The sequence below is a fragment of the Calliphora vicina genome, chromosome 5 (genome assembly GCF_958450345.1).
Source record: "Calliphora vicina chromosome 5, idCalVici1.1, whole genome shotgun sequence".
NCBI classification, from domain to species: Eukaryota; Metazoa; Arthropoda; class Insecta; order Diptera; family Calliphoridae; genus Calliphora; species Calliphora vicina.
In genome coordinates this window covers 2,194,820-2,338,998 of record NC_088784.1, presented here as the reverse complement: position 1 = coordinate 2,338,998, position 144,179 = coordinate 2,194,820, and the positions used below count along the sequence as shown (strand labels likewise).

The 144,179-nt window shown below is 28.8% G+C and overlaps 1 protein-coding gene across 1 annotated transcript; it reads left to right on the top strand.

Annotated features, from left to right (window-relative positions):
* The first annotated feature begins 36,563 nt into the window (after nucleotides 1-36,563).
* ths (thisbe) lies at nucleotides 36,564-140,868 on the top strand. The gene is made up of 5 exons (XM_065513886.1): nucleotides 36,564-36,744; nucleotides 54,234-54,279; nucleotides 100,186-100,309; nucleotides 133,699-133,817; nucleotides 137,317-140,868. Coding segments are annotated over exons 1-5 (3,018 nt in total). The 5' UTR covers nucleotides 36,564-36,742; the 3' UTR covers nucleotides 140,044-140,868.
* Nucleotides 140,869-144,179: the final 3,311 nt, after the last annotated feature.

Below are 144,179 nucleotides of genomic sequence, written 5' to 3'. Positions count from 1 at the left end.
ATCTTTTTTATTTTTTATATTCTACAGATTTGAATGATGGAACAAATGAACTTGTAGCTGATTGTATGCACAGTCACATTTCGTGTAAAGAAATTAAAGTTGTTACAAATCAGAAAGACAAACAAACGAACATGTAACTGGCGGGATACACATACTACAAACACTATGCAGCATAATTATAGGTGCAAATAAATTAGTTTCTAAAGCAAAAACAGAAACAAAATTTTCTCACTGATTTCTACATTCAGTATATGTTTATTCTGGATTGTTATAGAAAGCGGAGTTGATACAGTCATGTCCGTCTGTCCGTCCGTATGTTGAAATCAACTTTCCTTAGCCCCCAAATAACTTACATACGTGATTCATACATCAATATATCCGTAATATAGCCGGTTCAGTTGTTATTTAAAATCGACCCACAAATGGCTGAGATATAAGCAATTAACCACGACTAACTCGATTTTTTATAGAGAGCGGAATTGATACAGTCATGTCCGTCTGTCCGTCCGTATGTTGAAATCAACTTTCCTTAGCCTCCAAATAACTTACATACGTGATTCATACATCAATATATCCGTTATATAGCCGGTTCGGTTGCTATTTAATATCGAGAAAATCGGCCCACAAATGGCTGAGATATAAGCAAATAACCCCGACTACCTCGATTTGGTTACCTATTTTTTGTTTTATCTATATCTGAATTGCTAAATCATTAATATAGACAATATGGATATCTAATGATAGATATCTTAAAGACCTTTCCAAGGACGTATATAACGGACATAGAATGGGTCAAAATCGGGAAAAAAATTTTCATCAAACTAAAATTTTTTTCAACCATATTTTTTCACTAAAACAATTTTTTTTAGATACAAATTCACCAAAAAATATTTTCAATCTTTATATTAACCTTTATGTCAACAGCAACATACCTGGGTATGTTTTGCATTTTTAAAATGCTGTAGCTCTGAATTGGATAATCGGATCGGCTTGAAATTTCTTGATATCCTAGCCAATTTAATTTCCGCAATTGTCCTAAGTTTGGTTGGGATAGGATCATCCGTTTGGAAGATAATGCCCATTTACAAAGTTGCACCCTTACGTCAACAGCATACATACCTGGGTATCCATAATAAAACGCATGCAAATATAATGATAAAATTGAAAAATATAGTATTTTTTCAACGTTTTTTTACCCACCCTACTCCACATTTTTGATAACAGCGGGTCCAAATATATCCCGATTTTCTCCATTTTTCTTTTATTGAACTAACAACAAATGTATATGTCAAACAAAAGTTGTTTAAAAATCGTGACTGACTTCAAAGTTATATGCATTTGAATTTAAAAAAAATTTAAAAAGCATTTTTTTGTCATACCTATACAAACACTTTTCATGGCTATCATCAGGGAAACCAAAATATGCAAATGCATGTTTTTTCTGGTGAGTCTAATGAGCACATGGATAAGATATTTACACGTTTCAGAACTATTTAAGAATTTGGGCATCGATTTGTTAGTGCATATTTTACCCTTAAATGCATATTTTTGCATATATTTGTTTTAAGAGCATATTTATGTCATATTTTTGAGATTTTAGAGCATATATTACTGTTTAATAGCATATTTTGACTTTATCAAAAACAAATTTTGTCTTACACAGAAAAAAGAAATTCATAATTGGAATGAATTTTGTAATAAATATTTTCCCAAACTTTTTCATTCAGAATAAGAATATGTTCATAAATATTATAAAATTGTTCATGACGGAAATGTTTGCTTTTTATGCATAAATTTAATAATATTTTATAATAAATTGCATTATAATTGCATTATCTAATGAATTAATTCATAAATATTTGCATAATAGCCAATATTTTAAGATGAATCAACAATATCTGAAACTTAAAAAATATCATTAAATATAATAAAATATCCATAAACATTAAGCATATCATCCCCTTAAACAAATTCAATTTCGAGCATATTTTCTCATATTGCAGCTGAAAATCATAAAAATAAATAAAAAAAATTTCCAAGAAAATTTCAAACATTTTTCAACAACAATTTAAATGAAAATTGTTATTATATTTTTCAAGCCTTCTAGATTTAATTTGAAAAAATAAAATATGAAAAAAATTCATAATATTTAGGAAATTATTTATAAATGTTATGAATTCAAATCAATGAAATCAAATGATAATATTTATGTTGAAATTTTTTTCTGTGTACTTATTTTTCGCTGTTGTGTTACAGGTTTTTACTTCCTTTGTTTAAAATTTAAAATTGAAAAATAGATGACTTTTCACCAAAAAAAAAAAATTTTTTTTCCATAAAATGAACAAACTGAAAAAAATTGTTGTTCAGTTAAAAATTTTTAAATTTTTTATTTTGAAGTATAATTTGGTGAAGGATATATAAGCTCTCTTACTTGTTTTAATATAAAATTAGCTCTATTTTAATAATAGCGCCATCTAAATATCAAATTTGAGTTCTAATTCAAACATAACCTTTCTAAATGTTAAAGAAATATTGTCTTTTAAATTTGCTCCTATAACATCAGTTGATGTAGAAAGAACATTTTCTATCTATAAAAATGTTTTCAGATCCAATAGATAACGATTTTTATTTGAAAATTTAAGTCAATATTTTGTAATTTATTGCAATAATAACCTTAATGGAAGAAGTGACTTTATATTTATATAAAATATCATCAAAAAATACCTCTCGAGGTCTTTTCATAGCTTAAGTTCCTATAGTTTTTATGTTGTATTTATTATACCCTTCACTTTCGTGAGAAGGTTATATATAAGTTTGTCATTCCGTTTTTAATTTCTACATTTTTCATTTCCGACCCTATAAAGTATATATATTCTGGATCCTTATAGATGGCGGAGTCGATTAAGCCATGTCCGTCTGTCTGTCTGTCTGTTGAAATCAATTTTCTGAAGATCCCAGATATCTTCGGGATCCAAATCTTCAATAATTCTGTCAGACATGCTTTCGAGAAGTTTGCTATTTAAAATCAGCAAAATCGGTCCACAAATGGCTGAGATATGAGGAAAAAACCAACAAAAAAACAACCTCGATTTTTTACCTATATCTGGATTACTAAGTCATTAATATAGACAATATGGATATCTAATGATAGATATTTCGAAGACATTTGCAACGACGTATATAAGACCATAGTAAGTTGGACCTACAATGGGTCAAAATGGGGAAAAAAATTTAAATTAAAAAAAAAAAAATTTAAATAACAATTAGAATTGTTTTTCCAAAAAATGAAAAAAACAACTGGAAAAAAAATTAAATTTTGTTTACCTAAAAATATTGAAAATTTTTATTTTTAAGTATAATTTGGTGAAGGGTATATAAGATTCGGCACAGCCGAATATAGCACTCTTACTTGTTTTTTGTTATACTTGTTTTAGTTCATGTTATTTTTGTTTATTTTATGTTACTTTACCTTTTTAGAAATGAATTGTATTGATTTTTTTAAATAAAAGTATATTTTTTGGGTTAAAAATTATATAAAAGTTTGTTTTTTTAAGAGCATATTTTTTTAAATTTTAAGAGCATATTTTAAATTTAATATTTTTACTGCATTTTTAAAGTGCCTTAACGCTTTTTTTAGAGAATATTTCCGGTTTCCCTGGTTATCATAAAATTGTTGAACCTTTTGTCTACTTCTAACAAAATAAAAAAATAATAATACAGAAATTCCAACAAACGAGTTAGATATTAGCATTTTTATGCTAACGGCAGCCATTTAGCATACAAAACGTATGAACATACCCAGGTATGTTGCTGTTGATGTGAGTAAAGTAGTTCTGCTGTTGACATAAAGGTTAAAGTATAACGATCTGTGATCTAATATAACCTTTACCAAAGTATATTTATTCTTAATTGTTTAACTACAATTTTACCTATTTAGCAGTGCATCTTTAACTATCATCTAAAGTATAACCTTTTATACAATGTTACACCGGCATGAAAAGTTAATATGTAAAAAAAAAATAAAATAAAAAAATACTTGTAAATACTCGTATGTGTCTGTAGATATTTCATGTGAAATAAGTTATGTAGAATCATATAAATCGCAAACTCCCATTTAAGCGTAAATGAAAACTATGGATACATAAATATAACTCAATTTCAAAACCACCACGCCTACAAAATTGTATTTTCTTTCCCCTGTCTGTCTGTCTGTCTGTCTGTCTACATAAAAGCACAATTTAACCGACCCAAGCCACAAAATTTTGCTACATATTTAGCAATATAAATTTGTTGTAGTTTACAATTTGAGAAAAGGGCTGATTCATTTCAATATTGCTACATAAAATCAATTAAAACCTGTTTATTTAAAGAAAACTGGCTTCATACTATTTTCCTTGTTATGCTTTTGTGGAGATAGGAGAGAAATAGGACAGATTTTTTTTTTTTTTTGAATTTTTTGCATTTATCATTCTAATTATGAATAATTAGAATGGGGCAGATTTTAAATCGATTAAAAGTTATTTATTTTAATCAAGCTAACAGATTGATAAATGTATTTGCTCGCCTTTCAACTGTCTAATGATTTGAATACTTAAAAAAACACCCTTTAACAGCCTAACAGTTATTTGTTAAAAGTTTCGAAACTGCACACTTTTAAAAGTGTTTCAAAACAAATATACATAGATATTTTGGCATTTTTGTAGATAGTTTTTTTTTAAGTACCTACAACACTTAATGGAAATTTCAATGAATTTCATTTTGTAATCAATTATTTATTAAGAAATGAAAACTAAAAAAAAACAACAACAAACAAGATTTTAAGTGTGAACACACTCAATTGAGACACTTTGTCTACGAATACTTTCACTTGACAAAAATTTTAATTAGTTGAATCAAGGGCTTTTGAAATGATGATTGTATAGTTACAATGAATAAAGAAATTGTTACACCAAAACAAAGGTATTTTTAAAAAGATTTTGACGCTAATGATGTTGAATAATTTTAATTCTAGATTGCTCTATTAAATGTTACCAAAGTTCTCTTTAACCCTCAATACCTTATGTAGCGTTCACTTGTTTTGTAAAAACCCCCAATTTTTGTGTAAACTTTTATGACGACAAAGAAAAACTTAAAAACTGAAAAGAAAAAAAAAATTCAAACTTTTTCTCATGCTGTATTCTAAATATGGGCGCCTGCAAAAGATACTTGGGCGTCACACACATCACACAGCAACATAAACATTTTTTTGTTCGTAATAAAATATATTTTTATACTATTTTACAATACTTTTTTACCTACATTCAAACATTAACAAAATAAATTTAAGTTTTAAAAATACACAAAATCGTAATTTTGCTAATTTATGACAAACAGTAAAATTGAAATATACATATATTTTCTGTTTTACGAAACAAAAACAAAATGTACGTATCCAAAAGGATTTGAACACACACATATATATTTATATATGTGTGTATATGAAAAAGGTTGAGAACAAAAAAAAAAAACTTTTTAAATTTAAGATGCTTAATCGAAAAACTATTTGGGGCCACTGTACATTAGGTTGGACCCTATATTGACCTGACATCAACTACATTTCACTACTTTGATGATTTTAGAACTTACATCAAATTCAAGAGCTGAAGTACGACGTACAGTGGGTTAAATCGCATCCAAAGTGACGCTCTCTTTTAAATAAAAATTTTTAAAAAAAAAAATTTCACAAAAGAAAAAATTTTCAATTCTATTGAACAAATTTTTAAAACTGATGTCTTCAGATCGGATAGTAATTTACACACAATTTTTCAACAAGATCGGACAAGAACTCTCTGATTTAGAGGGATTCCAAATTTGACACTTTGACCAAACAGATGTTTTTTCTCATCCCTAGTTACCTCACTTTGAGGCTCCGGCGCGTATTACTGATTTAACTCCAAATTCAAAACATAAACTCAGCTACACCTGCTCTATAGCCATGGGTAATTTTATTAAAATCGGACAATACTGTTACGTTTTAACCTTTTAAAAACGTTCGTTTATTTCCTTTAAATAAACCGGATACTTTTGATTGCAAATAAAAACCGTTTAGTAGTTTAAAAATTTTAACAACTCTTTATTTATTTAAAATGTACAACAACCACAGAATTAAATAGTCACTCAATGTTTTTTATACACGTTTATAAATTTGCAGAAATACAGACACACTTTATAATGTACACGAATTCACTTGAAAAATACAACACACTTTAAGGCACTCAGTTGATGTTTATTCGAAAAGCGTCTCTGATAAACTCACTAACGACTGCAACCTCTGCCACTATTTATAACACTGCCATCTGCACTCTAGATTGCTCTTTAACTGTCTAGAGCTTTCTAATACATACGCCATCTGTGGTGTACTTTCTACAATGTTCTTTAACTGAATATTCGAATATACGGTCGCAGCAAACGCTATAGTAAGTCGGACCTACAATGTGTCAAAAAAAGGGGAAAAATATTTTTTAACCCAAATTTTTTTCAACAAAATATTTTTTTAAAAAAAATTAAAAAATTCACAAATAAATTAAAACCAAAAAAAAAAATAAAAAATTAAAAATTTTAAAAAAAAATAACATTTTTATTTTAAAGTATAATTTGGTAATTTTATAATATACTATTTTTAAATTATCTTAAAAAAGGCAAAATGTAAATAAAAAATCAATTTCGATTTCCTATTTGAAGGGATTATTTTTGTCTGTTGATTTTTTAAAAAAGTAGTTTTCTGCTACTTTTATAAAATTTTGAAAATTCACTAAATTTGTTTATAAAATAATGCTAGCAGTTCTTTTAAATGTATTTTGATGCAAAAACATAATTATAACAAATTATACTTCAAAATTTTAAATATTAAACAAAATTAATTTTTTTCCAGTTGTTTTTTTAATTTTTTGGAAAAAAATTTTTTTCTATTGTTATTTGAAATTTTTTTTTAAAAATGTTAAAAAATTTGTTTTGGTTTTTAAATTTTTTTTTTTTGAAAAAAAAAAAATTCGGGTTAAAATTTTTTTTCAGATTTTGACCCATTGCAGGTCTAACATGCTATGGTCTTATATACGTCGTTGCAAATGTCTTTGAAATATCTATCATTAGATATCCATATTGTCTATATTAATGTCTCAGTAATCCAGATATAGGTCAAAAATAGGTCAAAAATCGAGGTTGTCCTAGTTTTTTCCTCATATCTCAGCCATTTGTGGACCGATTCTGCTGATTTTAAATAGCAAACTTCTCGAAAGCATGTCTGACAGAATTGTTGAAGATTTGAATCCCGAAGATATCTGGGGTCTTCAGAAAATTGATTTCAACAGACAGACAGACGGACATGGCTTAATCGACTCCGCTATCTATAAGGATCCAGAATATATATACTTTATAGGGTCGGAAATGAAAAATGTAGAAATTACAAACGGAATGACAAACTTATTATACCCTTCTCACAAAGGTGAAGGGTATAAAAATGGTAGTATTTTACTACTTTTTAAAAAAAAAACAATTTAAGAACTGTTGCAAATAATAATGCAATTTATAAAACAGAATTTTTATATAATCAGTTGTCTATTTTAAGGAATTAATTGTCAATATATTGATTTTTGAAAATAGTACTTTTTTATTTCTATTTGAAAATTTTACAAAATTAACTTAATTTTGTTATAATAATATTGTTATGATCCTCTTTGTCAGTTTAAGTGATTTTTGATGAAATTTCTTAAATTTGAAAATAGTAGTATTTTACTACTTTTTTTAAAAATTGTGCTAAAATAGGGCAATATGTTAAATAAAAAATCAATTTAATTACATACTTAACAAATAAATTTTCAATATTATAAGTTTCCTATTTGAAGGGATTATTTTTGTCTGCATATTGATTTTTTAAAAAAGTAGTTTTCTGCTACTTTTATAAAATTTTGAAAATTCACTAAATTTGTTTATAAAATAATGCTAGCAGTTCTTTTAAATGTATTTTAATGCAAAAACATAATTATAAAATGGTAGTATTTTACTACTTTTTTAAAGAAAAACTTTAAGAACTGTTGCAAATAATAATGTAATTTATAAAACAGAATCTTTATATAATCAGTTGCCTATTTTAAGGAATTAATTGTCAATATTTTCATTTTTGAAAATAGTACTTTTTTATTTCTATAGAAAATTTTACAAAATTTACTAAATTTTGTTATAATAATAAGTATTTTTATTACAACACTGATTTTTGATGAAATTACTTCAATTTGAAAATAGTAGTATTTTACTACTTTTTTAAAAAATTGTGCATTTTGGTTACACAATAGTAAGAGTAAATATTTAAAAACAATGTTACAATAATCAGTGAATTTTAAGGAATTAATTGTCAATATATTGATTTTTGAAAATAGTACTTTTTTATTTCTATTTGAAAATTTTACAAAATTGACTTAATTTTGTTATAATAATACTGTTATGATCCTCTTTGTCACTTTAAGTGATTTTTGATGAAATTACTTCAATTTGAAAATAGTAGTATTTTACTACTTTTTTTAAAAATTGTGCTAAAATAGGGCAATATGTTAAATAAAAAATCAATTTAATTACATACTTAACAAACAAATTTTCAATATTATCAGTTCCCTATTTGAAGGGATTATTTGTCAGTATATTGATGTTTTTAAAAAGTAATTTTCTACTACTTTTATAAAATTTTGGAAAATTCTCTAAATTTGTATATAAAATAATGCCCTCCGTTTTTTTAAATGTATTTTTATGAAAATATATAATTTTGAAAATAGTAGTATTTTGCTACTTTTTTAAAAAAAATATAAGAACTGTAGCAAATAATAAATTAATTAATAAAACAGAATCTTTATATAATCAGTGGCCCATTTTAAATAATTAATTCTCAATATATTGATTTTTGTAAATAGTAGTATTTGAAAATTTTACAAAATTGGCTAAATTTTGTTGTAATAATATTGTTATGATCCCCTTTGTCAAGTTAAGTTGTTTTTGATGAAATTTCTTCAATTTGAAAATAGTAGTATTTTACTACTTTTTTAAACAAATTTCTAAATTCTATTAAAAATTGATAATAACAATTTAAGATATCAAATAATAATAATTTAGTTTTGAAAACTGAAAAAACTTTTTTTAAATAAAATTTGGGGTTGGGAACCGGGTCAGCTAGTGTTAATACCTATACAATGAAGGGCTTGTAAAACTGATGCTTGATATTTTTATTGCAAACATTCACAAAACAATCGCAGTTAACAGTTGTGAGCAAAATACTCTTGACTATTTTAAGATAAAACTTACATCACTGATTTATTGTCTCTATGGCCAACAGCGTGTAATCAGTGACTTTAAAGGCTGTCAGCTCAATTACGTTCACGTCTATTACATGTTCATTTAATTTGAAGCAAATGTGTAAAAAAACAAAAAAAAAACGATCCCTTGAAATTTATTTGACAGTTAGTTTTGGCCCAGAGGCGACATCAACATTTAAGGGACACCCAGTTAGAGGGCAAGTCTTTGTTAGCCAGAACTTTAAGGATTCCAATATTGTCCATCAGAATCATTTGATTTTATAAACGAGTACCAGTATTTTCAGAAATATGTAGTTGCTCGTTAAAGCTGTTTTAGTATTTTGGTTTGTGTTTCCTTTTTTAGTTTTTTTTCTTTATTTTTATAATCAAGTCAAGGAGAGGGATGCATATGAGACTTGCTGAACTTGCCGGTGTAGCCAGCCAGCCACCACAACTGCTCAGCGGGTGGTATTTATAATAATAAAAATTACAGCAACAACAAGAGCAAGCAAGCTCAGCAACGATTTAGCAACATTCAAGCATGTAACCAACTCATGTCATTGTTGTTGCTGTTGCTGTTTGTTATTGTTACGATTCCACAGACGGGGGATGGATGTGTCTCTAGATGATGTCTATTACTTTTTTTATGATCAGGTTTACACAAACACACACACTCCAGCAACAAACACCCAGGCCATACAATAATAGTTTGTTTACGTTACAAAGATGCTGACGCTTAATCACACGTTCACTCGTATGGACGGAAGGACAGACGGACGGACGAACGGGAGGACGGTAGGACTGATGGACTTTTGAAACATTTCAAAAAGTAAGGGGAGGAAGGCAGAAACTTAATAATGTAAAGCCAGCATCAGCTGCCACTTAAACTGAGTGCTATCAGAGCTTTCGATCAAATTGACTATCAGGTTGCCTTTCCTGCATATGAATGCTAAGATGAGGATGAGGATACGTTTTAGCCTTTTCAAATGCTCGCCTCATATGTACAGGTTTTGGAATTTTAGTTTTGGAACCTTCACTTTAATTTTACAATTTACAATACACATGAGTTGGAAAATGAAAGAATGGAATAACAAAAAAACCTCATTTTAATAACCGGGTGTAAAACACCACTATTAATACATGACAATTATGAATTGGTGGTGTGGTGTGGCGTGGTGTCGTAGTTGCTGTTGCTGTCTTTGTGCAAGAACTCTGTGCTGGCATTTAAACGATCAGCGAGCGCCCTTTTCATAGGCGCCCAGCATGGTCACTTGCTGGTTGAGTTGCCTCATTAATTTGTTGTTTATCGCACCTTGTTAAAAACCCATGAATGTGAATATAAAAAATGTCAATAGGCTGGCAATTAATAGACTCAATTTAATGCCAATGTTCTCTTCTTTAAACTTTAAACAAAATAAACAAAAATCCGCCAAAATCACCAACAACAACACCATCATCATCTTTAAACAGATGACAGCAGCAAGAGCAACAAAAATAAAAATAAAAACTTAATCCTTTTTTACAAATATTGTTTAAAGATTTTTGAAGGTTATAAAATCTAAAGAAGATAAAATGTTTATGATAATTTCTTACATATAATTAGGGGTATTCATGTAAGAATTCAGAAAACTGTTAAATATTGTTTGTAAGAGAGTCTTGTAATGTTAAAAACTATACAAAATGGCACTAAACTTTTTAATTTAATAGAAGAAGCTATAACTTTTGCAAATGTCTGCCACGTTCGATTTTCATTGATATTCAATCGCGTTCAAACTACCTTCACGCTCTCTTAAATTGTCGTTACCCAGTGGTTGATTTTAGATTGAAATTTATCATGAGCCATGAGGCTCATTGGCATCTTAACGGATACGTTAACAAACTAAATTGCTGATATTCCAGTTGCAGTAAGCTATGGCATATCCTGTCTTCGGGGTGACAGAATCGTGATCAACAACCTCGACAGTTTACCTATTTTTTATCTATATCTTGAATTCTAAGTCATTAATATAGACAATATGGATATCTAATGAAAGATATTTCAATGACCTTTGCAACGCATTAGTAAGTAGGACCTACAAATGCTCAAAATCAGGAAAAATATTTTTTAACCCGAATTGTATTTCCACGAAAAAAAAATTTATTATAAATTTTGGTTCACTAATAAATTAAAAGAAATTAAATGAAAATGAAAATTTTTTTTTTAATTTTTTTAAAAAAATTTAAGTGAAAAAAATTTTTTTTTTTTAAAATTTGATTTCCTAAAAATATTAAAAAATTTTATTTAAGACTTGGCACAGCCGAATATAGCTCTCTACTTGTTTTATATTATATGTGATTCCAAACTGCATGCGTGAGAATTAATATTTTGAAAACTCAAAATTCCTTTCGGTAGTGGCCGGAAATACTACAGATTTGACCGCGACTGATTCCTTTAAAATGCCACACACTCTCGAAGCATTTTAACGGACAAGACATCTGTACAATTTTTCGAAATATTTTCTACTAAATTTTAAATCTACATACATATGGGCAATTCCACGAGAATCGCTTACACGACTGAAAACACAAAAATCCTTGAAACTTTTTTGAATTAAATGAATTTGACTCTGATTGTTTTTTTGCTATTGTCAAATTGTTTATTGAAACCGAGGTACATGTAGAAATATTTTCGCATATTTCTACATGTACCTCAAAATGAGTTCCGTTTTATGTCCTGGACAACAATATTTCGAAAGAACTTTTTATTATTTTAAAATATAGTAACCTCTGAATGGAACATAAAGACCAAATTATTTTTCAGATACTCATATTTTTGCAAAATCTACTCCACTCTATAGGCGTACAAATGTCACGTACGATGATATGGAATTGCCCATATGTAATTGTATTTAAAATTTGATGCAATTGTATTTGGCTTTTTTAGTTTGATATTGGATCAGGAATGAAATATGGAATTTTTTTAGGTATCAAAATAATATGGAAATACATAAGTAGTACTTTTTCACCCTCAGAGTACTAAAATTAAAATTTTTTAATATTTTCACTGGAAAAATTTGCTATGCACAACATTCTCACTGACAAAACTTTTAAAACCACAAATATATCTGTAAAAAAAGTTGGTTTACATAAAATGTTTATACAAAAAACTGTTATACACAAAATAGTTTATAAATAACTGTTATATACGCAAAATATTCTATAACAAAAAACAGTTATACACAAAATTTTCTATAGAAAAACTGCTATACTAAAATTTCTCTATAAAAATAACTGTTATAAACAATGTTTTCTATATAATAAAGCATTATATATTAAAATTTCTGTTGAAAAAACTGTTATACTAAAATTTTCTATAGAAAAAACTGTTACATACAAAAATTATTTATAGAAGAACTGTTATACTCAAAATGTTCTACCGAAAAAACTGTTATACAACAAATTTTCTATAGAAAAAATCCTTATACACAAAATTCTTTATAGATAAACTGTTATACACAAAATTTTCTATAGAAAAAAGAGACAATACAACCAAATCTTTATAGAAAAATCTTTTATACACAAAATGTTCTATAAAAAAACTGTTATACACAAAATGTTGTTTAGAAAACACTATTATACATAAACTGTTATACACCTATTTTTCTATGGAAAAACTGTTGTAATCAAAATGTTCTAAAGAAAAACTGCTATACATGAACATTTATATATAAAAAACTTTTATGTACAACATTTTTATAGTAAAACTGTTATACACAAAACTGTTATATATAAAAAGAACTGTTATACACAAAATTTTTTATATAAAAACTGTTAGAAATAAAAGTTTCTGTAGAAAAACTCGTATACTAAAAATGTTCTACAGAAAAAACTGTTATACAACAAATTTTCTATAGAAAAAATCCTTATATACAAAATTCTTTATAGATAAACTATTATACACAAAATTTTCTGTAGAAAAAAACAGTTATACAAACAAATTTCTATAGAAAAAACTTTTATACACAAAACGTTCTATAAAAAACTGTTATACACAAAATGTTTAGAAAACACTGTTATACATAAACTGTTATACACTAATTTTTCTATAGACAAAATGTTATACTCAAAATGTTCTATAGAAGAAACTGTTAGACACATAATTATCTGTAGAAAAAACTGTTATACACAAAATTTTCTAAAGAAAAAACAGCTATACACTAATATTTCTATAACAAAAAACTTTTATGTACAACATTTTTTATAGTAAAACTGTTGTACACAAATTTGTCTATAGAAGAGACTGTTATACTCAAAAATTTCTGTATAAAGAACTGTTATAAACAATATTTTTTATAGAAAAACACAAAATGTTATTTAGAAAAACTAGGATACACAAACATTTGTGTAGAAACAACTGGAATACACGAAATTTTCTATAGAATAAAACTTAAGAAAAATATGACATAAAGTCTAGCGAAAGATAGAGAAATGTTGTATATTTTTGGGCCGAATTTGATGAAACTTAAGAAAAATATAACATGAAGTCTAGTATTTACAATAATAGCATAAAAATGGAAATTAACCCTTAAGAGCACTTGGTGTCCAAATGACCCTGAACTTTTAAAATTACGAAAAACACAGTCATTTTGACCCCAAGTGCTATTAAGGGTTAATTTCCATTTTTATGCTGTTATTGTAAATACTAGACTTCATGTTATATTGTTCTTAAGTTTCATCAAAATCGGCCCAAAAATATACAACATTTCGCTATCTTTCCATTAGAAATTCCAAATATTGAAAAATTTTACCTTTGACCTTCACGATTTAAGGGTTAACGTTTTCTGATTTTAGGAAAACTTTCAGACTATATTTATAATTACCTGGACTTTAATATTCTGAACAGATTTTACTTAAACTTAATAACAGTAAGGAAATTGGGCTCATTCGCCAAAATATGACAAAAAAAAAATAGTTTTTCTCGAAAATGGCAAAATTTATATCGCAGGTACGGAAAAACTATAGGAGGTATTGACATATTTTTTTCACATTTTTATTCCATATTATGTTGTAAATAAATCCCCATGTGATGATCAAAAAATTCTGAAATTTGTTTAACAAAATTTTTAAAAAATTTGAAATAGGAGTTTTGAAACTGTTGTAAAAAAAAATATTTTTGTTTTGGTTATACCTGCGAATAGGTTAACTGTATTGTATGAAGATAAAAACTCATATACAAGTAAATATGGATATATTTTAAATAAGAATAAACTTTTGTTTTAATATTTCTCAAAATATGTTAATTTTGTTCCTACATTTCTTGTTCTAGTGTCCTGAGACACGTTAATGGCCTGGCGATTTTTTAATAACTTTAACATTTTTTAACCAATTTTTGTTTTTTATATCTCATTAGAACGATAATTACGTACACATTTCGATAGCATCATTTTTAAAAAACTGAAAAAAATTTATTTTTTCCGCTTGTAAATGCACCTCAAAACTAAATCGAAAGTTGCCCTTCTTAGAACAAGCTAAAAATTTTGGTGGTATTTTAGGTCATTACTAAAGTTTTTAGGAGGTACCGTTTCCACATTTCAAAAAATTTAATTCTAAAGGACACTCTAATGTACACACAACATTTTCTATAGAAAAAACTGTTATACACCAATTTTTCTATACAATATTTGAATTTCTGTAGAAAATACTGTTATACACAAATTGTTTATAAAAAAAACTGTTATACACCAATTTTTCTATAGAAAAAACTGGTATACAAAAAATGTTTTTTAGAATAAAACAGATACATACAAAATTTTCTATAGAAAAAAATGTACACCAATTTTTTATATAGAATACTCGAAATTTTCTAGAAAAAAACTGTAAAAAAAACTGAAAAAATTTATGTGTAAAAAGCTGTTATACACAAATATTTCAGTTATACAAAAAATGTTCTATAGAAAAGACAGGTGTACACAGAATGTTCTATAAAATATAACAGATATACACAAAATTGTATATAGAAAAATGTGAAATACACGATTTTTGACCCTTATCAACTTATCCATGTCCGAATTGCGTACAGCTGCACTATTTTTTTTAATGAAACCAAAAAAGGTTTGGTGTTGGTTGAGCTGAATAAAAAAGACCCCTCGTTTTGAACAAAATTTAAAAAATTATAAAAAACTAAAAAAAAAACTTTGATCAACATCATTTGAACTTTAATGTTTGTAGCTAACAATTTTCTTTTTTGTGCATTAAAATAACGAATGCATTCTCTATTTACTCTGACCACATCATTACAAAGAAAATCTAATGCAAACAATGACTTTAAATGAACAAACAAGCGTAAAAAATTGGCACCAACTGCTACAGCAATTTTTATTTAACTTTTTTTTTTTTTTGTTTTTGTTTTTGTTTTGCTGTTCTTTTCATTTTGCAATAAAAAAAAGACTGTAATCTCAACGTAGCACCCAACACAATCATACCTACCTATGAATATGCAACATACACATTCTAAACATATTGATTACAACCGCTTTCCTTTCATATCGCTAAAATTTCATCTAAAAACAATCTTTTAAATAGAGTTGTAGTAATGTAACAACATATTTGTTTGTCAAATGTTTGTGCAACAAACATGTGTTAAACAAACCATGTTGTCTTACAACATGTTTGGGTATGAACTGAACTATGAGTGGATATGTTGTGACACAACATATAAACTATCACTGGATGTGGTTAGGAAAAAACACTGTGCAGCAGTTGCATCATCATTTCATCACGATTGAATAGAAATAAAATGAAAGAGAAAAGCTGGCATACAAATGTTTACGTATAAAATTAAAAGAGAAAATTTCCACATTAAAATGTTAATTTTTGTTTTTTAAAATATGTCTTTGCTAAATCTTGGGTGCGTGTTCTAACTAATGTTCTAATAGCAAATAGATTAGTTTAGAACTTTGGAGGATATTTATTTATAACAGATTTTTCTTTATGAACATCTCAGACTTTATTATCTTTCCTGTCTTTAATCGAAAATGACTAAATTTCGGTTAAAGATTTAATAATCAGAATTAACTTCCTCATAAACAAATTCAGCAATCAGAATACATTTTCAAAATTACAGCAAAACTGTATTTTAGAACTTTCTAATTTAAAAAAGTTAAAATTGCTCATAGGGTTCCTAAACGGCAAAAATTTCCCATGAATTCCCGGGAACATATTGCGTGCGTGTATGACTTAAAAATTACTTAAACGATGTTTCATTTTCTTCAACGTGCGAGAGATGGTTTGTGCGGTTCAGAAGTGCTGATTTGGACACGGAAGACAAAGATCGCCAAGCCAACCAAAAAGACCAGGAATTGGAGGCATTAGTCCATGAAGATTGTTGTCAAACTCAACTAGAGCTTGAAAAATCATTGAGAGCTACTCAGGCAGCAATTCGTTTGCGAGCAGCAGGATTCATCCAAAAGAAGGGAAATTGGGTACAGTGAGACCTTGAAAGATGATTTTGCATGCCCGAAATGATGCATCAACTCTATTAAAGAAAATCATTTTAGCACCGATTTATTACTTGATTTGAAAATGGCTCCATTACAATAACCCGAAGCGTAAGATCGTACCGGCCAACCAGCCGAATTGAAATCTGACCGAACGCAACTGATTCGATTGAAGTGACCATTAGCTTAAAGACACCCAAAATATGCGGCCAGACATTAAACCAGGCGCGGATCCAGGTCGACCATTTGGTTTTTTTTTTCTACATTTTTCTTTTTATTCCTTTTTTATATGAAAACTTTTCGGTTTTGGGGGGGAAATTTCCTATTTCACCCCCTCTGGATCCGCGTCAGAATTAAACTGTAATATTCCATCATGACAACTCTCGGTCATATGTTGCAATACCTGTTAAAAAGTATTTAGAATGAAGTGGTTGGGAAGTTTCTCATCACCCGCAACACAGGGATACGCTTCACTTTGGAACAGAGTATCCGAAATTGGCTTGATTCGTTCTGGGTCTCAAAAGATAAGCAGTTCTTTGGGCTCGGAATCCATATAATGCCAGAAAGATGGGAAAAGTTCATAGCTAACAATGGCCAATACTTTGAATACAGTTATATTGTACAAATATTTCAAAATAAGAGCTAAAAAATTTTAAAAAATTCCGGATTTTTAAGTAATTCAAAAAATGTCAGTAATTTTCGGATTTTCATTATAAATTTTCTATTTAAAGTTGTCTGCTGCATGCTAAGGTTAACGGTAAGATGCGGCACAACCAAATATATCATTCAACTTGTTTAAATTTTTAAAGGTTCCATCAAACAAATATCACATTTACAAAAAAAAGCTTCAGATTTATTAAACATTTTTCAAATGTTCGACGATGATGATGATTCCTTCAAACTGCTGCAGCTAGAAATATAAATGTGATAAGAAGCTTTTGCGAAAACCAGACAGCATGAAGGGACACCTGCCTGTCTGACTGACAATGTTGCACACACATCCAGGCATGTGTGTGTTGTTGTTAGTTTGGACATTTCGTGCTACTGTTAAAATTATATTTTAGTTTCGTCTGTTAAAGTGTTTGAGTGAGAGTGCATGTGTGGATTATGTTGCAGCCTGGAGGTATAATTAATGTTCTGTTAAGTTGGACTGTAATAGAGTTTGCAGCCAATTTTTACATTGGCTTAGCTGTTAATGAGAATTAAACAAATGACAAAACAAGTAAGAAAGTATGGTCGGTCAAGCCCGACCATATAATACCCTACACCAAGTAAATGAGTAAAAATATTTTTCTTTTAAAATATCAATAATTTATATTTTTGAGTGATTTTTGGAAGTGTGCCTTATATGGGAGCTATGACCAATTATGGACCGATCACCATAAAATTAGGTCGTGTGATTTATGTCTATATTAAAGTTAACTATGTTGAATTTTGTGTATATACCAACATTTTTAAGCGATTTATGCACGTTAAAGTGATTTTCGGAAGCGGATCTTATATGGGAGCTATGACTAATTATGCACCGATCGTAATAAAATTTGGTGACATGAATTTCGTATGTATAAAAGTTATTTGGAGCGAAATTTGTGTAGATACATATATAAATAAACATTTATGACCGATAAAGTCCAATTTCGGGAGGACATTTGTATGGGGGCTATATGAAATAATGGACCGATTTCAGCCAGTTTCAATAGGGTTCGTCCTTGGGCCGAAAAAATTATATGTACCAAATTTTATCGAAATATATTCAAAATTGCGACCTGTACTTTGCGCACAAGGTTTACATGGACAGCCAGCCAGCCAACCAGACGGACGGACGGACGGACGGACGGACATCGTTTAATCGACTCAGAAAGTGATTCTAAGTCGATCGGTATACTTTAAGGTGGGTGCTAGACTAATATTTTTGGACGTTACAAACATCTGCACAAACGCATTATACCCTCCCCACTATGGTGGTGTAGGGTATAAATATCCTTATGATAGCTTTTGGAAAGTGTTATAGAATATCATTAAATTACTCTAAAAATTAAAAAAAAAATTTTAATTTTTAATTATATTTATTAGAAGTTATTAAATATTAGCTTATATTTAAACACAACAATTCTCATGCTGCTATATTGAAATTTATTGTAGTTAAAATTTTAACAGGATTTTTCTTTATGAATTATCTTTATCTTTTACTGCAAATATCTTATTAAAACTTTCCATTATTTTGACCATGACTAGACAAATTATATAGAAACGTCATTATTTATAAATATGTACTTTTATTTTTGTTTATCTCAATAGCAATGCTTATAAAAATGTCTCATTTATAAAACAAATTAACAACTCTTTTGTCGTTTAGCAACAAGATTTTAAAAAAGTTTAAAAACAAAATAATCGTTAATATTTCAAATAGAAATTTCCAGTGTTTTGTCAATTAGTGACTATGACTGAAGTATGTACATATGTATGTACTTTGTTTGAATATTCAGTTAGTCTTAAGAATCATAATCAAAATGAATTTCAAAATCAAATTATTATCTCATATTTTTATATTTATCCTGCTGCTCGCAAAAGTTTTGAAATTGCTGTTTGAGTAGCTTCCAATGGTTTTGCAAGCTGTTGTTGAGTTAGACAACAATCTTCATGGAGTAATACCTCAATTTCTTGATCTCCAAACTTTTTTGTATGGCCTGTGCGACTTTATCTTCCGTGTCAAAATTACCACTTCTGAAGCGAACAAACCATCTCTCGCACATTGAAACTGATGGAACATATTCACTAAAATCTTTGGTGAGCAGTTGATGTGCTTCAAAGGAACTTTTTTTTAAAATTACGAAGTAAAGCAAAACTTCCCGCATATGACGCTTTATTGGTACAAAATTCAACATATTCGATGCTAAAAAAAACAAGTAAGAAAGCTATATTCGGCTGTGCCGAATCTTATATACCCTTCACCAAATTATACTTTAAAATAATTTTTTTTTAAATATTTTTAGGTAAACAAAATTTTATTTTTTTTAATTGTTTTTCAAATTTTTTTTTTCGAAATTGTTTTTTAATTTTTTTTTAAAAAAAGTTTTTTCCAAATTTTTTAAAAAAAAATTTTAAAATTTTTTTTTTTTAGTTTTTAATTTTTTGGAAAAACAATTTACGACAAAAAAAATTTGTTGATGAAAAAAAAATTCGGGTTAAAAATTATTTTTCCCGATTTTGACCCATGTAGGTCTAACTTACTATAGCCTTATCTACATCGTTGCAATGGACTTTGAAATATCTATCATTAGATATCCATATAGTCTATATTAATGACTTAGTAATCCAGATATAGATCAAAAATAGGTCAAAAATCGAGGTTGTCCCGGTTTTTTGCTCATATCTCCGTTATTTATGGACCGATTTTGCTGATTTTAAATAGCAAACTTCTCGAAAGCATGTCTGACAGAATTATTGAAGATTTGGATCCCGAAGATATCTGGGGCCTTCAGAAAATTGATTTCAACAGACAGACAGACATGGCTTTATCGACTTAGCTATCTATAAAGATCCAGAACATTTATACTTTATAGGGTCGGAAATGAAGAATGTAGAAATTACAAACGGAATGACAAACTTATATATACCCTTCTCACGATGGTGAAGGATATAAAAACTTTGTTGTTTTCACTATAATTTTCAATAACTAAGTGATAATAAATGATAGATATACTACCCTTCAAAACGACATACATATAAGTTATTAAAATCGAAAACCGCGTTCAAAAGATGTATTGTAAATCCCGCATTTTTAAGTCACAAACCCAATAATTTGCAATTTCTCTGAGAAGCGGAATCGGTGGTTCCCTTTGCTCTCAGCACCATTATTACCAGAATTTTATCAGATTCTTGTGATTTATAAGGTGGAAAACTATCAATCGCCATAACCATAAAATTCTATCAAAAAGTGGTTCACTGTGCACAATTCACAGTCTATCATTATCGTACAGCCTGAGAAATGGGTATTGAGTAGAATATCCAGAGATTCTGACCAGGAACCTTCAATTCGTTTTACAAATATCGGATTGTAGAGCAATGGCTAGAACATTGTACTTGGAATTCTCAATAGAGTGAACGAGTTCCGCCATGAATTAATTTTCATGCATTACTGGCCTGTACTAAATAAATTTGCAAACTTAGCTTTTTTAAGTAAGTGGTGATCTACCGGAATATTTCCACTTGATATAAATATTCAGTTATATTCTTATTTACCACAAATTTGTATACCCTTCACCATCGTGAGAAGGGTATATATACATAAGTTTGTCATTCCGTTTGTAATTTCTACATTTCCGACCCTATAAAGTATATATATTCTGGATCCTTATAGATAGCGGAGTCGATTAAGCCATGTCCGTCTGTCCGTCTGTCTGTTTAAATCAATTTTCTGAAGACCCCATATATCTTCGGGATCCAAATCTACAAGAAATCTATCAGACATGCTTTCGAGAAGTTTGCTATTTAAAATCAGCAAAATTGGTCCACAAATGGCTGAGATATGAGGAAAAAACCAGGACAACCTCGATTTTTGACCTATTTCTGGATTACTAAGTCATTAATATAGATAATATGGATATCTAATGATAGATATTTCAAAGACCTTTGCAACGACGTATGTATATAAGACCATAGTAAGTTGGACCTACAATGGGTCAAAATCGGAAAAATAAAATTTTTAAACCGAATTTTTTTTTTAAATTTTAAAAAAAAAAAATTTTTGGTGAAAAAATTTAAAAAAAAAAATTTAAAATAACATTTTTAACAAAAAATTAAAAAAACAACTTTGGAAAAAAAAAATTGTTTACCTAAAAATATAAAATTTCTATTTTTAAGTATAATTTGGTGAAGAGTATATAAGATTCGGCATAGCCGAATATAGCTCTCTTACTTGTTAAAGATTTTTTTTAAATATCCTTGAAACAAACCAAAAACTTTTAATTCTAGTTTATTATACCCATCCCCATGAGTGGCAAGGGTTTATATAAGTTTGTCATTCTGTTACTAATTTCTACATTTTTCATTTGCGACCCCACTGGATCTGGATCGCTATAGATAGCGAAGTCGATATAGCCATGTCCGTCTGTATGTTGAAATCAACTTTCCGTAGCCCCCAAATAACTTACAAACATGATTGATACATCAATATATCGGGAATTCTTTCGGTTCGAGAAAATCGGCCCACAAATAGCTGAGATATAAGGAAAAGACCAGGACAACCTCGATTTTTAATCTGGATTACTAAGGCATTAATATAGACAATATGGATATCTAATGTTAGATATTTCAAAGTCCTTTGCAACGACGTATATAAGACCATAGTAAGTTGGACCTACAATGGGTCAAAATCGGAAAAAATATTTTTTAACCCGAATTTTTTTTTTCAAAAAAAAATTTAAAAAAAAAAATAAAAAAATTTAAAAAAAAAACAATTCAAAAATTTTTTTTTCCAAAAAATTAAAAAAAAAATTCTGTTTACCTGAAAATATTTAAAATTTTATTATGAAATATAATTTGGTGAAGGTTATATAAGATTCGGCACAGTCGAATATAGCTCTCTTACTTGTTTTAATTTATTTTGCTCATTAATCCTGCTTGAAAAACCCTATAAAAGTGTAGTTGCTGCATAATCTGTATGAGTGTTATGTTGCTTTTGGGCTTTTTGGCCATACCAACTCATCATTTGACTACTGACCAACAAACCAGGCTCCCCCATCAACAACCTGACTCTAGCGCAAATAATCTGCATGCAACTAAGCAACTTGGAGCTTTAATCTTGCAATCATCATCATCAACATCAGTCGTCTGTCTCAACGACCAACCAACCAGTCAGTGTATGGCCCAAAGACAAAATTCGGTATTAAGCCAACAATAAATAATAAAACAAAAAAGCTTAGAGACCGTTCGTTTGTTCATTCGTTTGTTTATTATTACGACTGTTCGATTTGAATTTTCTTTGGGGTTCTGTTATTATTTATTATTGTTTTCATTGCAATTTCCTGTGCTCAGGAGAGGGTTTTTTGTTTTTGTTGTTTTAAGAGAGTTTAATGAGGAGAGTTGCTGGACAAAATAGAGCAGAAAGAAATATAAAAAGTCCTCCAACCAACAACAACAACAGCAACTGTAAAAGTATAAATAAAACTTAATCCTCTGCAGTGGAAAAAACTTAAAGTTTTTGCCATTGTTGCTGTTGCGGCTGCTACAGCTGCTGCTGTTGTTGGTGTTGTGGTATTGTTGGCGACGTTGCAGACTGCTGCTGCTGTTAGTTGGTTGGTGGTGGCTGGTTGGTGTTGCTGTTTGTGGGGAATTTTTCCTACAATTTTGTTGTGATGTGTCTGCATTTACTCTGTTTCTCTGGCTGGCTGTTTGGAGTGCAGATGACTGGCTGGAGAGCTAAGAACCAGCCATAGTAGTACTACTACTACAACTACTACTACTACTGGTGGCTGATGTGCGGCAGTGCTTCGCTTTGCTGCTATTCTGTACTGTATTTCATATAGTGCTGTGCTGTGCTGTGGTGAGCTGTGCGGTGTTCAGAGTTTTCTATACACTTTTTAAACTTTTATTTTATACACTTTTTTCTTTCGTCTTGGCTGCATGGCCAAGATATTGTGTGTTGCTTTTTACAGTGCCTCAGTTACGTGTCGCATTTGGTTGGGTTCACAACTCAACTTGTATCGAAAAATAATAATAAAAAAAACGACAAATTCAAACGACGTGTGTCAAGAGTAACAAAAAAAAATAAGCAAAAACAAACAAAGATTTAGTGAAAACGTATAAAATTTTAGAACCGTAAAACGAATCATCTTCTTCATCAGCCATCAGCTATTAACGAAAAGTGACAAACAAAAAAGCTCATTATATAACGTCGGAATCTTATTACATAATACGAATACAGCTACAACAAATATCATTATCCTCATCGACATCATCATCATCATCATCATCATCCGCAATAACAACAATCATTGTCATTTCCCAAATATGTACTTGGTTACTCGTACCCCCATCCGATTAAAAGAATTGTGTTAATGTAGTGTTAAAATCAATGAATGCGAATGAATGAAATGAAATGAAAAGAAATAAATGTATAAATGCATGGATGGATGTATAGATGGATGGATGTATGGATGAACGAACAAAAATGGGTGACTGAATGAATGAATGAATGGCCAAGAACTACCTAGAAATCACGTAACGTTTAGTTAAAGTGCTTAAATACATGACATCGATGTCAAAGCTGATAAATACGAGCCATGGTTGTTCTAAAAATTCATTTCTTACTTACTTTTCCTACGAAAACCAGACCTTGTTTAAGAAAATACAAAATTTTGTATTGAATTATTAAAATAAATTTGTGTAAAGCCATGAAAAAAAAAATAAAACGAAATAATATTCCTGAAAAAAAAAAAACATAAAAATATGTGATAATTATGATGCATTTTACCAGCTATTCGTTAGAAATACTTGTTTCTTTCTTGTCTCTATATTTAAAATTCTTAAAAAGAATTTATTACATACATATGCAGCCATTTAAATATGTAGATATTTGAGTGTATGTATGTATGGATGGATGTAAATATGTTTGTATTTGAAAATAACTGTGGAAGTGTAATTTTCACTAAAACTTAGTAGTTAATCTCGTGTAATCAACTTCCTCGTGTAAAAATTTACAACCCCATCTGTTTGTCGTATTTTCCCTTTACAAGTTTACTCTAGCACGAGAGTACCACCATTGAAAGCTCTCTTACATTTCTGTCACACTCTCTCTTTTATGCTCATTGCTTTTTAGTTTTTATATCACAGCTACAAGAGTGCAAGAGCTTGAGAGCTAGAAATAGAGCAAGTGTAAGCAGAGCATTAGAGAGCAACCATAGCTCTTTTTATGTGGAATCTCTTTTACTTTTTGCTGTTTTTTGCACTCACCTGTCAACCTGGTTTGAAGTCGTATTGTCGTTTGACATATAAAACTAAGCACATGGATGGACTGGCCGACCTGAAAGTGTTGCCACATTTATGAGTTATAATTTTAGAATCTTAAATAATGGTCAATATAAAGAGCTTTAAGTGAAAATTTAAAGGGAAATCATTAAGGTTTCATATAATTTTGGGAAACTCCTAGACAAAGTTACGATTGTATTAATTCTTAATTCAATTTTCAAAATCAAATTACATTTTATCTTTTAACCATTTTATTAATGAATTCATTATGAAATTATCCATAGGCTTAGTTCCTTAAAAGTTTAAACAAATTGAATTCATTCCATTGGGAATTCTTTCTTTATAGTATTAAAACTTATTGAATTTTTAGAATTTTCTTTAAATTCGAATTCCTTACAAAATATGCAGATTAATAAAATTTCTTGAATGTTTCAATTTTACTTCAATACATTCATCTATTACAAAACGTTTTAGAAAATAGGGCATAACAAATTCAATGCGGAAAAGATTAGATTAGAGTTAACAAAAAGTTGATCCAAATTTGTTATGAATTAATTCAAAAATTAAATCATTTATTTTAAAAACCAGTCAAGCAACAAATAATTGTTTTTGAGTAAATCAAAGAAAACTTTATGGCAAGAAAACTTTTTTCCTCTGAAACTTGTTTTATATATAAACATAATTGGTCAATTCACAAGGTCTTTTATCATGTCATATTGTCATAATGCCATAATGCCTTTAAATACATAAAATATTCTAAAGTAATACTAATCTGTATGCTATGTTTATTGTGTTATCGTAACCAACCAGCAGAGATCTGCTCCGAACGCCTAAGAGTCGGATAAGCCGAGCCCCCGATTCGTTTAATATTAGGACATTATGACAATATGACATGATAAGAGATCTTTCAGAACTTGACTGGTTTCTGAAACAAACAACCTTCACTGTTGTAAATTTCAAAAGTGGCAAATGGAATTTTAAAGAGTTTAACATTATATTCATATTATATACATATGGGGGATTTCATGTCAAGTGAACCAACTTTTGAAATCGATGTCTTCCGATCGGGATGAAATTTGCACCAAGGTTAGCTCTATTGGATAGTAACTCAGACACAATTTTTCAACAACATCGGTCGAGAACTCTCTGAGTTATAGGGGGTAAAATTTTGACAATTTGGTCAAACAGGGGTTTTTTCTTATCCATGTAACTTATTACCTATTGTTCTTAGCAAAATGTGTTCCAAATAGTATAGATAGCTATTTCTTCGATCTTTCGAAAAAAAATATTTAAAAAAAAAAATAAAAAATTTTTAATATTTTTTTTCCGAAATCAAAAACTTTTTTGACTTTTTTTTAAAATACGCTATTTTTTTTTATTTTTTTTTTTTTCTTAAAATAAAGTTTAGATATTTTCCTTGAACACCTACTTGGTCGCTTAGTGGGATGCGAGTGGGATATCTATCAAAATAAATATTTTTTAACTCAAGACTTACAATTTTTGACTTACGATTTTTTTTCCAAATGGGCCCTTTTTTAAAATTTTTTTTGTAGTCAAAAGAAAGCTTAGGTCCATTCCTTTAAGATATTTTTAGTCCCTTAGTGGGATGCGAGTAGGATATCTATCAAAATAAATATTTTGTAACGCAAGACATACAATTTTTTAATTTTTTTTTGCAAAATCAAAATTTTTTTCCAATATGGGCCCTTTTTTAATTTTTTTTTTTGCTCAAAAGAAAGCCTAGGTCCATTCCTTTAAGATATTTTTAGTCCCTTAGTGGGATGCGAGTGGGATATCTATCAAAATAAATGTTTTAACACAAAAATTGTATGTCTTGAGTTACAAAACATTTATTTTGATATATATCCCACTCGCATCCCACTAAGCGATCAAAACCATCTTAAAGGAATAGGCCTAAGCTTTCTTTATAGCAAAAAAAAAAATTACAAAAAGGGCCCATTTTAAAAAAAAGTCAAAAAAGTTTTTGATTTTGCCAAAAAATCAAAAATTGTATATCTTGAGTTACAAAATATTTATTTTGATAGATATCCCACTCGTATCCCACTAAGGGACCTAAAATATCTTAAAGGAATGGACCTAAGCTTTCTTTTGACTAAAAAAAAATTTTTAAAAAAGGGCCCATTTTGAAAAAAAATTCGAATTTGCAAAAAAAAAGTCAATAATTGAATGTCTTGAGTTACAACATTTTTATTTTAATAGATATCCTACTCACATCTTCCTAAGTGACAAAATAGGTCTTAAAGGAAAAGACCTAAGCTTTCTTTTGAGCAAAAAAAATTTTTAAAAAAAAGTCCCATATTGGAAAAAAATTTCGATTTTGCAAAAAAAAATTAAAAAATTGTATGTCTTGCGTTACAAAATATTTATTTTGATAGATATCCCACTCGCATCCCACTAAGAGACTAAAAATATCTTAAAGGAATGGACCTAAGCTTTCTTTTGACTACAAAAAAAATTTTAAAAAAAGGGCCCATTTGGAAAAAAAATCGTATTTGCAAAAAAAAAAGTCAAAAATTGTAAGTCTTGAGTTAAAAAATATTTATTTTGATAGATATCCCACTCGCATCCCACTAAGCGACCAAAAGGGTCTTCAAGGATAATATCTAAGCTTTTGTTTGACCTAAAAAAAAAGATTAAAAAAGGGTCCATTTTGAAAAAAAAAAGTCAACAAAGTTTTTGATTTTGCAAAAAAAGTCAAAAATTTTATGTTTTGAGTTACAAAATATTTATTTTGATAGATATCCCACTCGCATCCCACTAAGCGACCAAGTAGGTGTTCAAGGAAAATATCTAAACTTTATTTTAAGAAAAAAAAAAATAAAAAAAAATAGCGTATTTTAAAAAAAAGTCAAAAAAGTTTTTGATTTCGGAAAAAAAATATTAAAAATTTTTTATTTTTTTTTTTAAATATTTTTTTTCGAAAGATCGAAGAAATAGCTATCTATACTATTTGGAACACATTTTGCTAAGAACAATAGGTAATAAGTTACATGGATAAGAAAAAACCCCTGTTTGACCAAATTGTCAAAATTTTACCCCCTATAACTCAGAGAGTTCTCGACCGATGTTGTTGAAAAATTGTGTCTGAGTTACTATCCAATAGAGCTAACCTTGGTGCAAATTTCATCCCGATCGGAAGACATCGATTTCAAAAGTTGGTTCACTTGACATGAAATCCCCCATATGTATATGTTCTGAAATAACAGAGCGCTGTCACTTGACTTATTTTTGCACTAAACACGGAATTCTCGGGATTGCTTCACCATAATAGGACGGCAGTATTTAATTTTATTTTGCATTAAACGATACATTTACCTTTACAAAACAGTAATCGCCCAATAAGTCAATTTTGGTTTTTTTGTTGCTTGACTGGTTTTTGAAATAAACGATTCAATAAATGAATTCTATTAAAATAAAAACTAAAGAATTAGATTTGTTGAGACTGGTTTTTTAGAATCAACTGCTGAAATTTTAAGTTTTAGTGAATTAAGCATAAATTTGAAATGATTTCGCGGCTGTTCTTGACGTAGCGCATTCTGAACGTCCACTTTTTCGAGCATATGGCCGTATGTCACGAATAACAGAACAATGTTGGCTACCTGCTGGTTTATCAATATAAACCAGTGACTTCACGCGGACCCACCGTAAATAATATAGAAGTCTCAAATCTTACGACCTTGGAGCCCAAGTGTCACGTCCATTTCTCGAAATCAAATTATCGGCAAATTTTGATTTCAATTAAGCGATGATTGCTGTCGTAGCGCCATCCTGTTCAAACCAAATCTCGCCCGGATCAAATCATATCATATTTTCAAACAAAAAATCATTGATAATGGTGCGGTAACGATCTACATTGATCTGAACGCGAGCTTCGGCTTCATTATTAAAGAAATCAGGGGCCAAATTACCGCATTACTGATCGAATCGAAATTATGATAAAATGTACTACATTTCTTGCTCGATATCGAATGCCATAATCTCAAATATGAAAATTAGGATCAATTTTACTCGATATCGAATGCGTGTAAACCGCACCACACGGTACATTTTTCTGGATGTAATGGAGTCTGTAGGGTCTGTTGTGGATCGGTCTCAATCCATATGCGGCAATTTTGTTTATTAACAAACCCGATGACTGATTTTCAAAGTAAATTTGGATAATTTGGTAGCATTGTTCAAGCGTCAATCTATTTATGATGATTTACGAGAGTATACTGATCATGAGTATCAAAAAGTGAGCGCAGTATGACAGTTAAACCATTCGAACCATTCGTTCTGGCCGGCTTAAAAAACACTCTTTATTTTAAAGGCATTATAATTGATATGCAACTAAATTGAACCGTTTTCAGGAAAAATATTTGTAGCCCTACTTTGAGAAGAAAATTTTGAAAAAAAAAAATACAAAAACCTACTACTATATAAGTAGCCTATAAATATGTAGATAAAGTAAGTGTAGAGCCAATTTGTTTGGCTTTACGACTGTACGACTTTATTCAAATATCGGAAATATCAAATTTTTCACATAACCGGGGTTGTCACAGAATCCAATAATTGTCGGAATCGGTTTTGAAAATGACAATACAGGTACATTTGACTTATGAAATCCAATGTAATTTTTTGTTTAATCGATAAAGAATTTAATTCTAGATCGAATATAAAACCGACGACTTTCGATTTCACGAGACCAATGTTCTTTTTCTGTCGTTTTTAAAACCGATTCTGACAATGATTGGATTCTATGACAACCCCGAACATTTTTTTTTTGATTTTTTCTATATATACCTCTAACTTGATGCAATTTCAATATTTTTCAATATTTATAGTAAACAAATTTGTCTTTTCTCTATGAGACATTCGTAACCATAGATAAATACACATAAATCGGAAATTTTCCTGTCAAATACCTAACTCAGTTGTCAAAAACTTAAGTGGTGACAATGTATTATTAAAAAAAAGTGAAAAGAAAAGCAACACTGGCATGTGTGATGATTTTGAGCAATTTTTTTGTTTGAATTTTTTCTAGTTTCCGCTCTATGTGTATTTTTCTATGTTACTAACCACTTTTCAATGCATAAAATTTTAGTTCTCCAGGTTTTATTTTATAAAATTTAGGTACTTAAAGGTTCAATCATAGAGAATTGAATATAGAGACGAAACATTATGCTTTTTCAAACAAAAATACAACAAATCATATATTTGATACAACAACAAAATACATTGACTAGCATATATTTTGTCGTTGTTAGAGTTAGGTTTTTGACAACAGACTTTGTTATCCTATAACTTCACTATGTTACCCTATGGTTACAATTATGGACAATTTTTACATGTTATTTTTAAGGAAAGAAATATTGAAAGTCGTTTCTTAAAAACAAATTATTTATATAACAAATAAGAGAGCTATATTCGGCTGTGCCGAATCTTATATACCCTTCACCAAATTATACTTCAAAATAAAAATTTTAAATATTTTTAGGTGAATAAAATTTAATTTTTTTAGTTTTTCATTTTTTGGAAAAAAAATTTTCGAATTGTTTTTTTTAAATTTTTTTTTGTTTTTTAATTTTTTTTGGTGGAAAAAAAATTCGGGTTAAAAAATATTTTGTCCGATTTTGACCCATTGTAGGTCCAACTTGTAGGTCTTATATTAGTCGTTGCAAAGGTCTTTGAAATATCTATCATTAGATATCCATATTGTCTATATTAATAACTAAGTAATCCAGATATAGGTCAAAAATCGAGGTTGTCCTGGTTATTTCCTCATATCTCAGCCATTTGTGGACCGATTTTGCTGATTTTAAATAGCAAACTTCTCGAAAGCATGTCTTACAGAATTATTGAAGATTTGGATCCCGAAGATATCTGGGTTCTTCAGAAAATTGATTTCAACAAACAGACAGGCAGACGGACATGGCTTAATCGACTCCGCTATCTATTAGGATCCAGAATATATATACTTTATAGGGTCTGAAATGAAAAATGTAGAAATTACAAACGGAATGATTTGGGGGCAGAAAAAGAACAAATTCTTTATTTTTCATCTTTTTCTTGATTCAAAATTTTAAAAATTTGTTTTTTTTTATAAAAAGTATAATATTACTACCTTAAGCTAACATTTATTTCCCCAGAGATTTTAATACAACTCTCCTTCGACAGTGCGAGAAAAAGCTCTATGACAACACTGTTTATTTTCGGCCCTTTTCGCTAAAGAAAATCTTCACAAGGAAACTGAATAAACCAAATACATAAAAGCACTAAGAAGAGGAGAGCAGAGCACAGTTTTGCAGAGAACCAAACCAATGTAGTTGGTTTGACACTTGTGACATTCGTGACACACAAATCAATTATTACGTGAATTTTTTCTGGCGAAAAAAAAAACACAGAAATAAAATAAATAAATAAAAAAACGGGCGATACACGCGATAAGGCACGTCTTGAATTAGTTTAAAACAAAAAAAGAAGAAAAGTATGAAAAAATCTGGATAATAAAACAAAATCCAATTTCCTGGTTGAAAACTCAACGGAAGTGGAGTTCTACTAAAACCATAAAGAAAATTAAACAAAAAAAAAAATTAAAAAAAATACGTGAATTTTAAGCAAAATTTTAAGACAAATTTAGTTGAAAACAAACAACAACAAAATGTTTAAAATAATATTTATTAGGCTCTTGAAAAGAGTTAGGCTGTTTTTAAAAAAAAAATTTTAAACAAATTTGAAATGGGATTTTAGTTAAATAAGAAATTTATGTGAATTTTTTCTCAAATTTGACAAGTTGCTCTTTTTTTGTTTGTTGTTGGTGTTTTTGTTTTCTGTTCGTCATCACCCATACCCATACTCGCTCTTTCATTCATTCACTCACTCACTCACTTACTCTATCTCTGGGCTGTTTCAAAATTCACCCCTAAATATTGAAAAGCATACAAAAAACCGCACCATTACAAACAGTGCTGGCAATCGATTTTGTTTCCGGCATTTTCACGTGGTTGTTGTGGTTTTATCCTTTTTTAAACAGTTTTTATACAGAAATACTTTCGGTTGAAGCAATGAATCTCTGTGCGAGTTGGGCTGATTGCTCAAACGTATGTAAGTGCCAGTGATGTGGGTTTATGTGAAATAATGAACCCAACAAAACTAAAAAAAAAGAAAAAAAATACATTAAAGTGATTCGTTATGGTTGAATTACGAGCAATTATTGTTATTAAATTGTTTAATGTCATTAAAGCCATTTAAGGCTTTATACACTGCGTCATTGTCATCATACCTCTCTTGAGTCATTATTTCATTATTTTAGTTCCTTCATTAAGCCAGCAGATAATTGTGGCATGTGTCTAAAGTGTTTGTAGCGTTTTAATTGCATGACACATTATTATACTACAGCTCGTACATTTAGTAAAAAAAACTACACAAAATTTTCAAGAATATCCTTAGTATTCATTCACTCTTTGTCTTCTACTGCTTGGGCTTGTTCATCTGTTCATTTTCCTTTGCCAGTTTGACCTATCGACCGAATTGCGTGTACATATGTGTTCGTTGTTCCTTATTGATTTTCAAAAACAACAAAAACACAAAAACGCTTTTTTTCTCTGTCCTGAGAAACTAATAAAAGTCAAAAAAAAACAACAACTGTAAAAGCAACAAACCAAAGAAGAAGAAAAACAACAGCATTACATGACAATAAAAAGGTCTACTACAACAACTACAACTGTAATAACTACATATATACACTATGTATATCTATGTATATAATACTGTTGTATACTTTTGACCCATATTTAGTTGATTTAAGCCCGAGAAATTCTATTGTGTGTACTTAAACGGAAAAAATACTTAAAAACGTTTTAATTTAAATCCCTTTAGAACAAACCATTTAGACACAAAGCCAAACAAAACAGCATAGGTTTTTTTAGATTTTAGATTAAAAGAAATTAAAAATAAAATAAAATATACCAGAAACTATACAAAGTCACGCTAAAAATTTTACCTTAAAAATACCTTAAACCAGCTGGCAACTTTATGTTGCATAAAAAAAATCCAATTTACGGAAGTGGTTTCCAACTCACGGAACTTATTTTCCACTTCCTTCCATCATCTCCACCAACAAAACTTATAACGCTTTGTATACCCTTGAAAACTGCATTGAGTTTGTGTTTTTTTTGCAGTTTTCTAGGTCATTTTTTAAAATAATATTTTCGCTGTGCTGCTAAACACTATGGCCTAATTTTTCAGCAGAATTTTCTCATAATTCTTTAAAATGTAAGAAATTTTCTTAATAATTAAAAAAAAGACTACGAACTAATAGAACTAATAACCATAAAAAATAAATACAAATAAATACAGACAAAATATAGTTGTACATGTTTACCATAACTATTTGAACATTTTTACAAGTTTTTTAACAATATTATGGTAACTATAATTATGTATATAATTGCGGTAACCACAATATGTTTAAGTTAACATTCACATAATTGTAACAATCATATATAAATATATTGTAGTAAATAAATATATGATTAGACAAGCATATTCATGATGAATCATTATGTATTGGAATTAGGGTTCCTAATTCCCCGGGAGGAAGTTAAAAAATCGTTTCATTCCCGGGAATTCCCGGCCATTTTTAACACTAAATTAAACCAAAAACCAGAAACGAATCTGAAAATTGTAACTTTTAGCAGAAAACTTATGAAGAAATTCCCGAAAATTCCCGACAAACATTTCCCGAAAATTATCAAAAAAATATTCCCGGGAAATTTTTCCTGCGTAGGAACCCTAATTGGAATACAATGTTTTTCCAAATTATGATAACCATAATCATAGAACAATACATAAATTATTGTTAAAAAACATGTAAAAATTTTGAAATGTAAATATAAAAATCAAGAAAAATTCAAAAAAAATTTCTTTATATAAAAAAATTAAAAAGTAGTTTTTTTTACTACTTTTTCTAAAAAAAAGTAGTATTTCTACTACTTTTTCTAAAAAAGAATTATTCTTACTACTTGCTCTAAAAAATGTAAAAAAAATTCAACTTTTTTTTAAAAAACTAGTATTTCTACTACTTTTTCTAAAAAGTATTAGACATACTACTTATTGGAAAAATTTGTAAAAGATACTACTTCTTTTAAAAAGTAGTAAAAATACTACTTTTACTGAAAAAACAGTAAAATACAACTTTTTTAAAAAAAGTAGTAGAAATACTACTTATTGGAAAAAGTAGCAAAAATACTACTTTTTGGAAAAAGTAGCAAAAATACTACTTTTTGGAAAAAGTAGTAATTTTACTACTTTTTTTAGAAAAAGTAGTAGAAATACTACTTTTTCTGAAAAAGAAGTAAAAATACTACTTTTTCTGAAAAAGAAGTAAAAATAATACTTTTTTTAGAAAAAGTAGTAGAAATACTACTTTTTTTAGAAAAAGTAGTAGAAAAATAGTAAAATACTACTTTTTTAGAAAAAGTATTAGAAATACTACTTATTGGAAAAAGTAGCAAAAATGCTACTTTTTAGAAAAAGTAGTAGAAATACTACTTTTTCTGAAAAAGTAGTAGAAATACTACTTTTTCTGAAAAAGAAGTAAAAATACTACTTTTTTTAGAAAAAGTAGTAGAAATACTACTTTTTTTTAGAAAAAGTAGTAGAAATACTACTTTTTTTAGAAAAAGTAGTAGAAATACTACTTTTTTTAGAAAAAGTAGTAGAAATACCACCTTTTTTAGAAAAAGTAGTAGAAATACTACTTTTTTGAAAAAATAGTAAAATACTACTTTTTTGGAAAAAGTATTAGAAATAGTACTTATTGGAAAAAGTAGCAAAAATACTACTTTTTGGAAAAAATACTTTTTTTAGAAAAAGTAATACTACTTTTTCTGAAAAAGTAGTAGAAATACTACTTTTTTTAGAAAAAGTAGTAGAAATACTACTTTTTTTAGAAAAAGTAGTAGAAATACTACTTTTTTTAGAAAAAGTAGTAGAAATACTACTTTTTTTTAGAAAAAGTAGTAGAAATACTACTTTTTTTAGAAAAAGTAGTAGAATTTTTTGAAATTTTTGAAAAAGTGGTAGAAATACTACTTTTTTAAGAAAAATTAGTAGAAATACCACCAATAGTAAAATACTACTTTTAGTAGTAGAAATACTACTTTTTGGCAAAAGTGGTAGAAATACTATATTTTGGAAAAAGTAGTAAAAATACTGTTTTTTTTAGAAAAAGTAGTGAATTACTATATTTTGGAAAAAGTAGTAAAAATACTGCTTTTTTTAGAAAAAGTAGTAGAATTACTACTTTTTGGAAAAAGTAGAAATACTATTTTTTTAGAAAAAGTAGTAGAAATACTACTTATTGGAAAAAGTAGCAAAAAGTACTTTTTGGAAAAAGTAATAAAAATACAACTTTTTCCGAAAAAGGAGTAAAAATACTACTTTTTTAGAAAAAGTAGTAGAAATACTAATTTTTTTAGAAAAAGTAGTAGTAATACTAATTTTTTGGCAAAAGTAGTAAAAATACTACTTTTTTAGAAAAAGTGGTGGAAATACTATTTTTTGGAAAAAGTATTACTACTATACAAATTTTTTAGAAAAAGTAGTAGAAATATTACTTTTTTAGAAAAAGTAGTAGAAATACTACTTTTTTTTGGAAAAAGTAGTAGAAATACTACTTTTTTTTGGAAAAAGTAGTAGAAATACTACTTTTTTTGGAAAATGTAGTAGAAATACTACTTTTTTAGACAAAGTGGTAAAAATACTACTTTTTAGAAAATAATTTGGAGAAAGTAGTATTTCAACTACTTTTTTAGAAAATGTAATATTTCAACTTTTTAGAAAAAGTAGTAGAAATTTCATAAAAAGTACTTTTCTTGGAAATAAAATATTGGTGTAAAATGTTAAAATATTTGTTTAAGGTAGTAGATACAATTTTAAAGAAATAAAACTTTAAATTAAAGTACATACTCGTACTAAAAACAGGTTTTCAATATTAACACATCATATTAGACTCTATTTCCTCTCTATAAAAGTACTATTTTGGGTACTAAAATTTGTAATTATTGTTATAATGTTTTTATGGAAATGAGAATAGCGTTTAATTGGGTTATTTAAAGTAAGAAAGAAATGTTCTCAAAACTTGTAATTACCCTTTAAAGAAAAATTACATTTTTAACTGCTAGTCAGCTTTAAATCAATACTTATTAATTATAATTAGTTAGTTAAACAAACCCACTAAAAATTTCATGTTAAAAATGCTTGGTATGCAAATTTTTTATTGTATTTTTTTTGTTGAAATATTTAAATAACTAAAGTTTAATTCGCATGCCGGAATAATGTGATTCAATAACTTGCAGCTTAAAGTTTGTCAGACACATGTCTGTACGTACGACCCAACGATGCTTATGTTCGGCGTACCCTTCAGCCAATGCAAACAATTTAATGGAGAATGAATATTAGTTATTTTTTACGAAATTTATAAAAATCTTTGGCATTCAGTCACTCATTTTGACAATCAATCAATCATTCGTTCATTCATTCGTTCATTTATTCGCTCACTCAGTTGGTCAGTCAGTCAGTCAGGCATTAAATTTGTTTGTTTTTTTAATTTACCAGCTTTGGAGAAATAATATCACTTCCAAAACAATTCTCCACTTGCTTAAATAATGTCTGTCGTTTTTAGTTTATTTGGTAAACAAAATATATAAAATTCAAAATACAAATGAAAATGAAATTAAAATAAAAATAAAAAATTAAATAAGTAAATAATAATAATAATAAATTTATAAATAAAAAAGAAACACAACAATAATTGATAACAAATAAATAAATTATTCAAATTATTAGCATTTGTAATAAATATAATTAAAGAAAAGAAAATAAAATAATTAAATGTTGACTGGTAAAGTTTTCAAACCGTAGCCGAATGCGAATCCAAATTACATGCAAAATAAATGGGTACAATGAGGCCAAATAAATACGATGTAAGTATTCATTCAATTCTTTTTCATTCATTCACTTATTTATTTATTTTATTTATTATTATGTCTATTTAAATATTTTCTTAAAACGCCATAAAATAATTTTGAAATTTTATTGAACCTGGTAGCTAAAAAATAATAATAATAAATTTTCAAAAACTTTTATTGGAAATTAATGGCATATTTGAAATATATTTTTTATATATCCACCATTGAAAAATGATGGGAGGGTATATTGATTTTGTCATAACGTTTGTAACACATGAAAGTACTTGTCGCAGATCTGGGTCCTCATACGATTCTATGACGATCTAGCCATGTCCATCCGTCTGTCTGTCTGTTGAAAACACTATAGGGCCTAAACGTAGGGAGCTAGCTGATGAACTCTCTGTTGATAAGGTTTGTTTGGTATTTAAAATGGGCATGGATCGATACATGATGTCATCTAGCCCCTATACAAATGTCCCTCGGAATTCTGTTTGATATATTGATAAAATTTTGCATTAGAACTCTAAGAACTCTGAAATTATAATGTAAAGTATGATGAAAATCGGCCAACATTTTTCCCTAGTCCCCAAATTCTGGTTCACACATGTCAAGTTTACTTGCTCAAGTTTGTAGATGAGAGAGGAGAGGATATTGAAAAGATGTTCCTCTTTTTCTTCCTCTCTCTCTCTTCCTTTCTCTTCTATAAAGTCAAGATTTGTTCAAGTAAACTTGACGTGTGTGAACTTAAACAACTAAAAATATTTGTATCCAGAAAGAATTGAAATTGAATTAGTTAAATATAGAAATAAATCACACGATCAGATTTAATGGCGATCGGTCTATAATTGATCATCCCTCAAGAAAATAAATTTTTGAAATTTTGAAAGACAAATTTTTTATTAAATTTACTCAGAGTAGGATATTAAATGGTCGGGCTTGAACGACATGTTTTTTTTTTTGTTTTTTGCTTTTACTTTGGTAAATAAATTATGTAAACTTGTTATTTGGTTGCAGCTACATGCATGGCTATGTGTGCGATTAGATCATGGAATTTTTAAAATGTATTTATTTGATGGTGCAAAAAAGAGTCAAATAAATAAATAAATTTTCTCAATAATGTTATTTATTAAGCGTTAAATATCACTAAATTAGCAGCTACAACATGGAGATGTCACATACACCAAACTCAGCAGACAGACAAACAAACATACAGACACTTAACAGAGGTGTGAATTTATAATTTTTCAAATCTAAACAAGTGTTTAAATCCCATTCAAAAAAAAAAAATAAAAAATAAAGAAATATTGTTAAAGTTTTTCGCATTTTAATTTCCATATCGATTTACAAGCTGATTGTGTGAGTTTATGTTAAATAAGGATTATTAAGATTTATAAATGCAACAAACAAACAAACAATCTTCACTTCATGCTTACAGGAAATTACACAATTATTTTGTTAACATATTTTTTATACAACGGACTTGACATACCCAGACTTACTCACACCCGTAATTCAACACTTTTGGTGCGGCATGTTGCATGTTCAGCAGCAGCTAAATTGAATTTCATATTAACACCCAGTCAATAATGCAACAGCAGCCACCAAATCGGCTGCTTATTACAAGATAAATATATTCAGTTACTTATTATTTATTATTTATTACATTTTTATAGATTAACATACTATTTTTTCTAGTCCACTACTCAACTCACTCATCCACTCACAGCCGCTTAAATACTACTACTGCTGGCTTAAACTTTCAACAACATTTTCCACTATTTATTATTTATTTATTCAGTTTTTTCTTCATCATGGTTTTGTTTTATGAATAATTTTGTCTTTATCGACAGCTGTGGATTAGCATTAATCTATAAAAATGTTTATGAGTTTATTAATTTCTTGTGTTGTTTGGCCACTTATCGAATATCGAATATGCTCTACGACAGGATTATAAGAAAACAGCCAACATATATTAAGGCTATTCACAGATTTCCTTTAAAATCTAAAAAAATAACAAAACAGTTTCTTGTGAATTCACCTCAAGATTATCTTTCATATCATATTTTAGAAACCTTTAACCTTCAACTGTTTAAATATTTTCAGTTATTAGTGTAAATCACGAACAAATCTCATATATCCGAATCCCCATGTCTTTAACTTGTCTCAGTTTAATTAAAACTTTTGTAAAGCATGCAATTTCAAATTAAAAAAAATATTACTCATACAACCCGTAGTCCAATTAATGGTTTACCGACTATTTTGTAGCAATAATATGAAAAATATTACTCATACCACTTGTAGTCCAATTAATGATTTACCCTGGTTTTTGTGATAATCACACTTGAATGTAATATTTTCTGAAAGAAGTCTACCAATTTTCATAGATCGTAAATTAATTCCCGATATATATGAATCAATATATGTATGTACCAATACATTAGAAATACATACTCACTTCATAGGGAGATGAAAAAAGTGAATTTCTCTAAAAATATGTTTGGGTCTAGTGATACACGTTCGTGAGCTGCACCTTTTTCAAAAATATTACATTTTTTGAAAAAGTAGTAGAAATACTACTTTTTACAGAAAAAGTAGTAGAAATACTACTTTTTTTATTTCTACTACTTTTTTAGAAAAAGTAGTAGAAATACTACTTTTTTAGAAAAAGTAGCAGAAAACTACATTTTATAGACAAAGAAGTAGAAATACTACTTTTTAGAAAAAGTAATTGAAATAGTACTTTTTTAAAAAAGTAGTAGAAATACTACTTTTTAGATAAAGTAGTTGATATACTACATTTTATAGAAAAAGTAGTAGAGATACTACTTTTTTAGAAAAAGTAGCAGAAATACTACTTTTTTAGAAAAAGTTGTAGAAAAACTACTTTTTCAGAAAAAGTAGTAGAAAAACTACATTTTATAGAAAAAGTAGTAGAAAAACTACTTTTTATAGAAAAAGTAGTTGAAATACTACTTTTTTAGAAAAAATAGTAGAAATACTACTTTTTTAGAAAAAGTGGTAGAAATACTACTTTTTTAGAAAAAGTAGTAGAAATAGTACTTTTTAGAAAAAGTAGTAGAAATAGTACTTTTTTAGAAAAAAGTAGTAGAAATAGTACTTTTTTAGAAAAAGTAGTAGAAATAGTACTTTTTTAAAAAAAGTAGTAGAAATAGTACTTTTTCAAAAGAGTAGTAGAAAAACTACATTTTATAGAAAAATTATGTAGTAGAAATACTACTTTTTAGAAAAAGTAGTTGAAATACTACATTTTATAGAAAAAGTAGTAGAAATTTCATAAAAAATACTTTTCTTGGAAATAAAATGTTGGTGTAAAATGTTAAAATATTTGTTTAAGATAGATACAATTTTAAAGAAATAAAACTTTAAATTAAAGTACTCGTACTAAAAACAGGTTTTCAATATTAACACATCATATTAGACTCTATTTCCTCTCTATAAAAGTACTATTTTGGGTACTCAAATTTGTAATTATTGTTATAATGTTTTTATGGAAATGAGAATAGAATTTAATTGGGTTATTTAAAGTAAGACAGAAATGTTCTCAAAACTTGTAATTCCCTTTAAAGAAAAAGTTTATTTTTAAATGCTACACAGAGAAAACAGATTCGTTGTTGCAACCGAATTTGTCGCCAATCGAATTTTGTCGGTTGCAAGTACTGTCTCATAATTCGATTGGAATAACTGATTATATATGGTACTCGTAACAGTTTTCAAATACAATTCGGTTAAAGGGAAAGTACATATAAATGACTATTGTGAATTAATTGCAAAATAATTAGATTTTGTTTTTAATATAGTAGTTTATTTAATTTGCACACAGTTAAACAAAGATACATCTGTATATATACATATAAATTATAATTGTTTTATGTATGATGTGAGTTAAATCCTCCATTCCAAATTGATGTAAGTACATAGATAGAAACTTGGTCTTGCCTTGACGATCACAGGCTTTTTTCAGGATTTTCATATAAACACGATGATTTTATCACAACCAGTTCAATAGCCGACAACCACCTGCAGCGGATCTGTAATAGAAACCTCTCTAATGTTATACATTCTCTAGTTTCAGTTTAGGCGCTGGTTTATATTTACACGATTGTTCGTTTACAATTACAGGATTTTTATTCATATTAAAACAACTAAAATAATATAAAAAAGGCATTACCAAAACAGACATAGATTTAGGGAAATAAATTCACTAAGATGTTACTTAACTTACCGTTACATAAACATATGTTGATTAATGTTTATAATTAAATTTTTCCTGCCCAAAATTTGTACACAAATAAATTATTTCTGTTTCTCAATTTATTTTATTTTTTCATAAATGTCAATAAAACCAATAATTTCATTATTTTATGTCGGAACCGAATTTTTCGATTACAAACCCTAATAATATTGATTGTCTTTTTCGAATGAATAAAAATCATATTAGTAAAGACACAAACCGACGTTTTACAGTTATTGCAATCGTAATTCAATTACAAAAACGATTTTACAGTGTTAAACACAAAAAATAGATTAGATATATAGTTATTTAATGATTACAATAAAATCTTGATTAACTTATCTAAATTTTATTAATTACAACCGATTTTCAACCAATCTGTTTTCTGTGTGTAGTCAGCTTAAAAAAAATGTTTAGTTTTTTGAAAATATTTATATATTCTCCCAAAATAACACATATAAAATCGGAAATCTTTTGAAAGGTCTCCAGCCGCATACAACGCTATATTTGTCATGTCAAAATTCAACATTAATATAGAGATATTCCATTATTTATACACAGAGAAAACAGATTCGTGATCACAACCGAATTTGTCGCCAATCGAATTTTGTCGGTTGCACGTACTATCATATAATTCGATTGATATAATAGAATATATGGTACCAACATCATTCAATTGCTGAATTAATGATACACACAACTGCTAAAAATAATACAAATCGATTCTCAAGACTGAATTTATCAGTACTGGTAACTAATATAAAAAATATTTGTATATGAAATAATCAAAAACTAATATAATTTTTTTCCAATTTATTTCCAAAATCAAAGGTGTTTACAATGTAATACAGATTACAATGTATGTAATATACAAAAACAATATGTGATCTTCACGCTTTTCTTGTCTACATTTATTCTGGTAAGGATTTGTAAACGGCAACTTGACTGATGTTATTGGCCTTCTATTGATATCTCCATTTCTCTACATAAAAGAGATACAAATTCCACTGCAACAGTAAATTTATTGAGTTTTCATCTGAGTTTTGTTGAAGGACACCATGGTAGGCTTTATTTAGCGGAACATTTAATCCGGGTGCGAATAGTATCCTAAGAACTTGTAACGTATGATTGTTGTTATGAATCCTGAAAATGTATTTAAATATGTTGTTAACACATATATATAGCATTTAGAGAAATGATCAATAGTAAAGACTTACCCATTCATATCCACCAGATAATGTTAATTTTTTATTTTAAAATTTAGTCGAATTTATATTTTTTCTTGGTTTTTAATTTATTTTATTGAAACATTTTATTATACATATGTACGTAAATGTCAGAAAAATTGTAGGCGGTTGAGAACACCGAATTTGAATTTTTCAAATCACAATCGAATTTTTCGATTACAACCACTAATATTTGGAATTTGAGCGTATACTGCTGAATTTAATTCGGTTATTGTGGACGAATTAATACCATAATTTTAAGTAAATGTATATTCGGTTATAATAACTAACTTTAGTATTGTCAGAACCTTAATTCGGTTGCAATTATGTTTTTATAATACCTATAATAGAAATTCAGTTGAATTTATAGTTTTTTAATAATGAATGGGAACTGATTTCCAACCGATCTCTTTTCTGTGTGTACCATTTATAGACTAACAATTTGGATATTTATTCAAACGTATTTTTTGTATACCCTTCACCATGAGTGTCAAGGGTTAGTCATTCCGTTTGTAATTTCTATATTTTTCGTTTGAGACCCCACGAAGTATATATGTATATTCTGGATCGTTATAGATAGCGAAGTCGATATAGCCATGCACGTCTGTCCGCCTGTATGTTGAAATCAACTTTCTGTAGCCCCCAAATAATTTACAAACATGATTCATATATATATCGGGAATTCTTCCGGCTCTGTTGCCACTTAGGCTTTTGGCAACTGAGTTAGGTCTTCGACAGGAGAGTTTGCGATGTATGTATGTGTATTTATCTACACCCAGAACTGCCTCGATTTTCGACCACAAATTTATTAAAAAAAGATATCTGGAAGTACTTCTGACCATAGAGAAACATATAGCGGAAACTAGAAAAAACTCAAAGAAAAAATTTCTAAAAATAATCACACATACCAGTGTTGTTTTTGTTTTCATATAGTTTTTTCTACTAATACATTCTCACCACTTAGGTTTTTGACAACTGAGTTAGGTCTTTGACAGCAGAGTTTCCGCTCTATGTCTATTCTCTATGCTTCTGATTTATTTATATGACAAATGTTCTTTTATTTTTTGTTGACAGAAAATATTTTTTTAACTGATTTTTGCTGAAAAATATATTTCTTTGATAAAAACTCTTTTTTTTGTGAAACTCTAAATCTAAATTTTGTTAGACAATTAGATTTTTGCTAAGAAATTGGTTTGTTTGATTAAAAATCAGTTTCTTTTTGGGAAAAATTCGATGCCATGCCTAATATTATTGAAAGTTTTACCAGCCGAGAAATTGTTGTTGGTAATAAATTCAATGTTCAAAATGTCCTTTCACCATTAAGGTGATCTTCGTATGCCAATGTGCTGAGATGTGCAAAATCTCTGCTAAAGTTCTTACTGATCCTTAGGGAGTAAAGGTTTCTAATCATTAATTAAAAGAGTTTATTTAATGTTCCTCTATTCCAAATTTCGAAATGAATTGTTTTGTTTGTCAAAATTCCTCTTTTTATAAGGCTTTTTATCTTGAAATTTTAACCAAAACCTTGGAAAAAGATGAAAATATAATGAATTACTATTTGTTGCCGCACATTTGCTAAATATACTCCTTTGGGTTAGACGCACATTTAAAACATTAAACACACAATTAAATAAATCAAACAATAACATGGCTCCAACATCATCAGCATCACCTTCTTATTGCTATTCTCACAGTGTCCTTTCGCATTAACGTGTCTAAGCAGAGACTCAAATCAAATATTCGTAAAAGCAACTTAGTGTTTGTTAATCCTCGCCAGATACTAATCATCCAATTATCACATGTATCCATACATTTAATCGTCCAGCTTGTAGACTGAGATTTTCATGTGATACACACAACAAAAATACAGAAAATAGGCAGAGTAAAACTTAATTAAATTATAGAAAAACTTATTAAAAACATGTTTAGGAAATGATGCGAAAGAGATTAGTTTAATTTTTTGTTGTGGCTGTTAAAGTGAAAATGAAACAAACAACCAACCAACCAACTGATGATCAGTGAGGCAGGCAGCCAACCAAACACAAGTACTCTTAGTCAGTCAGTTAGTCAGTCACTGCTCACTGTCCACTGTCAGGCAAATAAAGCTCAAAGATTTTCTCAAATGATTCATCTAACATGTGAATGTACAATATGGAAATATGTATCTAAAAGTTACAACAATAAGTTAAGAGAGTGTTTGTGTTTGTGTTGCCTGCCTACCACAATGTTTGTTGCAACTATTTAAAGAATGTTGTAGTGTTAGACAGTGTACAACTACTGCAGCGCTAACACTAAATAACTTTGCAACTGCTACGTGATGCATGAGGCATGAGGTATACCTGCATCTTGACTCGTACTCGTCCTAGTTGTGTGTGTGTGAGTGTTTGTGTGTATTTTTGTATGCAAAACAACGTTATTAATTTGCTGATAAATTTTAAGCTGCAATGACAGCGAATAACGACGACGTTGACGTGTAAAAATGAAAGAAAATCTACATTGTACACATCCAACCAACCATCCATCCATCTATCCATCGTTCGTACACTCACTCGTTCACTAGTTCCTTGGTTGTTACTTAGATGTCGTCATCGTCATCTTATGTTTATTTTTTCCTCTATCTTTCGTTGCATGTTGCAGTTGGTGTCAGTGCCATGCAAAGCAGTTAGTAGCTGTTTAGTTGAGTTGGCTGCCTGGCAAATTTTATTAGGATTAGACGCACTGTTTTACGGTTAAAGAGATCGATTGATCGTGTATGGCTTATAAGTGTCTCTTTGTCTGTCTGTCTGTCCGTCCATTCGTCCGTCCTTGTTTCTAAATGCCAGGTTTTGTTTTATTACATGCTCTGTGACGCCAACAATAATAACAACAACTACGAAAAAAACACTTTTTTTCTTAATAGTGTTGAACGTATAAAACAAGCCTGCTTTGCATTGCTTTGCTTGGCCTGTCATTTGTTATATGTTTCACGCTGTGTCCATTCGTACCACACAAAATTACAATATTTTTTTTTATTATTTGAATTTTTTTCTCAATATTTTATTTATATTTACATGTTTATATGCATTGTACACATTTTACGCGCACATGTGTATGATTTTATAAACTATTGACAATTTTTTTCCTTTTATTTTTTATTTTAACTAATCGATGTTGTCAATTTAGCGTTGCAAACAAAAAAAATCACAATCGTTTAGCGAATTTGTGTGAAATATTTAGGAATGATAAAATTTGCAACAAATGTTTTACCAGACATTTTGAAAGTTATGTTAAGATTGTTTTAATGTTGAAATAACATTCAGGGGAATACGCCCTAGTCATGCTAGGTATTGCTTTGGTGGTACACATCAAGTTTCTGGGAAGACGTTTAGAGAGAGAAAAGTGTTTCGTGTCAAAATTACCACTTCTAAACCTTAAAAACCGCATTCAAAAGATACGCCAGCTGTTGTAAATCCCAATAATACACCCAATAATACACGATCTAAAAGCTGCAAGATATTAATTGAAGCACCAACTTATTCATTACAGACAAATTCCGAGTTCGATCCCATATGAATTTCTAAATGGCAAAATAATCTGATATTCATTAATGTGAAAGAAGTACGGAAGTGATGCGCAAAATACCAGCATATCCGACATAACTCCATTGAAACCGCAGCTCATAACCATTAATGAACCGTATATTTTTATTGAATGCTTAAAATTTTACTTTTTCTACTTTTTAAAAAAACAAAAGTAGAAATACTACATTTTAATTCTAGTAGGAATATTAACTTTTAAAACAGTAGTAGAAACACTACTCTTTAAAATAGTAGTTGAAATACTTCCTTTTTAAAAAGTAATAGAAATACTACCTATTAAAAAAGGTAGTAGAAATACTATTTTTTTTTAAAAAGGTAGTAGAAACACAACCTTTTAAATAAGTAGTAGAAAAAATACTTCTTTAAAATAGTAGTAGAAATTCCACTTGTTAAAATAGTAGCAGAAAGACATCCTTTTAAAAAACTAGTAGACATACTTACTACCTTTTACAAACTAGCAGAAATACTACTTTTTAAAATAGTAGTAGAGAAATACTACTTTTTAAAAAAGTAGTAGAAATACTACTTCTTTTAAAAAAGGTAGCTAAAATACTACTTTTTTAAAATATTAGTAGAAATAGCTTTTTTTTAAAAAAAAAGGTAGTAGAAATACTACCTTTTTAAATAAAGGTAGTAAAAATACTACTTTTTTAAAAAAAGGTAGTAGAAATACTACTTTTTTAAAAAAAGGTAGTAGAAATACTACTTTTTATAAAAAAGTAGTAGAAATACTACTTTTTCTAAAAAAGTAGTAGAAATACTACTTTTTTTAAAAAAAAAAAGGTAGTAGAAATACTACTTTTTTTAAAAAAAAGGTAGTAGAAATACTACTTTTTCTAAAAAAGTAGTAGAAATACTACTTTTTTAAAAAAAGGTAGTAGAAATACTACTTTTTTAAAAAAAGGTAGTAGAAATACTACTTTTTTATAAAAAGGTAGTAGAAATACTACTTTTTTAAAAAAAGGTAGTAGAAATACTACTTTTTCTAAAAAAGGTAGTAGAAATACTACTTTCTTAAAAAAAAGGTAGTAGAAATACTACTTTTTTTAAAAAAAAAGGTAGTAGAAATACCACTTTTTTAAAAAAGGTAGTAGAAATACTATTTTCTTAAAAAAAGGTAGTAGAAATACTACCTTTTTTTTTAAAAATTTAGTAGAAATACTACTTTTTTAAAAAAAGGTAGTAGAAATACTACTTTTTCTAAAAAAAGGTAGTAGAAGTACTACTTTTTTTAAAAAATGTAGTAGAAATACTACTTTTTTTAAACAAAAAAGTAGTAGAAATACTAATTTTTTTAAACAAAAAAGTAGTAGAAATACTACTTTTTTTAAACAAAAAAGTAGTAGAAATACTACTTTTTTTAAACAAAAAAGTAGTAGAAATAATACTTTTTTTAAACAAAAAAGTAGTAGAAACACTACTTTTTTTAAACAAAAAAGTAGTAGAAATACTACTTTTTTTAAAAAAGGTAGTAGAAATACTATTTTTTCTAAAAAAGGTAGTAGAAATACTATTTTTTTTTAAAAAGGTAGTAGAAATACTACTTTTTTAAAAAAATGTAGTAGAAATACTACTTTTTCTAAAAAAGGTAGTAGAAATACTACTTTCTTAAAAAAAAGGTAGTAGAAATACTACCTTTTTTAAAAAAACGGTAGTAGAAATACTATTTTTTTAAAAAAAAAGGTAGTAGAAATACTATTTTTTTTAAAAAAAGGTAATAGAAATACTACTTTTATTAAAAAAGGTAGTAGAAATACTACTTTTATTAAAAAAGGTAGTAGAAATACTACTTTTTGTAAAAAAACTTAGTAGAAATACTACTTTTATTAAAAAAATAGGTAGTAGAAATACTACTTTTTCTAAAAAAGTTAGTAGAAATACTACTTTTTTTTAAAAAAGGTAGTACGTATACTACCATTTTTAAAAAAGGTAGTAGAAATATTACTTTTTCTAAAAAAGGTAGTAGAACCACTACTTTCTTAAAAAAAGTAGTAGAAATACTACCTTTTTTAAAAAAAGGTAGTAGAAATACTACTTTTTTTAAAAAAAGGTAGTAGAAATACTACTTTTTTTAAAATAGTAGTAAAAATATTACTTTTTTAAAATAGTGGTAAAAATACTAACTTTTTAAAATGTACTACTTTTTCGAAATAGTAGTAGAAATACTATTTTTTTAAAAAAAAGTAGTAGAATTGCTACCTTTTAAAAAAATAGTATTTCTACTACTATTTCGAAAAAAAGGTAGTAGAAATACTACATTTTTGAAAGTACTCGTACACAGAAGTCACTTCAAACTCGCCACTCTCGTGTTTAAGGAATCTCTGAATTCGAATTTGAAGCTCGAATTCCAAAATTCCGCAAGATCACCGATCATTTTAATTGGACTCGATTTACTCTTATATCTTTATACAAGATTTTGTCTAATAACTAACTTCAGGTTTCTTTTTAGCTACAAAGTCCATGAATGAAGAGTTTGAAATAAAACTGATCCGATTTTGGAAATCCAACTTTAGAAATATCTAAAAAAAGTTTCCATTGAAATAAAATATATAAATTAATCAATTTTATGATTTTTTCCTTTGTAATTCCCATACAAATATTTATTATAACTTTACCATTTCAAATCTTCAATTCGATAAACTTTAATAACTTCAACAACAATGTACGAATGAATATTTTTTTTTGAGTATTCAATAAGTTCCTGTCAAATTTAATGAAATGTCTAAAGTTACATAAAAAAAACACTGTCACATCATGCGACGAGGTATGAAACGAACCAACGACACGTACGAAATGTTCTCGTTTAAGAACGAAAAACTACGTGACATTTCCAAACGTCAATTATTATATTCCTAAACAAATTGACGTAAAATTTGTTATTCCTACATACATATCTATTTTTTGTACATATAGGAGTAGTAAGTATGTATATTATTTTGCTACAATTGACATCATTGCTATGGACGGTTGTCCTCAACATGATAGAAGACGCAGCAAAGAAGTTAGTTGTGGAAGCCACAACTAACTCACTGACCAGTGTGTTTAGAGTGGAAGAGTGGTGGCTAACAACTCAATTAGTCGACAGTTTTGCAATATTGATGACTACAGAAATGACGTTGATGACATACAAAATGATGATGATGATGCAGCATTTAAAGACAAACGCTGACTGCCTGCCTGCCTGCTTACATTTTGACAACGTTTGGAGACAAATTTTTTTAAATTTTATTGTAAATACAACTAGATATTTGAAAACTGTTTGTTTTGACGATTTTTTTTTTGTTTTTTGTGAGACTTCTTTCTTTTTAGTTGACTGCATAAAGAGCAATTAATGTCAAACAGAAATAAATTTGTTAAAACTATTTAAATATTTTATGAAGTGGTTGGTTGGTTGCTCGTGCAAAAACAACAAAATTCAAAATAAATAGTAAAAAAAATGTAAGTGGTAGTAGTTAAAATAATATACAACAAAACAAAAACTAAGTAAATTTAATAATGAAGGAAGTGTATGAATTTGTAAATTTTTACTTTTAATACAGCTATGTATGTATATTAAGTTGTTAATATTTTAGTATTTATTTAATTGATTTTTGATATGGTGTCATTAGTGGACGGGTTTTATTTTCAATATTTTGTAAACAATTATGAAATATCAGGGTTAGTGACGTCAATAATATTAGAAACAATTGTTAGCGCGTGTCAGGTCAAATTTACTACCATTCCAATCTAACTAACCAGCGACAGAAAGTATTGAAACTTTGAAATACATTATTGGAAATATAAGCTAAAAAGAACAGGACTTCTAAATTATGTAATGTGAAGAATTGCCACTTTAAACCTCTGCCTAAGCCAGCCACATTTTAAAACCATTCCATTCGATTTGTATTATTATTTATATAAATCGATTTCAGCACTGCAAACTGAATATAATGACCGCTATTTTATTATCATTAATAATAGGCTGACTATGAAAAAACATTAATATAAATTGATGCTTTTACTAATGACTTTTTCAATTACCGTACTTGTGCTGACAGTAATAAAAATATACATACATAGTAATATTAAAACAAAAATTCAATAAAACTACAATAATAAATTATTAAATTTGAAACAAAGTAATTGAAGGCAGGCATAAACATGTTTCCGTGCAACAATAACGAACTTTAATTACCCCTATAAAGGGCAGCATTTTTTTTTATATATTTATTTAGATGGACAAAAACACTCTTCTTTTTATAAACTTCATGCAATTTTCATTTACCACCGAATAAAGTGTAGATATACTGGCTTTTTGCCTTTTAGATAGCGATTTAGGGATATAGTCATGAGAAGTGATATTGAAAATCAGTTTTAGTTCCAGTTCCAGTTGAAATCCAATTCAGTTCCAGTTCAGTTTCAGTTCAGTTCCAGTTCAGTTTCAGTTCAGTTCCAGTTCAGTTCCAGTTCAGTTCCAGTTCAGTTCCAGTTCAGTTCCAGTTCAGTTCCAGTTCAGTTCCAGTTCAGTTCCAGTTCAGTTCCAGTTCAGTTCCAGTTCAGTTCCAGTTCAGTTCCAGTTCAGTTCCAGTTCAGTTCCAGTTCAGTTCCAGTTCAGTTCCAGTTCAGTTCCAGTTCAGTTCCAGTTCAGTTCCAGTTCAGTTCCAGTTCAGTTCCAGTTCAGTTCCAGTTCAGTTCCAGTTCAGTTCCAGTTCAGTTCCAGTTCAGTTCCAGTTCAGTTCCAGTTCAGTTCCAGTTCAGTTCCAGTTCAGTTCCAGTTCAGTTCCAGTTCAGTTCCAGTTCAGTTCCAGTTCAGTTCCAGTTCAGTTCCAGTTCAGTTCCAATTCAAGTTCTGTTCTAGTTCTGTTCTAGTTCTGTTTTAGTTCTAGTTCTGTTCTAGTTCTGTTCTAGTTCTGTTCTAGTTCTGTTCTAGTTCTGTTCTAGTTCTGTTCTAGTTCTGTTCTAGTTCTGTTCTAGTTCTGTTCTAGTTCTGTTCTAGTTCTGTTCTAGTTCTGTTCTAGTTCTGTTCTAGTTCTGTTCTAGTTCTGTTCTAGTTCTGTTCTAGTTCTGTTCTAGTTCTGTTCTAGTTCTGTTCTAGTTCTGTTCTAGTTCTGTTCTAGTTCTGTTCTAGTTCTGTTCTAGTTCTGTTCTAGTTCTGTTCTAGTTCTGTTCTAGTTCTGTTCTAGTTCTGTTCTAGTTCTGTTCTAGTTCTGTTCTAGTTCTGTTCTAGTTCTGTTCTAGTTCTGTTCTAGTTCTGTTCTAGTTCTGTTCTAGTTCTGTTCTAGTTCTGTTCTAGTTCTGTTCTAGTTCTGTTCTAGTTCTGTTCTAGTTCTGTTCTAGTTCTGTTCTAGTTCTGTTCTAGTTCTGTTCTAGTTCTGTTCTAGTTCTGTTCTAGTTCTGTTCTAGTTCTGTTCTAGTTCTGTTCTAGTTCTGTTCTAGTTCTGTTCTAGTTCTGTTCTAGTTCTGTTCTAGTTCTGTTCTAGTTCTGTTCTAGTTCTGTTCTAGTTCTAGTTCTGTTCTAGTTCTGTTCTAGTTCTACTTCAAGTATGCCCAAAACTGTTTACTAAATCTTTTGACGATCGTTTGTAGACGATCGGTTTATAATTGGTGATGTCTTTCAAATTTTATAGTATTTAATTTTCTTTTAGTAAACACATTCCAAAAACTTTACAAACTTTCACTTTAATCCTAAAACTTAAAAACACAAAACATTAATTTACTTGCATTGATCATAATAAAACCAATTTTGCAATGCATTTCAAAAACCTCAAACTATTTATCATTGAAACTTAACTCAAACATTGCCTAATAGTTCATTTAATTAAAAAAAAAAAACAAAAGTCAACGGGTGTCAAATGCCAACACTTTATTAGCATTTTGAAAGCTTTTGTTCAAACATTAAGCGATCTCAGAGATACATAAACAAGTCTGTAAACACGATCATCTCTTGTCACCTTTCCAAGTGAGGACAGGCTGTCACTAACAAAACACCAAGTAATTTAAGACGACCGACACTGGCAGATCGCCCACCCATTGGCATTTACTTAATCGAGATTAAACCACAATTAAGGGCAAATTTAAACATTAAAATAAACAGCTGTGAAATTAATACACATTGATTTGTAACTTTCACTACCCACAGTAGGGCGCATAAAATCAAATCAATAATACACCTTAAATATGCAAATTTGATTTATTATGTTGGTAATGTTAAAAGTTAAAACATTTTATAGCCAAACCAACCAACCAACCAACTACGTAAACATACAAAGTATTTATAATGATTAGATCAGCTGTCTTAACGCTGTTAATTTTAATTTGGGCAGACTTGTTAACGACCAAAATAAATGCAGCCAACTTAATGAGTAAGTTCTTGAGTATATGCAGCTTTCTAAAGATCTTTAATTTCCAATTTTTTTAAAACAGATCGCTTTATGAATTTCTCGGATACTAAGGTGAAATTTAATGGCAAATATTTTAGTAATGCCACAGCCTGGATTGATAATGGCACGATTAATGTGGAAATGCATACTAAACGTGTTTTGCGCTATGGCCTGCGAACCAATATTGAAACCCAAATTAGAATACACAATTCGAAAAGGTATCAGACTTTGTTTGTGCAGGATTTCGAAATGTGTAAATTGTTAAATGAAGCGTTTCGTGAGACTTTGATACGGATTTGGTTTAAAAATGTTTTAAAGTATGGCAATCTCATGGAGAATTGTCCAGTGCCAATTGTAAGAGTTGTTCTTGATTTTAGCAAGGTTGGCTAACTAATCCTTAAAAGGTAACCATAATTTTATAGAATAAAGAAAGGTTAACCGTAGCCAACCTTGCACTTGATGAATTGAAAATATGAGTATTAAATTTTTGCTGTATTTTTAGGGCCGTTATTATATACGTAACATGCGTTTGGAGGCGAATGGTATACCGGCGTATTTGAGGCCGGGTGATTATCGCATGAACATCTATGACTATTATGGCAAGCGGAATACGAAAAAGGAAGAAATGGTTTTTATGTTGAGTTTAGATATGAGCTTTTTTTAAATATATTTTTTTGGAATAAAAATAATTGTTATAATTTCTCTGGATTGGGATACTAAAAGTTTTGGATTATTAAGGGATTATACGATATTCACCATAGATTTCGTTAAAAATAATATTTGAATAACAAAAAGTTTTTTCTGTTAATTCCGGACATTTCTTAATAAAGAATACAATTTTTCGCTATCAAAAATTTCAAAATTCCGACACATGTGATTCATTAAAATCTATCTCCATCTTCTGGGAAGTACATTTATATAGCTATTTAAACCTATTGCACTTTTAGCTAATATAATCATGACATTAACTTTTGAAATGAATTCAATCAATTTAAAAACTTAAAAGTTCAACAACCTACCTGATAAGTTAAAGAAATATTGCAGTATAATCAACCTTTAAACGAAGTTTAAACAAATATTTACTAGAAAATACTGAATTATTTCTTGGAAATTAATAGTAGTACACAACAAGTAAGATAGCTATATTCGACTGAGCCGAATCTTATACACCCTTCACTAAGGTATACTTTAAGATAAATATTTAAAAACTATTTTTGGTGAAAAAAAATTATATAACAAGTAAAAAAGCTATATTCGTCTGTGCCGAATCTTATATATCCTTCACCAAATTATACTTCAAAACAAAAATTTTAAATATTTTAGGTAAACAAAATTTATTTTTTTTTTTCGAAAGTTGTTTTTTCATTTTTTGGAAAAAAAAAATTTTCGAATTGTTTTTTTAAAATTTTGTAAATTAAAATTTTTTTTTTTAAATTTTAAAATTTTTTTTTGTTTTTTTAATATTTAGCAAAAAAAAATTCGGGTTAAAAAATATTTTTTCCGATTTTTACCCATTGTAGGTCCTACTTACTATAGTCTTATATATGTCGTTGCAAAGATCTTTGAAATGTCTATCATTAGATATACATATTGTCAATATTAATGACTTAGTAATCAAGATATAGGTCAAAAATCGAGGTTGGCCTTACCTTATACCTTAGCCATTTGTGGACCGATTTTCTCGATTTAAAATAGCAACCGAGCCGGAAGAATTCCGGAGATATTGATGTATGAATCGTGTATGTAAGTTATTTGGGGGATATGGAAAGTTGATTTCAACAGACAGTCAGGCGGATATGGTTTAATTGACTCCGCTATCTATAAGGATCCAGAATATATATATGTATGTACTTTATAGGGTCTGAAAATTATATTGTGGAAACTACAAACGGAATGACAAACTCACAGAGTTGAAGGGTATAATAAACAAATGTAAACATTAGTTAGTTAATACCCCCTGTTCTGTAAATCGAAACCGATTTATATCGGTATAAATTATACAAAATTGTATGATTTGTAATGTTTTAAACTAAAATTTATGTATTTGCTATAATAAACTGATTTCAAAATTGTTTTATTCTACTTACAGGTTACTACAGCTTATGGTCTATGCCAAGATTATTTACCTCCTGATGGTGAGTACTAAAAAGAAATTATAAAAAAATACAAAATAAATAAGGTAGAAGAATTGAGACAAATGTAGCGATATTTTCTCAAAACCATATAGAGTTTTCGAGATATAAGCAAAAACAAAGAAGAGAGCTAGATAATCTTCATCAAATTGTACTTTAAAATAAATACTTTAAATATCTTTAGGTAAATAAAAATTAAAAAAAAAAAATTTTATGTTTTCATTTAAATATGTATTTAAAAAAAAAAATTAAAAAATATTAAAATTTTTTTTTTATGCTTTCATTTAAATATGTATGTACATATTTAAAAAAAATTTGGAAATGTATATTAGTTAAAAATTTTTTTTTTCAAAATCTTTTTATAATTGTAAAAAAAAAATTCGGATTAAAAAGTATTTTTCCCGATATTGACCCATTATAAGTCCGACTACGCAGTTGCAAAGGTCTTTGAAATATTAGATATCCATATTGTCTATATTAATAACTTCAAAACTCGTGGTTGTCCTGATTTATTCCTCATATCTCAGCCATTTGTGGACCCATTTTCACGATTTTAAATAGCAACCGAACCGGCTCTATAGCGCATATATTGATCATGTATGTAGGTTATTTGAGGGCTACGTTAAGTTGATTTCAACATACAGACTTACAGACAGACATGGCTATATCGACCCCGCTATAGCTCCGCTATAATAATATGAGAATGACACATGATTTACATGATTGTATCAACCATATATGGTTACAGTAAACAAGTATATGTTTCTGACAATCATTTTTATGATGAATAATTTTATCATAATATGTTGTTCTCAGATTATGATATCCATAAGCCGAGAGCAACATAATATGGTAAGTCCTTCATCATATAAATTGTTGTCACAAACATATACTTGTTTACTGTAACCATATATATGGTTGATACCAAAGTATACCAAGTAGTCCGACTCTTTGACAGCAGTACCTAACTCTAAACATGTGTTAGTGAAAAAGTACATAACTCTAAACATGTGTTAGTAACAAAAATGTGCATCCCACTAAGAGACCAAAAAGCTCTTAAAGTAATGGACCTAAGCTTTCATTTGAGCAAAAAAAAATTTAAAAAAGAGGGCCCATTTTGGAAAAAAGTTCGATTTTGCAAAAAAAAAATCAAAAATTGTATATCTTGAGTAACAAAACATTTATTTTGCTATATAACCCACTCGCATCCCACTAAGCAACCAAATAGGTCTTAAAGGAATAGCCCCAAGCTTTCTTTTCAGCAAAAAAAATTAAAAAAAAGGGCCCATTAAAAAAAATAATCAAAAATTGCATATTTTGCATATTTGGCATTCCACTAAGCGACTAAATAGGTCTTCAAGGAAAATATCTGAGCTTTCTGTTGAAAGTGGGCCCATTTCGAAAAAAAAGTAACCAAAGTTTTTGATTTTGCAAAAAAAGCATGTTTTGAGTTACAAAACATTTTTTTTGATAGATATCGAACTCGCATCCCACTAAACGACCAAATAGGTCCTCAAGGAAAATATCTAAGCTTTATTTTAAGAAAAAATAAGGGCCCATTTTGAAAAAAAAAATCAAAAAAGTTTTTGATTTCGGAAAAAAAATATTGAAATTTTTTTTTTTTAAATATTTTTTTTCGAAAGGTTGATCTAAACTATTTGGGACACATTTTGCTAAGAACAATAGGTAATAAGTTACATGGATGAGAAAAATTACATGTTTGGCCAAAATGTCAAATTTTGACCCCCTCTAACTCCGAGAGTTCTTGAAAAATTGTGTCTGAATTACTATCCAATAGGTCTAATTTCATTCCGATCGGAAGACATCGATTTTAAAAGTTGGTTCACTTGACGTAAAATCTCCCTTATATGAAACTTTCTTATGATTGCTTATAATTTAAAGAGATTTAATCGCTTTAAAGAATTTTTCGGAAATGCTGTCAATATGGGTGGTAAGACCGATCTTTATAAAATTTCCGAATGATCGAGTACGATATCAATCACGAATTATTAGCAATAGCAATCCAGATTCATTTACTATTACAAAGATTCTTTTTTTTTAATAATTCTCTACAATTATTTCGGATTTTCCTTTTTTAAAATTAACGAAAATTGTTCTTGATTGTTGGTCGAACATTCTTGTCAGAGAATTATTCGCTTTTGCGAAGTTTGTATTTTTTTTTTTTGGTCGGTTGGAAATATTCTTCGATTAATTTCATCATAAATAAACTTGTTTACTTCAATTTCTGTTATTCAAAACAAATCCAAAAAAAACAAGTAAGAAAGTATGGTCGGTCAAGCCCGACTTATATAATACCCTACACTAAGTAAAAGAGCAAAAACATTTTTCTTTTAAAATTTCAATCATTTATATTTTTGAGTGATTTTCGGAACTGGGCCTTATATGGGAGCTATGACCAATTATGGACCCATCACCATGAAATTAGGTCGTGTGATTTATGTCTATATGAAAGTTATTTATGTTGAATTTTGTGTGTATACCAACATTTTTAAGTGATTTATGCACGTTAAAGTGATTTTCGGAAGCGGGTCTATATGGGAGCTATGACTAATTATGGACCGATCGTAACAAAATTTGGTGACACGAATTTCGAATATATAAAATTTATTTGGAGCGCAATTTGTGGAGATACCTTTATAAATTAAACATTTATGACCGATAAAGTCCAATTTCGAGAGGACTTTTGTATGGGGACTAGGTGAAATAATGGACCGGTTTCAGCCAGTTTCAATAGGCTTCGTCCTTGAGCCGAAAAAATTATATATACCAAATATAATCGAAATATCTTCAAAATTGCGACCTGTACTCTGCGCACAAGGTTTACATGGACAGCCAGCCAAACAGTCAGACGGACGGACGGACATCGTTTAATCGACTCAGAAAGTGATTCTAAGTCGATCGGTATACATTAAGGTTACAAACATCTGCACAAACGCATTATACCCTCCCCACTATGGTGGTGTAGGGTATAAAAACAGAGTGCAATATCTTGTGCCGAATATTATTTACCCTTCACCAAATTATTCTTTAAGAAAAATATAAAAAACAATTTTTGGTGAAAAAACAGAGTAACAAATCGAGATAGTCGTGGTTTTTCTTATATATCAGATATTTGTGGGCCCATGTTGGACAATAGCGGATATATTTGTCTGCCATTCATGTATGTAAGCTACTTGGACGTAACTACGACTATGCACGCTATAACGATCCAGAATATTACAAACAGAATGACAAACTTTTATTTGCCACCCTACCTGATTTCAGCCTTGAAGTGGAAAATAACATACATTCGGTCTGACACAAAACTGACAGTTATCAAAACAAACATTCGAAATGTGTGGACTATGTGGGCGCCTGGAAACACAGATAATTTTGTCACACAAATCCAGCAAATTCTTTCACAACACACTTACTTGGTCAATCATTAAAACAAACAAAAAAATTATGACTTTCAATTAGTTATTTTAGACAATATCTCTGAATAATTGTAGCTAATAATAAATTAAATGCTACGAGCGAATATTAACGTTTTGTGGCTACTAAAAACGAACAAGCCCTCTTTTGCTAACTAACTATTTAGCAACTGATAACGAATTGTTGTGGTTGCAGTTGTTGGAAATAAAGAAAATAAAACTTAATGGCCTACAAACTGAAACAATTAAGGTTAGAGAGTCAATTTTAACTCGAAAGTTAATTGAAATTAATTCTTGATAATTGTCAATAATACACTACACTATTTAAAATGTTAGCTCTCTTAATGTTTATAGCAAATGTCTGGGGATCTGGGTATAAAACAACGTAACTAAAGATTTATGATTTTTTAGGAAATAAACAAGGAATTTAATCGCAATAGTTAGTTAGGGCTTATCAATTTTAGTTATAACAACTAAAAAAATTTGCCACACAATTTAATTCATTGTCTGCTTTGACTCTTAGTAACAATAGTTTAAACTATGTTTAAAAAAATGAATGATATTTAAAATCCCTTAAATAAATTTATATAAAAACAAGAATTTCATTTTAAACTAATGTTCTTTTTCAAGACTTCATTTATCAAGTACAATAAATCAAAATAAAATATTCTTTCATTTCCTATGTTCCTTAACCCAGATTTACTTAAAAACACTCACTGTCATTTGATGAACTGTTTGCATTTAAAAACAGCAACTGTTCTATTTAAAAGTTTTTGCAAATTCTGTTTTATTTTCCATGATGTCATGAACAATTTATATTTTAGGAAGAAGAAAAACAAAAAAAAAAACATTGTTCTATTTACAACCATAAACTATTACACAACCAACCATTACAGCAAAAATAAAAAAAAAATAAAAAATCAGCTAAACAAATAAATAAACCAGGTTTAACTGCACTTAAACAAAGTACACTTGTGTTTACATAGTTAAAAGTTAATAGTTAAGTTTGTACAAATAAGTGGAAATTAGTTTTTTTTTATTAAGGAAACAATAAATAATTGACAAAAGAAATTGTTTAAACCATAGATTAATTCACATAGATTGGAAACTCTCCCTTCAAAAACCTAACTCAGTTGTCAAAAACCTAATTTTATTAGTAAAAAAACTATGTGATAACAAAAACAATACTCGTATGTGTGATTGTTTAGAGTTTTTTTTTCCTAGTTTCCATTCTATGTGTATTTCTGTATGGTTTAAATAAAATTTAATAAAGTAAATAAATTTAAGTTATCAATTGCAATGGAATATTTATAGGGCTTATAAAGCTAAAGCTACAAGTAATTATTGGGAAATATGTTAACAATTCAATATTGTATCTTTATTGTCCGATTAGTTAATACAATGTTGGAAATAATTTCCTTATTTGCCTCTTTCCCTGAGGACTACGACAACATATGTATTGATAATTTATACAATTTTAAATCATAAACTGGTCAATACTTATAACCAGAAATTTAATGATTACTTGAGTTCAAAATGAGTAATCGTTTCATATTTAAATATATGTATTATTAAAAAACATAATTTTTTCATAGTAGAAAATCAAAAGATATGTAATAAAACTCATTTAGGTAAGAAAATAAAAATGGTTACTTAAATTTTAAATGAGTAACCGAATAATCATAAAGCAATTTTATCAAAAATTATTTGTTGCATAACAGAAAATAAAATCTGGCATAATAAAACCTATTTACATCTCAAAATTATTACCACTAAATGCGGTTACTTGAATTTAAAACATTAATCGATTAATTTTTAAGACCTTTCTAGGAAAAAATGTATTTTTTATAAAAGAAAATAAAAGTAAGTTTAATTAAAGACAATTTTTAATTTTTTTAAATTTTTTTTTAATTTAAGTAACCACAAAAATTTTTGCTTACATTTTAGTGGTTACTTAAATTTTTAAACGAGTAACCGTAAAATAATTTACAAAAATACGTTTTTCACAACAGAAACTAAAATTATATATAATAAAAACATTTTACGAGACAAAATTATTAAAATGAACCAAAATTTACAATAAGTAACCGTTTAATTTGAAAGACATTTTTAGGAAAAAAAATATATTTTATAAAAATAAATGAATTTTTAATTTAAAATACACAAAAATCTTTGTGGTTACTTAAATTTTTAAACGAGTAACCGCATAACCGAAATGTAATTTCATTGATGATATGCTTTTTTCACAACAGAGCATATACAGATAAGGCATGAAAACATTTACAACTAAAAATTATTAACATAAACTGTGGTTACTGGAATATACATACAACAAGTAACCGAATAGTTTTTAACAACTTTTTAAGAAAAATAATCGTTTTTTAAAAAACCAAATAAGAAAAGGTTTAATTTAAACAATTTTTAATTTTAAATAGACCAAAATGTTAGTGGTTACTTAAATTTTTTAACGAGTAACCGAATAATCGAACAGTAATTTTATTGAAAAAATAAATTTTTTACAATAGAAAATATGCAAATATATAATAAAATCTATTAACATCTCATAGTTATTAAAATTAGCTATGGTTACTTGAAGTTGCAACGAGTAACCGCAAAATTTTTAAGATTTTTTAGACAAAATTTTATTATTTATAAATGAAAATAAAAAGAGGTTTATTTAAAATTAATTTTAATTTTAAATAGACACAAATTTTAGTGGTTACTTAAATTCTTAATGAGTAACCGAATAATCGAAAAGTAATTTTATTGAAAAAATAAATTTTTTATAATAGAAATTATGCAAATATGTAATAAAATCGGTTTACATCTTAAAGTTATTAAAATTAGCTATGGTTACTTGAAGTTGCAACGAGTAACCGCTAAATTTTTAAGATTTTTTGGACAAAATTTTATTTTTTATAAATGAAAATAAAAACAGTTTTAATTAAAGCAATTTTTAATTTTAAATAGACAAAAATTTTAGTGGTTACTTAAATTTTAAAGCGAGTAACCGTACAATCGGAAAACAATTTATTTGAAAAAATACATTTTTTATAATAGAAAATATGTAAATATATAATAAAATCCATTTACATCTCAAAGTTATTAAAATTAGCTATGGTTACTTGAAGTTGCAACGAGTAACCGCTAAATTTTTAAGAATTTTTTAGAGAAAAATATATGTTTTATAAAAGAAAATAAAAGGAAATGTAATTAAAACCATTTATAATTTTAAATAGACAAACTTTTCAGTGGTTACTTAAGTTTTTAAACGAGTAACCGTTTAATCGAAAAGCAATTTCATTCAAAAAATTCTTTGTTTCGTAAAAGAAAATAAAATTAGTTATAATAAAACCATTTACATCTCAAAATTATTAACATTAGCTATGATTACCCGAAGTTACCACGAGTAACCGTTTAATTTTTAAGAATTTTTTAGAGAAAAATATATTTTTTATAAAAGAAAATAAAAGGAAATATAATTAAAACCATTTATAATGGTAAATAGACAAACATTTTAGTGGTTACTAAAATTTTCTAAACGAGTAACCGAATAATTAAAGAGTAATTTTATTGAAAAATTATATTTATTTTATAACAAAAAATATGCAAATATGTAATTAAAACCATTTACATCTCGAAATTAGCTATGGTTACTGGAAGTTGCAACGAGTAACCATTTAATTTCTAGAAAAAATTGCTATTATATTAAAGCAAATAAAAGGAAATGTAATTAAAACCATTTATAATTTTAAATAGACAAACTTTTTAGTGGTTACTTAAGTTTTTAAACGAGTAACCATTTAATCGAAAAGTAATTTTATGGAAAAAATAATTTGTTTCATAAAATAAAATGAAATTAGTTATAATAAAACCATTTACATCTCAAAATTATTAACATTAACTGTGGTTAACCGAAGTTACCACGAGTAACCGTTTAATTTTTAAGACTTTTTAGAGAAAAATGTATGTTTTTATAAAATAAGTTATTATGGTGATTTATTTAAGTCTGTTTTTGTAATTTCTTTTTGTGTAGAAAATACCGTTTCAAAAACTTAATTACATAAGCCCTAGTGTAATTAGTTACTGCAATACAAGCAAGGGAAAAAATTTCAAAATAAATGTATTTCCTTTTTTGTGTTGACAGTTATAAACTCATTGTGTCCTGTCCGGCGTAAGTAAACCATAAACACGCCATGTCACATTAATGAAATAAATGAACTTTTAGTTTTTACCAACTAACCACCCACACAAGACTTAGACTGCTGCTGGATTGCATGAATAAATGTTTTAAAATAATTAAAATATCGCCACAAATGTGTATGTGAATGTTTGGTTCCCAACCCTGATCTATGTCAACATTTAAAAGCGTTTATTTATCATGCAGCAGTCCATAAAACGAACTTCAAACAAACATCAAAAGTATTTAAAACTTCATTAAATCCGAAATAAAATAATAATAATACTAGAGACCACTACTATGTTTAATGAAATGTACAACAACAAATTAGATTAAACATTTTAAACTTTATAACAAGAAACCGGCATTTTTTCACACTACTTACTCACAGGAAATAAATTATAAATAATCGTACTTTACAACGGCGAACAAATAAAATTAAATAAAATAAATATCTTCTAAATGCGATTGAATACTTTTACACATACATACGTTGAAATGTGAGTGTTTTTTTTTTGTTTGTTGAAAATACAATTTATGGTAAACAAATGAAATGAAATGGAATTCATATAACAAAAACAAAAAGTAAACAAATGGCTTGTCAAAAAGCTTATCTTTTCATTTTTAACCAAAACGAAACACTAACAGCAACTACAACAAATTCAAAACAACCAACCAGCCAACCTACCTACCTTCTAGCCAACAACCACCAAAGACATCCATCCATTTAGCCAACACAAACGTTGCTTGGTATCTTTGTTGTTATTTGGAGCGCCACATAGTTGGAGTATTTACTCGTACATATTCCATATTTTATGCGCCCCAAACAAGGCTCCCCCAATCGCCCAACAACACGCTTCATTCAACTCCATTCAGCTCGCTAAACATGATTGTTTTAATGGCATTTCTTGTCCAATATATCTTTGTTGTATTTAAAACCAAGGGTGCAGGGAAGCCAACACTTTCAGCAGGAGGGTGTTACAATTCCATAAGATGTGTCTTTCTACTTAGTTTTACAGATAGTGTTGACACTTAATGTATTTTGTAGTTTTGTTTTTCCTTTTATTATTATTTTATTTTTTTAATCAATAATAAAATTGATAAGATTAAGTTAAAACAATTAACCCATTAGTAAACTCTGACAACAGAGTATAAACAGATACACAAACATACATAAAGTATTTATTCGAACATTATTGACAGATACCACAGATACATTAAGTATCTATCTCTGCTACGTACATTCATACATATGTTGATATTTTATATCCAACAACACCAACCACCACCACCAAACAACTCAATTTAATACAACAATTGAGATAAAAACTCAAATAATAAACACAAATGTGCGCCATAAAACAAAAATAAAATAAAATATTGTCGCAAAAATTTCTGTGATTTGTTAAACATGAATAAGATTGTAGAACATTGGCAAAATGTAACTTAATTAGAAGACGTTTAGGGCGAGACAAGCAAGGAATCATCATGGCAAAGATAAATGGGCTTCACAATAAAAGTATCTACCATGAATTGTTTAGAACATTAATCTTCATTAAGATTACGATCAAGTAACAAATAAAAAGATGCTCCATAAATTCCAACCGAAACTCTGCTCCTTTAAGTAACCGTTTCATATTTTAATATTGAAAAAAAGACCAAGTAACCTTCTAACTTTTAAGACTTTTTTAGACAAACATATAATTTTTATGAAATATAATTAAACGAGGTTTAATAACAAACATTTTCTATTTTAAATAATCGCAAATTTTAGTGGTTACTTAAAATTTTAAATGAGTAACCGAATAATCGAAAATCAATTTCGTTTAAAAACACTTATTTCATAACAGAAAATAAAATCAAATGTAATAAAAAGCATTAACATTGCAAAATTATTAAAATTAACTATGGTTACCGGAATTTGACACAAGTAACCGTTAAATTTTGTAGAACTTTTTAGAAAGAAATACATGTTTTATAAATGAAAATAAAAAGAGGTTTAATTTAAAGTATTTTTGATACGAAATAGACAAAAATTTTAGTAGTTACTTAAATTATTTAAAGAGTAACCGTATTATGGAAAGCTATTCCATTGAAAAAAAAACTTATTTTATGACTAAAAATAAAATTAGTTATAATAAAAACCATTTACATCTCAAAATTATTAAAATTAGCTGTGGTTACCTGAATTAGCAACAAGTAACCGTTTAATTTTTTAGTATTTTTCAGAAGGAAATAATTTTTTATAAAATAAACTAGAAGGAGCTTTAAAAAAAAGCATTTTTAATTTCAAATACACACAAATTTTAGTGGTTACTTAAATTTTTTTAATGAGTAACCGTATAATCGAAAAGCAATTTCAATGAAAAAATTATTATTTCATAACAGCAAATTAAATTAGTTATAATAAAAACCATTTATATCTAAAAATTATTAAAATTAACCATGATTAGCGGAATTTGAACGAGTAACCGTTTAATTTTTTAGAACTTTTTAGAAAGAAATACATGTTTTATAAAAGAAACTAAAAAGAGGTTTAATTAAAAGCATTTTTAAATTGAAAACAATTTAATAAAAATAAAATTAGTTATAATAAAAACCATTTACATCTCAAAATTATTAAAATTAGCTGTGGTTACCGGAATTTGCAAAAAGTAACCGTTTTAAGAATTTTAAAAAAAAATATCTATTTTCTATAGCAAAAATTAAAAAGAGGTTTAATTGTAAGCATTTTTAATTTAAAATAGACAAACATTTTAATGGTTACTTAAATTTTTTTGTATGAGTAACCGAATAATCGTAACCATTTCATTGAAAAAAATACTTATTTCACAAAAGCAAATTAAAGTTGTTATAATAAAAACCATTTAAATCTCATATTTATTAAAATTAACTATGGTTGCCTGAATTTGCAACAAGTAACCGTTTAATTTTTTAGAATTTTTCAGAAAGAAATATTTTTTTATAAAAGAAACTAAAAGGAGCTTAAAAAAAGCATTTTTAGTTTCAAATACACATAAATTTTAGTGGTTACTTAAATTTTTTAATGAGTAACCGTATAATCGAAAAGCAATTTTAATGAAAAAATTGTTAGTTCATAACAGCAAATAAAATTACTTATAATAAAAACCATTTATATCTAAAAACAAGTAAGAAAGTATGGTCGGTCAAGCCCGACCATATAATACCCTACACCAAGTAAATGAGTAAAAATATTTTTCTTTTAAAATATCAATAATTTATATTTTTGAGTGATTTTTCGAAGGGGCCTTATATGGGAGCTATGATCAATTATGGACCGATCACCATAAAATTAGGTCGTGTGATTTATGTCTATATGAAAGTTATTTATGTTGAATTTTGTGTGTATACGAACATTTTTAAGTGATTTATGCACGTTAAAGTGATTTTCGGAAGCGGGTCTATATGGGAGCTATGACTAATTATGGACCGATCGTAACAAAATTTGGTGACATGAATTTTGTATATATAAAACTTATTTGGAGCGAAATTTGTGTAGATACATAGATAAATTAAACATTTATGACCGATAAAGTCCAATTTCGAGGGGACATTTGTATGGGGGCTAGGTGAAATAATGGACCGATTTCAGCCAGTTTCAATAGGCTTGGTCCTTGGGCCGAAAAAGTAATATGTACCAAATTTGATCGAAATATCTTCAAAATTGCGACCTGTACTCTGCGCACAAGGTTTACATGGACAGCCAGCCAGCCAGCCAGCCAGCCAGCCAGCCAGCCAGCCAGACGGACGGACGGACGGACGGACGGACATCGTTTAATCGACTCAGAAAGTGATTCTAAGTCGATCGGTATACTTTAAGGTGGGTGTTAGACCAATATTTTTGGGCGTTACAAACATCTGCACAAACGCATAATACCCTCCCCACTATGGTGGTGTAGGGTATAATTATTAAAATTAGCAATGATTACCGGAATTCTCAACAAGTAACCGTTTAATTTTTTTAGAACTTTTTAGAAAGAAATATTTTATAAAAGAAACTAAAAGAAGGTTTAATTAAAAGTATTTTTAATTTAAAATACACACACATTTTAGTGGTTACTTAAATTTTGAAACAAGTAACCGGATATTCGTTAAACAATTTCATTGAAAAAAATACTGTTTTCATACCATAAAATAAAATTAATAAGTTTTAATTTGAAATAGACAAACAATTTAGTGGTTACTTAAATTTTTATATGAGTAACCGAATAATCGTTAAGTAATTTCATTGAAAAAATACTTATTTAATAAAATAAAATTAAATTAGTTGTAATAAAAAACATTTTGTCTCCAAGTTAATTAAATTAACTATGGTTACCGGACTTTGCAAAAAGTAACCATTTAATTTTTTAGATTTTTTTAGAAAAGAAATTGAAATTTGAAAAATGAAAATAAAAGGAAATTTAATTAAAAGCATTTTTCATTTTAAATACACACACATTTTAATGGTTACTTAAATTTTTAAACGAATAACCGAATATTCGTTAAATAATTTCATTGAAAAAATACTGTTTTTATAGCATAACATAAAATTATTAAATTTTAATTTTATATTGAAAAAAATGTTAGTGGTTACTTAAAAATTTAAACGAGTACCCGAATAATCGAAAAACTATGCTATTGAAAAAATACTGTTTACTAAAACAAAAAAATAAAATTAGTCCTAAAAACCATTTAAGACTTAAAATTATGAACATTTGCTGTGGTTACCAGAATTTGCTACGAGTAACCGTTAATTTTTAGGATTTAAAAAAAAAATATTTTTATTAAGATAAAATTAAATGACGTTTAATTAAAATCATTTTTAATTTAAAATAGTCACACATTTTAGTGATTACTTAAATTTTTAAACGAGTAACCGAATATTCGTTAAATAATTTCATTGAAAAAATACTGTTTTCATAGCATAAAATAAAATTATTAAATTTTAATTTTATATAGACAAAAATTTTAGTGGTTACTTAAAAACTTAAGAGTACTTAAGAGTAACCGTTTAATTTTTAGGATTTTTTAAGAAAAAAATTATTTTTATTAAGAGAAAATTTAATGACGTTTAATTAAAATAATTTTTAATTTTAAATAGTCACACATTTTAGTGGTTACTTAAATGTTTAAACAAGTAACCGAATAATCGAATAGCTGTTTCATTGCAACATATGCAATGTTTGCAAGGAAGAGTAATTTCCGCTATTGTGTGTTTAGAGCAATTTTTAGTGAAAATAATTATGGATGGAAGTTTAAACAAAATTTGATTGTCTATCTTATAGAAAGGAAATTACTAAAACACCAAATAATAATTTCTTATGAAATAAATGACTAAAAGCCAGTAAGTAGAAATCTCTTGACCAATATTATATCTATTAAATTGATAACAATTAGTCATGCTAAATAACAAATATTTGACTAAATAAACTAAAGAACTTTAGCCCACAATAAAACCACAAGCCGAGCAAAGTCTAAGAAAAATAAAAACTAAATTAACCGTGGGAGCCTATTGACCCAATTTTATAATGTCTTTGTTTAGCTGCTAACACTGTTTTTTTTTTTATAAAGAAATTTTCCATTTCTATTAATGCCAGCCAGCCAACCGATTTTTAATAACAAATACAAAGTGATTAATTTCACAAACTTTATGATTTATTGAAAGAAAACAAACCCAACAAGTTAAGAAAAACAAAATTAATTAATTTGTTACCAAGTAAATTCATTTTATTTGAATAAAAACGACGACAACAATTGAAGGTTGATTGACCATCAAGAATATTTTCATTATTTTCAACCAATTATTTCCAAGCAGGCAGGTACTTTATTGTTTCTATCTACAAAATGTTCCACGTTTTATAATCAATATTTACAAATAATTTTCGTTTTATTATTATTTTTATTATTATACATTTGGTTTTGGATTATTTGTTTATTTGGGTGTGCATTTCTGCTACAATATTATATCATTGATTTACTGCCATTTAATTGGCCAAATACTTAATCAAAAGCCCCCCAAAAAAATATTAGAAACGTTTTTCTATTAAAATCACGTTTTTTTTTAATTTTAAAGGTCACTTAAATTTTAAAGTTTTAATAGATATTTAAAACAAATAATTTGTGTTTATAATTTTATTTAAAACTGAAAAGTATTTAAGTAAACAATTATAAATATTAAAGCAACTATTGTAAATTATGTCTAGATTAATTTTGCAAATCAGACAATTTAACTGTTTTATTTTTGTATTATTTACTTGGCTTTTGAAGTGCATTTTTTTTTGAAATCAAAACCTTCCAAACCCCCCATAAATTCCAGTGAAATCAAAACAATAATAAACAATAAATCAAAATTAAAGGAAAATCATAAACAAAAACAACTAAATGAACAAAATCTTTTTTAAGCAATTTTTCAAGAAATTACAGCTTATTAAATTACACATGATGATTCTGGTAAGAATTTCAACTGCAATAAAAACTTAAGGACAAATAAAGTTTAAATCACTCAAAAAAAAAAAATACAAGTAAGAGAGCTATATTCAGCTGTGACGAATCTTATATACCCTTCAACCAAATAAAAATATTTTTTGGTGAAAAAAAAATTTTTGTTTGAAATTATTTTTTTGAATTTTTCTTGAAAATTTTTAAATATTTTTACAGTCCTCACCATGAGGATTAAGAATATGACATTCGGTTTGTAATTTCTTTAAATTTCATTTACGACCCCATAAAATATATATATTCTGGATCGTTTTGGATAGCGGAGTCGATATACACATGTCCGTATGTATGTTGAAATCATCATTCCGTAGCCCCCAAATAGCTTACATACATGATTCATACATCAATATATCCGCTAAAGTCCCTATTCGGTTGCTATTTAAAATCGAGAAAATCGGTCCACAAATCGCTGAGATATAAGCAAAAAACCCAGACGACATCGATTTTTTACCTATTTTTTTGATTCATCTATATCTGGAATACTAAGTCTTTAATACAGACAATATGGATATCTAATGATAGATATTTCAAAGGTCTTTGCAACGACATATACAACTCCATAATAGTTCAGACCTCTAATGGGTCAAAATTGAGAAACAAATTTTTAATCAGATTTTTTTTTTAAAAAAATGTTTTTTTTCTTTTAAAAATTTTCCAATTTGCGGCATTTAAATAGCAACCAAACTGGGACTATTGCGCATATAATAATGTATAAATCATATGTAAATTATTTGGTGGCTTCAGAAAGTTGATTTCAACATACAGACGGACGGAAGGGCATGCCTGTAACGATCCAATATGTATATATTTTAAGGGGTTGCAAATGAAATTTTATAAATTACTAATGGAATAACAAACTCATATCATTGTCACTCATGGTGTAGGGTATTGTATAATAAAGTATTTTTCATTTATATCGTAAACGATAAAGATTGATAAGAAATCAATAAATATTTCTTAAAAAAAAATTCAAGAATTTTTATAACAATCTTCAATTCAACCTCAAATATTTTTTGGCTAGACATTATTTTATTAATCTCAGTAATTTTCTAAGATATAAATAGTCAAATAAATGATAAAAATACGCAAAGACATAAACTTAAAATTGGTCTTGCCTGTAAAGAAAAATAGTTTGTTTCAGTAAAAATTAGTTCCCCATTTTTTTGACATAAAATGGCAAAAAATTTCTTTAAATTCCTTAACAGAGTTACTGTCTATAAGGTATTTTTTATCTTTGTTTTTAGCACTTTTCTAACACGTGTATTTTGCTTTGTATTTATCTGATTAGAGAGTGACAATAAATTGCTCTGGGTTGGCCAACGAGTAAAAACCAGTATTGCCTCAATTGACTTCAAATGCAAGATATTTACGTTCTATGAATTTTACACATATTTTGTGGAAAACAATACTGGCAACAATACTGGCAACGCCTTCGTATTTGGTTACGTTTGATAAGATTTTAATGCCCTAACCGGGTGGAAAAATGGAAAAATCGTCAGTTCGCAGAAAAATTAAACTTCTTTGAAGTTATATGTCTATTACGTAAATTGCAGTTTGGCGCCATCCATGTTGACAACAAGCACTCCCGCTAAACAATATTTTCCACTACAAAAAAACAATATTTGATGCAATTAAATTAAAGTCCATGCCAGAAATTATTATTAATTCAATATATTTTCAAAGAAATTTTTAAAGGAAATATGCGACAAATCTTTGCAAGAATTGCTAAAAATTTACTACACTAACCCGGTTTAGTGAAAAGAGGACTCATCAATTAACTTGCCAAAGGCTTGTGTTAATATTTTGACCTCATAGGTCAAAACTTTTAGTTAAAGTTACAGCTCCATTTTATTTGAACGCAATGAAAAAAAATTATGGTTGTGGTGACCATAATCGAACATCCTCATGTTATGATTGAATTTTAAAGTTGCTGTCAGATTATTTTATGGTTCCGTATATGGTAATATTATTACTAATGTGTTGCATCATAAACTATTGGGTGTATAACTTAAAATGCGGGACTGTTCCAAATTGTTAGCTTTTATTTTGAAATCTTTGTACAACACCATCTTTCTGGCAACATATGGATCCTGAACCGAAAAAGAACTGCTCATCTTTTGAGGCTAGAGTTGTCAAACCGGTTTTTACAGAAGGACGGTTTTCGAGTTATTCGACAAACCGGTTTTTTTGTCTAGAATTATTCGGCATAATCGAATATTTTTTAAAATTTATTTTAAGAATACAACAAGTAAGAGAGCTACATTCGGTTGTGCCGAATCTTATATACCCTTCACCAAATTATACTTAAAAATATTTTTATTTAAACAAAATAAATTTTTTTTAAATTTTTTTTCGAAATTTTTTTTTTTAATTTTTTATTTTTAAAAAATCTTTTTTGGGGAAAAACAATTTATGACAAAAAAAATTTTTGATGAAAACAAAATTCAAAAAAATATTTTTTTTTTTTGACCCATTGTAGCTCCATCTTACTATAGCCTTATATTAATCGTTGCAATGGAATTTGATATATCTATCATTAGATATCCATATTGTCTATATTAATCGAGGTTGTCCCGGTTTTTTCATTATATCTCAGCCATTTGTGGGGCGATTTTGGCGATTTTAAATAGCAATCGAGCCGGAAGAATTCCCGATATATTGATGTATGAATCATGTAAGTTATTTGGGGGCCACGGAAAGTTGATTTCAACATACAGGCGGACAGACGGACAAGGCTATATCGCCTTCGCTATCTATAACGATCCAGAATATATATATATTGTGGGGTCATACATACTTTGTGGGGTCGCAAATGAAAAATGTAGAAATTAAATTGACACAAAAGGCTAAAAACCGGTTATTCGAACCGGTTTTTAGATTATGTCGAATATTTGACAACTCTATTTGAGGCCAAGAACGAATCAAGCCAATTTCGGCTACTCAGTTCCAAAGTAAAGCGTATCCCAGAGAGAGCGTTCTGCATCGATCGAAACAAATAGTAGTCGGACAGGGCAAGGTCTGGACTATAAGGCGGATGAGGCAAAACTTCCCAACCACTTATTTCTAAATAGTTTTTACCAGGTATTACGACATGTGGTCGAGTGTTGTCATGATGGAATATTACGGCTAAATGTGTGGTTGCTTTTCGGCAAATGCTCGCTCCCACGAATCAGTTGCATTCGGTACAGGTTCCCTGTGATTGTGTCTGGTCAGATTTCAGCAGCTCATAATAGATAGGATCTTTTGGTCCCACCAAACGCAGAGCATTACCATAGTACCTTGGATATTTGGCTTTGGTGTCAATTCGGCTGGTTGGCCGGGCTTCACATAGGTTCTCTTCCGCTTCGGGTTATTGCAATGGATCCATTTTCAATTGCAACTAATGATTATTTTCGGACATGCAAAATCGGCTCTCAAGTTCTCTTTTCTTCAATTCGTATGGTACCCAATTTCCCTGCTTTTGGATGAATCCTGGTGCTCGCAAACGTTTTAAAATTGCTGCTTGAGTAGCTTCCAATGATTTAGCAAGCTCATGTTAAGTTTTATAACAATCTTCAGGAAGTAATGCCTCCAATTCTTGGTCTTCAAACTTTTTTGGCTGGCCAGGGCGATCTTGAACAAACTGAACAAACCATCTTTCGCACGTTGAAACCGATGAAACACATTTACCTTAAGCTTTGGTGAGCAATCGATGTGCTTCAGCCGCACTTTTTTTCAAATTAAAAAAAAGTAAAGCAAATCTTCCTGCATATGACGCTTTGTTGGTACAAAATTCAACATTTTCGAAGCAAAAAAAATGTTGTTGTTTACAATATACTGTTCAATAACTAAGTGAGAATAAATGACAGATATGTAACCTTCAAAATGACATATAAGTTATTAAAAACAAAAACCGCGTTCAACAGATACGCCATCTAATGCAAATCCCAACATTTCAACAAATATTTTTATACCCCTCACCTTCGTGAGAAGGGTATACATATATAAGTTTGTCATTCCGTTTGTAATTTCTACATTTTTCATTTCCGACCCTATAAAGTATATATATTCTGGATCGTTATAGATAGCGGAGTCGATCAAGCCATGTCCGTCTGTCTGTCTGTCCGTCTGTTGGTTGAAATAAATTTTCTGAAGACCACAGATATCTTCGGGATCCAAATCTTCAATAATTCTGTCAGACATGCTTTCGAGAAGTTTCCTATTTAAAATCAGCAACATCGGTCCACAAATGGCTGAAATATGAGGAATAAACCGGGACAACCTCGATTTTTGACCTATTACTAAGTATAGACAATATGGATATCTAATGATAGATATTTCAAAGACCTTTGCAACGACGTATATAAGACCATAATAAGTTGGACCTACAATGGTCAAAATCGGGAAAAAAATTTAAAAAACAAAAAATTTTTTTTTTAAATTTAAAAAAAAAATTATAATAACAATACAAAAAAACATTTTTAACAAAAAATTAAAAAAATATAGCTCTCTTACTTGCTACAATTAAAAACTTTTTTACCATAAATTTCTTTCGATATTTTTAATTTTTTTTTAATATTATTTGACTTAGTACATTTTCTGCAAAATGATGGCGAAATTTTAAATAAATTCTTTATATATGAATAAGATTCTAGATTTTGAATTGGGCTCTTAGCTGTTATCAGCAGGTAAACCAAATTCCATTCACAAAAATCCCCTGTTTTTATATAAATATTTACAAAGATTTATTATCAGTACGTGGGTTATATGGCTGAGGCTTGATGATGAAACATGATTTGTAATTATTTTAATCACAATAAAAATCGTATTGTATAATTACTAGGAAATATAAATTAATAATGATAAAAACTAAATATGGCTCTATAAGAAGAATTATAAAATAACTTGATATATAAAATCAGGCTACTAATAGAAGAGATATGGGATTTGCAATTCCATATCATCGTACGTGACATTTGTACGCCTATAGAGTGGAATAGATTTTGCAAAAATAAGAGCATCTGAAAAATAATTTGGTCTTTATGTTCCATTCAGAGGGTACTATATTTTAAAATAATAAAAAGTTCTTTCGAAATATTGTTGTCCAAAATATTGAGCGAAATAAGGGTATATCGTACGTGACATTAAACTGAAGTCATTTTGAGGTACATGTAGAAATATGCGAAAATATTCGAATCGTGAGAGATGTTATGTTTTCTTTTAATTTCTTACACTAAACCAAATATTTTTCCTTTACAATCCGTCATATTTAAATAAAAATAAACTTTGGATGATTTTATAATAAATAAAATTTAATATCGTACGTGACATACCGTACGTGACAGATTTTTCTCTTATAATAAAACAATATATATTCTGTAAATATATGTATACAAAAACTAAAAAAAAAATAGAAAATATACATTTGGTTTCAATAAACAATTTGACAATAGCAAAAAAACCATCAGAGTCAAATTCATTTCATACTACAAGCTAATTGGGAGCCTAGTTTTCGACGCAATTTTAGCCTAAAACATTAACCCCCGTATTCATAAAAAAATTTTAAATTTAAACAATGTTTTAAAGCAAAATTTCCATACAAAATTTGATTTTAAATTTAAAATTCGTTTATGAATACGGCCTTAAAAAATTAAATATTATCAGTTTAAACTATTATTTTTGTCTTTAAAATGTTGTAATATGATATAAATACTTTCACATGGCCTTAAAGTGTGCTGTGTTTTTCAAGTGAATTCGTGTACATTATAAAGTGTGTCTGTATTTCTGCGAATTTATGAACGTGTATAAAAAAACACTGAGTGACTATTTAATTCTGTTGTTGTACATTTTAAATAAATAATGAGTTGTTACAATTTTCAAACTACTAAATGGCTTTTATTTGCAATCAAAAGTATCCGGTTTTTTTAAAGGAAATAAACCAACGTTTTGAAAAGGTTAAAACGTAACAATATAGACAAGTCTATATCGATTTTGCTATCTATACCGATATAGAATTTGCCACTCATGGTGAACTAAATTCAACATTATTTTTACTTTTAAAAACTATTTAGGAATATTTTATAATTTTTTGATAAATCAATGGCTTAGGGGCAAAAAGGTTTAACTCCATTTTAAGAATTTTTTTTTTTCATTTTAAAGGTCAAGCTCTTGACTAACTATTTATATGCCAAATCAATTGGAATTGTTTTATTTAGAAGTTAAATTTTAACAATACTATATTTTGAAATATTTTATAGCTGTAGAGTATTAATTGACACATTAATTAACTCCCTAAAAACGTGGCAGACAATTTTCTGAGAATAAACAAATTATGCCCAAATTTGTTTAGTCTTTATTTTACTACAAAACATTTCTTTTTAACTTTTTAGGCAGTTAATCATTTTGTCTATTAAGGCAATCTAATATAAACCATGTATGTATTTCAAAATATTGCATTATTCAAATTCTAAATAAAACAATTTTGACAATATCTTTATTTTTATACCCTTAAATAAAAATGGCGGCTTTCTTTTAACTTTCAAATACTCTTAATTGTTTATTTATTTAAGTTTTATGATTCTGGTAAATTATTTTTTTTTTTAATTTGGTTTTATATAAAATTTATAATCTTAGCCAGAAATATGAAAAGCCAAAAATCATTTAAATAAAATTAACTGTCAGCCGACACTTAATCATAAAAACTCTGGTGAAATCACAGGAAAACAAAATGTCATCATTACAGACAATGGTGATTTACTTAAAAAACATAAATAAATAAATTATTTACAAAATAAAGAACAAATGTCATTATAATCAGCGTCAATATTTAAATAAAAATTCGCGGCATTTTGTTTATAGATTAAGTACTGGGCATGGACCTGATACAAAAAAAAATAAAATAAAAAAGGCAAAAGCTGTGAAAAGAGAGAGAAAGATAGAGAAGAAAAAGGTTTTCCGCGCATATTAGGTTGGATGGACTGTAAGTTTATGTGATAAGACCTAAGAACAGGCCTTTAAGTACAATAATATCGACATATTTAAGCAGAAAAGCGACAAGCTTAAGTCAATTTTATTTTATTGCCATCAAAGATAAAATAATTTATAATTTCAACACTTAAATATTTATGTGTTGAATAACACAGCTAAACACGGACACAGTGTAAAGCAACTGGTACAAAAGGGAGGGAATTCTAATTTTATTAAACTTTTATAAAAATTAAGCTTGAATTGTTTTTCATCATAATATGATATTGTTGAAACTACACAATTTCAAATTGTATTTCAAAAGACATTTCCAATTTTATGTCAGATTTTTCAAATTATATTTTAGAATTTGAAAAATTTTACTTCCGATTTAATCCAATTATTAAATAGAAATTTGTAACCGACAGTGATCAGGTGGCTGTGCTACAGAATTTTAATAAATAAAATGAAATTAAAACAAGTAAAGCCACAACACGGTCCAACATTGCGGGGATCTGAAGGGCGAAATCCTTTTAAATTTTTTTTTTTCTTTCCGGTGGTTGTATATCAATCTTCCTTATAATATAATTTAAAGGAACTGTTGGAAACATTTGTTTTATAGCCGATGCTAAATCGGTTAAAATCACATCTGCATTCGAACTAAAATTGCCCGTGTTGTTGGGTTGTGCCGAATCTTGTATACCCACCATCAATATAGGGGTTATATGGGGTGTAGGAGGGTCAATTATGAATCGATCCACACAAAAGTTGGTGGAAATGTTTAGGTTCATATAAAACTAGTCATTTCATCACGATATTAATTATTATAGGACAATTATGAATGCTCAAGTAATTTTCTGAAGGGGACTAGAGACAAATGTTGCTCGATTTTCACCATTCACTTTACTTTACAGTATAATTTGAGAGTACTTTGAACTAATCTATATCTGGATTATTAAGTCATTAATATAGACAATATGGATATCTAATGATAGATATTTTAAAGACCTTTCCAACGACGTATATAACGCTATAGTAATTCGGACCTACAATCGGTCAAAATCGGAAAAAATATTTTTTAACCCTAGTTTTTTTTTCATCAAAAATTTTTTTTATCAAAAAAAATTTCAAATTTTTTTTTTTTTAAATGATTTTTTTACCAAAAAATATTTTGAATCAAATTCGGCACAGCACTCCTACTTGTTTTTTTTTTCTTTCAATAAAATATTTCTGAATTGGCGAATTTCTATATCTTTGGAGAACTTCAGAAAGTTCGAAAAATAACTGATTAGGAAATTTTATTCATTACTAGTTGACCGCCCCGGCTTCGCCCGGTAGCATTTACTAATGTTAGTTCTTCAAGTTTCTCCAACCCACCTACACCTGTCTGTTCTTATTTATTTGCAAATAAAATATCTAAATTTGTACTGCATACTTTAGGGAGCTTATTTATTACAGTTGACTGGACTCAAAAAAAAAATCCGATTTTTACCCGGAATTTTAGAATTTTTTTTTTTACAAACCATCTCCTGAAAATTTCGAATCGAATCAGCCAAATCGCTCCAGCCGTTCTCATTTTATATACATACATATGCATATAGATTTCTTGAATTCAAAATCCTAACATCTGTCACGAGGTAGACAGAGACGTGACATTTAGCAATTAAGTTATATGTTTGTACATTTATTAAAAAAAAGAACATTTAGGTAACAGATTATCACTTCAGTTCTGAAAAAACATTCGAAAGAATTAACTGTTAATTCGATTTTCAAAATCAAATTAAATTTTATCTCCCATTATCAATTAATTCATAGGCTTAATTCCTTTTTACTTAAAATTTATTAAATTCATGCCTTTGAGAATTCATTCTTTATAGAATTAATTCCTTATTGAATCATTAAAATTTTCTTCAATTCAAATCGATTACAAAAAAGCTTTTAAAAGGTATTGCATGATTAAATTTTTCTTCAATACAAATCTTTATAAAATTATCTTAATTCAATTTTAATTAACAAACATTTAATTATTCAAGGCATGAATAAATCTAACCAATAAGCATTTTTATTGGAATTCAAGTTGAAAGCTAGTGAAATTAAAGACTTGAATCCAGTTTCAAGCAATTGAATTATAGTTTTATAACACTTTCAATAATCAATATCAAAATTCAAATATGCAAGTCAAGCTGTAGTGCAAGTCTGTTAGAAAATCCTAAATATGTAAGTAAAATCAGAAAATATCCACAGAAAATTATTTATTGTTTTTGCAAATCACAGAGATTTCTAAAAATTTTTAGAAATCAAGTATTGAATTCAAGTTATCAAATCAAGTTATTGAATTCTTTTACATTGTCGGTCAAAATTTCCAAATTGCATATACTTCGATAGAAAGGCTTTTGAAATACCTTTCATTTGGTATATATATTATTTATGTAAAGATTTTAATACCCGAGATATATGCAAACATAATTTAAGGCCACGCCCAATCGAAAGTAGGCGTCACTAAAAACGAAAAACTTAATTTCTGTTATATTTCGGCCATTTATGAGCCGATTTGGATGATTCTTTCTACACCGAGAATTAAGAAATTATTTCTGGTCTATTTGAATGTTTTTAATTCTAAAAATTATCTAGAAGCTTCCCACATAGACTTCTTTAGAGGTATGACAAATTTTTCAAAAAATAAAACATTTTTTAAATGAGTTTCATTTATATCTCCTTTATTTATAAAACGTTGTAGATAATTCTTTTAAAATACAGAATTCGAAAAGAATTTAATTTTTTACATCAACTCGGAGTTATTTTTGTCAAAACAAAAATCGGGGTCATCATGGGTTTTTGGTTATATCTCAGCCATTTATGAGCCGATTTTGATTTTAATACAAAAATTCGTCTGACTATATTAGATTTTAATAAAAAATGTTAATCGAATATAAAATAAACAATATAAATTTTAATGTATAAATAAAATTATTTATTTTTTTTTGCAAATCACAGAGATTTTTAAACATTTTTTTAGAAATCAAGTATTGAATTCATTTATTTTTTCGACTTGAACTGAACTATAATTCAAGGGATGAATTCAATTATAATTCAAAGCTTGAATTCAAGTACATTTTCGATTTATATTTCACTGTAATTCAAAGCTTGAATTCAACTGTATTAACACTGTTATGTTTGACTTGAATTCAAGTTTCCATTTCACTGGATATTGCTATTGAAATAAAGTGTAATACAAGTGTATTTCAACCCTTGAAAGTTGATTGTATGACTGGAATTCATTTTGTGTTACACTTGAACTCCAGCAAAAATTATTGATTCTCAACTTATTTTTGATGTTTGTTAATTTTATAAACAAATTTTTTCAGCATGAAATTATCGTTACCGAAATAACAGCATATACCGTTACCGCTAAACGACCGTTACCGTTAAATTACAGCCGTTACAGATTACCGTTACCTTTTTACCTTTTTGAATCAGTTGTGCCAACCTCGATAATTACAAGTATATTTTCATTCAAGTCAAATTCCAATTAAATTTTCAAGTGCTTGAATTCCTGGTTACTTATTGGGTAAAGAATTAGAGGTTTACATTTTATCAATTTCAGATTAAGATTTTAGTGAATTAAGCTCTAATTGAATTAATTAATTTGAGCCATTACAAAATGTGTTAATTAGTAATGACTGGTCATAACTTTTTGCTGACTTGACTTCTTGAAATTCGCACTACTTGACTATTTATCTAAAACCTAGAAATTTAGTGTAAAGTCATTTTAGTGTAAAGTCCGTTTAAAAGTGCTAGCGGACATTTGCTCTTAAAATTCTTAACTTTACTTACTATAAATATATTTGTGAAGTGGCTAGAAATGTTTACGAAAGTGTGAAGTGTGGTGGAGGCCAAGTACTGTGCCAGGCGTTAAGACGCTACGATTAACATCCGTTATAAAAAGCGTATTCAATTTGACACACATCCATGGCGTAGTAGGTACCCAGCAGTTCTAATAGATTGTCCCGAACTAGTGATTTTAACTATCATTTAGGGTGACATAACTGGTTACATAACTAGCTACGTGACTAGTTATTTTGAGACATTCACGTCCTAAGCAGGGGGTCAATTGACACTTTTGGATTACAAAAGAGACCGTTGGCTTTACATAGAGTCAGTTACCTACCTTTGTGGTTATTTAATCAGCTACATAAATAGTTATTTTATTATGTAAGGCTGCCAATTAACCTCAAATAGTCACAGACAGTCCAATAACCGATTGCTTGTAAACCAAGCTTCCTCCAACACCTCTCCATTAGATAACTTTTTTGGGTAAAATAACTACTGCAGTACAAAAAAACGTTTAAAGTGACTACATTCTAGGTTACTTGGAGACACTAAAGTGACAACTGACTCCACGTTGGATTAAATGGGATGTCAATATGCTTAAGACAAATGAAAATAAACTGAATGAGAATTATATCAACACAATTTGTAGGAATTACTCTCAAACAAGTGCCATACAAAATAAACGATTTAAGTGGTTACACTATAGATTACTTAGAGACACTTTAAATCCAATTGGCTTCAAACTAGATTGCCTGGGATGCATAAAGTAACTTCTTAGACTTCTCTCTGCAGAGAGCACTTAAGTGGCAAATGACCCAAAATATATAAATTGAAGCCGGCCAAGGGATACATTGACTACTTGCTAAACAGCTGGGTAGTGTACTCGTAAATAATTACCAACAACATCAATAACAAAAACACAATTGTGGCAAGAGGTATGTAGCGAGTTAAAGACTGAATGAATGAAGAATAGCTGCGCAATTAACAATACAATTGTTATCAGTTAATAGCGCATTTTTTTTAAATTTTCTGTTATATTTAATAAATTTTTACTTTTTTTTTTTTGATTTTGGAAGTACACACATACATATATAGGGAACTATTGATAAATGGGAATTCCTAAAAGTATTTTAAAAATTTCTCAAGTATGTGTGTGTGTGAGTGTTTGTATGTCTAATTTCTTGTTAATTTTATTTTTATACATTTTGCACCTTTCATACAAAAATATGCCACTTTTTATTTATTTAATTTAATTGATTTAATCTTAACTTAACAAAATAAATAAATAAACACACACAAAATGATTAAATAACAATGAAGAAAATAAAATCCAAGCAAACTTGGACAAATGACAACTGTTTAAATAAACATTAATTATTGGGAAAGTGTCACTTAAAGAATTTTTGAAATTTTTGCCTATAAAATCATTCATTCTTAAACTTTCAATAAATTGAGGTTTCTTAATCTCAATAAGCAATCAGAAATTCTTATGATGATAATTAGCAAATATATACACAGGGAGGAAGAGATTTAAAGAGATAAAACACTTGTAAATAATTGAGTGTCATTTGACAGCTAGAATTAGCACTTGGTAAACAATTTATATAAACAAAGGGGGAGAATTGAACTGTCCCTAATTGTTTTAATCTAAATACAAAGAAGACCCCCTATAAGTTTTAAAAATTATGAAATTTTTTTTTAAATATTTTGAAAATACTGACATAGCAAATGTCAGGAGATGTTAATGGGGCTGTTTATATAAAACCAAAGAGACTTTTGCATGTCATGCCTAACGTCATCACAAACGCTAAGTTACCAATTAACGTTACTGCTAAAATACCGTTACCGGAATCAATTCCAAATACCGTTACCGATATTCTATAAATAATTTGAAATTACATATAACAAGTAAGAGAGCTATATTCGGCTGTGCCGAATCTTATGTACCCTTCACCAAATTATACTTCAAAATTTTAAATATTTTTAGGTAAACAAAATTTAATTTTTTTCCAGTTGTTTTTTTCATCTTTTGGAAGAAAAAAATTTTTCGATTGTTATTTTAAATTTTTTTTTTTAATTTTAAAATTTTTTTTTTTAAATTTTAAATTTTTTTGTTTTTTGAATTTTTTTTTGTGAAAAAAAAAATTCGGGTTAAAAATATTTTTCCCGATTTTAACCCATTGTAGGTCCAACATACTATAGCCTTATCTACATCGTTGCAATGGACTTTGAAATATCTATCATTAGATATCCATATTGTCTATATTAATGACTTAGTAATCCAGATATAGATCAAAAATAGGTAAAAAAATCGAGGTTGTCTTGGTTTTTTGCTCATATCTCCGTTATTTATGGACCGATTTTGCTTATTTTAAATAGCAAACTTCTCGAAAGCATGTCTGATAGATTTGGATCCCGAAGATATCTGGGGTCTTCAGAAAATTGATTTCAACAGACAGACAGACGGACATGGCTTAATCGACTCCGCTATCTATAAGGATTCAGAATATATATACTTTATAGGGTCGGAAATGAAAAATGTAGAAACTACAAACGGAATGACAAACTTATATATACCCTTCTCACGATGGTGAAGGGTATAAAAATACAAGAGCAAATACCTTTACCTCTAAGTTAACGTTTCCGAAATAATTCCAATTAGCTTTGCCGTTTTTCTTTTACCGTTTTGAATCGGTAGCCAAACTTTAATTTCAAGAAAATCAAATTTATATTATTGTTATTAAACCTTTGAGAACTGCTGCCTTTAGAACTAATTAACAAAATTATTTAAATACATAAGTTTTCTTATTAATTAGCATTTTTGTTCCACCACATTTTAATAATAATTTTTGGCTCAAACAGGCTTAACAAATTTAATAATTTATAAACATGAAATTGAAATATAGAATTAAATTTCTTCGAATTTAACTTTCTATTTATAGAAAATTATTTAATAAGGCAAATATTTATTTAAACGAATTAATCAATAAAACGGTTGATAAAATTATAAGGAAATGAAATTGAATTTTGTTTTTACAGAATTTTATAAATAAATTAAGACAGCTAACACTTTAACAATTTAGCAATCAGATATATTTGGTGCATAGGGCAACTTATTTTTCACTGATTCAGCAAAACCTGAAATTATCTAGAAAATTTATATGGAAACCACTAAATTTCTTAGTGAATTTTAATAAAATTAATAATAATTCGGATTAATAATTCTTTTTCGAGTTTTTTTTTATAAAAATCCCTTAGTCAAATTATGCATTAAATTAAAGTTTACTTTCTTTATATTTTCTTATGGTGTTATAAGATTTTTAAAAATATTTTTCCCGAAATTGACACATTGTCGATAAAAATTTCCAAGTTGCATATACTTTTATAGAAAGGCTTTTGAAATACCTTTCATTTGGTATATATATTGTTTGTGTAAAGAATTTAGTAACCGAGATATATGCAAACATAATTAAAGGCCACGCCCAATCGAAAGTAGGCGTGGCTAGAAGCGAAAAACTTAGTTTCTGTTATATTTCGGCCATTTATGAGCCGATTTGGATGATTCTTTCAACACTGAGAATTAAGAAATTATTTCTGGCCGATTTGAATGTTTTTAATTCTAAAAATTATCTAGAAGCTTCCCTTATAGACTTCTTTAGAGGTATGACAAATTTTATCAAAAATAAAACTTTTTTTTAAATGAGTTGCATTTATATCTCCTTCATTTAACAAGTAAGAAAGTATGGTCGGTGAATCCCGACCTATAATACCCTACACTAAGTAAAAGAGCAAAAACATTTTTCTTTTAAAATTTCAATAATTTATATTTTTGAGTGATTTTCGGAAGTGGCCCTTATATGGGGGCTATGAGCAATTATGGACCGATCACCATGAAATTAGGTCGTGTGTTTTATGTCTATATTAAAGTTATTTATGTTGAATTTTGTGTGTATACCAACATTTTTAAGCGATTTATGGACGTTAAAGTGATTTTCAGAAGCGGCTCTATATGGGAGCTATGACTAATTATGGATCGATCTTAACAAAATTTGGTGACATGAATTTTGTATATATAAGACTTATTTGGAGCTCAATTTGTGGAGATACATTTATAAATTAAACATTTATGACCGATAAAGTCCAATTTCGGAAGGACATTTGTATGGGGGCTAGGTGAAATAATGGACCGATTTCAGCCAGTTTCAATAGGCTTGGTCCTTGGGCCAAAAAAATAATAACTACCAAATTTGATCGAAATATCTTCAAAATTGCGACCTGTACTCTGCGCACAAGGACTCAGAAAGTGATTCTAAGTCGATAGGTATACTTTAAGGTGACTAATAGACTAATATTTTTGAGCGTTACAAACATCTGCACAAACGCATTATACCCTCCCCACTATGCTAGTGTAGGGTATAAAAATCGTTGTAGATAATTCTTTTAAAATACAGAATTCGAAAAGAATTTAATTTTTTACATCAACTCGGAGTTATTTTTGTCAAAAAAAAATCAGGGTCATCATGGGTTTATGGTTCTATATCAGCCATTTATGAGCCAATTTTGATTTTTATACAAAAATTCGTCTGACTATATTAGATTTTAATAAAAAATGTTAATCGAATACAAATAAACAATATAAATTTTAATGTATAAACAACAAATTTGAATCGATTAAACAAAAAATCTGTAGAAAATTAATCGATTAAAAAATTTATATTGAAATTTAAATAAATAGAACAAAAAATTTGAATCGGTTAAACAAATATTTCTAGAAAATTTATTCTATTAATTATTATTCTATAGAAATGTTAATCGACTAAAATATTTCTATTGAAATTTATATCGAGCAAAAAAATAAAAAATTTCAATAAAAATTTTAATCAATTAAACAAATTCAATAGAAATTTGAAACGATTATGCAAAAAATCTGTAGAAAATTAATCGATTAAAAAATTTTCTATAGAAACTTTCATCGAATAAAAAATTGATTTTGAAATTTAAATCGAGCAGAAAATTCCAATATATAAGGATCCTGAATAAATATACTTAATGGTGTCACAAATTAATATTGTAGAAATTACCAACGGAATGACAAAATTATAAATAAAAATATTCACATTTCAACATGTTTTGTCTTAAATTTGCTATAATATGAATGAATCTTATATATTTAATTGAAGAAAATTATTTTAAAATTGCAAAAAAGTGTTAAAAAGGCAATTTATTTCTTTCCGGAAGTTTAAATAAAACTGTTTATATTTCCGTTTTAGCAAACTAATGGTCATAAGAATATCTCTATTAAGGAAATACTTGTACAAATGTCTGTATAAATACTTACCAAGTCTCGTCTCGTCTTTATTATAAATTGTTTTAAATTGTATTTTATCTTTGGCAATGTTTTTGATATTTTGCCAAATAAACCAAACAAAACAATACAAAACCATATAAAAACTCACTAACAAACAAAAAAGTATCTTATCTATCTCCCCTTTAAATGTGTTCAAAGACGACGCCAATAAATCTCTAGATGTATAATGATGAAGTTGCAGGGATTCAATTTATTGTTTTATTTCTAAGTTCAAAGACTTCTTTTCTTCACTTTAAAACAAAAGCAAATCAATGAATAAACAAAACAAAACAATTGTTAATTAAAACAGTTAACCTTCAATTAAAGACAAATTAAGGTAAATAAACTTTTAAGGTAAATTAACAAAATTTATATTGATTTGTTAACAATTTAAAATAAACCAAACCGTTATTAAAATGTTTGAAATTAAAGTTCAACACTCGCAAACTTTTTTATCATACAATTTTTATCACTAACACCAAAAAAAAATAATTCAATCATTCATACTGCATACACCTGGGTTTGAAGGTTACATACAACCTGTTTGTTTCATACCAAATTTTGTTGTAAGTTAAAGTTTTCAAAACCATCCAACATCAATTAAGTTGTTGTTAATTTAGGTATGATACAGATACATTTGGTATGGACCACACGTTTGAGTTCATTTCATACTTGTTTGAAGCCTGAGACTGGCTAAAGCTTATTTGGTAAAATGAAATAGGGGGATGAAAGTGAATGAAGTCTTTGCAATCGTACATATTTAAGAATTTTGTTAAATTTTTATTCTAATTGAAAAGCAAACAGTAGTACCATAATATGTATTTAATTTTTATATAATATTTTTTCAAATCATTAGCCATCTAAACTGCACAAATTTGAATACACAACAAAAAATAAAATATTAAAAATAATGTTATTTTCAGAATTTAAATTATTATATTTTAATCGAATAAAAAATGTCTTATAAAAATAAAAAAAATCCAGTAGAAATTTAAATCGTTTAATAAATTTGAATAGAAATTTTAACCGATTATATCTATAAAAATTTTAATCGTATACAAAAAAATTCAAATAATTTAATAAAAAAAAGAAATGAAAATTTTAATATTTTATTAAATTCTTTTGAGATTTAAATCGATTATTACATTTTAATTCTGAACATTCTATAGAAAATTTAAGCGATTAAAAATTTAGCTATAGAAATTTTTAATCGCATAAAAATGTATAATTAAATCGTAAAAAATGTCAATAACAATTTTAATCGAATAAAAAATTTTAATCGATTAAAAAATGATCTATAGAAAAATTTCAATATAAATTTTTATCGAATAAACAATATAAATTTTAAGGTATAAACAAATTTTGAATCGATTAAACAAATAATCTGTAGAAAATTTAACCGATTAAAAAATTTTCTATAGAAATTTTCATCGAATAAAAAAATGATATCGAAACTTTAATCGAAAAAATGTAAATATTATCGTATAAAAAAATGTGTATAGAATAATTGATTAAGGAATTTTTAATTAATCTTTAATTAACTCGAACAAAAATTTCAATATCAATTTTAATCGAATAAAAAATTTTATTCGAATATAAATTTTAATGTATAAACAAATTTGTATCGATTAAACAAAAAATCTGTAGAAAATTTAATCGATTAAAAAATGTTCTATAGAAATTTTAATCGAATAAAAAAATGTATAATTATATTGAAAAAAATATAAATTTTAATCGAATAAAAAAATTCTATAGAAACTTTACTCGAATAAAAAATATGTAGGAAATTATAAAAAAAAATTTGTATAGAAATTTTCATCGAATAAAAAATTGATATTGAAATTTTTTATTAACTCAAACAAAAAAAATCAATTTTATCGAATAAAAAATTTCAATAAAAATGTTAATTGATTAAAAATTAACAATATAAATTTTAATGTATAAACAAATTCCTATAGAAATCTGTTGAAAATTTAATCGATTAAAAAATTTTCTATAGAATTTTTAATAGAATAAAAACTATATATTGAAATTTAAATAGAACAAAAAAATTTCAATAAACATTTTAATCGAATAAAAATTAACAATATTAATTTTAATGTATAAACAAATTTTTATAGAAATTTTTATCGATTAAACTAAAAAACTGAAGAAAATTTAATCGATTAAAAAAATGTCTATAGAAATTTACATCGAATATATTGAAATTTTTAATTAACTCAAACAAAAAATATCAATTTTAATCAAATAAAAAAATTCTGCAGACATTTTCTTAGAAATTTTAATCAAATAAAAAGTAATTATTATATCAAAATAAAATTTAATCGAATAAAAAATAAATACAAAAATTTTAATCGATTAAACAATATTCCCTAAACAATTTTAATTACCTATATATATTCCCTAAAAAATTTTAATCGAATAAAAAATTTCAATACAAATTTAAATAAATTAAATATCAAATGAAAATTTAATCGATTAAACCTCAGCAGAAATTTTAAACGAAAAAAAAAATTTTAATACAAATATCTATATAAATTTTAATCGAATCAAAAAATGCAATAGAACTTGAATTTGAATCGATTAAAAAAATATCTATTTTCTACAGAATTTTTAATAGGAAAAAAATTTTAATGGATTAAAAAAATTGTATAGAAACTTTAATCGATTAAACAAATATCTATAGAAAATTGAATCCATTAAATAATTATCTACAGATAATTTATTCGAAAAAAACTATGGTTTTTTTGAAATTTTAATCGAATAAAAAAATTCAATAAAAATTTTAATTTTAAAAAAACATTTTTATATAAATTTTAATCGATTAATTAATTTTATTTGGAAATTTAAACCAAAAAAATAAGTTTTTTTTTTAAATTTTAATCGAATAAAAAAATTTTAATCGATTAAAAAATATCTATAGAAAATTGAATCCATTAATAATTATCTACAGAAATTTTATTCGAAAAAAGTATGTTTTTTTTGAAATTTTAATCGAATAAAAAAATTACAATATTTTAATCGAATAAAAAAATTCAATAAAACTTTTAATTTTAAAAAAACATTTTTATATAAATTTTAATCGATTAAACAAATATATGTATGTGGAAAATTTAATCGATTAAATAATTTTCATTGGAAATTGAAACTGAAAAAAATAAGTTTTTTTTTAAATTTAAATCGATAAATTTTTTAATGGATAAAAAAATTTGTATCGATTAAAAAAATATTTAAGAGAATATTTAATCGATTAAATAATTTTCTATACAAATTTTAATCGAATAAAAAAAAAATTGTATTTGATTAAGAAAATTTCTATAGAAATTTTTTGGTTTTACATCGGCTATTTTACAAAATAAGGACTTTCCCACAAATCATGTACCACTACAAGACTGTGAATACAAAAATACAATCCATGTAGAATATAGTGCGTTTCTAAAATAAAGTATTTGGATGTTGTAACGATTTTGTAATTGAGTTTAATTTCTGGCTGGGCACTTTAATAAATATTGCATTTTTTGATGAGCAAATGATTTTAAGTTAACAAACCGATATCAGTAGATTTTACTGTTAGTAGATTAAATTAGATTTTTTCCAATAAACTACTTTAAACACATTGTACTTTTAACAAAACAAAGTACCAAAAGTACCATGAATGAAAATACTAACTAAATGTACCTAATATTACCATGCACACACACAGGCTCAAAATACAATTTACATATTCCTTCAATGACAACCAACAACAACGACAAGATACAACCAACCAACATTTTAAAATATTGACATAAGAAAACTTTTGAGTTTATAGGGAAATTTGTTGCAAGCAGGCCTTAAGAGAAACACAAACCATTGAGAGCTAAATAGTGAAAGGTAGCAAAAGAGAGATAGATGGGTTAGTAAAAATGAGAGAAGTTTTAATGCAGATAATGATGATGATGAAGTTAGTTGTAGTTGTAAAATTGAATATTGTATTTGGTAGTTTCTGTTTATTTATTGCTACTAATGCTGGCTGCCTGCGCAAGCACCAACTTTTGTCATGTAAAAATACAAAAATCCATGAAATGAAATGCAAAGAAAAAGAAAATGCTCAATGAGCAAAAGAAAATTTAAGCAGAAGCAGCAACAGCAACAACTGCAGAGGAAGCAGCAAAAGTATTAGTTAGTATTGATGATTATAGAGTAAAGAAAATGTCGATTACATTTTTATTGTCATCCATCTGCTGGTGTTTGTTTGCTGGGTTCTCATGCTGCTGTTTCTGCTTATGAGTGCAGCCAGATTGAAAGTTGTTCAAGAGATGATTTTAATGTTTCTTAATGTTTGTGTTTAGTCGTGACAGTTCTACCAAAACGTTTAGACCGCCTTTGCACAACTAAATTCAAACAAACGAAAACCAAATAATCCAAAAAAATAAGCAAATTATAAATAAATTTGAATAATTCTGGTTTATATAGTAAAATAACCGTTAATACGTCAAATAGTTATGAAATGAAGTTTTAGTGCTATAATGGCCCAAAGTGCTACTACAATAGCAGCAGCAGCAACAATAACAAATATCACTAACACTGCCGCCTTTAATGTAATTGATCTATTGTTAATGTCATCATCGTCTTTATTACAACTGATTGTTAAAGAATCAATATAAAAACGAAACTCAACTCAACTCAATAAAATTATTCAAAGCCACACAAAATTATGAATAAAAGTGAAGAAAATCTCATAAATAATAAAGAATATTAAACCAAAATCAACTGAATATTGTGTGAGGAATGATAAAGATACATATGATGTGATCCGATATCAACCAAAAAAAAAAAAAGTGATTTGATTTGATGTGTTGGTAATAGTGATAATGATAATGTTTAAAATTAAAATTATTTTTATGATAATGACAGTGGGTCTTCTATACAAATGATGACTATGATTATGAAAATATGTCAATAAATTAAATATTAAATTCCCCCCAAAAACATACAAAAAGATTTCTGTGCAAGTTTAAATAAAATAAAAATAAAAAATAAATTCATTTATGTCAGTGTTACCTTTTCATTTACATTTTACATTTCCATATTTATTATTGTGTTATTGTGTTGGCTTTTGTTGATACTAATATTTATTTTTATTAGTTTATTATTATATTACTATTTGTTGTAATTTGTTGGTGTCTTTTGTCATTTTGTAAAGTGTGTTTTTCTTTCGTTCGTTTCGATCTATTCGATATTTTCTCATGACATGACAAAATTTATTAGTGTTTTAAAAGGGGTGTGAAACAACAGTTTATGCTAAACGTAATATAACAATAACAATAAAAAAACAGCAACAAAAAGCAAAAAAACAACAACTAAAATATAGAATTTACTGCAAAGCAGTGAATGGCTGAATAAAAAACTATGTTAAATTTGAACCGAATGAATGACGAATCAGTTAAGGCTGCTATTTTTATTTGTAAGTAAAAATAAAAAAACAACTTATTTCAATATTTATACCTACTCTTAGCTATAATAATATTAGCAATATTTTGCATGGAAATATTATTATATTTGTCTTAATTGCCAAGAGTGTGGGTTTTTTCTGGGAGGGTATTAAGTAAATAACAAGGTTGAATGGCAGCACAACTCAACTTAAGAATTACTTCCTTAAACGAGCTACTTTTTTTAGAGGTTATACAGGTAGATTCAGTTACCTGTTAAGTTTTTTTCCAATAATTTGAATGAAACTCAAACAAGTTGTAGTACTAACAAGCAATACATTGCAGCCACGCCCCCTAAAATTTTAAGTTAAGAACCAATTAAGATGGTTTACAGCACTAAACTCTCAAAATTAATAAAAAATACATACTTAGCTTTAAACAAAGGCATTAATCAAATCAAATATTGAATAAAAGCTGTGGTACTTTTTATTACAATTTGAGGATACAAATGGTCTGCTATTAGGCCATATTGTCATAATGTCCTAAAATATTATTTTAGTTTAAACAAATTGTTGTTGTGCTGCAAACAAAAAAAGTTATTTTATGACAAAACAATAACCATAATTCAAAAAGTCTTATTAGTTTAGAACTTTTTTATTTAAAACACAACAAAAATTTATTTAAACTAATAAATAATATTTTAGGACATTATGACAATACGAACTAATAGCAGGCCGTTTGAATCCCCCAAATAAAGTTTAATAAATATTTTAATCGAATTAAAAATGTTTAAGAAATTTTAATTAAATAAATAATTACAATATAAATTTGAATAGATTAAAATAATATCTATAGAAAATTTAATCGATTAAATAATTTCCTATAGAAATTTTAATCGAATAAAAAATTCAATAGAACTTTGAATCGAATAAATTATGTATATAGAAATTTTAAACGAATACAAAATTATGTGCAATATAAATTTTAATCGATTAAACAAATATTATAATCGAATAAAAAATTACAACACAAATTTTAATCGATTAAACATATATCTATAGAAAATTGAATCGATTAAATAATTTCTTATAGAAATTTTAATCGAATAAAAAATATTTAAGAAATTTTAATCGAATTAAAAAATTACTATATAAATTGTAATCGATTAAACAAATATCTATAGAAATTTGAATCGCATAAAAAATTACAATATAAATTTTAATCGATTAAATAATTTCCTATAGAAATTTTAATCGAATAAAATATTTTTAAGAAATTTTAATCGAATAAAAATGTCAATAACAATAACAAATTATGTACATACATATATAGAAATTTTAATCGAATACAAAATTATGTGCAATATAAATTTTAATCGATTAAACAAATATTTATAGAAATTTTAATCGAATAAAAAATTACAACACAAATTTTAATCGATTAAACATATATCTATAGAAAATTTAATCGATTAAATAATTTCCAATAGAAATTTTAATCGAATAAAAAATATCTACAGACATTTTAATTGATTAAAAATTACTATATAAATTGTAATCGATTAAACAAATATATACATATCTATAGAAATTGGAATCGAATAAAAAATTACAATATAAATTTTAATCGAATTAAATAATTTCCTATGGAAATTTTATTCGAATAAAATTTTTTTAAGAAATTTTAATCGAATAAAAATAGCAATAACAATTTTAATCGATTAAACAAATATCTATGGAAAATTTAATCGCTTAAATAATTTTCTATACAAATTTTAATCGAATAAAATATGTTTAAGAAATTTTAATAGAATAAAAATATTGCAATATAAATTTTAATCGAACAATATCTATAGAAAATTTTATCGATTAAATAATTTCCTAATAAAAATTGTAATCGGATAAAAGATATTTGAATAAAAATGACAATATAAATGTTAATCGATGAAATAATTTCCTATAGAATTTTTAATTGATTAAAAAATTACAAAATATATTGTAATCGATTAAAAAAATATCTATAGAAATTTGAAACGAATAAAAAATTGGAATGTACATTTTAATCGACTGCATAATTTCCTGTATAAATTTAATTCGAATAAAAATTTCTACAGGAAATTTAATAAAATGACAATAACAATTTTAATCGTTTAAACAAATATCTATAGGAAATTTAATCGACTAAATAATTTTCTAAAGAAATTTTAATCTAAATTACAATATAAATTTTAGTCGAATAAAAAAAATTCAATAAAAATTTTAATCGAATTTAAAATTTCTATAGATATTTTAATTATTTTAATCGATTAAACAAATATCTATAGAAAATTTAATCGATTAAATAAAATTCTATAGAAATTTTAATCGAATAAAAAATGGCAATATAAATTTTAATCGATTAAACAAATATCTATAGCAAATTTAATCGATTAAATAATTTTCTAAAGAAATTTTAATCGAGAAAATGTGTTTTTTTTAACAAAAAATTTAAATCGAATAAAAAATTACAATATAAATTTTAGACGAATAAAAAAAAAGTCAATAAAAATTTTAATCGAATTTAAAATTTCTAAAGATATTTTAATTATGAAAATTTGAATCGATTAAACAAATATGTATCTATGGAAGATTTAATCGATTATATAATTTTCTTTAGAAATTTTAATCGAATAAAATATATTTACAGAAATTTTAATTGAATAAAAAATTTTCAAAATTTTATTAGGGTTTATTTTCAATAATTTCAGATATCACTAATTTAAATTCTTCGTAAAAGATCAAAATTATTATTTTTTTTTTAATTAAAAAAAAAATTAAAAATTTTGTTTCAAATGATGATCAATTTAATAAGTTTTCTAAAATTAATATTAAAATTTTAAAGTCGTGGAACTTTTTTAAAAATACCAATTTTTATTTTGATTTTTATTTGTTTCAAAATTTAGTTTGAAATAATAGTTATCATTTAAATAAATATTCTGAAAGGTTTATTTTTTCTAAGTAAATTCAATTACTATTTATCTAAATTGTTTAAAATGCGAAGATTGTGGTATGGTACTGTGTACAAATATAGTTATTGAAAGATTGATTGATTTTTCAGAGCAAAGAATTTAAATATTATTACTTTAAAAAAGTATATATTAAAATAAACTTGAAATTGATTTTTTGAATTTTTAATTTCGCTCACGCCCATTTCGTAATATTTTAAAAGTGGGCGTGTTTATAATTTTATGATTCATTTTGCTAAAATGTAGAAAAATTAAGGATATTTACTTTTGAACAATAATGTTCATAAAATAAAGCTCCTTAAACCCTAATTGGCTTCCCACAAAACTATCTCAAGAACTTATCAAGAGCACAAATTAAGCTATAAAATGTTTTTCGTGTAGCCTCTTTACTCGATACAATAGAAATGTTTGTAAACGATTTTGTTATTGGGGTTTAATTGTGTTGTACTTTTCTTGCCTCTTCCCTCCCACCCCTTTCTCCTAACATTTCACCCTTCTAAGGCGTTTCACCTTTACAAGTTCACAATTACATAGATATTTAAGTTTTTCCTATAAGTGTGTTTCTCTCTCTCCCTCTGTGATATTGACTTGATTATTTATTACATTGAATTTTGTCGATAATTACTAAATAATGCGTTTATTTCTTTCTTTTTTGTTTTTTTTTTGGGTAATATTTGTTCATGCTTGTTACAAAGTTGTAAGTTTGTTTAACAAAAAAAAAAAAATAATAAAGAAAATGAATTGAAATAGAAATAGAAAACGAGGTTATTACGGTTAGGAAACAGTCATAAATAATTAAATATTTTAGTAGTGGCGCATTGTAATGGGAACTGAATTGAAACGAAATTGAAAACGATAGTAGTGTAAATCGTTAGATAAGAAAATAATTACAGACATGTAAGTGGATGTAAGTGTATTTAAACGAGTAAGTTTGTTAAAAAAAAAAAAAACAACACGATACCACTCTACTTTACTTTTGGTTTGGAGGTAACTGAAATAAATTCAGATTTTATTAATTGGCACAAAAAAATTGAGTAGAAAAAAACAATTCAAAACAAATTTCCATGCACAAATAATTTTGTAAAGGAAAATTCAAATTTGAATTTATACATGCCACCACCAACCAACCAACCAACCATCACTACTAATTCTGTGGCACATGCCACATTGTATCACATGTTGAAATTAAACTAAATGTACTAGATGTATGTGTATGTTTATGTTGTTATTTGTTTACATTTTAGTTTCTGTTTGGTATTTATCTGAATATAAATCACTTGATAAATGTCCTTGTTTTGCCACAAAATACAATTGCAACGTGTTTACTAAACACTTATTTATTTATTTATGCACTCACTCACACACAAACACACACACTAACTCACTTACATACATATCTACATACATATACAGACACCAGCTCACATTTACAGTGGGGATTTAAAATAGAGCAGCATCATATAATTGAAAGCAAACAAATTATCCAAAGCTGGAGTGCTGAATGTTTAAGTAAAGGCACCTTTTTTAAAAAAAAAAATATATATATTTCCAAAACCATAGGGTAACATAGAGACTCGATGTAATTATCCAAAAACCTAACTCTTGCAACAACTGAATGCATGCTATTATATTTGTTGTTGTATCATAATTTGTTGTAATTCGTTTGGCAAATCGGAATGTCCAAAACATGTTACTTTTGGGACCAATTATTTAATTAATTTTGTGTGAATTAGTGATTATTTGAAAAATTAATTTTAAATAATTATTTATACTGAATAACTAAAGTATTATTTACCTAAATTGTTCCCAAAGAGAGCGATCTCAATCGAATTTTGTACTTCCCGCTTTGTTGGTACAAAGTTCGACATTTTCGCATTTTTAAGACAGACACCCAATAATAAAAATTGAAACTTGGAATAAATATTTTGAAAGACTGATTAGTTATGAATTAAATCAGGCATCATTCACTTAAATTGATTGAAAAATGTTAAAGTTATATATTTCCAATTTTTAAAATATATTGCCAAAATATTGTTGTTTTGCTACCATTTATTTCAAAATTTTGTTTGAATACCTCAATATACATTCTGAAACACCGATTATTTCTGAATTAAATAAGGTATCATTCACTTAAATTGATTGAAATATTAAAGTTATGGTACTTTTTAAATAAATGTATAAAAATACTTTTATTCTCAAAATTACGTACGTACGTTTCTTTAAAATTGTGATTTTTTGAATAATTATTTTGAAAGACAGATTTATTCTCAATTAAATAATGTTTCATTCTGATAAATTGAGGCTAAAATTTATGGTACTTTTTTAAAAGTACCAATTTTTGTTTTTCTTATTCTGAGGCTTTTTTTATTTAAAACTAGTTGACCACCCCGGCTTCGCCCGGTAGCATTTACTAATGTTAGTTCGTCATGTTTCTCCAACCCACATACGCCTGCCTGTTCTTATTTGTTTGCAAATAAAATATCTAAATTTATACTGCATACTTTAGGGAGCTTTTTATTACAGTTGACTGGACTCAAAAAAAATTCGGGTCAAAAAATATATTTCCCGATTTTGACCCATTGTAGGTCCAACTTACTATAGCCTTATCTACATCGTTGCAATGGACTTTGAAATATCTATCATTAGATATCCATATTGTCTATAATAATGACTTAGTAATCCAGATATAGATCAAAAATAGGTCAAAAATCGAGGTTGTCCCGGTTTTTTGCTCATATCTCCGTTATTTATGGACGGATTTTGCTGATTTTAAATAGCAAAATTCTCGAAAGCATGTCTGACAGAATTATTGAAGATTTGGATCCCGAAGATATCTTAGGTCTTCAGAAAATTGATTTCAACTAACAGATGGACAGACAGACTGACGAACATGGCTTAATCGACTCCGCTATCTATAAAGATCCAGAATATATATACTTTATAGGGTCGGAAATGAAATTACAAACGGAATGACAAACTTATATATACCCTTCTGACGTATTTTTTAAAAACTCCATTTTCTCTAAAATTTTTAATTCTTTTATTTATTTTGAGATAAATTAATTTAAAATTTTTTTTGAAATATTTATGATTTCAGTAAATATTCTGAAAGATTGTGAAAATAATTATCATTCACCTTAATTGTTTTGTAACATGTTAAAGTTGTGGTACTTTTTTCAATAATTCCAATTTTTCAAAAATGAATTCCCAAAATTAGGTATTTTTGCCAGCATTTATTTGAAAATTTTGTTTAAAATTGTGATTATTTGAATAAATATTTTAAAAGTCCTATTCTTTGTGAATTAAAAACAAATATCATTCCATTAAATCAAGGTTACAATGTAAAATTTATGGTACTTTTTTAGGAACTCAATTTTTTTCAAATTTTAACTATTTTATTTATTTTGAGCTTAATTAATTGAACATTTTGTTCGAATTAGTTATTATTTAAGAAAATATTCTGAAAGACTGTTTCTAAGTAAAATCAGTTACCATTCACCTAAATTGTTTGTAAAGTGTTAAAGTTGTGTTACTTTTATCAATATTTTAAATTCTCAAAAACATATTCTACAAATTTTGTATTTTTAAGACAATTTACTTAAATTGTTTAAAAAAATCAGTTTAAAAAATTCTGATTAATTCTAAATTAACTAGTTTTTTTTCTTAATTAAACATTTTGTAAAATGTTAAAGTTGTGGTACTTTTTTCAATCATAAAAAATGTACCAAAATATTTTGCCATATTTAGGAAGTTTTGCCAATATTTATTTAAAAATTTTGTTTAAAATGCTAAAATTTTTAATAAATATTTTGAAAAATCGATTTATTCGAAATAAATTTAAATATCATTTACTTAAATTGTTTGTAAAATGTGCCAAATATGTGGTACTTTTGTTAAAAACACAAAATTAATAATTTTTTAAAATATATTTAAATTTTAAAGCCAGTTAATTTAAAATTGTGTTTTGCAATAGAGTTTATTTAAATAACTATTCTGAAATAAAAATATATAAAATCTGCAATCATTCACTTAAATTGTTTAGAAAAGTACAAAAATTAGGTACTTTTTTCAATAATATTAATTATTGCCATTCAAAAGTTTTTTTTATGTTAGAAATAATGATAATTTTAATCGATGTTTCGAAAGATCAATTTATTGTAAATAAATGTAACAAAAAATCACTCAAATTAAATGTAAAGCACCAAAGTTGTGGTACTTTTTTTCATTAAAACCAAACATTAAGTTTTGAGTCCAATTAATTTTAAATTAACAATATTTTTAAACCACTAGTTAAACTTAAAGTTAAGTGAGTGGTTTATAGCAGTTTCCCGCCCTAAATACATATCGTTACCTTAATATGGAAAGGCCCTAAACCTTTTTTTTTTTTTTTTGAAAGCCAGATTTTCGTTTATTTCGATAAATGGTCTGCTTATATATCATATTTAGCCAAAAAATCTCGACTTAAAAAAACACAATTAAGGTAACGATATGTAGAAAATAAGATTTTCTGTTAATACCCAGCCAGTACTTTTAGACAGTAATTTTCGCCAATGCCTAACTAATAGTCTAATACTGATTAAGAGATTTTGGGTTCATTTGAAATAGAAAGTGAATTCAATTGGTTACTTTATACACCCCAGATAAACTAGCTTGAAGTCAATGGTCACTTCAGAGTCTCTAAGTAATCAAGGGTCACTGGACTGTCTCTAACTAACTAATAAGAGAGTTCACTGTAAACGATTCAACTACTAAGACTAACTATTACACTGTCTCTAGGTAGCTGGTATATGGATGGGTTGCAAAATAGGAGCTGTCTCTATTATTGTCCAGACCTAATGGAAATCGCCCAGTTTCATTCAAACAGTTGCAAAATTTCGTAATTTCTAGTAACTAACTCACGAAATTTTATCTAATTTGGTATGTAAACTTATTTTCATTTTAGGAAACCCACCCACATTCATTAAATTCTTTATAAAAATGCGTATTTGCTTTTTTTTAATTGGAATTTGTACTTCATGGAAAGCCAAAAACAATTCCAAGTAAAATATTATACCTTAGTTCTTATCTCAAATATATGTATGTATATTTGACAACCAGCAAATGTAAAAAATGTTCAGCGGAACCTTTTAAAAGACTTTGCAAAATTCCAATAAATTTTAAGGGTTTGGCCAAACGGGGCCACATACCGATCTTAACAAATATTTACCCCTAAACGAAGACGACATTGATTGAACATTCAACATAATAGTGCATCCAGTGTGTGGCTAACAAATGAAAACAGCAACATGTAGCAATTTGTAGCCTAGGAGAGAGAGATAGAGAGCGAGAGCAAAAAATATATTGTAAATTAATAAATACAATAAATAAACAACACAAGCAAATCAATATTATTTAATTTGATTTGTTGTGATAGAAAACAAATTGATGACAACATGTTTTTCATAATTAACATTGATGTAGAGTGTGCGATAACGAATGAAACTAATAAATGAAAACATGTTCGCTAGTTCGTCGTTTGGTTGGCTGCAGTACCATGTATCTATCGTTCGTTGTATGATGCTGTGTGTGACATATTTAGAAATACCGTTAGATTTGATCATATTTATGTATGTTTACAATGTATGAGTGTTGAAGAGAGGAGCTGGATTTACCTTGTTACACAAAATTGCATAGTTAACAGTGTGGGGCAAAATAATGGCACAATTTGTAGCGCTAAAATACATTCTGCTCTATTCTAGAAAACATTAAAACACTTACAGATGCTTAAAATAATTAAACTGCTCATCTTTTGAGGCCAAGAACGAATCAAGCCAATTTCGGCTACTCAGTTCCAAAGTGAAGCGTATCCCAGAGAGAGCGTTCTGCATCGATCCAAACAAATATTAGTCGGACGGAATACGGTCTGGACTATAAAGTGGGTCAGGCAAAACTTCCCAATCACTTCTTTCTAAATAGTTTTTAATAGGTATAGCAGAATGTGGCCGAGCATTGTCATGATGGAATATTGCGGTTTCATGTCTGGACGCATATTCGGGCGATTTGAAAAATTTAATTTTTTTTTTTTTTGAAAAAATTTCTGGAGATGATTTTTGTCCATTTTGGGAATTGTGTGGAAGGTTCGCATATTACACTATATAGATATGGCGGTTCAAGAGTGCGTTTCTTGGCCAATGCTCGCTTCGAACGATGGTTCCCATATGTGATGGTCTAGTCAGATTTCAACAGCTCATAATAGATAGGACTCTTTTGCTCCTTCCAAATACAGAGCATTACCTTAGCGCCATGGATGTCTTCAGTGTCGATTTGTCTGTTTGGCCGGTCTTCACGTACCATCTCTTACGCTTCGGGTTATCTTAATGAATCTATTTTCATCGCAAGTAATGATTCGTTGCAAAAATGATTTTCTTTTTAAGCGTTCAAGCTTTATTTCGGACATGCAATATCATCTTTCAAGGTTTCTAGGCTTCAATTTGTATGGTAACCAATTTCTCTGCTTTTGGATGAATCCTGCTGCTCGAAAACGTTTTGAAATTGCTGCTTGGGTGGCTCCCAATGATTATGCAAGCTCTTGTTGAGTTTGACAATAATCTTTATGGAGTAATTCCACCAATTCTTAATCTTCAATTTTTTTTTTGGCTAGCCTGGGCGATCATTGTCTTCCGTGTTAAAATCAACACTTGTGAACCGCTTAAACCATCTCTCGTACGTTGAAACCGATGGAACACATTCACCATAAGCTTCAGTGAGCAACCTATGTGATTCAGTGTCACTTTTTTTCCAAGTTAAAGAAGTAAAGCAAAACTTCCCGCATATGACGCTTTGTTGGTACAATATTCGACTTTTACGAAGCAAAATACACTTTGTTGTTTACACTATAATGTTCAATAACTAAGTAAGAATAAATGTCGGGTGTCCCGATAGACCAATCGATAGTGTGCTGAACTATTAATCTGAGGGTTTCGGGTTCGATTCCCGCCAGAGACACTGGGTGTATATGCAGACAAGTGAAACGCTTCGCAGTTTGTGTTTGTTTTTAAAAACAATGACATATAAGTTATTAGAAACCAAAACCACTTTCAAAAGATACCCCATCTATTATAAATTCCACATTTTTAAGTCATACATCCAATATTTTTCTTTAAATTGTGACATATACATATTTGGGAAGTAAAAAATTCTAAAATTCATAATTTTTTTGTAAACTAGTGTAATTATTAATTATTTTCATTTTTGTTTCTATTTTTTTTTTCATTATACAGGTGGTGATTTCTGGTGCATTATGTACAGTAGAAGATTATGTAATAATGTCACAGTGTGCACACAACAAAGCCATAAACTTAGCTGCAGAAGGAACAGTCTCAGTGACCGATATCTCACAAACACGTAAGTACAATAGAGAAATCCCCCTCCCCCATAACAAAAATTCAAACAATTAATCATCAGCGTCAGCATCAGCAACATTAACAAAACATAAGAAGCATGCAACAGCAATTACTCGTATTTGAAGTTAATTAAATGTTAGCTGTTGCTGTTGCTGTAGCTGTAATGAAAATGTTAATAAGCCTGGGAATTACAAATAGTTAATAATATAAGTATTAACAACAACGACAACATTGACAAAACAATCATAATGACAAATGCCTACAATGACAATCAGTATTGGCTTACAATACCCAACAAACAAATGAAATTTCAAACCTTCTCTTCAAAACTTTAAGAAAATTTAAGAGAAAACACTCACTCAAGCCTTTATTTTATTACTATTTATCATGACCTTTAGATATTAATCTTAATTTAGGATGTAACCTTTGTGTTTGCTGGGTTAATTTATTGTTTGTTTGTTCTTTTTCTAACTCTCAAATCATGTTATTTTACACCTGAAAATATATTTAAGAAATTTGATATTTTTGGGGAATAGACTGCAGCAGCAAGTAACTAATATAAAAATGCAAGCTAACTATACAAATGTAGATAAATTTAGTTATTTATTGAATAAATTAACACTAATTATGAGCAATAATAAAACGAAATTACTTATTGAATGTTTTCAGAGCCTGAATAGGTATAATCATTTCCATTCATATGCCGAAATTAACATTAAAATGCTGCTGAATTCCTTTGAAATTCTTTAGACAAATTCTTGGAATACAATTGTGATGTTTTTAGAAAATTCTGATTAACTCTTTTCATTCATTCAGTTGCACTAATGATTATTTCTATATAAAGTTTTGAAATTACGTGAGAATATTTCGAGAATAATAGGCAACAAATAAAGAACAACATAAAAGAAAGGCAGCATATTAACTATAGAGTTACTTAATATTTAAAACAGAGCTTCGAAATGCAATCTTAACTTAGAATAAAAACTGTCAACAATTCATTCTACAAAACCATTCCCAACAAAACAAATGCTTCAGCTTCATTTAAAGGCGTTTATTTGAAAAGAATTCATTCATTGTTGAATTAATTCATAATAAAATGCATTTGAGGCTACCGTTAACCCTAAAACACCCTTGCAACTAGGACCGCCTTTTTGCATCAAATCCAGCTACCCCTTCATCAGTATTCACATCCGTACCATCTACTCCTACCACATCCTTTCCAATTATATAATATTCTGAAGGATCATATTGATATGTAAGACATTTGGGGACTACGAAAAACGGATTTCCACACACAATTAAGACTCCTCTAATACTTTTTTAAGACTCCTGTACTTAAAAAAAAACAGAATGTTTAAGTTCTTCTTCTACGTGTATTTTCTTGTACCGAAAAGCAATACATATTGTGAAAATTATAAAATTTCCCACATGTTGAAGGTTATGAAAATAATCCGCCACAAAATTTAAAGCTCTTGGCTTTAGATTTTTTAATATATTCTTGTACAGCTTGATGCCAAAGCCACCTGTGTTTATGTTATTTATTATTACAGCACATACATACTTATTTACATACAAAAACATTTTTAACAATTTAACCTCAACAACAACAAAAAAAGAATGAAAATAAGCAAATCCTTGAAATAACAGTCCTTTTCATGCTGCACATAAAATCTCGGGTATTATGACAACCAAATCATTGAGCCAGCAAACTGAAAATTGCTACTTAGTTTAAATTAAGGGGATTAAGCAGATTTATGGCATTTTTGTGTTGTTTAAAATCTGGCAAAATAGAGAGAAAATATGTGTGTGTGTGCGGTCATTGTAGGCGTAAAATTGACAAAAGGACTTTTCACACCAAACAGGATTAAGCTCGTAAATGCTTGAAACTGCAGCACAATTTAATTATGGGATTTTACGTGTTTGTGCGAGTGCCAGTATGAATTGTACTTGTTCAGTGCATATTAGAAAACTCTTGAAATGTTCAAGTGCCGCTGCTAATGCTGGATTTGTATCTATAGGTCTGTATGTCTGTCTGTCCCTCCGTCCGTCTGTCTGTCCATTTCTTTTTCCCTTGTATGTGTGTTGTTATAGCTTTCTTTTCTGTTTTTGTTTTAAAACCATTAGTCGATAATTTTTGCACCTGTAGTCTCAAGAGGCTGCATGATACGAAATTCTTAAGAATAAATTGTACCCTCACATAGGAACACACAGCTACAGACAGAGAGACAGACAGACCGATTCAGAATAAACTACCACGTACCTAAATAGTGATGCGTCAGTTTGTATATTTTGTGGTGGCATGTTTGATGTTTTTAAACACGTTTTAGTTTTTACACTGAATTTAGCCACTAGAATTGTATCGAAAACTGCATGAGCATGAGTATGAGAATGTGTATCTTTGTATCTTTATTTAAAAGGTTTTTGGCAAACCGTTATGTTAGGTTTTGTGTTATTTTTTTTTAAATTCAAAAGAAAAGAAATTTAGTCTGTCCCTATAACTTTCTGTCTGTCTAACACAGTTTATAAGATACATATGTAGTTTGTTTTTAGCTCGTGCTAAATATAGGAAAACAATAGGCGTTGTAGTAGTAAACAACTATAATTGTACTAAAACTAAATTTGTTAAAATAGCAATTTAGCAAAAAAGGATGAGGTCAGCACAAATTTCAAATGAATTGCAGATGTCTTGATATGCAGCTGCTGCTTGCTGCTGCTAAGGCGGCTGCTGTTATTGCCAATTCAGCCAACGCCAATAATGGTGCCCTCACCAACTAATACTTATATTAAAATGATCCTTAATTATTTAGAAGGTCATTGATGTTTTTGCTGCTCTCAAGAGAAAGTCTGTCTACAATTTAATAATACTTTGTTAGTTAGTTAGTTGGTTAGTATAGGGGTTTTTTGATTATAAATTATTTATTTTTTATTCATTGTAATTAAACAAAAAATACGGGCTTTTAGTATGTTTTTAAATTTATTAATTAACTTAACTTCAAAAACTACTTATATATGGTATGGTTAAAATGAAAGAGGGAGTTTAATTAATTCATTAAATCAATGTTATCGTTATCGATGATCTTGAAGATAAATAAAATATTTTCTGGCTACACTGAGCATAATCAGAAAGAAAAATTTGTTTAATACTAAAATTTTTTCAAAGAATAGTTTAAGAGAAAACTAAAGGAATGAATGATTTTCGTTATGAAATATTTTTTTGGTGTTTTCTTTTCTATGAAAATCTTTTTATTTCCTGAAAAGGTTTTAACTGTGAACTGATAACATTATTATTATTTATTGCTGTTACGCCCATATTGTGGGCGCATAGTGCCAATACCAAGATATGCCATTCATTTCTATTTGAAGAAACGTTTTTAATTATATTCCATGCAGGGACCGTAACGGTTATAAGTGATATCAAAAAAGTTATTTTATAACAGTTATTTTGTGACTAAAAATAAAAATCCATATAAAACAGTTATTTTTCAACGTAAAAATAAAAGTTCGCATGAAACTCTTAAAAAAAGAGTTTTTAATATCCATCATAAAATAAAACTCATTTGAGGAGTTTTATTTTTTCCGTCAGAAAATAAAACTCCTTTTATGGAAATTGACCTAGAGCTTGCCGATGGTCAGAACATTACAATTTCTAAAGCACCTTGCATTGCAATTAAAAAAATTGTGATTAAAATAAAAACAATTGGGATTTTAATTTGCTATTGTTTGATTCCTATTATTAAATTGTTGTTGTTTTTCTTTCTTTAACAAATAAATTATTACACTCATTATATCAGATAGACTCAATAAAGAAAAATACTGAAAAAAGTAGAAAATAAACCAAAAGAGTTTTATTTTATGACGGAAAAAATAAAACTCCTCAAATGACTTTTATTTTATGACGGAAAAAATAAAAGTCCCCAAAAGAGTTTTTTCTGACGGATATTTAAAACTCGTTTTTTAATAGTTGCACGCGAACTTTTATTTTTACGTTGAAAAATAACTGTTAACTGTGGAGTTGAGATCATTTTTTTAATATCACCATAGATTCTGAAAAAGCACGTCAAAACGAATCTATTGGTATATAACAGTATATGTCCCCGTTGACTCTAACAAAGTGATTTTTTGATTTAAAATTTTCTGGATAACCGTTATTTACGGTCCCTGATTCCATGATACATTTCCTGAATGTAAATTTAGGTCATGCTTAAGGCATCATCTCCAGCTACCTTCTACTGCTTTGGGGATTACAGTTAAAGGCGTCTCTGCAGAAGAACATGTCTAAACCATTTCCACTTCCTTTCGCCTAACTCAACCACTATTAGCATTACATTACATTTTCGGTATAATTCGACATTTGATATCTAGTTGTTTGGCCATCAAATGTAGATCAGCGATCTATTGATAAAGTATTGCAACTTGCTATCAATTTCGATGGAGGAGAGCCAGGTAGTGAACACTAAGACATTACTTTTAAAAAGACGCAGTTTTGCCCTGGTACTTAAATGATTGGAGCGTCAAATTTTGTAAAGGTTAGCTAAACGCTGCTTTAGCCTTCATTATTCTGTGAGGAATGTCAATTTGTTCACCGCCATCTGGTGAAATTTTACTGCAGAATTGGTCTACCGATTCAGTGAATTATGCCCGTAATTTCAACAAATATATATCCTTCAGTGCTTAGTTACTTATGGAGTAAAAATATTTTGTAATTTTTACTCGTAGATATTGATTTGAAATTAATGTCAAGTTACCTTTTAGGTAAATTTATCTGCTGGGTGTTTTACGACGTAGATATCTATTTGTTGAAATTACGGGCATTAATAATATAAACCTGAGGCAAATAATGTTAGAGTTTATCATAATATATAGGGGGTATGGCATAAAAATGGGGGGATTTACAATATATGGCGTATCTTTTGAATTCGGTTTCTGTTTTTATACATTTCACCATGAGTGGCAAGTGTATATATAAGTTTGACATTCCGTTTGTAATTTCAACATTTTTCATTTGCGACCCCATAAAGTATATATATTCTGGTTCGTTATAGATAGCGAAGTCGATATAGCCATGTCCGTCTGTATGTTGAAATCAACTTTCCGTAGCCCCCAAATAACTTACATACATGATTCATACATCAATATATCGGGAATTCTTCCGGCTAGGTTGCTATTTAAAATCGACAAAATCGGCCCACAAATGGCTGAGATATAAGGAAAAAACCGGGACAACCTCGATTTTTGATCTATATCTGGATTATTAAGTCATTAATATAGGCAATATGGATATCTAATGATAGATATTTCAAAGTCCATTGCAACGATGCATATAAAGCTATAGTAAGTTGGACCTACAATGGGTCAAAATCGGGAAAAATATTTTTTAATCCGAATTTTTTTTCCATCAAAAAAAAATTTTTTTTGTCACAAATTCTTTTCCAAAAATTTTTTTAAAAAAAATTAAAACACAATTTGGAAAAAAACAATTTAAAAAAAATAATTTTGTTTCATTAAAAATATTTAAAAAAAAAAAATATTTTTAAGTATAATTTGGTGAAGGGTATATAAGATTCGGCACAGCCGAATATAGCTCTCTTACTTGTTAATAACTTATATGTCATTTTGAAGGGTACATCTCACTTAATTATTGAATATTATAGTGTAAACAAAAACGTTTTATTGCTTCGAAAATGTCGAATTTTGTACCAATAAAGTTTTTGAGGGAAGTTTTACTTTACTTCTTTAGTTTGAAGAAAAATGCCGATTGCTCACCAAAGCTTATGGTGAATGTGATCCATCGGTTTCAACATGTGAGAGATGGTTTGTGCGGTTCAGAAGTAATGATTTTGACACGGAAGACAAAGATCGCCCAGGCCAGCCAAAAAAGTTTGAAGACCAAAAATTGGAGTTATTTGATATAGAGCAGCAAATTGAAAGTTTGTAATGCCCTTGCACTCATCTTATTTCTCTCAAAAAATTTGAAATGCGTCAGTTTATTTGCAATACTGTTTTCTCTGTAAATCTAAATTTTGTTTTATAAAAAAAATCATTATTAAAGTAAAATCTAAGCTGTCAAATGCATCCATATTTACAAAAGTTTTGCACTTTCATATTAGTGACATTTCTCTCATTAATCACATCGGCCTGAAGCACAGCTGACATTCAGTTTGACACTACCGGAAATAACTTTAAAGACGCCATTGTTGCTAACTGTATAAAACGTATTCATAATTCATGTTTGAAATAACTATTTTATATAAAAATAAAAAAATGTTAAAACATTGAATAATAAATGCACGAGTAAATATGGTTTTAAATTGAATAGTTTAAGTTTAATTTCAATGGAATTTTTTAAATAATGCATGATTTTGTTATTTGTTTATGGATGTGTATGTGTGTTTGTGTTTAATTTTTTTTATTACAAACTTTTGTCAATAAGTTTCTGAACAATTATTAAGCGCCGATAAACTCTCTCAGCACTTGAAAACAAAATACACATGAATTGATGTCGACGACGACGACTATGATGAGATGATGATGATGATGTTTGTTTACCGTGAATATTTATCTCATACCATCCATAGCTACCATTCAATACAAAAAAAAAACCATTGAATCTAATACAATTCCATCCCATAACCAACCATTCAACAACGCTCAATGAATGCACGGTCGGCATCATGGCCCAGCACAGCATCACATCACATCTTGATATTGATTTATTTGAAGTGCTTGATTTGATGATGAAGAAAAAACGTACATACGTTTTTTTCTTCATTGTTGTTGTTGCTATTGCCGATTATGCCTTTTCAGCTTCTTGTAGACATTCCAAATTTCAAAAACTTTATATTTTCTGACAAAAAATAATTAGAAATTTCAATAACAACAACAACAACAAGAACATCAGCTACAGCAACAGCAACAATAGGTGAGCGCTATTGTTCAAGGGCTTATGGTGTTTTGTTTAAAGATGATTACGGGTACAATAATAAATGAAATAAACATTACTCGGTCTCCATACTACTACTACTCAGGAATATTTATAATTTTACATAGTTCTAGCACGCATTTGGAGGATTTTTAGACAAAGTGGATGGTTTGTTAAGTTAGTAAAACAGAATTGGAAGGAACAAGTAAGAGAGATATAGGTAAGACTTAAAAATGCGGAATTTAAAAATGTTTAGCTTTTATTTTCTAAACATTTTTGCAATATAAAGTTATAAAATGTATTGGCAATTTTTAGCTATTACCCTTTCCCATCTTTCTGGCAACATATGGATTACTAGCAAGCCAATGTCGGATACTCTGTTCAAAAGTGAATCGTATCCCAGAGAGAGAGCATTCTGCATCGATCGAAACAAATAGTAGTCGGTTTGTTGGTACAAAAATCTAAATTTTCGAAGCACAAAAAATTTGTTTACACAAATGTTCAATAAAAAGTATTAGAAATACTACTTTTTTAAAATAGTAGTAGAAATACTACGTTTTTAAAAATAGTAGTAGAAATACTACTTTTTTTAAAATAGTAGTTGAAATACTACTTTTTTAAAATAGTAGTAGAAATACTACTTTTTTTTAAATAGTAGTAGAAATACCACTAAAAAAAAACAAAAAAAAATAGTAGTAGAAATACTACATTTTTAAAAAAGTATTAGAAATACTATATATTTAAAATAGTAGTAGAAATACTACTTTTTTTAAAATAGTAGTAAAAATACTACTTTTTTAAAATACTAGTTGAAATACTACTTTTTTTTAAATAGTAGTTGAAATACTACTTTTTAAAATAGTAGTAGAAATACTACCTTTCTAAAAAAGTAGTACAAATACTACTTTCTTTAAAATAGTAGTAGAAATACTACTTCTTTCAAAATAGTAGAAGAAATACTACTTTTTAAAATAGTACTATACATACTACTTTTTTAAAATAGTAGTAGAAATACTCCTTTTTTTAAGATAGTAGTAGAAATACTACCTTTCTTAAATAATAGTAGAAATACTACTTTTTTAAAATAGTAGTAGAAATACTTCTTTTTTAAAATAGTAGTAGAAATACTATCTTTTAAAATAGTAGTAAAAATACTCCTTTTTTAAAATAGTAGTAGAAATTCTACTTTTTTAAAATAGTAGTAGAAATACTCCTTTTTTTAACATAGTAGTAGAAATACTACCATTTAAAAAAGTAGTAGAAATACTACTTCTTTAAAATAGTAGTAGAAATACCACCTTTTTAAATAGTAATAGAAATACTATCTTTTCAAATAGTAGTAGAAATACTACCTTTTTAAATAGTAGTAGAAATACTGCTTTTTTAAAATAGTAGTAGAAATACTACGTTTTTAAAATAGTAGTAGAAATACTACGTTTTTAAAATAGTAGTAGAAATACTGCTTTTTTAAAATAGTAGTAGAAATACTACTTTTTTAAAATATTAATTTATACTAATTGAAAAAGTAGTAGAAATGCTATTTCTTTAAAAAAAGTAGAAATACTACCTTTTAAAAAGTAGTAGAAATACTACTTTTTAGAATGTAGTATTTCTACTACTTTTTAACAAAAAATAGTAGAAATACTACCTTTTAAAAAAGTAGTAGAAATACAACTTTTAAAAAAAGTAGTAGAAATACAACTTTTTCAAAATGGTAGTAGAAACACTAACTTTTAAAAAAAAGTAGTAGAAAGTTCTACTAACTTTTTAAAAAAGTAGTAGAAATACTACCTTTTCAAAATAACATATATGTAAGTTATTACAAAACAAAAACTACGTTCAAAATCTATTGTAAATCCGTAATTTTTAAGTCATACACTCAATAAAATTATTTTGGTCGAATTTCAACCTTATATCGATATTTGTAAGAGATTTTATTTTGCTTGAACCAGCACTTTGGGGATGTCCCTTACTTATACAAGGGGATGTCCCTTACTATAACAAGGTAGTAGTGTTTGTGGACATTTGTGAAAGACTTCAGCAGGAAGCTTATTCCACATACGGACAGTACGGCTAAAAAACGAATATTCCCTGTAAAGTGTTTTGCGATCCACTGTCCAGCCGATGACGAATTGATGAGTCCTAGCTGAAGAACGTGTATTGCGTAAAAATCTAAGGGTTTCGGATAAAAGTTCCCTAATTTCAGCAACACAACCCACATTGTGAAGATGTTCCAGAGAGTCAATATAGCTGGACTCCCCACTGTCGCCGATAAGCACCTTCGGCTCTCCTGTACGCGGTGAATTAACTCCAAAATAGACTTCGAAGTACCATAAATGAGAGTTGTATTTCATTTGGATTGGATATAAGTGGTGCAACTAGTAAGGAGATCAAATGTATTGAAGTATTTCCAACACCGTTTTAGAAATTCAAGGCACATGAATGCTGCATTCGACACTTGAAAAGTGTGTTTTGTCCAGCGGACATCGCACTGAATACTCATTCCTAGAACATTCTGGGTCCTTCTGATATTCTAAGACCTTCTAGCTATTTTGACCGGTTGGAGTCAAGAAATGTTGTAAAAATTTTCTGAAAAAAATCCATTTAGCCTTAAGTTTTGCTTAAAGTCCGAACAATTGCCTTTGCAACATCATCATCACCCAACATCATTATTTTCTAAGTGTATTTTGCCTGCATCAAAAAAACGTACCGCCGCCATACAAACTAAAACAATAATAACAACAACCCAGAAGAAATTAAACAAAAAAAATTATTCAATTCCATATGCATGACATACAGTAAGCGAGTGAGTGTGTTTGTCCATTGACCGATCGATCGACTGTGGGAAAAAATAACATACTCACACACACACACACAGCAACACGGAAACTCTCACACATTAACCTAAACATTTTCAAAAATCTCCATAAACTCAAGTGTTTTACAAGTGTAAATCAATGATTGTCATTAAAAAAAAATCAACAAAAAAAAACAGAAATTAAAAAATAAAAGTTCATTTGCTTGTTCAATCGATCGATCGTTGGATGGTTCGATCGAACGAACGTTTGTTCAATCATTAAACGTTTTGTTATCGTTTTGACCGGTGGACAAAACAGTCGTCTTCTTACCAACTTCTTCAACTACTGCTGCTGCTGCTGCACACTTCTACTACCCAGACAACTAACTACATGCACAAAGTGATAACGAAAAATTGTAGAAAAAAAATCTACTCGTATAAATAATGGCGATCGTTTAGATACTTAGACTCGTACATAATACAACTACATAAGTATAAAAACAAAAAACAACAACTCAAAACCTGGACAGTGGCCGGTGTGCGGACGTTGCTGATGGTCAACAAGCCAAGTTTAGTGTATTACATGCAGAACACAATGAACAACAGCAGCAACAACAAAAACAACAACAGCAATAACAACAAATAAAGACGACAGCCTAACAACTACTACATTTCATAGTTAAATGATGTTGCTGCCGCTTTCAAGATGGACATGGACGTACACTGCAGCCTCAATGTACGCACGTTCTTTGGAATATGGACAACATTTCAAAAAGTTAGCAAAACCTTAAAAATAAAACAACTTAAAGAATTACTAGACACGTGACTGGTTCCTTGGGGATAAAGAGAGGCTATAGTTCTAATAATATAAACATAGGGGATCAGTCAACATTTCCTTGGTTTTGATGTGGGAAACTGAATTCTAAATGGTGGTGATTGTGGCCTGTTAACTTTGCTGGAGGTAGAGAGTTCTATTTAGTATTAATGCTGTATATTAACCCATGCAATGTAACCTATGACTGTATAACAGTCCTGATCTACGGTGTTTGAGTGATGCATTAACACATAGAAGAGCAGTTATCCTTTCTTTGGATAGTTTTCTTCCAGGTGCTGTTGATTCACCAGCATGAACAAATGTTTTGTTTGGAAGCATTTTCCAAAACAAACTTGTTTCATCAGCATTAAATATAGAATCATGTGATAAACCTTCTTCTCGAATAACACTCTGCAACTTCCTCTTAAACGAATCAACCAAATCTTCTCTTGATGACAATTTTTCTCCAGATTACTTCAAAAGTCGTAGACCATACCTTTTATTAAATCTCGATAACCAGCCATCATTAGCATGAAAACCACCGGTACAGAACTGGTTTTGAATTTCCATAGCCTTCAATTTTAATGTTGTCCCATTGACCGGAATTAAGAAACCACTGATAGAGTTTTTCCTCCCTTACGGGATATTCTCCCTTTCTGTGGGTTCGACGGTGTTTTGATCCATTGTTTGTAGTTTCAAGATTTGAAACGATTTTACTTTCCACTTTCTTTAATGTACATATGAATGATTTTGATATTTTATATTTGTTTGAAATCACTGAAAGCGTCCATCCATTTTTGCACTCTTCCAAAATTTTTTATTTTTCACTTAAAGAAATTCTTTTTCTATTTCCCATATTTTTATAAAATAAAACTCAAAACTCAAAAATTTACTCATTCGTTATATCCCGAATTCGTTAAAGTGAGTATTTATTATAACGTGCTTTGACTGTAATTCCAAACCCATCCTCAAATTCTTAAGAATATTTGAAAAAATCCTGCCAGCATTATTTTCAAATACCTATCAAAGCGTTTTCAAAGGTTTACTTTTGAGAGAGACTTTGATTTCAAATCATTATTTTGAATTTGATATCAAATGTAATTTCAAAGCTCTTCTCAAGTTTTCAGGAACATTTGAGTAAAATCACCCCTAATTGTTGGCGGCGGGGTGGTGCAGTGGTTAAAGAGCTTGTCTACAAAACCAGACAACGCAGGTTCAATCCCTGGCACAGGACGAAAAATGCTTAAAAATTAAGTTGCTTCAACCTCTGTCCAAACAATGCATCCGAGAAGCTCCCTGACCTCCACTGCCCCTGGAAAAGAGGACAACATACTGGGAAAAAAGGTAGGAATCAATGATTAGCAAGGATCCCCACCACTACACCAAATACACAGAGGGCGCTGATTCTAGACAACGACAGATGCCCCATTACCCTAGGACCTGCTACAGCAGACCAATCATCTACTTAGCTGGCACAACAACCGATTAAAGAAACTGTTACAAGGGAAAATAACAACGATACTCCAAAAACTAGTACAGTGCAATCTTACATGGGAAGACGCGAGAACAACTGCAACAAATCGCGTAATCGGTCCCAAGACGGGGTAATTGAAGAACAATATTGGGAAAGTCTTTATATCCAATTACTATTAAAGCATTCTCAAATTTACATTTGAGAAATACTTTGATTTCAAATCATTCTCAATTGAAGATTAAGCGTTTGATGGGTGTTATATCTCTGAATGAACTTGAAGCCTACAAAGGGTTGATATTGAGCTGACTACCAGGTCGTGATGGGAGCCGAGTGTTTCATTAATATTGTGCTATCTCTCGATAAAATCTATCTTAGATTAATTACGGAGATACTGTGGTCTTAAATACTTCCATGTTGGGATAAAACCCGGCAGATTTTGCTAGATGCTCGGAAGCACTAAATATTTGTTTTATGATGGCCCTATTCTAGGAAGAGCAAAGTGTCTCGAAAGGGAATTGAAGGCTGCGGAAATATTATTATTGACTTCAGGAACCTGATTTAATGGTTTAACCGATTCAAATAAAAGTTTTATTTTTCCTGGGAAATTCTAAAATTTGGTTTTATTATTCCCATTTTTTGTATAATGGATTCAAATTAAAATTATGTTGATTTTCTTTTTTTGGACAGCCGTTATAACAGGTCTCGGTTGTCTAGGTGTCTATAGGTGTAAGTGCGTCGTCGTGTTAGCCGTTCGGAATCGTGTGATTGTTTCTTGGCAAGTACAAGGGTTTCAGATCTGCGGTAGGTAATCAATATACACTTACAAACATTTCTATGTACGGACATATACATACATACATACATACCTACACAAACACATGTCAATGCTTATGTAGGAACGGTAAAGAAAAAGGTTTATGTGCTTGTAAATAAATAAATAAATATGTAATTATGTATATTAAATCGTATGTATGAAAGTTTATACATAGATATACATATACTATATATGTACATATAATAATAACAACAAATAACATTTATATACATGTATGTACAGAAGTATGTATAGTTTTTGATTGTCTGTAATTGTTTTTGTAAATATTGATTTTGGTTTGAATGAATTTTGTTTTTACGGAAATTCCTATTTAAAGACAGTTTGATTTTTTTTGTTATTTTTGTAGGTTTATTTTTAATAAACTGATTTTTTTTTACCACTTCCATTTAATTTATTCAAGCAGCAGTAATGACGGTCACCAACGATAGATTAATTTTGACATTGTACCTTTAAGTGGACGACTATTATCGTAAAGAAAAATGTTTAAAAACTCTGTGATCAACCAAATTTCATGTGATTTATTTGTGTTGACTTTGACTCTTTCTCACTTGCTGGAGAGATTTTACTCAAAAGATAATTGAATTGATGGCATTCCATTGCATTTGTTTTGATTTTTAGTCTTACAAAAAATATATTTATATAGTTTTACACCATCATTAATCATTATGCATTTACATGCATTTATTTTATTTATTGAAAAGTATTTTTCTTCCTCAATGGTCCACTAGTTATCAGGTATTTTTTTTTACACATTAACAGACAAGCACTTGCACCTCCCTCCCTAACAACAGCAACTACAAAATCATCAATTCATGTGTTCCTGTGTTATTAACAGGTTCAATGGGTTTTTGTTTGTTTGTTTTCCAAGGTTTAGAGGGTTTGCTTCAAATTGGTGCGATTTCTTAGAAATCACTTGTTTCAAGTATCTATTGTTGTAACACAATTTTCCATGCAGGTAAATGTTTAACAGCTACAATTGCACTAAAATATTTATGTTTAGAGCTGATAGGTTAGATTGGTGCCAAATGTTTCCCACATTATTAACACCTTCTTGATTGTTGAACAATTTCTTTGGAAAAAGTGCTATATACGTTAAATTTAAACTGCCTTATTTATTGTGGAATTTTGAAATGTTGATGGGCATGAGTATGTAAGGAAAGTAATTACCAGGTACTTATTATAAACACTTGATGTTTCAAAACAATTTTGAAGGCCTTAAAATCCTTTGAGAACTCTTCAAGGCCAGTTTTGTTTAGGAATAGAACAAATGTATCTTTCATTAATCAAAGAATTGGTAACAAATTAACTACTGCAAAACATAAATGCATATTTTAGTTCTCTGTGATGGCATGGCCAGATTTCAGGGATCCTCTTGGTCCCACCAAATACCGGGATTTACATACGGTCTTATATGCTTCTCTTATAGTAATGGATCCATTTTTCATCGCAAGTAATGATTCGGTGCAAAAATGATTTTCTTTTATAGAGTTCAAGCATCATTTTGGAAATGCAAAGTCGAAATACTACTTTTTCAAATAGTAGATGAAATATACTTTTTTAAAATAGTAGTAGAAATACAACATTTTTAAAATAGTATTTGAAACACTACTTTTTTTAAAAATAGTAGTAGAAATACTATTTTAAAATATTAGAAATATTACTTTTTGAAATAGTAGTAGAAATACTACTTTTTTTGAAATAGTAGCAGAAATACTACTTTTTTGAAATAGTAGTAGAAATACTATTTTAAAATATTAGAAATATTACTTTTTGAAATAGTAGTAGAAATACTACTTTTATCAAATAGTAGTAGAAATACTACTTTTTTCAAATAGTAGTAGAAATACTACTTTTTTGAAATAGTAGAAATACTATTTTAAAATAGTAGAAATACTACTTTTTGAAATAGTAGTAGTAATACTACTTTTTTAAAATAGTAGTAGAAGTACTACTTTTTTAAAATAGTATTAGAAATACTACTTTTTTAAAATAATAGTAGAAATATTACTTTTTTAAAATAGTAGTAGAAATACTACTTTTTTAAAATAGCAGCAGAAATACAACGTTTTTAAAATAGCTGTAGAAAAACGTCTTTTTTAAAATAGTAGTAGAAATGATACTTTTTTAAAATAGTAGTAGAAATACTACTTTTTTTAAATAGTAGTAGAAATACTACTTTTTTAAAATAGCAGCAGAAATACTACTTTTTGAAATAGTAGTAGAAATACTACTCTTTTAAAAAGTAGTAGAAATACTACTACTTTAAAATAGTAGTAGAAATACTACTTTGTTGAAATAGTAGTAGAAATACTACTTTTTTAAAATAGTAGTAGAAATACTACTTTTTTAAAATAGCAGCAGAAATACTACTTTTTTAAAATAGTAGTATAATACTACTTTTCAAAATAAAATTTTTAAAATAGTAGTATAATACTACATTTCAAAATAGTAGTAGAAATACGTATTTTTTAAAATAGTAGTAGAAATGCTACTTTTTTAAAATAGTAGTAGAAATACTACTTTTCTAAAAAAGAAATACTCCTTTTTTAAAATAGTAGTAGAAATACTACTTTTTTAAAATAGTAATAGAAATACTAATTTTTTAAAATAGTAGTAGAAATACTACTTTTTTAAAATAGTAGTAGAAATACTACTTTGTTGAAATAGTAGTAGAAATACTACTTTTTTAAAATAGTAGTAGAAATACTACTTTTTTAAAATAGCAGCAGAAATACTACCTTTTCAAAATGACATAAGTTATTAAAAACAAAAACTAGGTTCAAAATACTTCATCTAACGTCACCGCTTTCAATTTTTATAAATTTTGACAAACAGTATATGTAAAAGACTATCAAGAAAAACTTGATCGTGTGGCTGCAGTGTAACATAAAATGCATATTTAAGCATTCAAATGCTTATTTAAGCATTATAAGTTATATTATGAAGTTCGGGAAATAAACAGCTCAACCATTTATACTAATATTCTGTTTTTTTTTTTCTTGAAATGACATGATTGAGTCAACATATTGATATTTACATATAAAAACAAACCAATTAATAACAAAGTCGTAAATCAAAATCTCATTTAATATATTCTACACATTTCTTTATATTGTCTAAAACATTTTCGCATCTTTATATGTATTTTTATTGGAATCTTTATATTTAAACATTTATTTAGAGAAATTAACAATAAAATCAATATAGAAATTTACCAATTAGTGCCCCTTTTTATAACTCACACTCATAAATTCAAGAAATGTGGTAAATGGTAAATTATGGACCAATCAATTAAACAAATGGCGTTGAATTTGACCTAAAATTTGTCAACTCATAGCAAACAAAAATGCACGAACGCACAAAATGTTTTTGAAAATTAATTTTAAATCATAGTGTTGTTGTAGTTAAGAATGTCCCATTTTAAGATTATCCAAACTAAAGTTTCCATGTACTATTTAGATTTTACATGTTGAGTTAGTTGTCTGCTGACTGGCTGGCTGGCTGGTTTGTTGGCTGACTGACAGGCACGTAGCCAAACTCCCACACATGATTAAAAAAATACACACACATCCAACCATCATCACTCTTGTTGCAACAGATTTTAAAACAAAACAACAACAAAAAAAACAACATTAAGAACAAGAAGAACGATGTCATGACCAGTGGCATCATAAATAAACGTTTGTCTAACAAAGTCTAAAGATACAAAACTGGAAGCAACTGAAAATTATCTGATTACAAGCATTTGCCACTTTTACAAAATGTTTCTTTAGATTAGCTGTAATACAAACAAATAGTTTAAATGAAAAGGGAAGGGGGGCGGTGACATTTATTGATGCAATGTTTTAAATCGTCTTAAACTTTTTGCGATTCATTGAACTTTAAAGAAATATTATTATTATGGCCACTTTTTAATTGGTATTAAATACAATAGTAATATGGTTTTATATCCCCCAGGGGTCTAATATGATATAAACTATTTAAAGGGGATCATTGATTGATAGAATGCTGGAAAACATCTTAAAATGTTTGCCATTCATTGAACTTTGAAAAATACTATTGTAAAACTTTAAAATTAGTGTGATAATGTGGTCTGGCTTTATATCCCCCAGGGGACAAACGTGACGTAAGCACTCAAATGTAGAAGTGTTAACATTTTTAACCTTTTTTATTCGGTGGCCAAAGGTTGGTTAGTGAAAGAGAAGATGTTCCGTTTTCTTCTCATTTTCGTTGTTACAGCTTCAGCAAAAGTCGTTGAAGGATTGAATCATTTCCAAATATCTAGTGAAGAGAATTCCCATTTTAATAAGTTTTCATTGAAGAAAGAGTTTCAATATTTTGTCGCCAAAGGCTGGGTAGTGGCAGGGAAGGTTTTCCATTGTCTCTTCATTATTTTTACAGTTTTGGAAAAAGTCGTTGTCCTGAAGTTGTAGTCTACAAGCGTGCATAACAAGCACTTCTATAAAGTTCTGTATGGAGTGTTCTGTAATGGAGTGTTCGCATTCATTTTCGATGTAATTGGTTTCTCTCTCCCATATTTGATTGACAATGAGTCATAGCTGTTAACACGCGATCCAGTTTGGTTTTGCAAGCCCATCTGAAACACATTTACATTCAATAATCACATGTTCTCAGCTGAAGAAGACTGATGAATTTGTCGATAGCTCCTCAAGGGATCAAGATGATAGTGGCCAGTTAACACCCTTATTAAGTTTCTTAAATCAAGTCTCGGTAGAGTAACAGCAATCCGCATTCTCTGCTCATACTGAGATTTCATTAGATTTTTTAGCTTCGATATAATTGGGGTTTTTCTTTCATCTTCTATTGACAATGAAAAATAATCAATAACAGTTTACTCTCAAGGAGAGATAAACCTATGAGGTAACTGCGATCTAGTTTAGTTTCGGCCTTTGAAATCCCATCTGCCACACAATTACATTCAATATCCCCATGTTCAGGAACTGAGCTGAAATAGACCGATGAATTAGTCAAAAGCTCCTCAAGGGATCAAGATCCCAGTGATCTTTTAAGACCCCTATTAAGTTTAATAAATCAAGTCTCGGTAGGGTAACATCAATTCGCATACAGGTTCTGATTTATCTGGCTTCGATGCAATTGGATTCTTTCACCAAATTGTATTGACAATGAGACATAGCTGTTGACAGTTTGTCCTCACGGAGAGATAAGTCTATTAAGCAACTATTCTCAATGCGATCCAGTTTGTTTTCGGCCTTTGCAAGTTCATCTGGCACATAATTAGATCCAATATCCCCATATGCAAGTACTCAGCTGAGGGAGACCGTTGAATTTGTCGAAAGCTCCTCAAGGGATCAAAGTGCCAGTGACCCCTAACCCCTATTACATTTAGTAAATAGGGATTAGATTTTATTGGCTTTTATGGCTTCAATAGAATTGGGTTTTTCTTTCATCTTTTATTAACGAGTTCAACGCCTTTTCAAAGCTTTATGCTGCACAATTGCATTCAATATCTTCATATTTAGCAAAAGTCGTTTAATCATTCCCAAATATCTAGTGAAGGGATATCTCTTTTTGATAAGCGTTCGTTAACCAAGAGTTTCAATATTTAGTCGCCAAAGGCTGGGTAGCGGCAGATAAGGTGTTTTATTGTCTGCGTTCCATTGTATCTTCATCAAGATGTTGAAGTACCCAAGAGCCAAAGATGTCACCAAAATAGCACCGCTATTTAGTTTCGTAAATGAAACTCGACAGATTAACCTCAATTCGCATTCATAAAGTGGTAGATTTGTCTTGTTTCGATGCAATTGAGTTATTTCTACCATCTTTGATTAACAATTTACCCTCATGGAGAGCAATAGTATGAGGAAATTGTTCTCAATGCGATAAAGTGTGGTTCAGGTCCCTCAAAAGTCCGTGAGCCACACAATTATCCTCAAAGTTCCAAGTACCCAGCTGACAATGATCAATGTATGTCTCTCTATCTCCTTCAGTGACACCCAGCATTCATACAACATTCTAGGGATCTAATGGCTGCTTTAGATCACTAAAGCTGAGGATATCCCTGACTGTTACCCCTTGATATTGTTGCGCAATTATCCTTATAACTATTTCTTCGGCCTAATTACAAACAGTGATCTGGTAGACTAACGAAAACTTTCAAATTCAATGGGGCGGAGTATATGCTACTTTCAATGTTTCCCCATGATCTCGAGCCGTATGTAAACATTTGGTTAACGTTGTACTACTGGTCCACTCCGATCTTTCCGGTATCATTTTCAGAAACCCATGATCAAATACAGGTTCGGGTATTGTATAGAGGGACTGGAAATTATACCAGTATTACAACAAGTTCGTTAAGTTTAGCTGTTAACTTTTACAAATCCCTGAACGGTGTTTTACAAACGAAATCAAGTGTTAAAAGATTCAATTCAAATCAAATATTTGATACTCTCTCCTAACTATGATTTAAATTTGTGGCGGTAGAAAAGAAAAAGAAATAAATGATTTGTTTCCATAAATTTGTATTAAAATTTTCCCAAAACCATCTTGTAAACTTGTTCACACCTTACGGCTATTTAATTTTTGTGTTTAAACTCTTAAGCCAGCAATCGTTGAAGGGTGACCAACCTTTTTTCCACTAAATTGATTACAAAAATTTAAGACAAAACTGAAGAGTTAATAACTAGAAAGTCAAATTGTATTAAACGTGTTAAATAACTAATTAATTGCAGGCGCCCAAAATACAAACTTGAAACAACCGCCTTTAAAATTCAAAATAAAGTCAGTGTAATGTCACGCCAGGGAGCCCCCAATGACGACGAGTTGTTAAATCGGTTGCTACCCACAGCTAAAACAATCCAGCCACCAGCAGCACAACAATCGTGCCTTCAAATTTTTCACAGAAAACAAAAGACTGTTCAGTTCAGTTCAACAAAAAAAAAATTAGAATTAAAATATACAAAACAAAAAAACGTTTATAATGAAAATGTAACAAGTCGCCAGCCTCCAAACACCAGCAACCAACATTTTACGCGCAGAATGAGGAGAGTACGAGAATACAAATATTAGTCCAGTTAAAATGATACTAATTGTAAATAAGAGCATTTAAAAGAATTGTGAAACGTGTAAACGTAATTAGCATGTGAGGAGGAAATAATAAATTCATAAGTTTTATATTCATTATTATTGAATACTTGGTTTTTCTCAAACAGATGTTATATGATGCATATCATCATCATCATCTACCAGTCAGTCAGCTTAAATTTCCATTGCGTTTGCTACTGCTTGACGGCTACTTGTTGACGTTCTTACACTTTGCCAGTGTCAATCGTGTTTTGTGTTGAATCGATACTTTTTATCGAATTCAACAAATATCAAACTCATTTCTCGGAAACGTGACACTTTTTATGCTGTGTGCTCGTTGGTATTGGGTACTTTTTCCAAAAACTATAAAACTGTTTAATGCAAAAGGAATGGTGGCTATATATTTTGAACCAAAGCGCAAACATGCATCACAGATCTCAGTTAAACTGTTTGAAATTATTCCTAGAATTCAGTGGAAATAACTTAAATATACAAGAATTTTCAAATGGGTGGCTTCATTTGATTTAAAATAATTCAGGGAGCTCTTTGAAATACTTTCTGAAAAAGTCAATACGAATTGCGTGAAATATGTCCAAATTTGATTTACGAAACTTAATAGCTCTGATTACTGGCCACTAGCATATTGATCTCTTGAGGAGTTAGCAAGACATTCATCGATCATTGACATCTGGGCACCAAGACATGAGGATAATTGTCTAGCTGGCGGACTTAAGAAGGCCGGAATCATACAATTATCTCTCCATGAGGGTAAAATGTTAACAGCTATATCTCATTGCCAATAAAAGATGGAAGAAGGGACCCAATTGCATCGAAACTAGAAAAATCTGGCCCTGTGAAGAGATAGCAAAACATTCATCGATCGTTGTCATCTGGGTACTTAGACATGAGAACATTGAGGGTCATTGTGTAGCTAACGGAGTTGAGAAAGCCGGAATTATACCAATAACTATCCATGAACCTAAAATGCTAACAGCTTTATATCATTGCATCTCAATAAAAGATGGGATAATGAACCCAATTGCATCGAAACCAGAAAAATCTAGCCCAATATAAATGCCCAGACAATGCGAATTGCGGTAAATATGTTCAGATTGATTTAAGAAACTTAATAGCATTGTTAACTGGACACGAACATCTTAATCTCTTGAGGAGATAGCGAGACATTCATTGATCATTGACATCTGGTTACAATTACATGGGAATATTGAAGGTAATTGTGTGACTGAGGGGCTTGTCTTTTTGGTAAACTCATTGTCAATAAAATATGGTAGAAGGAGAGTAAGGAGACACTAACAGTCTTTAAGGACTTAACTCTCGACATTTGAGAATGATTTACTCCTTGTAACAACGAGAAGGAGGTAGAGGAGGTGCAGGAGACAACCGATCTCCTATGCCAATCCCCAACCATTGACTACATAATATTGAAACTCTTCGATCACCGAATGCTCCATGAAGTTTGCGAAGTTTTAACAACGAGGAGAAGGATGTGACAACGGAACACCTTCTCTTCCACTACCCAGTCTTTGATGACTTAATATTGAAATTCTTGGTTAACGAATGCTTACCAAAAAGAGATATCTCTATACACGATATTTGAGAATGATTTACTCCTTGTAACAACGAGAAGAAGGAGGTGGAGGAGCAGGAGACATCGCATCACCTCTGCTACTCCCCAACCTTTGACTACTTAATATTGAAACTCTTCGATCACCGAATACTCAATGATTAGACATGTCCTCCACCAATGATAGATTTTCGAAATTAACTTTGGAAAGGAGCCTAAAAATATATTAATGAAAACAGTCAGGGAATCTACCAGTTAATATTCCAAGTTAAAATATAGGGATTTGACAATTAGTATTTAAGATAATGCGAATATCAACATTAGTTCTTCGGGATACCTCAGCTGTGTAAAGACAACAACTTACATTAAGGAGTTAAGGTCCTATAGTTTTGACATTTTCTAAATTTTAATAAATATTTATAGAGTGGCCATACTTTGGTCCATCAGCTATAAATGAACTGTTGCCCACACCTGTCTCCACATTAAATTCCTGGTCGGCCTTACGATTTATTGGCATATGAATTTCCAATTTTTATGTCATACCGCTTGTACCGTAATAATGCTACAGGCTTAAACAATAAATTTTTAAATTTTTTGTTGTCGTTGTTGTTTTTAATGTCAATGCACATTTATTAGATACAACACACACTAACACAAACATATGTATGTATGTGTATTGTACAAAGACTCTTCTTTGAAGTGTTAATGAAGTTTCTGTGCTAAAATGTCAAAAAAGGTGATAAAAGAAGGATTAATAGGAATTTTTGTGTGTTGCCTCGAAATGTAACAGTTACAGGCGGCAGTGGCCATTATTATTAATGCAATATACCTATACAAATGTATATAAATTTTTGTTCGAGTCATAAACTCTATTGTGATTATGATTCACATTTGAAGAGACCACAAGTTTATTACCTGTCAAGTCTAAAATTCCTAAAAAGAAAATCACTCAGGCGGTCGTTCGTTCGGTCGGCACAAATCTACAGCCAGCACTCAATTTACCACGTATTGCAAAATAAACGAAAATGGACAAAAAAAAATAAAATTAAAAAGGTGGAAAAAAACCAAATGTTCATATCCCAGACACAGAAGTCATTCAGCAGTCAGTCAGTTAGTCCATTACACTTGGCACTCGTTCAGCTCTGTGCAATGTGGGTGTTAGTTGTTAAACTAAGGAATGTTGTCAATTTAAAGCTTAAGCTCAAAAATTTAAGCATTTTTCAGCTAATATAGTTTTAAAAAAGGAAAGTCAACACAGCAATTAAAAAAATTGTACCATGATCCTTAAAAATTTCTCAATTAACACCTCTTACATACCTACAAACAATCGTACATAAGAGAGATTCAAGTTCAAAAATTTAGATGGATTTTCACTGCAATTAATTGCAGCGTGTGGCGACTTTGTAAAAACCGCGTAATGAGAGCAACTACTGTACTATACTCATAGATACATACACCTAACTGGGTAAACAAATTGACACACCATAGCTACACTACGAATGCACTTTCCTAAACCAACTCTTCCAACTCCTCAACAGTTATGACACATTCTACGACTACAAGGAATATGAAAATTATGAAATATGAGCTCAGTGATTGCAAAAAAAAAACGAACGTACGAAGAAAAAAAATCCAACAAACCAAAAGAAAATTGAGAAATTCAACAGAAAACAAAAAAGTAAAAGGAAAAAATTTTATGTAGAAGCTGGCAGAAAGTTCATTTATGTTTGTACTCCATAGCGTCGTTCTCATATGTATGTAGTGGGGTATGTATATGTACAATGATACTCATAACTTATCAGACAGAGACATGTGTAACATAGTAAATCCATGTATGTATTTCGAACACTTACAGAAATTTACCTAACAAATATTTTTAACATGTAACGTCTGCATAACCCCCAAAAAATATAAATTGGATAGAGCCATCGATAGCGATCCATTTTGATCAAGGTCGTCATAATATACTTGTAGACTCCTTTCCAAAGTTAATTTCCAATCTATCATTAGTGGAGAGGCATGGCTAATCATTGAGCATTCGGGGATCGAAGAATTTCAATATTAAATCGACAAAGGCTGGGGAGTGGCAGAGGTGTTCCGATGTCTCCTGCTCCTCCTCCTCCTTCTAGTTGTTACAAGGAGTAAATCTTTCTCTAATATTGTGTATAGAGATATCTCTTTTTGGTAATCATTCGTTAACCAAGAATTTCAGTATTAAGTCATCAAAGGCTGGGTAGTAAAAGAGAAGGTGTTGCGTTGTCACATCCTTCTCCTCGTTGTTAAAACTTCGCAAACTTCATTGAGCATTCGGTGATCGAAGAGTTTCAATGTCATGTAGTCAAAGGTTGGGGATTGGCAGAGGAGATCTGTTGTCTCCTGCACCTCCTCCTCCTTCCCGTTGTTACAAGGAGCAAATCATTCTCAAATGTCGAGTGTTAAGTCATTAAGGACTGGTAGTGTCTCCTTATTCTCCTTCTACCATATTTTATTGACAATGAGTTTACCAAAAAGACAAACCCGTCAGCCACACAATTACCTTCAATATCCCCATGTAATTGTACCCAGTTATCAATGATCAATGAATAATCTCGCTATCTCCTCAAGATATCAAGATGCTTGTGTCCAGTTAACAGCTCTATTAAGTTTCTTAAATCTATCTGGACACATTTACCGTAATTCGCATTGTCTGGAGATTTATTCTGGTTTCGATGCCAATTTTTCTGGTTTTGATGCAATTGTGTTCCTTCTCCCATCTTTTATTGGCAATGAGATATAGTTGTTGACAGTTTTCACTCATAGAGATATAATTGTATGGTTCGGCCTTCGCAAATCCGTTAACTACACAATTATCCTCAATGTTATCATGTCTAGGTAACCAGGCTATAATAAATGATGAATGTATCGCTATCTCCTCCAGAGATACCCATAATTATAGAGTTCTCTAGGACTATAGATGATAGTATAGGCGAGACTATAGACGAAACTACACAGAGAAAACAGATACGTAATAGCAAACGAATTTGTTGCCAATCGAATGATTCGGTTGCATACATAGAATTTTTCGGTTCTGGCAACAGAAAATCAGTGGATAAAGAAGAATTTCGGTTGAAGCAACCAAACTTTTGTTACCACTTCTAAAATTTTGTAGCCACAACTGTAAAATTTGGTCAGTACGGTAGAATCATTCAATTGGCAACAAATTCGGTTGTTATTACGAATCTGTTTTATCTGTGTATAGACGAGATTATAGACGAGACTATAGACGAAACTGTAGACGATATTATAGGCGAGATTATAGACGAGTCTATAGAGGAGACTATATATGAGATAATAGACGCTTATAGATTAGACTATAATTAGACTAGATTATAGATGATAACTTTATACTTCGTTGGAGAGGCCTTTTAAATACCTTTTATTTGATATATGCATGTATATATTGTCTATATACTGAATTAGTATTTATTTAATTTAACACCATGACCACTCGAAAGTAGGCGACGCTTCGCCGATACATATTTTTAATTGCTTGTTCTCACAACTTTGATGAAAATGTTAATGGAATATGCAACATTGTTTTAAATCCGGCTTATATAGCCCTCACCAATTTATACAAAAGTAAAAAAAAAGGACAACCTCGACTTTTAACCTACAGCTGGATTACTAAGCCATTAATATGCAATATGGATATCTACAAGCAGAGAAAAAATATAGTTGGGCATGGTTACTGTAACCATTTAAATAGTGTTACACGATTTTTAACTATATTATAGTCACAGTAACCATTTACATGATTGTGGTAACCATAATATGGTTAATTTACGATTCACATGATGGTATCAACCATATATATGGTTACAGTAAACATATATATGTTTGTGACAACTATTCATATGATGAAGGACTTATCATATTATGTTGCTCTCGGCTTAAGGCTTATCATAATCTGAGAACAACATATTATGATAAAATTATTCATCATAAATATGGTTGCCACAAACATATATTTGTTTACTGTAACCATATATATGGTTGATACCATCATGTGAATCGTAAATTAACCATATTATGGTTACCACAATCATGTAAATGGTTACTGTGACTATAATATAGTTAAAAATCGTGTAACACTATTTAAATGGTTACAGTAACCATGCCCAACTATATTTTTTATCTGCGTGTAATGATAGATATTTCAAAGACATTCGCAACGACGTATATAAGACCAAAATATTTTATAAACCGATTTTTTTTTCTCCAAAAAACATTTTTTTTTTCAAATTTAAAAAAAAAAAAAATATTAAAAAAAAAAAAATTATAAAATTTAAAATAATTCGACGAAACATTTTTTTTACAAAAAATTTAAAAAAACAACTTTGGAAAAAAAAAATTTAAAAAAAAAATAAATTTTGTTTACATAAATATTTGCAATTTTTATTTTGAAGTATAATTTGGTGAGCTATTTTTCCTTGAGTACTTAACCATTTCAATTTAAAGTTGTGAAGTATAAAAACTAAAAGAAATATATAATTTTATTGTTAACAATTCAATAATCCAGTTAAGGTACATAAATATTCATTACATTTATTGCTAGGCCCTTATTTTAGCATTATTTCCAGCTGACTGCACCTACAATATCTCAGAATCCTTTCGTCCTTTATGTCCTTGAACAAATTTTGTATTCTATTGTTTCTACCAGAAGCATAAAAAAACCAGTAAGAAAGTATGGTCGGTCAAATCCGACCATATAATACCCTACTCTAAGTAAAAGGGCAAAAACATTTTTTTTTAAATTTCAATAATTTATATTTTCGAGTGATTTTCGGAAGTGGGCCTTATATGGGAGCTATGAGCAATTATGGACCGATCACCATGAAATTAGGTCGTGTGATTTATGTCTATATGAAAGTTAACTATGTTTAATTTTGTGTGTATACCAACATTTTTAAGCGATTTATGCACGTTAAAGTGATTTTCGGAAGCGGGTCTATATGGGAGCTATGACTAATTATGGACCGATCGTAACAAAATTTGGTGACATGAATTTTGTATCTATAAAACTTATTTGGAGCGGAATTTGTGGAGATACATATATAAATTAAACATTTATGACCGATAAAGTCCAATTTCGGAAGGACATTTGTATGGGGGCTAGGTGAATTAATGGACCGATTTCAGCCAGTTTCAATAGGCTTGGTCCTTGAAAAAATAATATGTACCAAATTTGATCGAAATATCTTCAAAATTTTGACCTGCATTCTGCGCACAAGGTTTACATGGACAGCTAGCCAGGCGGACGGACGGACATCGTTTAATCGACTCAGAAAGTCATTCTAAGTCGATCGGTATACTTTAAGGTGGGTGTTAGACTAATATTTTTGGGCGTTACAAACATCTGCACAAACGCATTATACCCTCCCCAGTATGGTGGTGTAGGGTATAACAATGTTGAAGACTTCCGACGCTTGGTTTTTCCTTGGGACTGAGGAGGTTAAGGATCCTGAATAATAGGGCCGCAAAAGTGTAGAAATAACAAACGAAATCACAAATTCACGGTGTAGTAGGTTATAATAATAAAATATGTACTCACAAAAAACAGTAAAACGCAATTACATACATAAATTTCAAATTAATCTTAAGAAGCTTATAGACAATTATTTAAATTATATACTGGCCAATTTGTATTGCCGCTTCTCAACACTTTGACGTTTTGATTTTGCTCAGTGCAATGAGAATGGTTTGAGTATGTGCAAACAATTATGCTGACTCGAAGTTTAAACATTGAACAGCCACCACAACAGCAACAACAACAACATTAATAATAATAATAATAATAAAAGTGTATGCTTAATACGTAGTACTAAGTTTTTACAAAGAGTATAAATTTAATTACCACCACAACCAGCCGTTGCAACGAAAGAAAGAACAAAAAAACAATAACAACAAACGCAAAATAAAAAAAAAATAAAAAAACATTACCATAAAACCCAACCAAACTGTAAATAAGTAAACGACGCCAATGCCTACCCACCAACCGAACAACCAACACCTTCACCTCCTGTCAGGCCATTCATTCTATGACCAAACCACATTACAAGCCATTCCAATCGTAGGTACTTACTAACTTTTTGTTCATACTACTCTCTTTATAAACTCCAACTAATGCCGCAAATGGTTAACAGAACAGCAACAAAAACAACAACAACAAAACGACAATAACAATAAAAACGTAAATACTAAAAACCAACAACAATAACAACAACACTGCACTTTTTACACTCGCTTGGTTGTATAAAGTAGTCAGTCAGTTGGTCGGTCGTTCGTTGTTTAAAGTCATCAATATTTGCTGCAATCTTAACATCAACCAACAAAATCCAACCAACTCCATCATATTGTTATTATTTTGCATTGTCGTTATTGTTGTTGTTGTTTTTTTAGCTGTTGGTGTCAGACATATTTCTGTTCCGCATTAACGGACCCACAAATGAAACTGAAAAAAACATTGCCAATTGTTGTCCCCAAAAAAAAAAAAAACAGAAAAAATCTAAAATTCATTAAGTTGTGATGCAAGTTGGTTGGTGTTTATGAGGAATGTTTCCTTACAATTGCTGTTTAAAAAAAGGAATTTGTTAGAAATTGTTTACAAATAGTTATCCGGGTTTGATCCTAATTTCACTTTCACTCTCTTCCTATATATTTTTGGGGATGTTGTCTCGATTTGTTGATTGAGAACCCTCAAGTTATAAAATTTCCATTACCCACAATTACTATTTGCAACTGTTTCCACGACAATTGGATCTACGCTCCAGAACGACCCAAGTCTAACACGTCCAAAGATTGTCAGCTGTATCAACCGAAAGTTTTTTCTATTTCCCACATTGTAAAATTGATAAATCTTTACTATCACTGTTAGCGAGTTTCACTAGGTCATTCAACAGACTTTTGACCCTATTCGGATTGCTTTGGATGGAATTCGGAGTATCCCAACAGATCATTTCATAAGCAAAATGTAACTAAATTGTAGAATAAGCCTATCATAAGAGAAAAAGTTAACAATTTAACAAATATGATTGCAAATGACTTATGCACGCAATAGTTTTGTAAGTGTTGTTGAGAATGATGTCCCGTTCGTGTCCCGTCCGTGCGTGCTTTTAGTATTATTTGTTGAAGTTTTTAGTCTTAGTGTTTTGTTCAAAGAGTGAAGTGTTTTAAAAAGTTTAAAACTTTTAAAAAAGTAATTATTAAAATAATAAATAATTTATAAATAAATTTCTGAAAAATTAAGTACAAATGAAAAACGATTACTGATATTATTTGGTTATATTTCCAAGCTTACAAAATTATTACGAATGTAAGCTTATTATATACTACAGACAAGTAATATTATCGCAAGTGTTCAGTTTTCATTATTAAATAATTGTTAATAAGACTTTTACAATAGTAATCACAACACTTTTCTAAGCTTAAGGCTTATGTTGGTAAGCTTGTTACAAGTTATTTCTAAATAGTTGTGGTTTGATATTTTTATATTTTATTCTTCTACACAGAGCAAACAGATTCGTACTAGCAACTAGCTAGCTGATTTGTTTGTACACGTAGAATATTTAAGTTCTAGTTACAGAATATCAGTGGATAAAGAAAAACTTCGGTTGAAACAACCCAAACTTTTGTTACCACTTCTAAAATATAAAATTAGGTCACTAAGGCAGAATCATTCGATTTCAACTACGAATCTGTTTTTTCTGTGTATGAATCTAGATGACAAAGAACTAATAGCCAGCTAACAAACTATTCCAAAATATTCTAGATAAGAATACTGCAAAGAACTTTGAGGCCAAACTCATTCCGAACAATGGACAACTAAATGTATGGATTGTCTGATTTTTCACAGGCCCGTAGATCATAGAGAAATTTTTATAAAAAAGAGGTTTTAAACACTCTGACAGAACTTGGAATCTTGAAACTATAGCAAGAGATCATTTGAGCGCTATAATAATATAACAATATACCAAGAATATCAGGATCTCCAAACCGTTCGAAACTCAGTTTAAATGAAGATATTTGGCTATTGTTAAAAGAGAACTGAATAGCACATGAAAGGTGACAGAAACCGTAAAAGATCTGTAATCAAAGTGATACCGAAAAAGTTCAATTTCGAGATTCAATATAAAGGGTGGCCATATTTGAGTATAGCAAGTAAATTGGCATACTTTTTTGACAATATAAATATGGGAATAAATAATGGAATATGATGGCGGTCAAATATTCATTCTATTCACAAAACTTTGGACTAAAGATCACTGATGTCAACATTAGAGAGAAATTATGGTAACGGCGTTTCCATTATTCCGTAAAAGATCAATATATAAAGTTTTTGAGGTTAGGAAGTAAACTTTTATTGATACCAATGTAAAGGTGGAAATATGTGAATTATTAATGAAATATGATATTATTTGTCTCTTCAAAACAGCTACACTTGACATTTCTTAATTTTTCAGCCAATTTACTTGTAGCGTGTTTTTTTATAAGACTGACTCAATGATTTAAGAATAGGTAAGAAGGATCTGTTAGTTGTAAGACTTAAAAATGCGAAATTTTGAAACATTTGAACAATATAAATGTATTCAAAGTATTGTCCATTATTAGCTATGACCTTTTCCGATGGAACCGATGGAACACATTTACCATAATCTCTGCAATAATCTCTGCAATCGTTGTGCTTTAGCGGTACTTTTTTTTCATATTAAATAAGTAAAGCAAAACTTCCCGCACAAAATTCGATATTTTAGAAGCAAAAAAATATTTTAAGGTAAACAAATTTAAAAAAAAAAAAATGTTTAAAAATTTAAAAAAAAAAACAAGTAAGAAAGTATGGTCGGTCAAGCCCTATACTAAGTAAAAGAGCAAAAACATTTTTCTTTTAAAATTTCAATAATTTATATTTTTGAGTGATTTTCGGAAGTGGGCCTTATATGGGGGCTATGACCAATTATGGCCCGATCACCATGAAATTAGGTCGTGTGATTTATGTCTATATGAAAGTTTTTGTGTTGAATTTTGTATATATACCAGCATTTTTAAGAAATTTATGCACGTTAAAGTGATTTTCGGAAGCGGGTCTATATGGGAGCTATGACTAATTATGGACCGATCGTAACAAAATTTGGTGACATGAATTTTGTATATATAAAACTTATTTGGAGCGCAATTTGTAGAGATACATTTATAAATTATATATTTATGACCGATAAATTCCAATTTCGGAAGGACATTTGTATGGGGGCTAGGTGAAATAATGGACCGATTTCAGCCAGTTTCAATAGGCTTGGTCCTTGGGCCGAAAAAATAATATATACCAAATTTGATCGAAATATCTTCCAAATTGCGACCTGTATTCAGCGCACAAGGTTTATATGGACAGCCAGCCAACCAGACGGACGGACGGACATCTTTTAATCGACTCAGAAAGTGATTCTAAGTCGATCGGTATACTTTAAGGTGGAAGTTAGACTAATATTTTAAATACGCCGTTGAAATGGTTTTTGAAATATCTATCATTATTATACCCTTCACCTTCGTGAGAAGGGTATATATAAGTTTGTCATTCCGTTCGTAATTTCTACATTTTTCATTTCCGACCCTATAAAGTATATATATTCTGGATCCTTATAGATAGCGGAGTCGATTAAGCCATGTACGTCTGTCTGTTGAAATCAATTTTCTGAAGACCCCTGATATCTTCGGGATACAAATCTTCAATAATTCTGTCAGACATGCTTTCGAAAAGTTTTCTATTTAAAATCAGCAAAATCGGTCCATAAAAAGGCTGAGATATGAGGAACAAACCAGGACAACCTCGATTTTTGACCTATATCTAGATTAGTAAGTCTTAATATAGACAATATGGATGGATATCTAATGATAGATATTTCAAAGACCTTTGCAACGACGTATATAAGACCATAGTTAGTTGGACCTACAATGGGTCAAAATCGGAAAAAATATTTTTTTATCCCGAATTTTTTTTTTCACCAAATGTTTTTTTTCGCTAAAGATTAAAAAAAAAATTTTAAATTTAAAAAAAAAAATTTAAATTTAAAAAAAAAAATTTAAATTTAAAAAAAAAAATTAAATTTAAAAAATTTAAAAACCAATTTTTTCACCAAATGTTTTTTTTCGCTAAAGATTAAAAAAAAAAATTAAAATTTAAAAAAAAAAATTTTAAATTTAAAAAATTTAAAAACCAATTCGAAAATTTTTTTTTTCCAAAAAATTAAAAAACTAAAAAAAATTTATTTCGTTTACCTAAAAATATTTAAAATTTTCATTTTATAGATTCGGCATAGCCGAATATAGCTCTCTTACTTGTTATATATGTCCATATTGTCAATATTAATAACATAACAATCCAGATATAGATAGAAAATTGGTAAAATTGGTTGTCGTGGGTTTTTTCTTATTTTCTCGATATTAAATAGCAACCGAACCGGGTCTATAGCGGATATATTGATGTATGAATCATTAATGTAAGTTATTTGCGGGCAACGGAAAGTTGATTTCAATATACAGACGGATAGACGGACAGACATATATGACTATATCAACTCCGCTATCTATAACGATTCAAAATCATCACACATACGAGTGTTGTTTTTGTTTTCACATATTTTTTTACTAATATATTCTTACCACTTAGGTTTTTGACAATTGAGTTAGGTCTTTGACAGAAGAGTTTCCGATCAATGTTGACTATTATAGTAAACTAATGATTTTATAAAATACTCCTTCTTTAAAAGCATAATAATTGGGGCGGATAGGGGAAGAATTTGAAAAGAAAAGGCACCAAAAATATTGGAAAGCACTGGTCCGGATGTGTTTGAAACTTAGGACACATCATTAGAGAAGGTGTTAAGATTTTAGAATATAGTCGGCAGAGATGTAAGGCATAAACTTAGGGGTGGCTATATTATAACAAAATTTTGTTTAAAAAAAGTACTCTATGAATTTCATCAAAACGGGGTCCCTTCGACTCTACTTGATTGTTCGCACGTAGTGAACTACTACGTAAACCATTAGAGTATAGTGGTAGAGTAAATTGCCAAAGTCATAAATAAGAACTAAAACCGATTTTAAGTTAGTCTTTAGAAATGGTGTGCTACGAAATTGTGTTAAACAAAAAGAAAATCATAAAGTTGCATTGTTTTTACAAAAAAAAAAAAAACAAAAAAAACTATTGAAAACTGAGTAATTATTGTTTTTCAATAGTTTATTGATCTTTTAAAAACTCAAACGTATCTAAACGTATGTAACTGCGAATCACAGACAGACAGACAATCATAAACAAAATGTAAGTCTATGTGTGTGTGTAAGTGTATATTTTGCTAAATGAAAGATAAATATTTGTGCTTAAAAAAGTCTGTAGATATATGCAAATACGAGTTTAATATTTAAACTTTAGACTCGCATCTACTCATACATGAACAAACACTTACTTACGCATGCTCAGAAGAAACACTTAATGAAATCAACAAAAACAAAAGAAAAGAAAATATACGATACGAGAAGAGAAGAGATTTAACTGAAAGAAACTTACTAGTAGATGATGAAAGGCTTGTGGTTAAAATAAATAAATAAATAGTAAATAAATACTCCATGTATCCAATACTTCAAATACATATGAACAGATTTACAAAATACACGTTAATTATATACATTTGTTTATTTACACAAAAATCCATCAGATAAACAATACATAACAGGACTGCGAAAAAAACATTACAAAATCCATGAAGGATTTATTGCATCTACTCATATTTTACAATTTATTCAACTATATTTTAAGAATTCTTTCTATTCAAAGTTTATTTTAAATACAATTCTTGTTTTTTTTTCCTCTTTTTGCAGAAAATATAACAATAGTTGGCCGCCCGGATTTTGTGAACAACAATTTCAAAATAGCACTGTATGCAAAAGAGACACAAAGATATCTGTGTTTCAACGATCATTGGAAACTAGTTGGAATGGTAAGTCGACAAAGTAGAGAAGATCATTTACAGTTGTACTTAAGACAGAATGGACTTAACACATATGAATTGATATAGTCAAACCAAACCTGTTTGATATACAACAATTATGAATATTTACAGGGAAACAACAAAACAATTAACATTCAAAATTAAACTTTAAAATAATTATTGAGAATATTTGTTGGTTAGAAAAAAACAATTATGAAAGCTATATTCGACTGTTCCGAATTTTATATACCCTTCACCAAAATTATACTTTAAAATAAAAAATGTTAAATATTTTTAGGTAAACAAAATTGAAAAAAAAAATTATTTAACATTTTTTAATTTTTAAAATTTAAAAAAAATTTTGGTGAAAAAAAAATTGGGTTAAACAATTTTTTTCCTGATTTTTACCCATTTGTCCACTTACCTTATATACTCCGTTGCAAAGGTCTTTGAAATATCTATCATTAGATATCCATATTGTCTATATTAATGACTTAGTAATCCAGATATAGATAAAACAAGCAAGAGAGCTATATTCGGCTGTTCCGAATCTTATATACCCTACAGCAAATTATACTTCAAAATAAAAATGTTAAGTATTTTTAGGTAAACAAAATTTATTTTCTTTTTCCAGTTTTTTTTTAATTTTTTAAAAAATAAAAAAAAATTTCGAATTTTTTTTTAAATTTAATTTTTTTTTTTTTAAATTTTAAAATTGTTTTTTTTTGTTTTTTTAATTTTTTTTAATATTTAGCGGAAAAAAAATTTGGGTTAAAAAATATTTTTTTCCGATTTTGACCCATTGTAGGTCCAATTTACTATCGTCGTATATACGTCCAACTAATACAAGGTCTTTGAAATATCTATCATTAGATATCCATATTGTCTATATTAATGACTTAGTAATCCAGATATAAATCGAGATTGTCCTGTTTTTTTTCTTTATATTTCAGCCATTTGTGGACCGATTTTCACGATTTTAAATAGCAACCGAGCCGGAAGAATTCCGGAGATATTGATGTATGAATCGTGTATGTAAGTTATTTGTGGGGCTTCGGAAAGTTGATTTCAACAGACAGACAGAAGGACATGTCTTAATCGACTCCGCTATCTATAAGGATCCAGAATATATATACTTTATAGGCTCGGAAAATTATATTGTGGAAATTAAAAACGGAATGACAAACTTATATATACCCTGCTCACGAAGGTGAGGTAGTCGTGTTTTTAAGGGTTAATTTCCCTTAAAAAGGGTTAATTTTCATTTTTGTACTGTTATTGTAAATACTAGACTTCATTTTATATTTATACCCTTCACCAAGGGTATATATAAGTTTGTCATTCCGTTTGTAATTTCCACATTTTTCATTTGCGACCCCATAAAGTATATATATTCTGGATCGTTATAGATAGCGGAATGGATATAGCCATGTCCGTCTGTGTGTTGAAATCAACTTTCCGAAGCCCCCGAATAACTTACATACACAATTCATACATCAATATCTCCAAAATTCTTCCGGCTCGGTCGCTCTTTAAAATCGAGAAAATCGGTTCACAAATGGCTGAGATATAAGGAAAAAACTAGGACAACCTCGATTTTTGACCTATTTTTGACCTATATCTGGATTACTAAGTCATTAATATAGACAATATGGATATCTAATGATAGATATTTCAAAGACCTTTGCAACGACGTATATAAGACCATAGTAAGTTGGACATATAATGGGTCAAAATCGGGAAAAAAAATTTTTAACCCAAATTTTTTTTTCATCAAAAAATTTTTTTTGTCATAAATTCTTTTTCTAAAAAAATTAATTAAAGAAATTTAAAAAAAAAATTTTGAAAAAGCTTTTTTTAAAAAAAAAAAAAACATTTTGAAAAAAAAATTTTGATTTTGTTTAAATAAAAATATTTAAAAAAAAATTTTAAGTACAATTTGGTGAAGGGTATATAAGATTCGGCACAGCCGAATATAGCTCTCTTACTTGTTTTTCTTAAGTTTCATTAAAATCGGCCCAAAAATATATAATATTTCGCTATCTCTCCATGAAAAATTCCAAATATTGAAAATTTTGACCTTTGACCCTCAAGATTTAAGGCTTAGCGTGTTCCGATTTTAGTAAAACATTCAGACTATATTTAAATTGACCTGGACTATAATATTCTGAATTTTTTCGCCAAAATATGCCCAAAAAATTAGTTTTTCTCGAAAATCACAAAATTTAAATCGCAGGTACGGAAAAACATACATTGACATACATTTTTAACATTTTTATTCCCTATTATCTTGTCAATAAATCCCCATGTAATGATCAACAAATTCTGAAATTTGTTTAACAAAATTTTTAAAAATTTAAAATTGGAGTTTTGAAGCTGCCGTTAAAAAAAATATTTTTTTTATGGTTATACCTGCGAATAGGTTAACTGTATCCTATGAAGATAAAAACTCATATACAAGTAAATATGGATATATGTATGTATTTTAAGTAAGAATAAACTTTTGTTTTAATATTTCTCAAAATATATTAACTTTTATTCCTACATTTCTTGTTCTAGTGGCCTGAGACACGTTAATGACCTGGCTATTTTTTTAAAAAATTTAACATTTTTTAACCAATTTTTGTCTTTTATATCTCATTAGAACGACAATTACGTACACATTTCGATTCTTTTAAATTAATTTGCAAAAGTAATTATTTAATAGCAAAAATTTAACAAAAAAAACTGAGAAAAATGCATTTTTTTCCCCTTGTAAATAAAACTCAAAACTAAATCGAAAGTCGGCTCGGGTTGCTCTTCTTAGAACAAGCTAAAATTTTTTTGGGTGGTATTTTAGATCATTACGAAAGTTTTCAGCGGGTATCGTTTCAACATTTCAAAAAATGTAATTCTAAGAGACACTCTAATGGCCAGGTTCTCTTTATGCCGATCACTGTTTTAAACACCTTTACTATACTCCAAACTGATACTTGGTTTGCTGAGGAACTTAATAAGAAACAAAATACCGCACATTACACACACACTCATTGGCTTGTCACCTTAAAATATCAAAATATTTTGAAATACACGCAGGGCAGATCGACAGAAAATGGTAGGGGGAAATAAGTAAGAGATCAATGTGTAAACGAAACTGTTGAATACTCGTATTTCGAGTGTTTTGTAAACAAACACTTTGGGTGAATGTTTAGTGTCAAAGTCAGACTCATTAAAACATTCACGCAGACGCATTTATAAAAAAACAAAAACAAAAAAAATAAAAAAGAAGCGCAACTGATTTTATGACCGATTTCCAGACAATTCAACTTCAATTGAGGAAGTAGTATGAGTTTCACTTGCTCCATTTTAAATTCGTTTTTTAAAAAAAAGACAGGCACATAATCCAACACATTTATCTTTACACATAATAATTAAATGCTATCTAGTATATTTGTATAATCTTTTTGGAATCATTTTCATGTTTTTTTTTTCATTTCTTTTCTTCTGTTTTTTTATTACATATTTACAGAAAGAACTCCAAGATACCTGCTATTTCAACGAAGCAATTGTTCACGGTTATTTCGTGTTCCGGTCTGTAGTCGATATGCAGCGACGCATCGGTTTCACGCAAAGAGGTAGAGCCGTTGGTCCCAAGAAAACTGTTAACGATGCTTGTTATATGTTCACCAAAATACCAACCGATCAATTTTTCCATCAACACAACACTCACTTTTCAGCAGCACCCAAAACGAAAAGCACTACAACTAAAATACCAAAAACCGAATACACACACACACACACGCCCTACACCACCCAGGCGGGGAGAGGCAGTGGAGGCGGGCGGACAAAGACGAATCGCTTTAAGAATCCTCAACGTCAAGAGGACGCTGTTACGCATAATCACAGCGGTCATGGCCACGGCAGCGGTAGTGGCAGCGGTGGCGGCAGTGGTAGCGGTAACGGCAGCAAAAAGTTCAAGAAACAGCGTAACGGCAACAAACAACAGCGGCAACAGAAACAGAAGCAGGAGATGCAGCAACAAATTCGAGGCCATAGCTACAATTTAAGCAACCCAAAAAATAGCACTTACCTAAATAGTTCTAGGCAAAATTTACTCTTAAGTCAGCATAGTATAAACAACCACACAAACAAAAAACATAATAATAATAACAACAACAACAACCACCCGCCTCAAAACCATCAGGTCCGACATCATCACAATGATCCCAACAAGGTGGCCAGAAGGCAACAGCATGACCAAAAACAGAAAACAAAATTGCGTCAACGTGTTCGACCTAGTCCTAGTTCTGCTTCCGCTGCGCTAACGCCAGCGGTGGCGGCAACAACAACAACAACTACAGCAACAACTTCACTAACCACAGCAAAATTAATAAATTCCTCAAAACCTCCTCATCACACACTGAGCAGCAGTTACTCGGACATACATCCAACCAGTGTGATTCCAACGATATCGACAGATGCCACAGCTGACATCCAGAATACGATGTCATCGACCTTAGTGGTGGCCAAACGCAAAGGACGAAGAAGAAAGGGCGATAAGCTGCACAAGAAGGGCTTACAAAAGAAACTAGAGCAGGAGCGCCAACATTCAAGAGAACAAACAGAAAAGGATTCAGGATACAGTTCATCGGTGGGCCCTGCCTACGACGAGGAGGAGGAGGAGTTTATAACAAGCTCAACTGACTATGCCTGGATGACCAATGACATTACAATGTCAGCGGTAAAGCCAACATCGGCCAGCTTACCTTCCTGGGATACCTGGTATCCATCATCATCAACTGCATACACAGAAGATGTAGATGCCGACTACTCCTTGGGTGCCTCAGCCACAGCCTCATCAGCAACCGAAACGAATGCAGACACACGGTTCTCAACAACCCTGGAATCATCATCCTCAATGACTGATTTAGATAAAAACACTTTATCTTCGCAGACATCCGTACCGCTTCCAACATCAGTGTTTACAACTACTTTAACGGAAAATAGCATCGATGAAACTATATCACCAACAGTAACTACAACAGACTTAGGAACGACAACAACAAATACCTCAACCTACACTCAAACTGATTTTTGGTCTACCAGCCTAAACGACAATACGGATGCGGATATCTTAGCCACTGGCTTTACCAGCGACACGTTCAACACCTATGCGACTCCCCAACTAGAGAATACTCAGAATATCCTTAACACGGATGAAGCCACGAATGCATTAAGCACACAGCCTAGTAAAGACGACTCGGAGAATTCAACGGCTGCCATAACTCTCTCAACAAACGAAGATGACAACGATGAGGAGCATGAGGTTAGTTCGCCGCCCACAGAGCGAACTAGCGACGAAGTAAGTGAGGATACCACATGGTTGGATGGCTCTACATTCGAAATGACTTCAAGCGGCAATTATGAGAAAGCTAACGAGGCGGCCACAACCACTACAACAACATATACAAACGATTGTGCCTACAGCACTGCTTCCACACACAACGGAAGTGAAACGATGACTGATTGCATGTTTGCAACGAAAACAACTGCACCCATTGCCAACAACCACAAACCAGGTGAAACCACCCCATTACAATATACGACACAGACACAAAGTAATAATAATAATAATGATAATGTTCCCAAAATGGAAGCGGCTAACAAAGTGACAACGAGCACTGCTTTAAACTCAATAATAATACCCATAAGAAGTGATAAAACCACAAGTTTGCCTGAAACTACATCAACAACAACAACACAGTCTCATACCCAATCACAAACATCAACGCAATTTTCAAAGACTCCAGAACCAGCAGCAGCAGCACCAGCGACACCCTTACAGCTGGAAGAGAAGAGCATTCACACAACGTTTACAACAGCAACTGCTTCTAGCTCGACTGTACATGCCACCAAATCGCCAGTACCTTTAGCTTTAACCACGAGGAAAAGCTTGCGCAAATCAACCCAAAAACTCCTAGCCACCCCATTCCATCAACTGACCTATGTGCGCAACGAAGCCGGTGACATTGATATCGATAGCATCGATAACATTAGCATATATCCCGAATTGCTGGATAACGATAACGACGAACCGCTGGTGAAACCCAGCACCAGTCGTTTAACCATGATCAGCGGCTACTTGCCCACCTCGGCAACGGCCACGTTACCCGAATCGATACGCATTGCTAAAATAAAAATTAATCGCGAACGTAAACGCATGCTACGTCTGCGCAATGTGGGTAACTATGCGTAGCTGTCAATTGTTCAGCTAATCGATTCCCATTTCATACAATTCTAAGTCGAGGACACAAATATTCGGAATTTCATTGTACGACAGACAACAAGCTTGAGCATGAAACTAACCTAACTAGGTTGGGTTAATTGGTTTAATTGTGAAGAACTGGAATATAGAAATCTCATACTTGTTATTTGCAGTAGAGTTTTTCGTACAATTATAAGTTTTTTTTTAGCAGGACTTTTATTCATTTATGAGTTGAACACTTTGATAAGAATTTGGGATATTCAGCTGAAGGAATATTTCAAAACATGACAATAACAGCATACACACAGACACACACACTCACAGACACATAAACAAAAACACTTACACACAGATACATACATGGGCATAATTATAATGCGTAACTTTGCAACGATCTATAAAAGTTCATTTTTTTTATTGTTCAAATGATGAAACAATTAATTAATAACAAAAAAAAAAAGGAAAAATAATTATCTAATAAGTACTATGGGAATTTTTTTTATATATAACCAAAATAATGAAAAACAATTCGCACACCAAACACCACTTCCAGTTGTTACATTTTTTATGAGAATTTAGTGAAAAACAAAGAAAGAAAAAACAAAAACAAATAATAAAATAAACAATTAATTCGTTTAATCAAATATACAACAATTAAATCGAGAGGAAAGCAAACAAAATCAAATAAAATACAAAAAAAAAAACAAAAAAAAAAAAGTTTATTCAAAGTTATAAAATACAAATAATTTATTAAATAAATTCCTATTAATCAGAATAGAATACAACAATTATTCTTAAGTAAAACAACAACAACAACAAATGCAAAAAAACCAAAACAAAAACAAAAAACGGTAAATAGTAGAGAATATCAAAATTTAGATTTCATTTAGTTATTATTATTACATAATTAGCAAGAGAGAGCGAGAGAGAGATAGAAGAAAATTAAATAAAACAAAAAAAAAACAAATAAAAGAAATGAAAAGAAAAGAAAAGCAAACAAACACCAAAACTATTTTAAGCTATTCATTCAAAATCATCCTTTCTGCATTTCAATCGATCATTCAAATTTCTACTTTTATGTATGTAATATTGTATTTTTTGGTTTTTTTGTTTAGTTCCTTTTTAATTAATTAACACACAAACATAACTACACATACAACATACATACAAACATATACGTTACTTTTCATACAGCTGGATGCAACTAATTACAAATGTTTAACATATTTACATCAGTGATCGGCACTCAAAGCCACTAGGGGCCGAACCCTATTCACATGTACACAATAGACTTGAACGAAACTAGAATACCTACTGAAAATTAACCAAATTTTTTTTTATTTCTTTATATATTGGCATACTATTCCGAAATATCTGTATATTCCAGTCAAAACTGTATTTTACTAAAAGTAAAAATAAAATGCTTCACCCTAAATCACCTGTCTACTATTCGAAACATTGAAGGTAACGAAATCTTTGAAGCTACTGTAAAATAAAGTACATACGACTCAAATGTAAGAAATTGTATTCTCTACAAAATTTTGTAATAACTTCGAAATTGATTTTTGTGACCTTTGACCTCCAATATCTCGAACTGTCGGGATTCCAATGTAAAGAAAACGTTCTATACATGCAATATTAAATATATGTGTTAGATATCTCATTACGATCTAGCAGTATCAGCTTTCTGAAACAGCCAATACTTTTGGACGACTTTGAAAAAATTCGTCCTAGAACAAATGTTCACTTTGCGAAAAAAATTCTTCCAGAAAATTTTTATAAATTGCGAAAATACAAGAAATTATAAAAATTTTCTGCGACAATTTTATTCATTTAAAATATTTAATTAAATACTTCTGTAATAACGAAGAAAAACTACTTAAGTAACTGATTCAAAAACACTGAGTCGAAATGTTTCTTTTAGAAAATTTATACGAAAATCACCCAAGAAATATTTAAAAAGCTAGGAGCATAGAGAAACATACAGCGGAAACTAGAAAAAAACTCAAACAAAAAAATTACTCAAAATAATCACACATACGATTGTTGTTTTTGTTTTCACATAGTTTTTTCCATAGAGAATAGACATAGAGCGGAAACTCTCCTGTCAAAGACATAACTCAGTTGTCAGAAACCTAAGAGAATGAGAACAACACTCGTATGTGTGAGAGAAACGTATGTGTGATTATTTTGAGTAATTTTTTTATTTGAGTTTTTTTCTAGATTCCGCTCTGTTTCACTATGGTTTTTTCTACTAATACATTCTCACCATTTAGGCTTTTGACAACTGAGTTAGGTCTTTGACAGGAGAGTTTCCGCTCTATGGCTAGGAGATTTTCATATGAATTAAAACTCAGAGCTCAAATAAATATACATAGATTGGAAACTCTCGTGTCAAAGACCTAACTCAGTTGCCAAAAACATAAGTGGTGAGAATATATTATGTTTTGAACTCCAAACAGAAAATAACATAGTGAAACATAGAGCAGAAACATAGTAATACATACATTCTCTCCACTTATGTTTTTGACAACTGAGTTAGGTCTTTGACACGATATTTTCCAATCTAGAGAGTTTTATCTATGGTTCAATAATTTCTATAAAAATCTTTTAGTTTAGAAATATTTGGTCTGCAGCTTTCTTCGTTAAAAAAAAATTTGCTCAAATAATATTTAAAAGCATGATTTAGAAACTCAACTGGAAAACAATTTTAATTTTTTTTATGAAAAACACTCAAAAATGGTTTGAAAACTTTTTTATTTTCATGTAAAAATTTCGAAAATTGTTTTCCGATCGTATTTCTTAATCAAAACCTTAAGAATTTTTCAGGCCCTTAATGCAAATTTGAACTATGATTTAAACAAAATTTTCTTTTAGATTTTCTAACTTGGACTAAGGAAGATTTTAAACAAAATTTTCTTTTTGTCATAGGATTAAATTGTTAAGAAAGCATAAATATTTTTCAAAGTATTTTCCATAAAAGCTCAAACATAATTGTCGTAAATTATCTAACTGATCCATTAAAGGATAGATAATTTAATGGAACCAAAAAAAGCGAAACAAAACAAAAATGTCAAAAACTTAAGCACTAAGGGAATTTAGGTGGCAGAGGTATTGGCAGTGGCGAATTCAAGCAAATTCGACCTATTTCATTAATATATATATGGAGTTTGTCATTAAAATCAGCGCTCTAATTAATGAAATCGATTCAATTTGCCTGAATTCGCCACTGACACCATATTGCATTAATTCGCCTTAAAAAAAAACTATATATTACCAAGTAGTAGGGCGAATTCATGCAAATTAAAGCGAATTCACAAAATTTAAATATTAGAATATGTCTAACTCGATATATAAACAAATTTAATGAATACGATCCAATTTGTGTAAATTCGCTTGAATGTATAAATTCGCCTTGCCAAGTAGTATGAGTAAAAAAGACCTCTTGAGTTTCATATAGGTGAAATTTATCAACACCTTGAAGACTTTGGAACTAGTTCTCGATGACGAATGTTTTAGTTATGCAGTGCAAATGGATAAACTGAAATCCTCTGCATTACCAGCTTTTATTAATTCGCCTTAAAAGAAGCCTATGCATGTATATAGTACCAAGTTGCATGGCGAATTCAGGCAAATTAAAGCGAATTTACTAAATTTTAATATATAGAGTTTGACATTTACAGGATATATAAAAAATTTATAAATTCTATCGAATTTGTATAAATTCGCTTGAATTCTAATAAAAAAACTCTCTTGAGTTTCATCTCTATTAAAAATACACTAAAAGCCTAGAGATGAAACTTGAAAGAGCTTTTTAAACATATAATCTCATATGTATCGTAACCTTGAAGTCCTTCGAACTAGTTCTCGATAACGAATATTTTAGCTACCCAGCAATAAATGTATTAAATACTAGGAGATCCACTAAGACAATTTGCATTATCTTTCATCAACAAAATCACTAATACAATACCTATTATGTGGTTGACAACGAAATCAACTGCAGGGCAACTAGTAATACATTCTTATAGAGTTTCCTTTCTATGTAATTTTTTCGATGGCTTAAAAAATTTAAATTTTTGAGAAAAAATAATAAGATGTTAGAAAATATCTTAAATTATATAATA

Coding starts and splice junctions, on each gene's coding strand:
- ths (XM_065513886.1), top strand. Junction 100,310..133,698: donor GACCGATATCTCACAAACAC/GTAAGTACAATA, acceptor CTCTTTTTGCAG/AAAATATAACAATAGTTGGC. Junction 133,818..137,316: donor ATTGGAAACTAGTTGGAATG/GTAAGTCGACAA, acceptor ACATATTTACAG/AAAGAACTCCAAGATACCTG.